Source organism: Ascidiella aspersa, chromosome 2 (assembly GCF_963924565.1).
Source record: "Ascidiella aspersa chromosome 2, kaAscAspe10.2, whole genome shotgun sequence".
Classification (NCBI taxonomy): Eukaryota; Metazoa; Chordata; class Ascidiacea; order Phlebobranchia; family Ascidiidae; genus Ascidiella; species Ascidiella aspersa.
The window spans coordinates 16,687,603-16,800,810 of NC_139448.1; the positions used below are offsets into that span (position 1 = coordinate 16,687,603).

General features: G+C 36.4%; 13 protein-coding genes across 14 annotated transcripts; 7 read left to right on the top strand and 6 right to left on the bottom strand.

Moving 5' to 3' along the window:
- Positions 1 to 356: 356 nt before the first annotated feature.
- On the top strand, positions 357 to 14,529 carry LOC146164027 (phosphatidylinositol 4,5-bisphosphate 3-kinase catalytic subunit gamma isoform-like). The gene is made up of 19 exons (XM_083381072.1): positions 357 to 734; positions 2,623 to 2,810; positions 3,343 to 3,594; positions 3,866 to 3,964; positions 4,415 to 4,562; positions 5,316 to 5,529; positions 5,964 to 6,099; positions 6,260 to 6,454; positions 6,648 to 6,792; positions 7,118 to 7,299; positions 7,703 to 7,826; positions 8,192 to 8,311; positions 8,427 to 8,672; positions 10,276 to 10,511; positions 11,123 to 11,253; positions 12,047 to 12,259; positions 12,695 to 12,888; positions 13,380 to 13,508; positions 14,153 to 14,529. Exons 1-19 carry the CDS (start codon positions 357 to 359, stop codon positions 14,285 to 14,287), a joined length of 3,465 nt encoding a protein of 1,154 aa, XP_083237198.1. The 3' UTR covers positions 14,288 to 14,529.
- Positions 13,952 to 18,842, bottom strand: LOC146164028 (insulin-like growth factor-binding protein 7). Its single transcript, XM_083381073.1, has 4 exons — positions 17,990 to 18,842; positions 17,387 to 17,521; positions 15,163 to 15,350; positions 13,952 to 14,720 (listed from the first exon to the last, which is right to left on the bottom strand). Exons 1-4 carry the CDS (start codon positions 18,834 to 18,836, stop codon positions 14,565 to 14,567), a joined length of 1,326 nt encoding a protein of 441 aa, XP_083237199.1. The 5' UTR covers positions 18,837 to 18,842; the 3' UTR covers positions 13,952 to 14,564.
- A 2,982-nt stretch (positions 18,843 to 21,824) lies between these two features.
- LOC146164029 (MAP kinase-activated protein kinase 2-like) lies at positions 21,825 to 37,776 on the bottom strand. The gene is made up of 9 exons (XM_083381152.1): positions 36,527 to 37,776; positions 35,965 to 36,104; positions 34,249 to 34,313; positions 33,831 to 34,037; positions 32,661 to 32,736; positions 28,198 to 28,322; positions 26,121 to 26,206; positions 24,665 to 24,745; positions 21,825 to 23,763 (listed from the first exon to the last, which is right to left on the bottom strand). Exons 1-9 carry the CDS (start codon positions 36,686 to 36,688, stop codon positions 23,626 to 23,628), a joined length of 1,080 nt encoding a protein of 359 aa, XP_083237278.1. The 5' UTR covers positions 36,689 to 37,776; the 3' UTR covers positions 21,825 to 23,625.
- An 8,389-nt stretch (positions 37,777 to 46,165) lies between these two features.
- LOC146164030 (aminoacylase-1-like) lies at positions 46,166 to 49,324 on the top strand. The gene is made up of 12 exons (XM_083381106.1): positions 46,166 to 46,279; positions 46,337 to 46,401; positions 46,812 to 46,925; positions 46,994 to 47,165; positions 47,344 to 47,490; positions 47,559 to 47,632; positions 47,702 to 47,812; positions 47,990 to 48,070; positions 48,255 to 48,323; positions 48,611 to 48,690; positions 48,751 to 48,811; positions 48,868 to 49,324. The coding sequence occupies exons 1-12, from the start codon at positions 46,207 to 46,209 to the stop codon at positions 49,018 to 49,020; spliced, it is 1,200 nt and encodes a 399-aa protein (XP_083237232.1). The 5' UTR covers positions 46,166 to 46,206; the 3' UTR covers positions 49,021 to 49,324.
- Positions 49,325 to 54,149: 4,825 nt separating this feature from the next.
- Positions 54,150 to 62,228, top strand: LOC146164031 (uncharacterized). Its single transcript, XM_083381511.1, has 14 exons — positions 54,150 to 54,372; positions 54,495 to 54,580; positions 54,634 to 54,772; positions 54,846 to 55,014; positions 55,075 to 55,322; positions 55,607 to 55,692; positions 55,761 to 55,876; positions 55,938 to 56,061; positions 56,125 to 56,219; positions 56,288 to 56,400; positions 56,716 to 56,832; positions 59,819 to 59,979; positions 60,044 to 60,150; positions 61,627 to 62,228. Exons 1-14 carry the CDS (start codon positions 54,173 to 54,175, stop codon positions 61,900 to 61,902), a joined length of 2,037 nt encoding a protein of 678 aa, XP_083237637.1. The 5' UTR covers positions 54,150 to 54,172; the 3' UTR covers positions 61,903 to 62,228.
- Positions 62,229 to 65,852: 3,624 nt separating this feature from the next.
- On the bottom strand, positions 65,853 to 71,056 carry LOC146164032 (protein SEC13 homolog). The gene is made up of 9 exons (XM_083381084.1): positions 70,413 to 71,056; positions 69,779 to 69,823; positions 69,580 to 69,695; positions 69,089 to 69,240; positions 68,739 to 68,872; positions 68,462 to 68,598; positions 67,965 to 68,085; positions 67,749 to 67,895; positions 65,853 to 66,220 (listed from the first exon to the last, which is right to left on the bottom strand). The coding sequence occupies exons 1-9, from the start codon at positions 70,413 to 70,415 to the stop codon at positions 66,134 to 66,136; spliced, it is 942 nt and encodes a 313-aa protein (XP_083237210.1). The 5' UTR covers positions 70,416 to 71,056; the 3' UTR covers positions 65,853 to 66,133.
- Positions 71,057 to 73,643: 2,587 nt separating this feature from the next.
- LOC146164033 (zinc finger CCHC-type and RNA-binding motif-containing protein 1-like) lies at positions 73,644 to 76,293 on the top strand. Its single transcript, XM_083381300.1, has 7 exons — positions 73,644 to 73,779; positions 74,171 to 74,199; positions 74,257 to 74,368; positions 74,430 to 74,537; positions 74,613 to 74,725; positions 74,797 to 74,893; positions 74,954 to 76,293. The coding sequence occupies exons 1-7, from the start codon at positions 73,696 to 73,698 to the stop codon at positions 75,053 to 75,055; spliced, it is 645 nt and encodes a 214-aa protein (XP_083237426.1). The 5' UTR covers positions 73,644 to 73,695; the 3' UTR covers positions 75,056 to 76,293.
- On the bottom strand, positions 74,654 to 77,873 carry LOC146164034 (phenylalanine--tRNA ligase alpha subunit-like). Its single transcript, XM_083381298.1, has 3 exons — positions 77,628 to 77,873; positions 76,673 to 77,392; positions 74,654 to 75,830 (listed from the first exon to the last, which is right to left on the bottom strand). The coding sequence occupies exons 1-3, from the start codon at positions 77,871 to 77,873 to the stop codon at positions 75,261 to 75,263; spliced, it is 1,536 nt and encodes a 511-aa protein (XP_083237424.1). The 3' UTR covers positions 74,654 to 75,260.
- A 212-nt stretch (positions 77,874 to 78,085) lies between these two features.
- On the bottom strand, positions 78,086 to 79,028 carry LOC146164035 (zinc finger protein 330-like). Its single transcript, XM_083381299.1, has one exon. The coding sequence runs from the start codon at positions 78,934 to 78,936 to the stop codon at positions 78,091 to 78,093; it is 846 nt and encodes a 281-aa protein (XP_083237425.1). The 5' UTR covers positions 78,937 to 79,028; the 3' UTR covers positions 78,086 to 78,090.
- Positions 79,029 to 80,925: 1,897 nt separating this feature from the next.
- Positions 80,926 to 82,324, top strand: LOC146164036 (vimentin-type intermediate filament-associated coiled-coil protein-like). 2 transcript variants are annotated; one of them, XM_083382653.1, is made up of 4 exons: positions 80,926 to 81,106; positions 81,255 to 81,424; positions 81,521 to 81,634; positions 81,706 to 82,324. In XM_083382653.1, the coding sequence occupies exons 1-4, from the start codon at positions 80,975 to 80,977 to the stop codon at positions 81,758 to 81,760; spliced, it is 471 nt and encodes a 156-aa protein (XP_083238779.1). In that variant the 5' UTR covers positions 80,926 to 80,974; the 3' UTR covers positions 81,761 to 82,324. The 2 variants fall into 2 exon arrangements, with proteins under 2 accessions (XP_083238779.1, XP_083238778.1); XM_083382652.1 differs by having other exon boundaries at positions 81,521 to 82,324.
- Positions 82,325 to 82,382: 58 nt separating this feature from the next.
- LOC146164037 (kelch-like protein 26) lies at positions 82,383 to 88,344 on the bottom strand. Its single transcript, XM_083380657.1, is given in 12 exon segments — positions 82,383 to 83,022; positions 83,074 to 83,243; positions 83,303 to 83,459; positions 83,729 to 83,912; positions 84,023 to 84,131; positions 84,187 to 84,260; positions 84,356 to 84,494; positions 84,896 to 85,112; positions 86,368 to 86,570; positions 87,366 to 87,507; positions 87,848 to 87,999; positions 88,066 to 88,344. Coding segments are annotated over 12 exon segments (2,466 nt in total).
- A 4,822-nt stretch (positions 88,345 to 93,166) lies between these two features.
- Positions 93,167 to 100,721, top strand: LOC146164038 (coiled-coil domain-containing protein 130 homolog). The gene is made up of 7 exons (XM_083383106.1): positions 93,167 to 93,514; positions 93,694 to 93,813; positions 94,011 to 94,112; positions 94,580 to 94,754; positions 94,950 to 95,134; positions 99,986 to 100,112; positions 100,174 to 100,721. Exons 1-7 carry the CDS (start codon positions 93,512 to 93,514, stop codon positions 100,620 to 100,622), a joined length of 1,161 nt encoding a protein of 386 aa, XP_083239232.1. The 5' UTR covers positions 93,167 to 93,511; the 3' UTR covers positions 100,623 to 100,721.
- A 16-nt stretch (positions 100,722 to 100,737) lies between these two features.
- Positions 100,738 to 111,255, top strand: LOC146164039 (choline transporter-like protein 1). The gene is made up of 14 exons (XM_083383105.1): positions 100,738 to 101,043; positions 101,152 to 101,294; positions 101,369 to 101,456; positions 101,614 to 101,738; positions 102,425 to 102,579; positions 103,653 to 103,742; positions 103,851 to 103,987; positions 104,544 to 104,730; positions 105,533 to 105,704; positions 107,604 to 107,757; positions 108,236 to 108,319; positions 108,731 to 108,863; positions 109,665 to 109,909; positions 110,523 to 111,255. Exons 1-14 carry the CDS (start codon positions 100,909 to 100,911, stop codon positions 110,619 to 110,621), a joined length of 1,947 nt encoding a protein of 648 aa, XP_083239231.1. The 5' UTR covers positions 100,738 to 100,908; the 3' UTR covers positions 110,622 to 111,255.
- Positions 111,256 to 113,208: the final 1,953 nt, after the last annotated feature.

Genomic DNA, 113,208 nt, shown 5'->3' on the forward strand with positions numbered 1-113,208 from the left:
GCTTTAGGATACAGCCATTATACGTCACATCCGGTGAGACTTGCTAATGCCACGCTTGTAGCAGTTCGTTGGCGATCTCTGTAAACAGTTTTAAATATTATGCAAAACATCACCGTGCTGATTTGTATAAAGTTGGATGTGTTTGGAATCGTTACGACGGGATAAGCTACTCCACAGAGAAGTCGCTGTTTGTGCTGTAAACCTCAAGTTGCATATACAAGGAAGTGACGCCGGGATTCCCCCTTAGCTTCGCATCGCAACAATCTAGCCTAGTTGTACTAGTATAATCGACAACAGTATTTCGAGCGCTTTGATCGGACCCCGGAACCTGTGCCCATAGAACAATGAATAAGACAATGGAGCAGCAGCCTCTGAAAACAACACTGAAACTGCCTGTTGGGTCAGAGGATGGGGAAGTGTCATCTGACTGTGAACCGTTGTGTCACGCGCAGCATCAGCAGCTGAATGTAAATGAACAGCAGTTGAACCAGACAAATCAACAGCAAGCAGAACAGACCAACAACGTTAACGCGATTCCGCCCGTAGAAAGAAAGTCGGCGTTTCGTCGAAGCAGATCAAGATTTGTGCGCAGGCGCTCCTTTCCCAAGGTTCCAGAGGGTTTCTTTGCCGTAACCCGTACAATGTCGGTCGACTTCAACTTGCCGAACGGCGAGAAGGTGTCGCTGAACTGCGCAGGGAACCACACTGTTGGCCAGATTAAATGCGAGCTCATGGTGAGTTTATACAAAAGCTTAAAGCCATTTAAACGTAATTGTGTGACTAAATGTTGAATGAGAAATTGTTAGCAGTTAACTGTATGTGACTGACATCAATGTTTTGTTTTAAAAAACGTATTATGACGTATGAATTCGAAGTCCTTTATGACTTTTTATCTTTTGGATTACCGAATTACATATAAGCTTTGTCTCGACTATAGAATAACATAACTTTTCACCTATCGATGACATTGTGTTGTCAACCGTAATATCAAACCGTCCAACATTTCGATTCAACTTATTTAGCCCGTAAACCGAGATAAACGTGCATTGGGTTTCGCACGCACACTCGCACAGTCGTGTAGAAGTTATCTTTCACCATTATGAATCACTTTATAATAAGAAACTTTGTTGATGTTCAAGACATGTTTGAATGTCAACACCGCAACGATATTGTTCTTTTAACTAGCAAACCATGTGAGACTTGAATGTACACTATCCATGAGATAACTGACAGTATGCAGTTGCTACCTTTTTGTGTATAATTGGGGTAATTGTATGTGCGGTTTTGTAAAAGAATATGTCTGTTTTTTATTGTGCCACATGCTTTAAACGTTTACGAACCACTGTAAACATAATACTATAATAGCAAATATGAAGTGTTCATCTCTTTAATATAGTGGTTCTCAACCTTCTTTTCACCGCGTACCACCTCGAAGTTATATGATCTTGTTGCGTACCACCAATTATCAAAAAACTCAACTTTACTTGAAATGTATATTGGATTATTAACAGGGACAGATTATCTAATTATAGTTAACCCCGGAAAAACAAATGCGACCCACTACTCTCAAAAAAGTTTCGCTTTTTTAACTTGCAAGATACTGGTCAAGTTTTGTCATTATTTGTTGTTTTGCTATGATGTCATAAAAGAAATTTGCATAGATGTTCCGGAAAGATTATAGTTCCCTATCATTGGTAAAAGCATAAAATATTTAACTATACAATAATTACGATGAATGTATTCATTACAATACAAAAAAATGCTTAACCTTTTGGTAAAACTGTAATTTTACTTAAAAACATACTGCGTACCACCCAAAATGACTTCGCGTACCACTAGTGGTACGCGTACCACAGGTTGAGAACCACTGCTTAATACATTACTGATGCAAATCACACTACAAGGTTAAGCAAGCTTATAAAAGTGGCCAGACAAATACGAAAAGCGTTTTTACTATTGTTAAGTCAGTGTTGTTTGCCTGGTCGGAAGTCAAAAATGGTCTGTACGAATATGTGACAAAACAACGACGCTGTGTTGTGAGTCAGACGATGCTGTTTTGCCCCACGCACGCTTTTACGGGATACCTGCGCTTTTTTGCGCATTGGGATGGGAGTTGCGCCAATATCACTTCATCTCGTTAATCGTCCTAAAATTGTCACGGAAAATGTCCATGTTTTTTGGCTGTGAATATGTTTCACAAAACGATAGAAATACATTTCATATTACTGTGATAGATTCTTCCTTTGAACACCTTTTAAACCAGGAGTTGGCAACCTTTTTCTAGTCGCGGGCCAAAACTAAACTCAGAGAGGTCTCTGCCGGGGTTAAATTTCAACTGTGTAGACTTTACGCAGCTTCTTATAACATTAGGGATAAAACTAGGGTGCTTTGTAACTATAAAGGTTCATACTACATGTTACACTCGATAAAGAAACACACCGTACAAATTGGTTTTACGTAGTTAAAATAGCTAAAACCAATATGAGGAATGGCCTTGTGCCCACTTTGTAAAATAGGTTGCAGACCACATGATTGCGTTGGCGGGTGGATATTGCCCGCGGGCCTTAGGTTGTCCATCACAGCTTTAAACAAAAAATGGTTAAATATGAAAGCGTTTTCCAGGAAAGAGCCAGAGAGGTCTTCTCTTCAGTTTACGAACAGATATGGGAACAGGATGTCCTACTCACCTACAACAAGGATGGAAAGACCTACGAGATTTGCGATGTCCACCAGACCTTCCAGACACTGCGGGTGGTCAATTCGTGGATCAAATCCGGAATGAAAGGAATAATCGACGTGCGATACATACCGTTAGTAATTGAGCAATATTTGATTCATACCTTTGGGTCGAGTTTTTCCAAATTGCATAATAGCAGCCTATAGGCTTCTATACACTTTTTCATCCTTTCTACCCTTTTCCATCTTTTTTTCCACCATTTCTATTTACAGTATACCTTAACAGTTTTATTTAGCAAACATTTAAAATATAATTTCACGTGGGAAGCTCAGTATGGTACACTGTCAAAAATTGTCTTTAGTTTCATGTGACATTAACATTGCTGAAGTAGAAAAATATTTCTTGTCACAAAGTAACGTCATAACGGGACGTCCAAAACAAATAACCTTACGAAACAGGAGGCTATCGTCCGATGTTGCTCGCAAAAGTGCCACTGTAATTGTTGTTTCAATACATCAAGCAGTTGGTGAGATAGCCTGGTAAAAAAATGTTTTTCGAACAATTGAACAATATTTTTAGATGTACGACGTTCCTAAAAAATTATTTTACCGGAATACAGTCCTGTACCGTTCCGGCTTACTTTCACCACCTGTATTGCTTTGCAGCAACGAGACAAACGAAGAAAGGCTTTTCAACCTTAAATTGGGCAGCTTGATGGGTGTGATATGGGGCAAGTATGGGTCGTTCGTGGCCAGCACTCTTACCGATGACGACGAGGTGTACCTCACCAGAAGAAAGCTCACTAACGTCCGCCGAAGAGCGCTGCGCACTCGCTCGGCGAATAGCTACTCGATGGAGGCCTGGCTCGAGTACTCGTCGATTCCGAGTCACGTCGCCGCCAATTTGTCTGACAACAGGTATCATTTGTTTTATCTAGTAGGCACTGATGAATTTACCTTTTCAGTTTTGTATTAGTAGATAAAACGTTCTCCTAATTTTATAAGAAGAGCTGTGATAGATATCGACTTAAAGTTAAGCACCGCGACTCGACAATATGCTGTTTTGCCCTTTAATTAAGGTAACCCGAATTTAAAACACTTCATATGGTGCAGTTTAGTGTAATGTTGGATAATGTTGCAAAATGTATAAAACCATGGCTTTTCTGTATATGGTGTGTTATATTTTTAGTGTAACAGTGTGTATATACGGCCCCAGCAAGAGCAGCACTACATTATCGGTTTCCATCAGCACTTTCCCTGCCACCATTGTCAAGGATTTTTTTGAAAGGTAAGTTGTAAACGCATGTAACAAATTTAGTTCAAATAACGTTAAGTCTTTGTAAGCTGCAATCACACTTTACTCATTATTGATTTAGTTATTGTAAATCAACAATGTTCGAAAAAAAAATAGGTTGACTTGTCATCAATAATAATTGTTTACTTTTTTTCCTTCGTTGTCTTAAAATGGAAGCAAATCTGAACCAAACATATTTGCTTGTTATATCAGATTTTGAATATTCAGCAAATATAGTTGCCTTTCCCGCATGCATTTAACAGATGTTATTCAATTCATACACTTTTAGAAAAATTGGCTTTATGCCTTGTTAAAAATCAAATTACTCCAGAAGGTAAAACCGTATAGTTTGTATAATATAGTTGTATCAGGGCTAAAAATTTGTTTACCATTTTGACGTTGCGATATATACATAACGTGTAATTCCCTGCATCTTATGTTAAGTTTGACGGAAGGTCGTAGAGAGGTGTTTGGGATCCCCGAGGAAGCGAATCCATCTGACTACGTTCTGAAAGTTTGCGGATTGAACGAGTACATTTGGGGGCCCCATGAGATCCTCGACTTCGACTACGTGCGAAAATGCGTTGCAAGGGTGAGACTAAGTTAAACTGACTTACATTTTTTCATAAAATCCACGTGTTTGTTTGTATCCAAGTATTTAAAAACTAATTACACCTAATATATCCTCTATATACATTGGATGCCATACAAAATCTAATACTAGTCGTATATTATATATTAAACCTATCTAAATAGATGTGGACTGATTAATTTTGATTTTTTTACTTTTGTCGTAGTATACCAGAATATTATGAGAACATTTTAATGCCGTTGATTACATTGTCTTTGATTGATTTTTATATTATAATAGATGTTAATATCGGACTACAGCCTTAATCGCGATTGTTTTTTATATGAAATTATTGCTATGGGACAATTTGTCTCCATGTGTTCGGTCAGCAATTGATAAATGGGGTCGAAAAATGTTTCCTAAGATTCGTGTATATATATTGCCTCAACTAATCCCGCAAAGTCTCGTGTTTTTACAAGCTTGAGTGCAAAGCCTTCCGAACACAAGGCCCGCAATGTAAACTGGCCCGCGAGTATCGTATCGGGTTACGAGAGAGACCATACTTTCCTACGCGAACCGTGAACAAAAACGCGCCCTTTAATCGCCGTAAATGTCGCAGACGGCAGTTCATAAACGCTATCGCTACATCTAACCGTCAAGATCTTAAACCCGACCGCTGAATATCGCCTGTCCTAAAGAAAACAACAGCAGCGTGTTTGTCACGGAGGCCTCACGTCAGCCAAACATGCAGCAACCCTTGTTTTGACTCGGCAGCGCAAGGACCCGCGCCTGGCCCTGTGCCCGCCGGCCAGCGAGGCCGGGGACGTCCCCGAAGGGTCCCACGACCCATGGTTTCTAGTGGACGACTCAACTGGCGTAACTGAGAATCACCAGCAATTGACCTTGGTCGGGTGCAAGAAAAACCACACCGAGATCGTTGCCTTCTCACTCTGGGACATGAACCGAAAATTCCGGGTCAAGGTCGTCGGTAAGTTGCCGTGCGAGGTTAACAGTTCAAGGTCATGGGTGGACGCCGGTCAAGCCCCTTATGTCAGCTGAGGTCAAGCCCCTTATGTCAGCTGATACGTAGTCAATGTTTTGCTGGCACGACTATTGGTCAGACAGTAGCTACTCTACTGCTGTATTAATATCGAGATATAGATACATGGTGATAATATGAGATTTAAAGTATGAGTATATCAGATCAAAGCTTAACTTTAAAAAGTGTATAAAGTTTTACACGCAGTATTCTTAAAATTAAAATTTATAACCATTTAAACATTTGATTTAAAATTATAATTTTAAAGATAAAATTGCTAATTTCTAATATATATTTTAAAATATGGTATGTACCGACCACGTTTAGAATTGTTTTTATGGACCATGTGTCCTGATATAATCTGTTTTACTATTTTCTTGCAGGGATCGACAGTCTTACAATCTCGGATGGAACAGCGACACCTGACGAAATCTGCGTTGAACTATCTTTGTATAGAGGGCGTCAAAGACTAGCAGAATCAGTCATCACCAGTCCAGTATCTTTCACTAAAGATTTGCGGTAAGATGTTTACATGAAGTAAGACAAAAACAAAAAGCAGTTTGAAATATTGGAATTCAGTTATTAATTCTATGGCTAGAAAGGCATTTTCGTCTAGATAAACTTGAACTGATTTTATTGAAGTGTGATAAATACAACATATCTTGACATTCGTCTGAAGTTGGTTTACTTGGCTGGAGTTCGACATCAAACTGCGCAACATTCCAAGTGAGGCACGTCTCAACGTGAACATCATCGGTATCTATCGCGGCCAGAACTCAAGCAGGATCAAAAACGGAGTCAAGGAAGAGCTTTCTAACGGAGAGCAACTTCACGCAATCATCAGCTGGGCTAACATGCAGCTGTTTAACCACAGGTATGTCCGCGAGCGGTCCTATCGATAAAAGGTATACATTTCACTACAGGCGGAATAAGATATAAGAACGGTAAATATATAGACAAATAACACGGGGAAGTATTTCTGCTACTTTTGTCAGCATTTAAATAAGTAAGGTTTTAAACAAAGCATTAGTATTGAAATGCATTTTTATTGCATTTATCTGAGCCAGATCTGTCCTTTGTACGGGCAACCATGTGTTCAAAACCTGGCCAATGACCAACAACGAGGACATTTCGGCTGAAACCTACACAGGAACGACCGCTCCCAACGACTTTGCCCAGTCCACTTCGTCCGCTGCAGAGCTATACATTGAAGTACGTATATTGTCTGACGAAAAGGGCTAAAAAAACAAACAAGTTTCTATATAAATAATTGCTTACTTTCCTGCTAAATACCTCGGTTAATTTGAAAGGATTTTTTAACTGGTAACATTCATTGCAGTTCTATACTGCTATTCATTTATGGATTTTTCGTCAACGGACAAACGATAGACATCTATACAAGTACATTTGCATGCTTGTCTTTAAAGAGTACATGAGACCTGAAATTAAATTATCTCTGCTGTAAATAAACGCAGAAAGCGCATTATTTTTATTGTAGTTTTTACCTGACTGAAAAAAAACTTTTAACAATCTACAGCTTGACTCATACATGCACCCGGTGGTTTTCCCGAACGGCGGCTGGCATTCAGAGGAACCGGAGTCGGATGCGGGCGAGCCGGTGCACGGATCCTCTGAGTGGAAGAAGCTGGAGGAAATCTTCCAGAGCGACGCGCTCACCGAACTCACGGAGCAGGACAAAGTCACCCTCAACAAGTTCAAGTACGATTTTTAACAAACAAAAAAATCGACAACTTTCTAACACTATATCAATATTGGCCAGCTTTTTGTGGTAGAGGATAGCGACTGTAATGTTCCGTATACTTTCGTGGTCAAAATTTGGTTGTACCAAACAATCAGTGTGAAAGTGAAACAAATTGTTAAAAACAAACACTGATTTTATATTAAAGGTAATTAAAATGGCATATTTTAAGCTTTAAAAATGAAACGGTTTATTTGCACATGTGGTTTATTTAAAGCACCAGGAACAAAACATGCAAAACATTGGTTGAGCTGCAAAAGTCTGTATAGAAGCGTAATATTACATCCAAACTATTCCTAGGATTTGATAAATATATCGAATGTAAACCAAGCATAGCTTTGTCACAATTGGTCTTTATTCTAGGGCCTACTGCAAGGACAGAAGTAACTCGCTGCCCAAAGTCCTTCAGTCCGTTGACGCGGCTAGCCTGGACAGTGTGGTCAAGATGCACGAGTTGCTCGACCAATGGTCAAGCATTTCCGTAGAGGTTAAAATCAATACATTGAAATATGTTTTATTCTTAACTTTCGTGAAATAAGTATCTCATTGCTGATAAACGAAATTCAATCTTTCATTTTGATACAGCAATGCTAAAAGTATTTTCTTGTGTAGGCTTACTACCGACCAAGTAAATGCGAATATTGTACTTTCTAAATCACTTTAATAATCAAGTTTTTTATATCAATGTTGGTTGATATCCGTATCTGTCTTTTTTAAACTCAATCTGAATTCAAGTCGGATTGTTGACAAATTCTATTTTACTATTGACAAGCTTGTGCCCACCCCTGCTTTATCAGGTCAAAGTAACAATAAAAACGATAAAAAGTAAAGGTGCAAGTTGTGTATTCACAGGTTGCATTGGAGCTTCTTGATTCCAAGTACGTTGACAAAAAAGTGCGCAGCCTTGCGGTGGGCACACTCAAGTCGCTAAGCAACGACAAGCTTCTCGCCTATCTTCTCCAACTAACTCAGGTTTGTTAGACTATAGCAGTGTAAAGGTTTAAAAACATTTTAAACATGATAGGCCAATTTGAAGTTTGAATAAACAAAACTGCAAAATGAACGCGACGACGCCTAATTTTCCCAGGCTCTCAAGTTCGAGCCTTACCACGACAGCGCGCTGGCCCGATTCCTCTTAACACGCGCACTCCAGAGCAAGAGGATCGGACACTACTTCTTCTGGTTCCTGCGCTCCGAGGTGGAGAACCTGCACGTCAGTCAGCGATACTCCATCCTGCTGGAGGCCTACTTGAGGGGATGTGGGCCGAGTATGATCGACGAGCTCACGAGACAAACTACTGCCGTGTCGGCGCTACAGAACCTCACCACTCACGTGAGATTTAATGAAGTGCTAGGAATTGTTTTACAACAAGCGATACACAAACTGACACGGGTCTCTACCCTAAATACACATAATTACTAAGAATTCTGACAACCAAAAGCTCTATGTGCATTTAAACTTAAACAGCGAACTAAATTATAAATATATTTACCAAATACCTTAACATAACTTATACAATTTAGGTTTAATAGTATATATTTTTCAATATAACCTATGAGCATGGGCGCCCGCACGGGGGGGCAATGGGGCTTGCCCCCCCCCCCCTGGAATTTCAAAATGCGATTATTAGTATTATTTGTAAGTGTAATATGTATTACTTATACACTATCCATTGTCCCCAGTAGCGTATCCAGGGGGGGCGGGGGTTCTCACCCCCTTATTGTAAGTGATATTATCGTTTTTTGTTCGTTTTTGTCTTGGTTTAACAAACTGTTCGAAGCGGCGTGCTCTTTAAGAGATTGGGTCACGCGTCTTAATCTAATGCGAAACCAAAATCGAGCGCAAAACGCCGTTTTTCGTCTTTAGTTTGGTCGATCGTAAACGCTGGACAGTTTTTCTCTTTCGTTATTTCTTTAGGTTGAGTGATTAGCAAGTGTGTATTCGACAATTGACAACGCTTAGTCAAACCTTCTTTCTTTTTTCCTCGCTAAAAAACGTCGAGTTATACGCAGTATGATCCTCGCTGTTCGGTCTCTGCGCTAATATCCGATGTTGGTGAACATCGACATTTGTTTAACTGAAGCAGATTCTTAAAAGGAGGTATAATGGTGACTGTGTTCTGTACGCGTTTCAAAGTTACCATTTTAAGTTAAGATAATAAATTTAGCTGACTTGGCACACAGCTCGGCGCAGATGTTGCGCTAATCGTGGCATAATAACACCCGGAAAAAACGATCTTCGTTTAGTATTGCACGTGGTGAAAGGCGTGCTTGTAATTTAGCACTAGTTCCGTTCATGGAAAATGAAAACTGCGCTGCTGATAGTCGAATTATGTATGATTCTACCACAATTAATCACACATATTTCACGGTCTTGGTTTGTTTTTTTTGCATGAAGTTAACGATTGCACACTGTGGTTTTGCAGCTGGCGCCTGACAGGATTGTCGACGACGCACGTGCTCGCTTTTGCTGGACGTATTTAGCTGTTTCTGAGTTTTTTTATCACGTTTTGCAATCACCATTCTATGAGGTCATACTGTCAATGTTTTATGACGTCATTATTCATTAACGTTAGAAGAAAAATAGGGAAATTCCCTAAGTTGAAAATTCAGAACCCCCTTTTGATTTTCTGGTTACGCCCCTGATTGCCCCCCCCCCTTGGAAAATTTTCTGCGGGCGCCCCTACCTATGAGCTATACATTTATGTGAATTCTTCTTTGCACTGCAGGATTTCTCAAACAAATGCTCTTACGTTGTAAACGATTCTACAATCAGTCCACTTAACTTTGCAACAAGATTGCCTACATGCATGCATATTTAAATACAAATAGCTTATTTTCAAACGTTTCAAAATGTTCGGGCCTTATGAATCTTTCGACTATAGTGTTCCGCGACACACAATTTAAAAGTCACCGCTTTACAATCTCGCTTCCAGCTCTCATCGCGCAGCGGCAAGTCGGCGAGCGGTTCCAAGGGCTGTGAAGGGGTCAAAGACGAGATAGGCAAGCTTGTGCTTCCCGATCGCTTTCAGGCGCCCTACGACCCGCGAATAACGCTTGGTAAGCTGATCGTCGACAAGTCCAAGATCATGGACTCTAAAAAGCGTCCGGTATGGCTCGAGTTCACCAACGCCGACACATCGGCCGCGTGCGAAACTAGCAACGTTATCAGGTGAGAACTCAACTAGCGTGATAGGGTTTACAAAGGTCGCAACAAGAGCATCACCCAAGTCATACCCGGGCTAAATGGCCTGCGGTCCGGGGCCGGTCAATCAAGCCGTTTATTTCGGCCTGCGTCTTATTTTCCATAAAAAATACCTTTTTTTCCTGACATTAATACGCCTCTAAGGCGACGCATCCGCAACGCATGCGTGGCGTTTTTTAGCAGAAAATATCCACATTTGTAATGTCTAACTTTGCCTTCCTTTTTTAAAATGTCGTTCAATAAAATTACATTTGTAAAGCAACCCACGTTTTCTTTGTTTAAATAAAGCCTAACATATATATTATTCATAGCAGCTTTTGTTAAAAAAAATTGTGTAATATTATTATTTATGTTAAGTTCGCCTTTTGCGACCCGGTATTTCACAACATCGTTTGTTTCTTGATGCGGTCCACTGTAAAAAACATAACGAGGCAAACGAAATTAATGCGATATTGATACCGTTTATAAGTTATATTTAGGCTACAGCTTTCCATGCTCGCTCAAATTTGGTGCTGCCTATCGTCAATTTCAAGTTAAGAAACTTTACACAACAAACACAACTTTGAATTTTGACGCAGAATGCTCTTTAAGCAAGGCGATGACCTCCGTCAAGACATGCTCACCATTCAGATGTTGTCTCTGATGGGGAAGTTATGGAACGAGGAGGGGCTTGACCTTCACCTTCTACCATACGGTTGCATGAGCACCGGTACGTCTGGTTGTAATAGTGTTATATTAACTGCAATTTATAGATTTCACCGTTTAAAGAAACATTGTAATTACATAAAGAACGAGTTGCAGAAGAATGTTGACCTGATGAGACACCATTGCGCAAAAACTTGTCAGCTTGACAAATTGATATGCATTTAAACGTCCTGGCCTGTTAAATTAGTAACAAAACTAGTTTATTCTAGTGCAAAACTGAGGTTTTAAATACTGTTGAACTATTAGTATGGGAATGTTGGTAGAAAACTGTAGTTTAACCTTTGTGTATTTAAACTGGCTACTATTGATTTGAAGTGGTAATGTTTATGTAAACAAGAAAGGAATTCCTTGCAATATTTAGGGGGCCCGATGTTTAAATGATATATTAAAATAATAGTACAGATCTATTACAAATTAGCTTGCTTGTTATAGTAAGTGGCACAGTTAGGCTTTACTACAATACTTTGTAACGAATGTTAAGATAATGATTTTAAAGTTAACATTTCTTCAAATCAGTATATTCGAATTGGTACATACAATGTTACATTGCCTTAAAAAATGCCCTAGGCTAATAACATTTTTTATTCGTTCAATATACATTTCCCAATTTATATTTTTTTGTAGAAATATCCTAGATCATTAAAACTTGTTAAAATAATTTATTGACACATTGTATGGTTCGAAGTGAAATAGTATCAAACTAACTTTTTTCGCAAAAAAGAGTTTTTCAATAAAAAAACGTAGCCTACCCCAACAACCACTTTTTCACATATCACACTCGTGCCCTAAATTTTCAGGTATGCAATTCGGCATTATTCAAGTAGTGCCCAACGCCACCACTGTAGCTAAGATCCAAAAAGAGTTCGGCGGTCTCATTCGAGGAACGTTCAAGGACGAGGTTCTCAAGAAATGGCTGGACCGCAAAAACCCGACCGCCGAAAAAGAAAATGAGGCCGTCGAGGCCTTCATGCTTTCTTGTGCCGGATATTGCGTCGCCACCTACATCTTGGGTAGGTTTATTTGAGTTTTTAAAGATATGGTTGACGGTTGTATGTCATAACAATATGAAGTAATGAAATTGGTCGTTTTATTAACTCTGGAAATGACAAGAAGACTTATAAACATAAGATTTTAAAGAGAACATTCAAATTTGTTGACAACAATGAACGTAAAGAATATTTAAATTTATTCCGCCGGTTGCGAGCCTGACAAATCGTTCGTTGTAGTTATATCAGTACCATAGATATTCTACTCCTGTTAACTGCCACAATATTTTTTTGCCAATATCAGCTTGTTTCTTAACGCAACAAGATTTCAATAAAAAGCAAAAATAACACTTCAGGCAACGTCGACTCATCTGCGTCTAATTATCTCTTTTCAAAGATTTGCCAGTCGCCGTTTTTTTAAAAAATACTTTAACACTTTTTACGTTACAATATGCACAGGTATTGGAGACCGCCACAACGACAACATTATGGTGACTGAGACCGGAAATCTGTTCCACATCGATTTCGGCCACTTTCTTGGCAACACCAAGAAGTTCTATGGAATTCAGCGCGAAAGGGTGCCCTTCGTGCTCACCCCAGATTTCGTGTATGTCATGGGCTCTGAAGACGGTCATATGTTTCAAAGATTTAAGGTTGTATTTTTATAATAAGCTCTATTATTGCGGCCACTTTTTTAAATTGCTTTACCGTTTGTGGTCGCCAGATTGTGATTTAAAATATGTGGTACAAGGCTTAATCACAGAAAATATCTAGAAAACAAATTTTGGACAATAACTTTTTCGAGAGTAAAATTATATTGTTTTGTTTGCGTTATTTTGTTTGTGAAACATATTGAAATATATAGATTTACAAATAATGCAATCTAAAGTTGCAGCCTATGCCCCATAGCTTACATGACTTTGCTGGTTTTGGATCAAAATAAAACGAATGAATCTTAAAGATTGGATATTTGAATTATATACAAGTGGCAAACGCGCATACACCTGGGCATTAAATGTGTATTGCAAATACCTGCCAAACAAGCGACTGCCAATGTCATCAAAACGATTTTAACCCAGTTTAACGATTAGTTTGCGTCACAAATATTGGTTATAAATCTTATTTATTCCGTCACTATGTTTAGGATACTTGCGTCCACGCCTTTCTTGTAATACGCCGCCACGCGGCGCTGTTCATCAATTTATTTCACATGATGAAGTCGACAGGGATTCCCGAACTGAATTCTGTCAGAGATATTAGATATCTGCAAAACGTAAGTATCCGAACAAAACAAAGCAAAAACTTTAGATTTGATGTAAAGCTGGTATTTTATCTCTCTATACCAGTGGTCTCCAACCTTTTTATTACCCGACCGGTTAAACTAAAATCAACATTTACCATGCGACACTAGTTTGTTTTCAGAAAACTACTGAACTAAATAACACAAGCGGTTGATTTCATGCTTAAATTAAACCCAAGTCCAAATTCTGTTTTATTTGTTTTAACATTTTTATTACACTCATTGCGCTCGTTTAAATCACGGGCACATTGAAATCACTAAAACTGGTGGAATTGGTAGATACTGGCGACCCCATCAAATGTATAAGCGACCCCACATTGGAGACCACTGCTCTATACAAAGACCAACTGCTTTGTACAATCATGTTATATTGCTAATCGAGTCTTCTTTTCTGTAATATTGCTTCAATTGTGTATAACAGCGAATTTTATTTAACCGTTAAATTTATAACACAATTAACGTTCGTTAAATTGTAATAATTGCTGGTAGGTAGCATATAAGGTAACATAAACGATTTATTAGAAACTACTAGGTGGTGATTATATGATAAAGCGCATGTCAAACGCATCCGTGGTGGCAATGTGACTTTGTGAAAGTAATACGAAAGTGTTTTTAAGGTCTTGGTCTTGGATAAAACGGAGCAGGAGGCTGGCAGTTACTTCTTGGCGGAGATCGCTGGAGTCTTGCGCAAGAACTGGACAGTGCAGGTCAACTGGTTTGTCCACAGATTCGCCAGGTCGGGAAGTTCATGAAAACCAAACTGGCCGACCCGCGGTTTACTGGCGGAAGATTGGAATGGATACGTACAACTTTTTTGAGACGGGTTATGCACGAACGAATAAAACAGTTTATTTCCCTTATTTTTAACTGACTTGTGACGTCGTGGTACCGCTTTACTAGACTGTTCTTTAATTCTTCTTCGTCATGCAGTTAAACGCTTATCAATCAGCACTTGTCTATCACGTCATTAAAAAGTTGCAATGTGCGTTTTGCGCAAAAAATAAAACTGAGAAAATCAGCATGTTGGGCTCATTTTGAAATCTCAACTACGGTCAGGGTGGCAGCCGCTTCAACAAAACCTATTTCGTTGGACGATCTGCAAATGTATTCTCCCTCATCGGTGAGCAATATTCCATCCACCGTGAGCCAGCTGGTCAGTTGATATCTCTCCGGACCCCCGCGGATCTGCGTTAAAAGCGGTTTAGCCAGTGAAAGTTACCTTTGTAAACTTACATACACTGCTATATACAGGATCACTAATAATTTTAACAAATACTCGAAAAAGGCAAATACCTTTTCAATGCAGGCTTGAATTTGTTTTAATGTTTAAAAAAAACAATTTTACCAACTTTCTATATTCAATTAGATGAGGTTACATTTGGTTTCTCAAAAAAATTTTGTTAACCTATGTTTTTAAAGGAAATTTGAATGGCAATAAAAAAATGTATTTTTTAAACAATTTTTTTTAAAAAACAAAGGCATTTCCTGATATGGACAGAAGAAACATCGTTTCTTGGTAGGGTTATGACTTCACGCCCCACCCCGCAATAAACACAAAACAATTAGTAAGCAAGATTAATTTATTCCCAGCTGTTGGCAGTCCATAATAGAGGTTATATTTTCCTACCTGAGTGAGAATATTACTGTGATAACCCGGAAGATCTTCTTCCTCTTTCGTGTGGTTTTGATTGGTCAAAGCCTTCCTTCGTTTCCAGGTAATATTAGGAAGTGGGAAGCCGATTATTTCGCATTTGAACGAAGCAATTTCTCCCTCTTCGTTATATGTGCTCTGTGGTGCATTTCTAAGGCTGGGTGCTGCAACAAGCAAAATACAACTTCAGCAGAGCAGTTGAACAGAAACTATCAAATGTCCGAACTTTGTTGCCTGTTTTTCATTAGTTTAATTTAAATTTGTCTGGTTAACGCGTGTAAACTTTAGAGAAACAGGTGTTTTTATTTCCAATTCAAGGTTCATTTCCTCCTGTAAATCATTGTTTGTTCGCAGCCTAGCCAAGGTACTTACCTTGAAACCTTTGTCAACCCAATTAAATTTGATACATTGTGGGCTACTTTTGTGCTACCCATTTTCCGCTTGGATGCATGACCGGATACTATAATGAGCTATTCGCGACGATTACATACGTTAGAGCAGCGGTTCTCAAACTTTTCAAAAAATTTTGCCTGGTGGACCCTTTGCAATTATTTTGATATTTCGCGGCCCTATAAAATTCAAGGGTCGGTTGACTCATGTTTCTTGTACTACCCACACCATTATACACGTTTATGTTTTTCTTTTATTTATTTATTTGTATGTTTCTAGTCGCAGTGTATTTTAATGGGCTGCCTGAGACTTATTTTTTTTTAAATAAAGGTATAGTTAAGATATACAAAGTGGTGTTTTTGTCAACGACCCATATGTTCCGAATACAGGCCAAAGTCAGTATTTGCAAAAGAAAAAATTAGCGTAGAAAACATAAAAATAGAATATAGTTTCACGGTACAAAAACCGCCTGTGTGTAAAACAATCTGCAAACATTCTAAACAGTGTTCTGATTTTAATTTATCTTTCGAAACTACTAATGTTCAGGTTCTGAAGAAATCGTTAAAACTGAAAAGTTACTACAGTGAAACCGATTATGGCAGCTTGAGGCAAAACCTACCGCTAAAAGCAGGAAAGGTTGACAGTTCAAGTGTGAAGTATGGTTCGTTCTAAAAATCGAAACCGGCAAACACTTCTCCATTTCGCGCAATTAGTTCTATTTTCAAAGGTATGACCGAATGCGCTAAAATGTTAAAAGACTTCCCTTTCCTAACGGTGTCAAAGCAGAGACATATTATCTGTCATTACCAAAACATTTTAAAACAGAATCCAAAATTAATGAATATGCTTAAAAATTGTACAACGGCAAACCATAGAAATGGATTGCTCAATATTAAAATTGACTCATTTTTGCAGATTGTGATGTTTGGATTTAACCCACAAACGAGCATTACAAATTGGGCACACCAGATCACTTTAAGCTCGGTCTAAATAGCTTTGACAATACGTACATCGATGGTTCATTATACAATCTTAGGAATGCGGTTTTATATTCGTAGCTACATTTGTACCACCAACATCGCAATAAAAGGAGACATTCTCAACGATTCCCACGCAGGTGCGAGTAGAATAGCCCCGTAAAGTCTCGGGGTCTCGTTAATCTGGCATTCGACCAATATTTTCGCCTTGAAATGAAGTTAGCGGGCCTACCGAACTATCTATTATCGGGCTTCGAAATCGCTCTCTGTTCCAAAGTTTAAACCTTATAAAAACTGCCGTTAATCCTTGTGGCGTATCTCCAAGCCAACGTAGCGTTAAGTTTCAAACGTTCTTTTAAATTGCATTTAAAGCTACCACGAATCATATCGGTAGGCGCAAAGTTGATCTTGCAAAAACGTTTTAAAAGTGATAAATAGGCCTTTCTGCTGAGAGTACCCTTGTAATAAGAAAGAAGCATTATGCTGTTTTCATCAAATTGAAACAGTATGTTTATTCGTATGAACATCCCAACAAGACCCATGTCTTAGCACAGGTCATACGAATGTTTTATTAAATACATTGTTAAGCTAAGTGACAACGTTTCTACAAATACAAGTCATGGTATTCAAGTCACAAACCTCGATATTTACCGCAAAACTATAATAGACTCTACTGGACGAACAAGAAGTTTCGGGTTGCAGAAGAAGATACGCAGCACAGTTTTACCCAGTTAACATTTGAAGCGACAGTGGGTTATTTATTTAGTGTTCGTTTCCTAAACCTTTTGCTGAAAAAATCTAGCAAAAAGTCAGACCTAAATAAATACAGTTACCTGTTCTACACGGTCCTTCATACTTGATCCTCAGTGCGGCAAAGCGAATCGCAACCTCCCGAAATTCACAGATGTTCTCGAAGGTTCTGTTGTCGCTGGCACATATGGCTGTGTGCATTGTGCATTCACACTGACCTGTTAAAGCAATCTTGAAAACATAGCTGCGAGAAATCAAGTGTTTACTAGAAGATACAATCGGCGTGCAGTTAATTAGATTAATCTTTCTTACAGAAAAACTATTGCCATTAGGCAATAACGATTTGACACCTACATAAAAATATTTTATATAGACCTATCATATATTTAATCCGTCTTTACAGGCAATACTAATTATTTGCTGCCATTAAGCAAATATAGCATTAATGAATTAAAAGTTGATACGTTGGTTGCAAAAAGGCTGTTTTTTAAAACAGTGTTAATATTTTGTTTTTTGGTTGCCTGGTGAACATTTTTTTGGTTGCCTGGTGAACATTGTTACGGTTAAATTAGTTCTAAGCCTAATTTTTTTTTTATTTCAAACGGTAGCATGACAACAAATAGAGGTGTATTTCTTTTCCCACGCTACTCTAGACCTTTGACGAGACGTACGTTAACAGGCCATACCTAGAATCTGTTGAATACTTGTGGTATTTTCTGTTGCTGTCCGCACCATCGGCACGCATTCCAAATCCAGACCGCAAGGCAGCATACGACGCTGGTGGCCTTCTGTGGAAGGATCGCATGGCCATCGTAGTCCTGAGGCACATTCCAAGCAACATCCACACGAATCCCGCACCACTCCGGCAGGACAAATTTGTTTTATGGCCTTCAATTTTACGCACTCCTCCCAAACACAAGTCCCACAGTGCTGGGGCATGGCAATGTGCCGCCAAGGTATCGTTTGGTTCATTAATAAGGTTGCATTTTCGATAATTTCTGTCTGCGGCTTTGATGTCAGCACAGTGCTTGTCAAAACAGTGTCATTGCTTTTCGCCTTCCTTAATGCAACTTTTGGGGTGGTTTCATTTAGTTTCGAAACAAGGTTTTGTCTCGGATATTCCACCTGTTTAACTTTCCGCAACTTTTGAATTTGTTGAGCACTATCTGGTATTAAACTGTTGTTGTTTTTGCGTTTACTTTGCAAAGCAGTAGAGTTGTTTTGTTTTTTTCCTATAATTTTTAGTACTTTTGATCGTTTTTTTTTAATACTTTTTTGCAAAATTCTGGCTTGTTTTCTATCTTGATTCGCTGTACTCTGTCGTTTTAGGACAACTTTCGATAGTCTTCCAGGTAACTCTATTCTGTCTAATTTCAATTGGTGAGCAGGATTTCTCCGGATTTTTCCTTTTGGCTTTATGTTGTTTTCTTGTTTGAGCATTCTTGACGTTCGGCCGCAGTTGATTAATCGCGCTGCGTCGAGTATTAGCACTGCAAGACACAACAAACCAAAACAAAGCTGCTTAACTTCCATTTAGTTCGTTCGTTTCTGGACAATGCGAAGACAGTTTGGCGAGAGAATTTCTCCGCTCTACGAGCAATATACCTTTTTCTCATCACAGAGCGATGCCGAACTGTTGGACGCGCCAGATGACGGCTAATGTATGTTGAGTGAGAGAGCTTACATAGGAGTGTGAACTTAAAACCACTCTTTAGTCGGCGATCAGGCGCCAGGGCAGATGATGGCCAGCCACCCGGAAAGCTGAAGTGTCACGTTAACTTTTTTACTTCAGCCTCAAAACTTGACTTTTAGAGATATAACAACTTGTCCCGTCCCACTTTTGTAAATCGCAAAATATCCTATGGTTGGTTAGTTGTTGTTGTATGCAGGGTCGCCGAGTGCAATCTTAATTAGCCTATTCAATATGTATGATGGTTTTATTTTCTACAGGGTAGCCTACTGCAGAGCAAAAACCGCAGGTTTGTGTTCTAATCTATTATTTTAAAACAGCACTACATTTGTTCGTCAATTTTATATGATATTCCTTAAATCTGCTGCTAAAATACATAATTGGGCCTTTTAAACGTGCTTTGGGCTACTTGAAGCGTAACTATTTTTTACGTTTACGCCTAATTGATTTTTAAAGTGTCCCAAAGTTATTTACATTACTGCTAGGAAAAATTGTTCAGATTGGCACCAAACCAAAACGTTGCATTCAAGATGCGCTCTCCGTGTTTAAACTAAACAGGCTGAAGTGTTTTTCTGCTAACAATCGAAAATTCCACTAATATCTCAAAACACGTAACACACAGAAGGGCGATTACGGAAAGTAGGCTATACTCCACACTTACAAAATCACCACTGCTATCCTAAACTGAAAGTTTTGTTAACCTAAAGTAGATGAATGAATTTTTTTTTGTTTATGCGTAATATTATCATCCAAATAGAACCACTTTATAATGTCAGAATAAATCATTGCAAAGATTTGTGACTCCAGGTCAGCGCAATACAGCTGGAGTCAGATATCAATTATTTTCTCGAACAAAGCTAAATACGCGTGACGCAAACTGAAACTCGAGGAAACAACTGTTAAACATATTAAAAAATTAGTTTATGCCTGATATATTTTAAAGGAGGGAAGTAAACTAAGTTTATGACAAAAGGTATTTGGTTCAACAGTTTAAAAAAACACTGCATTGATGTAAATTTCACTCCTGTTCAGCATGTTTTTTTCGGTCCGTTTTATATATAAATTTATTTTGTAGGCTACAATTTACAGTTATACACGGCGACAATGCATTTCAAATCACTTTGTTTAGTTAGGCCAGTGGTTTCACACCGGGGTGCCGCGACCCTCTGGGGTACCATTTATTAATGCTAAATTTTGGGATTTAAGCCACTTGATTAAACTCTTAAAAAACAAATGATGTTTTTCTACATGTTTGTAGTTGAATGTGTCGTTCCAGTTCCGTTTATAATGTCATTCGAGTAAACCACTAAACAAAAATTTACGTAGGGGTGCCGCAATATATTTATTATATCTGAGGGTGCCGTGGGCCATAAAAGGTTTGGAACCACTAATTTTAACGATGTAGGCTACTGCAATGTTAAAAAGTGAAAAATCAAATTTGAAATCCGTCATAAATTTGAAAATTGTCTCAAATTTAATAACATAACAAGTTTTTCGTTTAAGTCATTTTGATAAAACTATTTTGTTGCAATGCACAATCAGCAATAACGAGATCAAATGTCACATAACTTAAAATAAACTATTGTAAAGAGTACGATGACGGTTCCTGTTTAGCAACGTAACGTATTGCAGAAGTAATTATATTTAAATATCGTTGCAGGACCAGTTGTTCGTAACTTTTTGATTCTGCTAGACCGATAAAAAAATTCTCTTAAGGTACGATTCTGTGCTGAGATCGCTCGCTATAAGGCTATAGTCATTAATAAATAACAATAACTGTATAAAAAAGCACGTATATCCTTGCCATAAGAAATCTGAAAGGTTTAGGTCTTTTGTACATTATTTGTATAAAATCAAAACGTTTTACACAAAATAATTATGATTTAACCATGTTTTAAGTGCGATGCACCATTATTCGGCTTGACATACGTCCCGGTGTCCCGCCCGGTTAATCAATTTGTCCCGGAACTTTTAATTTGAGATTTAAAAAACAAATTGAAAAATGATAATTTTATTGAGAAGGATTATTTCGTTGGATGTTGGTGTACATCTTTTTATGGTGTTCCCCCTAAAGGCCTTAAATTAGTAAATCATAAAATAAATGTGGTGTCATCGTATAAGCTCTGTAAGCTCTACACTCCTATCAAGTGGTAGGGGAAGTGCGGGACCCATGGAACATGGGGACCAATAGAACTCTGGCATATTGCGCCCCCTGTTGGCGGAACTGTAGTGTATTTCACCCAATAGTAGGCTACTGTGATTTTTCTAACAACTTTCTTGAAATCGGAAACCAAACTGAAATGTTATGTAAAAGCTAACTCCTAAATGAGTTTTGGAACTACCGACAATAAACTACGGCGCACCGGCGGTTCACAAACGCTGGCTATAGTTAAGTATCGTATACATACAACGAAATTACAAAATGTTCAGCCTAATTTAATGAGCTATAAAAATAAATAAATCTTACAATTGTAGGTCTTTGGCGCGAAAATACTAACATTTATAGTACCATTTGCCATTTTTTTAGATTACAAGAAAATATTAAAAAATCTTGTAAAAATTACCTATTGTGACACCAATGATACTATAATACCATTATAGTATCATTGGTGACACTTTTTCGGTGTTTAAAAGTTATAAGTTGTGACCTTAGTACTTCATGGTTTGTGAATGGGGACGGGGGTTTCAGCTGTTCAAGAAACAGTGCTTTATAGTTACGTCACAGAGAGTTCGTTCAGCCAACAGGCAACAATTGTTTCTTAATTTGATTGACACTACTGTTAATACCTGCTCTCAACCTACCCAAAAGTCGTACATACCAACACCAAAAGTACTAACAAGGTTTTGCTAGTTTTAATTCACTTCATATATATTTATGTACATTAGGGGTAAAACGATCGCCAAATTCGCGCGTAGAACACGTCATGGCGACATAGAAGCGATGACATGATAAAGAAAAGAAAACAAAAAACAGCTGCCTGGTGACGATTAAAAGTTTGACGCGGTTATGCAAAATCACCATAAAAACGAGAAAAAAATCGAAAAAGCGGCACACAATATTACGAGCGTTCACAATTATAGCTAAAACGACTTTTATTTTAGTTGCTTCAGGGTGGCACAATGCCCGACTGAACGAGGAATGAACGCTAGGCACAAGAAGGAAAAAGGGGGAAACACACAAGGAAGGCCCACAATGTAGAAGAGGCTTTAAGGCGGCAAAAATATGCAACCATCACAGACGGATAGTTGAGAAAACGAGGCGAATAAGCTATCCATAGACACCATACATAGTTCAAATACGTTGGTTAATGCTGGTAACCCCGACTAATTTCCACACTAACGTAAAGTATGACGTTAGGCGAACTTGTACTCAGAAGACGGCGCCTAACATTCGGTAGGAATGTATGCCACGACCTCAGGTCTTGCTTGAAGTAACACGCAACAATCACGTGCACAATTCATGGAAAAGTCGCTAAAACAATCACACACAACTGTGTATACAACAGCTACCTGGAAGGCCCAAGGTATACATGAGCGGCGTTTGTTATTTTGAAACTTCTTGTTCTGTGACAACCTGATGTTAAGCGCCGTGTGTTGCAGAAAATTACAACGGCAAAGTAAAACTCACTTTTCAGCAAGGGCCCCAAGATACAAGTGAACACTGGTGAACACTGGTGAACGATGGCGTCATGTAACGTGTTTTCGATTTCGCAAGGGCCGACGTCACGATATGCCGAAAAGGGGCGTGTCTTGATTGACTTGTAGGTGGCGCTGCAGTGCGCAAAGGATACAGGATTTCCGATCATCGCTGTTGCAACGTTCGCTGCATTACACTCTTAGAAGTGGCACGCTGAATAAACGCTTTCGAAAACGGTTTTCAGTTTCCAAGTAAGTTTAATCGACGAACGTATCGAACATGCGTTTGCGGCCTACAGTTATTCCCATACCCGTTTTGTTACAACACCAGCCATAATTTAGAGCTTTAAGCCACACTACCTATAACGGCAGTCAAATTTAACGTTCGAATACCTCGCACGAGCGACCTGGAAACAAGAATTTGGCAAAGTACAAGCAAAAAAAGAATAGGATTGACAAGCAGGGGTTTAAAAATCTTGTCTCATTGATTTTTAAAATATTTAAAGCGCACCGGATGGAAATCACCAGTGACCGTTCTAATTGGCAAAATGGTTTTAGTTAATCAGAATTGGGAAAAGCAAATTAGCAACAAAGGCGATAGCATAGGTCTGTTTTATATAAATATGCGCGTTTTAAGCACGTATAGCAATAAGGAACACTAAACGGTTCAATATACGCTGTTGAGCCGTATTACAATAATCAGTTCGTTGTTAAAAAGAAATAACGTTGGCATTTAAGCACATAACAATCACATGGCCCTTGAAAGAACCAGCGTAGCTAAAATACCAGTGCGCAACACCAGGCGTGAAAACTACCAGACTAAAGCCTAAATTTCAACATAAACGATTGCAAAACGCGGAGCCAAGGCAACATACAATAGTGTACATAAAACTATCTCGTACGGGCCGTGGCCAAAAACAGTACAAACAGATTGCCGGCCGAACACGCTGTTCTGGAAACGAAAGACTAAGGTGCGTAAAACGTCGCAAATGTGGCTCATTTCACGGGCTCTATCGACTTGGTCCGTTTCTTGCGCTTCTGCAGCAGTTTGTTGTTGGCGGTGTCGAGGTTTTTGATGGGAGTCACTTGGTCGTAGTCAACGCGCATTGTTGCCAGCGCGTTGGCCATCTCGTCCTGTTAAAAGTAACAGCGACTTTTAAAGCAAAGAACGTCGCGTTAAAAAAGGAGCACAATGCCAAATTACATCAGTTGTTCAGGTAAACACATTGCTGTACTACTGTGGGGAACTCCTGCAGGTGAAGTTACACTGTGATGGTGCAACACAAGACAACTAAGGTTGCGGAACAGAAAGATGTTTTTCAACTTGCCAAATTTAGAACCAGTGCGGATAACAATCATGCAGATTGATATACAGATACCTCGGTTGCACTTAGAATAAATATTTTAATAAAAAAATGATGCAGAGACGTCTTTATGTCAATCGTTTACAAGTTTAACCTACAAGGGTCCATAGACCGTATGGTATCAGTCCGAACAGAAACTGGCATGGGAAGATTTCCGCCGGCTTGTTTGAGACCCTAATGCACCTCTTAAATATATGCTCCATGACTTTAGTCATTGAACGGCGAACACTAAACGGTTTCGAATTAACTAGCAGCAGAAATTTATTCACATAAATTTAAACCAAGCCACGGCCTTTTTTCAAGAATGTGGCTTTGAACTGCAGTGAAAGGACATTTAGGTAGCGCAGTGTTGCACACAAGTAAACAGAATAATACATAAATAATAATATTACAACATTTTTATGAGGATGTAGGTCGTCGCTATTCAGACGAATCCAACAAATGTATTTATACGACTTGCATCATTAGTTGAAAATAACGTGGATAGTGCTAAACAAGCGTTAGTATTTTTATTTACAGTTTCTACCGAAACCCGAAAATGCAAGACACAACTTAGTTCGAAGCATCGAAAGCCACAACATGTGATAACAAAGCGGTTGATTTTTAGCGAATAAACTATTGTTTCAATCGAAAGGAGGAAGGAACGCATCGAGAACAAAGGGGGAATTTACCTGCACTTCCGGCCATTGTGCCTCCTCCTCTCGAAGTACTCTGGCAGAGTAGAGGGGCGTCTGCGGAACATCACTCACTCCCTGTAAGAACAATGGCAAAGTAGTTGGTAAGTTTTAAAATAGATTGCACGAGAAAATAACGCCCAAAAGCAACAATATAAGGCAGTTAGAGAAGGGTTGCATTTGGAAACCCTAACGGCTTCTGATTGTTCGTCTGTTGTTATCTTTGTACCAACTGTTTACGGCTGCCATACATAGACGATCATATTTTATTGGACAAACAAAAAAATGTGACGGTCGATAGCAATTCTTGCTGTACAACCACTTTGTGTTCCGTCATGTGCAAAAGGCAAGGCTCGTTTTGTGGGTTAGATCTTGCTACAAATGTCAATAAACGAATAAAAGTGCGAAAAACTGCCGAAGTAAAATGAGATATAGCGTTCCATGTACTATACACGGCCTGTTTGTTAGGCAAAAAAATTAAGTACAAATATAATATTTTCCAGGTTAGACCAAAATCGGCTTTAATTATAGTTACCTCATATTGTCTGGCGAATTTATATTTAACTTATGAACCGATGATTGCTTAATTTGAAACGGTTAGAATCTACGCAAAGAAATTGAATACAAAATGTGCATTGAGTTGCCGGCATGATGTACTGTATCTAAATATAACTGAAACAACCGGCTGCGAAGTGGAAATAGCCGACGCTTTGATCTGCAAACAATACCCGAACAATCGATAGAGGGGTTTTACGTTTGTCGGTTGTGACGTTATTGGGCGCCACTTTTTTTTCACGTTCTTGGTTATGAGATTAAATAGGCGTAAAAGGTGCAATTATTTTGTTTTATCGTCGTTATAATACATCTCATTCAGTTTAGGCCCTTTAGGACAACATTACTTGACAATTGTCTTAGTGCTTGTTGCGACGACAATATGGGTACAGGGTACGGGTCCATTGCCGATGTTCAGACCACGGGTTACAAAAAAAAATTAAAAAAAGTGTTTTATACTTTTCATTTGACTTTTGGCTGTCTTTGTCTGGTTTAATTTAAAAAAAAAGAATAATAAATGACGAATGTTGGTCAAATGACGTTTTCGATCAAAGAGTTATGGTCTTAATCTGATTACAGTCAAAGATAACCACCGTGTGCCTCACATCACATGTCCAAAGTCGTCTAAATAAATTGATTACTATCGACCAGGTTGTGACAGCTTTCGCTTAAACCAACGGATTTTAATATTAAATTCGACATTACAGATATATTTACTGGTAATAAATTGTGTTATGTAACATTTTCGCAGGTAAATTAAACGATCAGTGATGTCTGGCCAAAATTTAAATTAAAACAAGCGGCACAAATATAATAATTTACAAAACGAGTACCATGCGTCAAAACTACTCAAACATATTAACTTAAAACTGCAAAGAAACACTGTCCAACGCTAACTTACAGAGACCCACGGGTTGCTCATGAAGTTGTTGATGTTCACTCGCTTCTCAGGGTCAGTGTTAAGGAGTTGACGAATCAAGGCTTTACCTGTAAAGATCAAAATGATTTACAAAACGGAAGGAATTTCTTGTTGATTTGAAACACAGATTCAGAGTAACAAATACATTTACTTATTGGAAATTCGATATGATGTATAGTTGGCGTTACATAATTCCACACTAGGGGGGATTTTACAGTTTCAAGGGACAATGTGGTATTTGTGCGAGAAGTCGTATTTGTGTGAATTGTTTAACAGCATTTTTTGTATTGAAGGTGCAAAAATATTTTCTGGTAGATATTTTATTTGGGCCAGAGCCCCTTTCCTCTTAGTTTTCATGTATGTCGCTTGGCTAATGTCTAATAGAGGACTGCATTCAAAGCAGAGGTAAATCAATGGGAAAACGTCTTCAAGTCAAGCCATGACTAAATGATAGACGTCAAGTCGCCTCGTGATCGCTGGCTCAAAAGAAAATATACGAACAGTGTACCAGGTACATACCGTCCCAAACAAACGAGGCTTAGCGGAACTCGCTAGTTCGCTGACGAAATTGGGGAAAGTACCGGGGATAGAAAAAGCGATCAACGATGGCAAATAGGGGAATTTTTGTGGTGGATTCTAGCAAAGTGCTACAGTTTTGTGGAAAAGCCGATTGCGTCATGTTTAATAGAAAGAGACGTGAACTCCCCGGGCCTAACTAAAGTAAAATATTAGGACTGCATCAATAGCAGTGTACGTTGAGCACACGAGTATAATTAGGTGAATATGTTTACAGATTTAAATAACTTTTTTCGTGACTAAACCATTTGCAGTTTTAATTTAATTTTGCAAAAGCACAACGATAAATCGAATGACTGGCCTGAGAACATCCAGCTTGATGAAATATTTTCCGTTTAGCGCACAAACATATGTGTGCACCGCATTGGTTAAAAATAAATTGTGGTAACAGAACTGCAAACATACAGAGGTCAGCCCTTAACTCCGAAACTAAACTAAGCAAATGAGAATTCTGGTATGGTAAACTAACAAATTCAGCAGTAAACGAATTTGTTGGTTACTAAACATGTATTAAACATGCTAACTCAAGCGAACCCAAAAAGCTCGCTGCATGCGTGCGTTAACTGTTTAGTATAATTGTAGTTATACGTTCCATAACTAATCACGAACTTTTGTACTCTCAGAAAAAAGATTTAAATCATTCAATATATATATCATAAAGTAGGCGTATGATGATCGAAGGGTCACTAAAAGCTGTTTAAAAGCATCATGAGGACCATTCGGACAGACTTGAGAATTGCAATCAATGAGGCTGGCTTGGCCGTACGCGTTACTTGGAACCGCAGGTGCTTTGGTATGCAAGGAATTTTCACATGTATACTGACGCCGGCCCTTGACCGCGAATAACTGATTAACCCGGGACGTTGGCGCCTGATATAAACAATAGGAATTGATATTTAGTGAACTGCAATGCATATTTTTCAGCAAGCGAAAGTCGAATACTTTTACTTAACCTTACACACCATCAAACGTAAGGCAAAAAAGACCAAAAATGGTTTGTTAAAAAAACATTGGTTTTGAAGCATGCAATACTCATTATCGCTATGCAACCGTGTAGAATAAGAAATACGAAAAAGACAAAAAAACTACTTTTGCCAGAATAACTGTTCAGCTTGCTGCAAAAGAACCCGGTATAAATACCTAAACATTTGAATGGAAGATATCGGTAGCAAACTAGGCCTGTTTTACCATTCGGCGTTTAAAGCGCTTATGATCGGGTTAAAACAAAATCTATTTTGGTCTAAACAAAAGAACATGTCAACAAGCCTCACAGAAAGAGTAACGACTCCTCTGCTATTATCACGAATGACTTAAAAACAAACATTCATTTGCCACGTACAAGACTAGATCGAAAGAGGGTTACTTTTAACAAACACTGTTCAACAATTGCTCAGGATTCTTCTAATCTACTTCCCACTTGCAGGATTCGAAATTTTATGCGCATCGAACAGGGAAAAGACTGTTTTTGTCAAGCATTACTCACATTCATCTGACACTGCACTCCATTCTGGGTCGGGAAAGGAGTATTGACCGTTTCGTATCCTCGTTTTCATCCCGGGAGAGATGGCAAGGCCGTGGTAGCTGTAGAATGGGGGAAAGCCGCAGATTCTAAAAAAAATGAGAATATACACATCTAAAAGCTGTTTTAGCATAGACACTCACGTTTAAAACGCAAAAGGAAGGAACTCGAGCTTGACGCGTGGATATTCAATAACTGCTGTAAACTTTGCTGCCCTACTCGTAATAGCCGTGTGACGTCGCTTTCCGATTAATTAATCCTGAGACCGACGACGCGAAATTGCTGTTTACGGACGGGTCGACGCAACAGAGCGAGCCGCGCATTGGTTCGAGATTCCAGGCTTCAGATAGTGCGTGCGGCGTTTATGTGCCGCGAGCGACAATTACGCAAGGCACTTCCGATTGCGCACGGGCTAATTTTTTCGTCGTAGCGCCCGTATGTAAATGAAGCACAGGTTTCTAGAGGCGTTGCGGTTTCGCATACATTTAAGAAAGACTCGGAGCACAGCCCATCATACGGAGTAGGGTAGGGGCAAATATTTTTTACAGCGGGCCGCATGAAAAAAATTAAATGTTGTAGTGGATCGGCTCAAAAACAGAATCTCCAACACACACCAAATGACGTCAAACAATGACGATATTAAACAAGTAAGTTTAGGAAACCAGTTATTCCGTTGTGAGTTGTGAATGAAAGTCGAATGAAAAAAAAGCGTCGCAAAAGTTTTCGGCTATTTGGTTTAACATGAAAAGTTTAGTTTAGATTTAGAGCAGTGGTTCTCAACCGGGGGTCCGCAAAACGTTTTCAGGGGGTCCGCAAAATATTCTAAATATACCTTTAGTACAATAATTAACGCTGGAAACATGCTTAATCACAATTTTGGTAAGGGCTAAAATCACACTGTAAAAAGTTGTAAATCGCATTGTGACGTAACAAATCGCATTGAGTGTGACGTAACACTTCTAATGTAATGTAACACAAATAGATTGTTAAATGAATGGCAGGATTATTACAGTTTCCATGTACTGGATTTGGAAAAGATGACATGCCTTTATCTATTCTAGCATTATCGAAAACACAACCACGCATTTAAAGACTGCCTTGGAGATGCAGCAGCAGAAATCACATTAAAATAAACGTGTTATAAAGTAATTTGTTGTTGTCTGTTAATTTATTCAACATAAGGTACACTATAGGCAGATATACTGAATTATTAAAAAGAACTATAAACGCAGATATTCCGCCAGAAAAATGTAAGGGGTCCGTGACCATTTGAAAGCATCAAAAACGGGCCACGGGTACAAAAAGGTTGAAAACCACTGATTTAGAGGGAACGTGACGCATTGAGCATACATAAATATGCCCATAGCTCAATATATTCACATTTATAAGTTGTCGGGGCCATTGATACAACAGCTATAAAGTTACACTGCAAACACGTAAGAAGATCGCTTTAAACACAAAAAATCTAAAATACGTTTAACTTTTTGAGGTGTCAAGTTGCAGATGTTTTCCTAATGAAACATCATACATGACCATATTGCAAAGACGTTATAAATCGGGCGAAACAAGAAAAATGGTGTTTACTAAATTAGATTAAAAATGTATGTTCCAGAGATTGGAAAACGGTCGTTATGTTAATTTATGTTCATATTTTAAAGACGGAAAAAATGTATTTATAAATATTAGGTCTGAAAATCTTAGTTTAAAAGAGTGCCAAAATACAAAAAACGCCCTTTGTCTATAAAGATACCCAAAACACGGGTGAAACCTACGAGAAAGTCAGATAGATTCGTGCGAAGCGCAAAAAATTTTCATTTTACTATTTAAAACTGGCAAACAATATAGTTTGGTGGGGTCATGACTGGATCTGTCCCTGAAAACAGTGATGTATATATGTTACAACCAAACATATGAAAAGTCGCGCTTGGTTTTCTTATGAGCCTCACTGACTTTCCAGTTAACATTTACTTAAAAAAACACGCTAGGATAAATTTGCAGATGTGTTGTCAAGTAAGCGCAGAAAACACTTAATAAAAATGTTTTAAAAAAATGGCTGCGGGCCGGATCCAGTCCGCAGGCCGAATAACGCCAAGCTCTGATATAAAGCATTGTTTTGTGAGAAACTCGGTAAATGTGAGGCAAGGTTTATCTGAAAGTAATTTTTTCAAGATTATCAGGGCAGAGAATGTAAGCGGGTGACAACTCTAATCTTACAATGAAGTATATTTAAGATATGGCCTTCTATTAAAATGTCATTTTGGGAACGCGTTTGTCTGTATTCAAATTGTTATTGTTTTAAAATTTGAAAAGGTTTTGCACTTTTGATAGTTTGACAAGGCAAAATAAATATCCCTTAGAATATATTTTGAATGGCTTCTGGTAAAGAGATAAAATAAAAATAAATTGTAACCGATTGTTTACCTCGAAGGTAACAGTTTTCGCTTATAAAGATACATAATATTTTGCCAATATAATATTTTTCGCTAGGATTGAGTCAGTAAAAACCCTAAAAATAGAAATTTGCTAACAATTCGTAACTTAGAAGGGATGGCGCAATAGAAAACTTGTAAACCAGCAAACCAGCAGCAATAATTGCTAAGGACGCTACAATCTCTTGGTGCTATTGTTATTGTTTTCATTCCTCCAGTCACAACGAGTTACATAAAAGAGGTAACTTGATAGCAAGTTTCCGATCCAGCACTAAAGAGCAGCAAGCCCAACAAAGAAATCAAAAAGCCTGTTAAGAAAGCAGCCAGTTCCAAGGCGACTGTCCGTCCTTTTTTCATTCTTTCTACGCGCTGTTTATTAAACCCAAAACGGTTTGGAAAACCACTTTCGCAATAGAATAATCCAACAATTTTTTTGTGAATCAATTTATTTATGAATCTGATATTAAACTACCGTATTTCACCTTAAAATAGTATACAATATAGTGGATTGTCGTGCGCAAATAAATATACATAATGTGTATATCAGGGGTCAACTTTAGGGTATACGAACGGTTAGTCGTAAACAACAAGTTTAACGCCCACAAAAAAATGTTATAGTTATGACACTTTTGTGGCACGAATTGGAAATGTGTGCAACCATTTAGTTCGCGTTAGTGTTAGTGATGTAAAAATAAATGATAATGATGTCGTAGTGATGTAATAGTTGCACTTTATTAAGGGGGTATAAAGTTCGCTTAAAATCTTTTGGCGTGCCCTGAAAAATCATCTCGCGTGCCACTTTTGGCACGCGTGCCAGGGGTTGCCGAACCCCTGGTGTATATGATAAAAAGTTCATTTTACGGTTACATTCACCTAACCGTATCGGGATTCCACAAACGTGACAGTAACTTGACATTGCTTATACGCAAGGCCTTTAAAGAAAGAGCTGGAGGGAAATCTGACGTCACGTTGAAGCTATATCTAGTCAATAATATTGTTTGATTTAATTAAAAATCGGCACATAGAGCATATGAAGTTTATTTGCGTATATGACGATTATATTTGGCGAAACAATGGATTTTTATCGCGAATATTACGTTGGAATATCGCTTGGTTTCTCGTAGCTACAGGGAGCAAGGGTTGCGGCCAAATATAGGATTCGGAAAGCGTATAAACGAAACCAAATTTACCTTTTCAAAAATAGAATAATCAGAAAAGCAAGTACACAAGCGCGCCGCGTGCAAAAGCTGGACTCGGACAATCTTGGGAGAATGGGAAGTCCAAAATCAATGAATGCGTTTATGGCTGGCACGCGATGACGCGTTAGTAGAGCCGTGCCGCACGAGGAAGTGAAATTAACATTCCGCAAATAAACTGATTCGCCATTATTCGGGATAAACGACTTTTACACCACGCGTTTCCCTAACAGAGATTTCGACAAAGGAAAACCTTCCGACAGATTAATTATTTTTTTTTCGCAAGAAAAAGGGCAATATATAAATGAAAATTTCAATTAATGGATAACTCACGCTTCTCAAGTCATGTTATGCCTTTTTAAGTGTTCAGCGATTACATAGGCTGGCGAGCATTATAACGTTGTTTACCAGCAGCAAAATTACCCGACAATAGTTTTAATTCACAAAAAATCGTAAAACGTTAAGGTTATTATGAGTTTTTTGTACATCAACATCATCATATTACTAATACACGTAATTTGCTTTAATCACTAACATTAATTTTAGCCACAAGGGATTTGGTGAAGGATTTTCAAACAGGCGAAAATAAATAGGCTTTAAGCATTAAAGAAGCGCACTAACACGAATTTAACCAAATGAAAGTTTTGAACGATTGAGATATATTAAAACATTGAACTGATAATTTTTAAGGTATTATATTAACGATTTAAGGTATTATATTAAAACATATTAACGATTTTAAAACTCCATTACATCGAGGGTTTTTGTTAAAAACCGAAGGCCTTATGAAGCTAATACTTACAAAATGTACATAATCACTCCAACAGACCACATGTCGCAAGACTTGTCGTAGTGCTCTGGTCCCAAAACTTCGGGTGCTAAAAAAATAAACACCACGATAAGATCGGAATACCTAATATACAATAGAGTAACCCAGGTGCTACGTGTATATTAAGGGCCGAGAAAAAACAGCGAGACCAGAAACCGTGATTGATTTGAGGTTTGGGAGCTATCGCGATCAGAACAATTCAACAGATGCTCTGTGGAGGTTTTATTGAGTCGTGACGTAAATCGTCGGACTCGGCGGCCGGGGTTTGTAATAATCGTCCGTGTGCGTGATCTGAATTTCTACTTAATTGCTGTCGGTTGCATTTATAATATGACAAAGTTGCCGCTCAGTGAGATTTAAAACATATCGTTCAACAAAGCTTGAAATAGGTAGCATGCCAGCAGCGTTTCCTACTAAATAGTGGTGTTTGAAAATTCCAAGTCAACTACAAGATGAAAAGCTACTTAAGCGATAAGATTTCGCAAAGGTTAATTTGCAGTCGAGCAATTACGACGAAAAATTGAATCCTCCGAAAAACGCTGGCAATAGAAATCGACTTTGGCCAACTATTATCGCATTGATCGGCGCCGAAGTGGCTCGCGAACATACACACAACCTTACCATGGGTACTAGACTTCACACCGCATGCAAACAAGCCGGCGGATGTGAAACGGTGAGACAAGGATGTCAACTTGTGGTAGCGCCCCTGCTGTGCTTGCCAAAATTACTCAACTAAAGACTGGTGTGCTTAAAGAGTCGTTTGTTTGCATGATTAGCTTAGCCTTAGACAATGAACAATAAATTTAGTAAATTTTTAAGGGGGACACGTAAACTGAATAACGACTGGAGCACGGCAGTGTAGTAGGCCAAAAAATAAAGTCGGTCGCTTCATAATGTGATGCGCTAACTTGTCAAAAGGTCAATTCTCCTGGGGAACCTGGCCACAGCGGCGAATGTAAACAAGTGCGAAATCGCTTTGTGGTTACAACTAGTGATTTGGTCTTGCGTGCGTGATTGCCTTTGAAGCGGGTGGTCACAATTGTAAAGCATTGCTTAAAATTCAATTCCAGTATGTCAAAAACGTTGAAAGGGTTGAGCCTTTGTAACCGCAAGCCAATTCTCCCTAGTTAGCCGGTCACCTACCAACGTAGTACGGTGTGTAGCAGGGCGTGTGCAGCGAGTTCATGCTGGTGGTGTGCTTGGCGAAGCCGAAGTCGGTGAGTTTGAGCACGGCGCCAGGACCCTTGCATGAGTAGAGCAGGTTCTCGGGTTTGACGTCGCGATGCGCGATGTTATTGTCGTGGAGGTACTTGATTGCATTGCCTATGTCCTTCATGATTTGCGCCGCTTCTGCGTGAACGGAATCAGCCTGTTGGCGGGGAATCTTAATGCCTAGGGTTTTGAGATGGGTGGTAAAACAGCAACTTTACATTACGGTCCAAACGTGTTTACTTGTTACGCTGGAAAGTTTTCGACAAAACAAACATTGAAGGCTTCTTTTTTTTAAGAAACGCCTCAACTACGTTGTTATCACAATTAGCGATTAATAGTATGTCAGTACCTCGTTCGGTGAAAGCCGACTCGGCCCGCTCTTGAATCTGGTTGAACAGCTCACCGCCGTGCATCCTGCAAGACGATATAGGGTCACGTGCGCGATTGGATATATTTTATCAATACATGTAGGTTGATTATAAAACAGTAACTTTAGATTAATTTTTTTTATAAAAATAAAGCGAATCATTTGCTTTTTCTCAAAACGTTTTTTAACTGAAGTGTAATGTTTTGAATTTGAATCACCTAAATGTGCATAAATCTCAAATAACCTAAACGTGCAATATTTTTTTATTATATAAGCTGTTCACTTGAAAAACAAGTAAATGAATATAGAGTTTCTAACACACCACACTAACGTGCGCAGGTAAGGGCCGGTGCATGTCCTTCAAACGTGTTCGGAACACAATTATAGAGTCACGCGTTATCATACACGACATGTTATTACAAGCAGTTTTCTAGGCATTTACGTCAGCCGCTGTGCGAGCGAAAAGAAAGAGTGGGGGAAGAAAGAGCCAGGTGACAGTGCCCTTCAAGTTATGATGTAATGCGTTGGAAATAGTGATGCTTCAATCTACTTGCAAAAGGTTGCACGGTGTCGACAGCACAGCTGGTAATGTTAACCGGGACACCCCGCCTTGCTAATCGTTGGGGATTTTATCGTAAAAGCACGCGAACAGCCGTTGAAAACCAGTAGTTAACATTTTGAAGCAAACATGACAAAAACGTTACAGGAAGCGAAAGTCCAATGAATCAAACCTCGTTTAAACAATTACGCGAAAACACTGCTGTTATTTTTATGCAAATAATAAATTACATTCCGATGGTGGTGAATTTTTTTGTCAAGCACGTGAGATTAGACTTAATATATACAGTATATACATAGAGAGTGATGGATTCCTTCAAATCTATTAGGCTTTCACCCCAAACAGAGCCAGCTGTTTTGTGCACTAGAAACGGCCAAGCACTCATTAAGCCAGCCGCCCACGACGGGCATAGTGACGACGACGCGACGGCGATGACGCGGGCATTAGTCAAACATCAACAGACGATCGCTTGATCACGGGACCGCGGTAGTTAACACACGCGATGGCGGCACAAGGAATAGCGATTTGTGTACTTGGGAGATAGCGCGATCGTCCATGGTAGGTCGGAAAACGAGACTGACGAATATGGCAGCCAGGGCACTTAACCAGCTAGAGTTGTCCTGCGGTTTGGGTAAAAGGTAATTTGTGCACTGGGGAAACAAGCATCTGAAAAATGGTGGTGCCTTTAACGCAACCGCACAGTGTAGCATTAACCGCAATTGCACCTATATGTATTTAAACAAAAACTGTGTAGGTTGTTGGGTAATTTAAATATTCAAATAAATATTATGAAAGCGCAATGCGAGAGATAATTTTGGGATGTATTGTTTTAAAACATTAGATTTCATACATAAATTTATGCAAAACTTTGACTATGAGGAAATTAATCTTCCGGTTGGCGGTATTTCGGTTTCACACGAGGCACAAAATATGAGTCAACTCAGATTACTGTATAATCAATTTACAAAACAAGGAATTGTAATGGTTTACTTTTAGAGTGAGTGAATCACTAAACTTGTAATGAGAAAAAGGTTTAACATATTTACAAACACACATATCAGATTCATATTTTCATAGATACCAATGCCAAGTTAATATGTACAACTTATAAATGTATACATAGCAAATACAAAACATACCTTTCCATTATGATAACAAGACATTTTTTGTCACGAAACACATTTTCATAAACATCCAAAATCTTAACAATGTGTGGGCATCCAGAGGCGGTAAAGTGCAGGTTTACCTCTCTTCTTGCCTTGGGCGTGTCATGCAAAACCTACAATTATCACATAAAAAATGGTAGGCTACTTCGTTTCAGTAATTTATATTTGTTTACCAGTAGGCAGCAATTAATATTCTGTGTCATAATAACTCCAGCAAACTGATGAAAATTACTCAATTTATTTAAAAATATGCAATTTTTAGGTTGATTATATCTATTTTAGACAAAACTCCAGAAAAGGTCCACCATACAAAATTTAATTAACGCCAACTATATTGCTGCAATATATTGACAATATATCCACAAGCAAGGACATGCTTGGTTCAAGCATTTTTATTTTATATTTTGAAATAAGGGTATGAATCCATTAAACAAATGAAGTAATTATACATTAGTGTCATTACATAGATTAATTATTACCAGGACTACAAATTTTACAAAAACTATTTATATGTTGAAATTATATACTATCAGACCTTCAATGCACATTTTTGGCCAGTTTTTCTGTTTGTACATCCAAGAACTTTTCCATTAATTCCCAAACCCAAAACATCATTGGAATGAACTTTGTAATCTTGATCGAGGGAATGCTTTTTCACATTAAGCTGGTGCATGGTGCGAGCAGGGTTACCACTCATGCTTTAAAAGAGGTGTAAAAAAATCCAACAAAACCTATGGTGCCGTGTAATGTGTTTACATTGCCCAAACAACAACCTAATAAACATAAAAAAACATTCATCAATTTCATCTCCTCATAAAATAAAGGTAATTACTGGATTTTGTCCACGTTATTCTAGAATTACAACTCAGACTTTGATAAATAAAGATACGGGATCGAAGCATAAAATGAATACTGTAGAAGTTTGAGCAAAACTTAAAATATTTTTAATTAAAGACTTAAATTTATCGACAAACATTAGAAACAAAAGTATAGCACAGTGTTTAGAAATTCCTCTAATGTTTATAATTTACAAAAAACAATCCCCAAACAAAGCTATTTGTTATACCACAGTTTTTTCTTTTAACCACTGGTCATATATTTTATATCAAGAAAGTTTTTTTCGATTTTCTGAACCAACATAACCAGTCTGCATTTTATAGCATTTTTCACAAGATGTCTGTTGGTATGAAAGTATGGCAGATTCTGCAGATATGGGATATGTATTTGGGGTGACCAAGTGCACTAAAGGTCAAAATTATATCTCGCTTGTTTAGCATAAGAAAATCTGTGATATATTGTTGGGTGCAGGTTTGTTGTGATGAAACTCATCGAAGAACCAGCCATACTTTTCACAGTTGTATGTCAGGTGTACCGGTGCACATTTTAAAGCGTGCTTTTAGGGTTTTATGTACACCTGGATCTTTTATGCTAATATATCAGAAAATGTGTAGAAAGTTATTCACTAGATTGCATGTGCATTTAACTTGATGTCAAACAATCTCGGGAGAGCATCTATCATCAAAGACACACCGACAAAACATCATTGAAATATAGTTTGAGTTTTGTAATTGTTTAAATAATGGCAGTACAAATTAAACATAAAAAAATTGGGTGGATTAAGTATTATTATTATTTTTATTCTACCATATTAATTTTTTTATTGCAATTTTATTTTTGACAGCCTGTTTCGTTAGTGTTGAAATAAATGTGGTACGATTCTAGACCAGCGCAAAAAATAATATTTAAAGATACATTAGTTACAAAATAAGGGCGCTGGTCTAGAATCCTACCACAACGAAACACCGTTTGAGTTAGGGTTAAGGTTACCGTTTGGGTTAAGGTGGGTCAAGTATTATTATTAAATAAAGAATATAATAATACCCACCCACACGCCCACACCCAAACGCTAACCCGCATCCTAACTCAAATTTTGTGCGTTGATTTTAGAACTGTGGTAGGACCAGCGCCAAAGATTGTACAAAACACAGTTTCATAAAATACTAGTATTAACATCAGTGTTAAATGATTTTGTTTTGTTAACAGCACAATAGTGATTGATTTCGAACAAACCCGACAAACGCGCTATCAGTCACGTAGTTAAATGACTATTTCACTGCGTTTTATAACACTTTTTGTGCAAAATTAAATCTTGTCAGAATTCATAATTTACTTAGAAGTTCGCTTACACTTTTAACTTTTAAATTGTAGCTGCTGTCCATCTGACCTACTAAATGTCGCAACATCAAATTGAAAAATAATGCCCAATCGTGCAAGAGAAATATTAGGAAACAAACTGCTTTCTTCAAACAAAATATCCAAAACACTAGAGTAAAAATTTAGTTTTGAAATGCAGAGGGTTTAAACTTTAAACGGATAACCCTAAATAATTATAAATAATCTCTTTGCCCTAACGAAACTAACTCGAATATATAAATTAGCTTGAAATTTAAAAGTATGCCTTTGTTCGCAACCAGAATGCGAGAGGCTGGGGTTATATACCGGTACACCGAAAAGCTAGCGTGACATAACAACAAAGTACGTCTCAAAATATAAATTAATAGTTCCCAACTATTTTTGGCTTACGGCTTTTTTAGCTTATATTATAATACAAATCAATTGTTCCCAATTCTTTTACCTTACGGCACCAACAGAGGAAGAAACATATATAGGTTACGGTACGACACATATTTTCCATGTATTTTCTCAAAGTGGCTTATCGTATTTTCACAATCTATGATATAAACATCGATTATCAACTGGGCACAATGTAAAAAAATCCATTTAAACCTTTGGCAAAATTTGTAAACAATTTGGAACCTTTGTATTGATTAAACTGTTTTCCTCATTTGTGATGTTGAGTGCTGGTCTATATGGGGGTTGTCGATTGTCATACGTCAGAATTTTACCTGAAATGTCAGTGAAGCCTGCGTCAGGAAACAATGGCATTATCTGCATATTTGTCTGAGATTCAACCGTACTGCATGAAATATATCGCAAATACGTTTATAAAATGAAAAACGATATTTTGTCAATTTTGTACAGTTTAATAAATTGCTTTGTTTTCACAGGAAGTAACTCATCGTTCGTGCAAATGCTATTCATTGTTACGTCACACCCGACCGGGTTTTTTACTTTAAGCAATTTTTCGCTCTAGAATAGATTCTAGAATAATTTAGATCAGAGAGTTTTTGTATATTGCGTTCTTTTTTAGTCAGTTTTAGTTAGAAACGTTTATAACCAGCCTGGTTTGATTGAAAAATAACTAAACAAGCAAGATTAGGCCTATATAGTTTTGTTTTTACCAAATATTGAACTGCAAGTAAACATCAATTGGGCCTACGGCTACGCCTACTGTGAAAACAAGGAACGCGTGTATTGAATTAGAGGTGTCCGAAAACAAAATATTGCTATTTAAAGTCTACTTATTTGACAATACAATTTTTTTACCTGGCTAATCTGAATTTTCTTAGTCTTATATCTCTTAAAAATTCCAGTCGAGTTTGTGAAAATGAAAAATTTACTTTTTTTGGTTTACTGTAACAAATGGCGAAGAGAAACTGCAAATTCACGGGTAGGTTAAATGAAAGCAAAATATTTATGCTTGAGAAATCGTAGAAATGAATTGGAAGCTGTGTGTTTTTTGTAGTGCTTCGACTCCCTGCTTCTATGTCTCGTCCGTTTTGTTAAGATCGGATTACCCCTAATACGCCGTCTAATCGCAACCTCGAAAACGAAAATTTAGGCAACCTAAACTAAACAAAGGTATTTTTTTCGCTGAACCCGAAATTTTTTCGTCTTTTTTATATAAAAAATACGACACGTTTTAACATAACTTTGTGTGGTTATCCCTGACTTTTGTTTATGGCCCCTATACTCCAAGTCGGTCAGTGCAACAGGGTTAAACTATGGTCAGAGATTTCGCGTTTCAATATGGGCAGCTTTTGCGCCCAGTAGACTCGTAAACTCTACAAAATGCCGTAACTGCTAAATAAATTTTGTTAGGCCTGAAAGTCCCGGTCAAGTCATACTAAGAGCAAGTCAACGTTAAAACAACTCCTTATCATATCATAAAAGTAAAACGTGAACCGAAAAACGCAACATATAACGAGTAAATATAGGTTTATGTGCAAAAAGTAAAATAAATAACCCAATTTTTTCGAAAATGCCCAATGAAATTCCCTAATTTCAACCTTTGTCATTTGTCCAAAATACCTAGGCTAAGTCAAGTCAAGTTGTACAAAACAGTAACGTAAGTGCACTTAAAGTCAAGGCATTAACTTTAGTCATTACAACACTGGACTCTCCTTCTAATTAAATGTTTTTCCAATTCATACTTATTTGCATTTTTTTTCGGGTTTCGCGCAATTAAGACAAAACTTTATTTGCATACGCGAGTTCGCTAGAGATCAACATGTTTTTTTATAATTATTAGTTTTACGACGTATATCTTTGTGACATTTTATTCATAAATAAAAGAACCAGTGGACTAGGATGTTTTTTTCACTCAACTTCATAGTTTGTTACAGGTAATGCCATAATAATTTCGAGTAGGCTGCGGACGTTTGGGGTGCCTTAAGCGCTCACAAGAAGCTCCTGAAAACATTCGTGTTTATTTAACCAAGAAGCTTAAAGAAGATTTCCTTAGGCTCACTTCATTATCAAGATTGTCCAAAGAATACAAGAACTCAATCTAACGTAATTAAATTTATTAGAAAAAAAAGATTTAAAACAAAGTAAAAAACTAAAGTTTGTACAAACTCCAGTTAAGGCGACTAAGCACACATAATCACAATAAACTTATTCCTCGTCTTTCTTTAAAGATAGCACACCTGCTTTGCTTTTAAGCTGTAGGTCAAGGGTCTTAAACTCAAAATGCTCTGAGGGCCAAATGGGAACGTGTAAAATACCCAAGGGCCGCAATTCACGATGAAATGTCACAATAAAACGATAACACAAATAAAAACACAATAAAAGATAAACACAAGTAGGTTGATGAGTTAGGCTATAGTTGTTTTTTGTTCTGGCTACTTAACTGGCAGCGTTTTTTTATGAACAAGGACCTCGATATTGGGCTTCAACTTGTCAGCAGAAACCAATCGCAGAGTTGCTTGCAGATGTTCATCAGTGAAATGTGACCTTAGCACAGTCTTGTTGATCATCGATGAAAAAAAGGATAGTATCATATTGAAGTTCCACCAACTCCATTTGCAATTCCTCGGCTACATTGTCAATTTCTATAGCAAATGGCGTTGAAAAAAGTCGAAACTGCGGCTCTAATACTTCAAATTCTGCAAAGCGCATGTCGAATTGCTGAATTAAATTAGACAACAAAATTGTATATTCTCTCATGCATTCAGCCTCAACTTTTCCTAAAGACTTCAGAGTTGAGAAATGAGCCAAATTCCCCTCACCCAACTGCTTCAACCATAAACGTAGTTTGACTTTGAACGATTTCACATGGTCATACTTCTGTGTAATAATTTGTTTTTTACCTTGAAGCTTCAAGTTTAATTCATTCAAATGATGTGTAATATCTGTTAGGAAAGCAAGATTGCATTGAAAAGTAGTTTATCAAGGCTTTTGCTTATTTTCGATTTATTGGAGTTAGGTGGACATGGGCCAACTGTTAGGGGACTTCGAAATCGAAAAGCACTATGTCGATCTTGAGTATTTATGAGTTTTTGATAAAATATTAAAAGCATAGCAGATAGAAAGCTCGACAGTTCGGTACATCTAAAGTATACAGGATCGCAAGGATCGCTAAGATCGCAAGGATCACAAGGATCACAAGGATCACAAGGATCGCAAGGATCGCAAGGATCGCTAGGATCGCAAGGATCGCAAGAATCGCTAGGATCGCAAGGATCACAAGGATCGCTAGGATCGCAAGGATCGCTAGTAGGAATTAAGAGGTGTCCACTTTTCTGCCAAGCATCGTTAAAATAGCAGTAACAAACGGGTCTTCTGGCAGGGAACCAAATGTCGAATGCGTTTAAAAAAACGGTTGTTCGGGTATTTAGTAAGCCTTTATCGGCAGCAATATTCCTATGACCATAATTTCCTTTGTGCACCGTCTAAAAACAGACAAAATTATAAATATGTGTAGAAAAGTAAAATGGACACTTCCGGCGCAATTTTTTTTGGTGTTTAAAAGTGGATTGAGTACGTCCACATAACGCAGCAGTTTTGAATACAATCCTATAATAGTTTTAAAAAACCGAACTTTACTGTAAAGAAAAAAATTGTTCGTTTTTTTACCAATAAACCTCTGGGGATAGTTGTTCTATATTGGCTACATGCTTATAATGGCTAATTGCTCTTAACAGCAAGGGGCAATATAATGCTATTCAAAAGTAGGCATAAAATTACAAATTGTGCTTCGTGATGTTTTTCAAGTTGGAACTTTGAGCCGGCAAATTTTATAGAAAACCTTGGCAAGTTGGCAGAAATATTTGATAATCAGGTGCAACCCCCCAAAACATCACTTTTTGTTCCATCGGTCCCACCCCACAGGACCTATGGAACACCCCATGTAATTGGTAATGTACATAACTGCGCAATAAATGTTGTAGAAATATTGCACAAGAAAATGTATTGAGAAGACTATAATAAAAAAAACATGGAAACAAGCACAAAATGCAGAAATTATAGTTTTTTTCTAGCAAAATTTGGCTAGGTCAGTGGTTCTCAACCTTTAATGCTTCGTGGCTCCCTTTGAAACGCTCTCGACCCTCGTGGCCCCCTGCTTACAAAAATACCAAGCATTGTGTTTAAATTCTTTTCACTTTTTTTACTTCTTCACTTAATAACAAATAAAGCCATTAATCAACGAATAAATGCACTTACTTTCTAAAAATTTACTTTAATTTAAATTAACTTAGTTAGTCATTACAAATCTTGTTCTTCGACGCCGACAAGGTATTTTTTATATTCGGATCTGCTTTGAGCCAAGCGATGACACTACATTGGTCAAGATGATTACTCAATTTAAGTTTTATAAATCCGTTACTATTACCCTACTTTTTATAAGCTAAGCATAAACCGCTGAATGTTGTCCTTAAAATGACCTTTTGAATACCCCGGTATAGGTTACTTGCGTTTTACGATGAAATATTTCTTTTGCAACTGAACGCCCTTAAAAGAAATTGCAAACCGTTGCACCACACACTAGTTTCTCGCCTAACGTCATTCGTCGAACACTTAATGATTATACGTGAAGGGTATTGGCAAGTAATAATTGGCCGCCCGAAAAGCGATCCTTGCGATCCTAGTCCTATAGCGATCCTATAGCGATCCTAGCGATCCTTGCGATCCTAGCGATCCTAGCGATCCTTGAGATCCTATATATTTTAGATTCACCCCGACAGTTAGGTGTTAATATGGCTGAATATTAATAGTCATAAAAAAGTTTTATTACATTTAAAAGTATTATTATATTTAAAATATGTTGATCAAAAAGTGTGATTGCTGGATCTTAAACCAAATACAAGGACTTGCACAAAAGTTCAATGTATTTCAAAGATATACAAACATATGTTTCAGGGAGTTTCCCCAAAGTTAATCTTTTTTATAAACATGATGGGAATGTTTGCTTTGTTTATTGTTTGTACTTGCATTTTTTATCGCAGTAAGACCTACCTAACAATGCTTCAAAATGTAAATTGGCTGTGCAAAATGTTTACATACCTGCTTGTGCTAAATGTTTACATACGATTAAATTTTGTTAGTGTTTTAAGTGAGGAAAGTGATTCGTGAAGTTGTCAAAAAAACAAGAGAGAAGAAATACATATGATTGACAGTGCTTAAAGCAGTGTTGTAGACAAGTCATTTTGTAAACCTAAAAAGTCCCAGTCAAGTCATTTGTGAAATAACTTCGGTCAAAATCCATTCTTTTAGGAAAAATAACAAGTCCCAGTCATCAGTTGCCCAAGTCCCACTGCATTCCATAATTTGTGGCCACCGAATAAAATTTTTTCAGCTAAAATCCTACGGCAAAATAAGAAGACAATTTTTTGGTGAATTCAATAGGCCGGCAATATTCTATGCTACATGACGTCACTTGCAGGATTTTCGGTAAGCATTACATGCCAAAGATCTCTGGCGGAAAGCACTAGAATGCAATCAGGTCAGTCAAGTCAATCTGAGAACAATCAAAATTGTCTTATAAATAGGCATGAAGCATGCATGACTGGAATTCACACTAAATATCAGATAATCACATAACTGAAGATTGTATTATTTGTTTACCTTACTGTGTAGTTAGGTAATAATTATATGGCTTAATAATTATATAAAATTGTGCCTCATCCTCTGATTTATAGACTTGCCAAACAATAAAAAAACACACTGTGACATGTTGGGTGTAAATGTAATAACTGTGTGTTAATTACTGTTAAGGAAGAAACAGCAAACCTTTCTTGCAAACTGATAGTATATTATGAACTTTATTATTACATATAAATATTCAAATTCTTATTAATATAGCAATCAACACAATTTATTTCAGCCATTTAAAGAAAATATAATATAACTAAAAATTACAATATATCGTAAGTGAACTACTAAAATGTTTTTATTATTTACAAAACAATCCATATTGCCATTTGACCTTGACAACTTTGTCAATAAAGGTGTACTTGAGTTGCTAAAATTATTCTTTACTTTACAATATAAAATAGATAGATAAATCAGGTTACAGATAATAACCGTCGACATTTCACTTAAGTCTTCAGCAAAGTTTAAAGGTAATATCAAAGTGTTCTTGTCCGACTTTATAGTTTATCATTATTTAGAATAGAGTAGTCTGAGGCCATCAGCTCTATCTTTTGCATCTTTAATCCAAGTAAATTTTGCGCATCTTATTTGTTTTAGCGAATTATTTGGGAAATTATTATTATTTATTTGGGTTTAGCCCAAATGGGTTTTAAGTAGTATGATATTTTCTAATAGCTTTATCTTTACCAGTGTTTATAATTTTTTCTTCCTTAAAAAATTATTCGTGCGTTATACAAAAATGTTATTAACCCTGGGGATAACCATTTACAAGTATTCGAAAAAGCTAAAATTCTGGATAAACAATCTGCAAATAATATTGCGGCCCTAGAAACTGAAAAACATGATGCCCCTCGCTTTAAATACACCAGGTTTGATAATGATTTTATATTTGTTACTGTTTTAAATGTTGATGTTATATTTTTTTCAGTCAGTTGATAACTGTTTTATCCTGTTTAAAATTGTGAAGAAATTACAGTAAATTTTGGCAAGTATGGGTTAAGCATGAATATCTATAAAAGAAAAGGCTGCCCTTGGCATGAATTGTGTAGTACCAACTTTAATACCATCAGAAACTCTGATAATGCTTCATATATTATACCAACTTAAATTTAAAATCTTGATCACTTAGCCCTCCAACACTTGATCACTTAGCATGTTAAAAACTGTGTGCTATTTCTTTATTGACTGAGCATACATATTACACGCTATCAGCAGAACTTGTTTTGTGTGCTCGGGTTAACAATTAGTAAACCATGTTTTACTACCATTTTTTTTATATGACACGCAGAATTCTGTTTACTATCTTTCCTGCGGTGACCTAGTTTTTGAAATTTATTGACATTAAATAGCCTTTAGTTCCAATCTTTAATTTTAAATACTAATCTTTCCAGATGGATGTGACTTTAACTTTTTGTTATTGACATAGGTATTTATTGGAAATTGATTTTTTGACTGTTATTTTGCAAATTTCTTGGTTGTTTTTTTTTTAAACTTGTCTACAACACAACAAATGCGATAAAGTTGTAAGGCAACTGGGTGCTTTTTCAGCAAATATTTCTTTAGCCAAACATTAAGCAAACGAATAGCCACATCATGTATGAACAATGTTTAAGGTTTTGTGTTACCTGGTTATAAAAAAAACTTTTTTTTGTGGACACAAATTTGTTGACTCTTTGTTAAAAGTAGTTATTTTAAATCTAATAAACCTTGTAGACTCTTAAGAAGTTAACTTTATTGTGATAACTGCTTTGATCTTTAGAGACTGCCTATTTTTTATTATTAATTTTTATATTAGCGTGTGTCTCATATTGAAACCCATTGTACTGGTTATATTTTATCTTTATTTATAAAATCTATTTTAATAAACAATGCTTACCAAAAATTATGTTTTACCAATCGGAAGTTTGTTTAGAATTGTAGTTAAAACAAGTTTTTTGTTCAATGGAGCCTCTTGCTGTTACCAGGTTCCGGGAGTACATCCGGATAAAGTCTGTTCACCCAAAACCCGACTATGGTAATTAACCTATATGCCATTTAAATTGCGTTTGTTTAATTTTTTTATTAATTTCAGACAGCGCTGTTGCATTTCTTGATGCCTATGGAAAAGAAATTGGACTTGAAGTTAGCCATGTAGAGGTTTGTAAAGTGCATGTTGTTTTCTATCACGCATAGGATGATTAAAGGTGTAGACTCAATTAGTTCTCTAGGGTATATTAGTCATGTAATATAAATGCAACAGGGACCAGTTGTATGAGGTTGGTCAACATGATATTGAATTTCTAATTTTCTAATTATCACCACATGTTGGAAGCTTTGACAAAAAAAAGTATTATTTTTATCCAGTTTGAGGTTTGTACATGATATAAGTTATTTTGCTTGACTATGGATATAGTTTTTTGCATGACTGTTTTTGTTTTTTATAGTGTAGATCATTCACTTATAATGTAGATCACTCACAAATTGTGTGAAAACCACTGATCTCAGACATAATGTTTTTCAAATGATACCCATTAAAAAATTTGAAGCCTATGTGGTAAACAATGCAGGTCAGTGCAGAAGGACAACAGCGAACTATTGTGATCATGCATTGGAAGGGCAAGGATTCAAGTTTAAAATCCATTCTACTTAACTCCCACACAGATGTTGTTCCAGTTTATGAGGTGATATTTTTTTCCAATCTAAGGATTACCATAAACATACAATGTAATGTTAATATAGTTGTTTTTAGGAACATTGGAAATGTGATGCCTTTGCAGGGATTAAGGATGACAATGGAAATATTTATGGAAGAGGAACACAAGATATGAAATGTGTTGGAATTCAGTATTTAGAAGCAATAAGGAAGATGAAAAAAAATGGGTGCCAATGTTTGAGAGACATTTATTTAACATTTTTACCAGGTGTTTTTTTAAATAAAAGTCTTATTTTTCCAATTGTTAAATTAAATTTATTTTAAAGATAACTCATTTGTTAGGAAATTTATAATTTTAGGTAGGTTTTATTATACACCTTGTAATTTTAAACAAAAAAAATCATACTGTATTTGTTTTGGCTAAAGCAAAACTTATACAATTTTAGATGAAGAAATTGGTGGTGTTTATGGCATACGCCCATTTATAAAAACTGAAGAATTTCAAAAGTTAAATGTGGGACTTGCACTGGATGAAGGTTTGGCTAACTCTGGAAACAAGTACTCAGTATTTTATGGAGAAAGAAGTCTATGGTGTAAGACTATATTCATGCTAGCTCATTGTTAACAAAGTTAAACAATTATATTTTTCTTGGTGATATAGGGGTTCGAGTAAAATGTGAGGGTGTACCTGGACATGGTTCAAGATTCATTGAAAATACTGCAGCTGAAAAATTAGTAACTACAACGAGACAGTTTTTTTTATATATCATTCTTTTAAGCTAAATAATTTTAATATTAATGCAGAGAAAAGTGATCAATCTTTTCCTTGATTTTCGTGAGGAGCAAAAAGAAAAACTAAAAACTTCTGCCTGTCATCTTGGGGATGTAACCACTGTAAACATGACAATGCTGGAGGTTAAGGATTTTTTAAATCTAGTTTATACAAACTAATAATGCTCACATATCTAAGGAATAAAAGCATATTTCAATTTTAACTTTAATCTGGCATCCTAACAAAAAAGTATAAAAAACATTTGCAAAATGTAAGCAAATGTATATTTTTTTAGTATTACCGTAATGCTATGATTTCAGGGAGGAATTGCATACAATATTGTACCTGCAGAGCTTTATGCTGGATTTGATTTTCGGATCCCACCATCCGTTAATTTGGAGGTTGTATGGTGCACCTATTGTTTTTTATGCAATTTAACCTTTTAACAATGTGATTATATTGTATATAAAAATGTAGTACTTAAATAGATAGTATTTAAAAGTCATAGACATTTTAAGAAATGGAAATGGTCAAAAGTTATAAACATTATTTAGATTAAATTTGATCACTGTTGGTTTTGTGTAGGAATTTGAGGCAAAGATTGCTAACTGGTGCAAAGCAGCTGGAAGTGATGTTACTTATGAATTTCTTCAGGTATGTCAATTCAAGTATACAGTGGCGTATCTGCGCTGCTGATAGTCGAAACACGATTCTACCAAAATAAAACACACATATTTCACCGTCTTGGTTTAGTTTTTGCCTGAAGTTAACGATGGCATACTAAGCGATTTCGACGAACGTCGAACGTGTTCGCTTTCATTCTTAAAGTTCTCTTTTGCGTTAATTGCCCGTGCCTAATTTTTATGATATAACTATTTTATCTTTAACGTCATAGGCCTATTGCTGAGAAGATAATAAACGTAAGCTTTTTGTGTTTGCAGAAAAACACAGATCAATCTTTAACGGCAACTGATCCCAAAGACCCTTGGTGGAATGCTTTTACAACTGCATGCAATATGCTGTAACAAATTAATTTAACTGCTGCTTACCTTAAATTGATTTTAACAAATTGATTCTTTAGGGGAGTGGAGTTGAGTATTGAGGTGTTCAGTGGTGCTACTGACAGTCGTTTCCTTCGGGAGGTCAGTAACATATTTTTTCTCATAAAACATATTTCAATAATTTAGCTGTTTTGCAGGCTGGATACCCAGCAATTGGCTTTAGTCCAATGCGCAACACTCCTGTTCTTCTACATGACCACAACGAATTTCTTAACGAGAGTATTTTTATGGAAGGCATTGATGCATACTGTACCATTATACCACGCTTGGCTAATGTTGATTCCTTTTAATTTCTGGTTTAAAATTTTGTACAAACCAATGTTTTTGATTTTAATACTAAGTAAACAGACAATTTAGAACTGTAAATAATCCTGCAGATGTGCAATTAAATACTTCTGTAATTTATCCTGCAGAAAATCAGATTTATTGAAAATTTAATGATTTAAATAAAATATTGCACAGGAAATCTAAAAGTAAAACTTTATCATTTAGAGCAGTGTTTCCCAACGTGGGCGTACCACCCCTCTGTGGGCGTTAAGGATTTACTTCCTAGGGGGACGTTACCTTTTTATCTTATCATATCACTACAGTTACAGTTTTTTCTTTTGCTTACCAAACTACTGTTAGCCTCCGAACATTATTATAAAATACGAATCGGCGACAACTTGTGCTAGTTAAACTGTGCAGTGATCACTATGAGCGTACAAGCCGTACATAAAGGGCAGCATGTGACTCACCACTTACCGTGGTCTAAGCCTGTAGCCCTGTACAAGTCGCTTTATGAACGCCTAAAATTGCTTATTACAGTCGATTTATATCCATGGAGATTGCCGGACATTCCTTACAACAACATTGTGTTCACTTAAGTCACTGTTTTTGAAAGACTTGACTTAAGTTGGTACACTATGCACGGATCTGTAATGTAGCTTAATAATAAATTTCAAAGAACTGGACCTCGACCTTTTTGGCTTTGAAATTTATTATTGACTTAAGTTGTTTCGGTAAAAAGACGACTCAAGTTTTTACATGTTTAATAACGTGATTTTCAACGGCATATTTTGAAGTTGTTGTGCCGCCTTACAGTCGAGCATCTTAAATCCATCCCCGAGTTTGTTGTAACGTGAGGGACATTTAAAGAAACTGTCGAGCCAAAGGGGGCGCTAGTACAAAAAGGGTTTGGAAACACTGATTTAGAGTAGCCTACTTTAGATCGTCTTGGCCAGTGGTCAACATAAATATTTTTGTAGTCATTAATAAAATTATTCTACTAAACTTTTTTTAAACATATTTTATTATTGTTTTTATTCAGATTGACAGTGTTAAAAACTTCCTTATTAAGCCACACTTAAATGACTTTATTTACTTTGAGTAAAATGAATAAACGTTGATCGAAATTTAGATGTTAGTTTGAAGTCCATGTTTATGAAACAACAATAAGGCTACCGTACCAATCACGAAAAGTTGACCTTTGTTTTTAATTGTTTAAATACACTGAGTGGGCTATATCAATAGATAAATTCTTGAACTGGCTAAAGTAGAACAGAAATCGATTGTGGAAAACGTGATGCTAATTAAAATGTACGCATTGTTTTAGGTCCATTCTCTAGTCTAAATTGAATCGATTTTTAATAACTGATACTTAGCGTGTTTTACACCACAACCACCATCGTCCGCCATAATCTTAAAATCAAGTTAACATCGATTAAGAGAAAGTTCAGGCTTCACCGGTGTGGTAAACAAGTTTTTTTGAAATGACCAAAATCCCAGTCGAGCAAACAACTTAGGTCAAACTCAAGTTGTTTTCCAACTCATCTATGGTCATTTGCACAAGATATAAACTTATACTTTGGTGAATACTTGAATACAAAGCAAACATAAAAAAACGAAACAACTAGTAGGCCTATAGCCTCTTGTAAGATTTTACATTAAAATATTATAGTTACTAATAGTAAAGTCATATGCAAAACATAGCAGGTCGAGTCCAAGACATCTTCATTTCAAGCCAAGTCACTTGCAAAAAGAGAATTAAATTTTATTCAATCCCGAGCGACATTTCAATTTTTGGTAGATTTAAATCTTTCCTCCGCGGCCTATTTTAACCCTTCGCTACACATACTTTTGGAACCACTACTAATACCATAGTATTAAGACCAACGACATAATAAAGCCAAACAAGCAGTAATATCCACGACAGATTAAGATCTAAAATCGTCTAAGTCAGTGATTCTCAACCGCGGCTCTCAACTGAACATTTTGCGGCTCTCTAACCGAGTGAAAATTAGTTAGAAGTAGCAGAATTGCAACAAAGTAAGTAAGAGAAATCAAGAATTAATGAATTGTATCAGCAAGGATCCCGAGTACGAAGTACTGATGTTACCGGATACATCCATCCGGCTCTTTAAAATAATTTTGTGGTCTGTTACATCACAATATATTTAGTCCTGATCGACAAGCTATGGCAAACACTGTTAATTAGTTAGCCTAGGCTAGCGTAATGTGTATTTGTTGTTTTCTAGTTGCTTTCTTAATGTTTTTTAATTGTATGCCTCCTGTTGTTTTTTATGCGGCTCCTTGCAAACCTTAGGTTTGAAATGCGGCTCTTGCTCTAAAAAAGGTTGAGAATCACTGGTCTAAGTAATACCTTAACCTGATAAAATAAGTTCTAAATTCAACGAAAATACGGCTCAAATAACGCCTGAAACTGTAGGAAGAGTGTATGGTACGATTAGGAAACACCAGTCTGCCACCGGCCGTTTAGATGTCGACGTTTGGGCGCTCCACAGTTCAAACGACGCCTCTGAAGAGCCACTGTTTTGATACAGAATTGTTTGTTCTTCTTTATTGTGAGGGGCGGGCAATGGATGGAGTTAGAAATTGGATCCTGTTAGGAAATATATTAGGGCGGATGGTGATGAAACTAGGGGTGGGTTTGGGGTTCGGTAAGAGGTCATATTTTGGCTAATTAGGTCTTATTTAGATTTAGACGTAATTGCGACCTGTCTGCTAGGTAGTAGTGCTTCGAACCCGAAACCTGTGTTTTTGCTATTTTTTACAACCCAAAACCCGGGTTTTAAAAACATGGAAAGCCGTTTTTTTAGAAAAAGACTATAAAATGATTATGTTGAATTCAGGGGCGGATCTAGGATTTTTGTTTGGGGGGGCATATTTTTTTTCAAAGATGACATCACAAAGTTACGTCAAAGCGTGACGTCACAAACTTAATCTACGTGACTTCATAAAGAAGTAACCTTAAGATCACTTCACAGTTCGTTTAATGTCACTTCACAGTTCGTTTAAAGTTGAAGTAATTCAAAAGCTATATTTCAAAGATTTTATCGATTCGCGCAAAGCGAAAAACGCCTTTATGCCTATCAGGCGCGGATCTAGGATTTCAGTTTGGGGAGGGCCATGCATTTTTTTCAGATATGACGTCACAAAAGTATACCATTGCGTGACGTCATAATTCAGGTAAAAATAACATCGGATGGCCGAATAAACTAACTCCTGCAAAATAACGCGAAAAACAGAACTTTTGAAAGCACGAAAAAGTAATAAGGTTAGCCTCTACAGTGGGCCGGTTTCCTAGTTTGACCCGGTATGAAGAATATCGCTGAAAGACGCTACCATGTCTATTGTCTACACATCTTGCTTTTTCCCGAAAAGGCGAGAGCAACCTCACATGCCACCGAAAAAGCGCCGAGGCCACGTCGCAATAACACCATAGCGTTGTCTGCTGCGGTCAGCTGTGGTTCTTTCATGACACTTCTCTCAATTTTTAAGTTACTGTAGTTGGTTTTTGCCAAATAAGGTTGCTGAAATGAACAAAACTCTATATTCAAATCCTTGCACAAGGGTCGGCAACCTTTGTGTAGTAGTCGCGGGCCAAAACCAAACTCAGAAAGGTCTCTGCGGGCCGCACAACATATGTTAAATGAGATTTTGTGACTTTATAACAATTGTGAATCAGGTGGGCCTCGGATTTGTTTGCACTTTAAAAACGTGTTTATAATAACTTTTAAGGAGGCAGTAAAGTTTTGGCGCAAATTCGCTAAAAAAAGCGTATACTTGGTTGAAAATTCGAGTCCACACGTCGTCATCCCCCTACTACTATTAAAAAGTGTAATAAAACCACAATGAGAAAACGTGATAAATTTTATAGTTAATCTATTTTAGTGTTTGTTAACCATTTGGGGAAAACCTGGCGAGCTAAGCGAGCGCGATTTTTTTGGTATACCGGTATTTCTTTTAAATTTCTTGTTTTTGTTACATTTACAAAAAATATTTGTCGATTATGTTTGAATACGTTTTCCGTTTGTCCGCGACGCACTTGGCAGCTTTCCACGGCGCAACAGTAAAGAAGCGCTGATTAGTTCAAAAAGAGCATCAAAACGTAAACACACTGGATGTATAAAGATCATTAGCGCTAAGCGCGAAAATTTTTCGCATTTACACACTTAAAATAGTCAAAAAGTATTTAAAATGGATTCGTGTCTAATTTGTCAAAGGGGCGGCGGGCCGGATGAAGTATATTGGCAGGCTGGTTCTGATACAGATTTGCACTAACAACACAAAAGCTTTTAATTGTACTTGGATTTAAGTTAGTTATTATATAGTCGGGGTCAGCGTACGGTCAATTAAGCCGTCGCTGCAAATCTGAAAAACGCCGCTTTGCGCGAGTGCGCGAAACGAATTTTACAATTTTTTTGAAATATTCATTATATGGCGCCATAAGCTCGTATACCACTACAAAACTTATAAATATGTCTTATTTTGGCGAAAATAGGCCATACTACCTAGGGAACCAAGAAAATAAGCTGCCTATTAAGTTTTTAGTTTGGGGGGGGCATGGACATATCGCCCAGTTCATGATCGTTCGCTGTCCATGCTTTCACGTCTTGCGTGTGTGCCGTGTGGCTTAGGTGCAGAGTGAGTGTAAGATAAGGGCGGAATACTAACACAGAGGCGCGCGTAGCACCTTGACAAAGAGCACAGACGCGTGGTGCAAGCGCAAAAAAGTAGCCTACGAAAAAACAAGCACTTATGCGTCAAAACATTAGCCAGTTATTTCTATTCCTTCATAGCCAGGCAAACAATTAAACCAACATCAGTGAAGCCAGAGAGGTTTTCTTGGCAATTGGGCTGCTCGTGTTGAAACTCAGAAAAAGAGTGACTGACGAAAGTCATGCATTAATTGTTTACGCAAATCAATGAAATGTGTATTTCACCAAGTCATGTCATCGACTTAAGTCTCTACTTAAATCCCCAAATTAAAGTCATTTAAAACAGTGACTAAGTGCACTTCAGCCAGCTGTTACAACAGAGGGCTGTACAAAAAACGTGTCACGAGCTCGAACATTGCTTACCAAAACCGGCATCACGTGATACGCAAAAACAACATGTTTACTTTCCGCCACGCAACACGTGGGTTTTTGCTCATTCAAAATGTTAGCACGTAAAGTATTGCGTCTCACTGCGCAAAATAAAGTTTTTCGAAATATTTCAAAATCTTTATCAAGAAATAGTTTTCAAAGGCCGTTAAGGATTCATGATTCTGTGCAATATGCTCTAAAAAACGAAAAAGCAGTCCTTGCTTTGGAAAGCACAATTATATCTCACGGAATGCCTTATCCGCAAAATTTTATGTAAGTTAATAATATTGTTTCTTTAATATATACACACATATATATATATATATATATATATATAAGTCAGTCAATATAAGGTTGAACAATGTTTTAGTAGTCGTTTTGTTTATATTTTACAGAACTGCATGTGAAGTTGAAAACATTATAAGGGAATGTGACGTTGTTCCTGCAACTATTGGAGTTCTGAATGGGGTTATCCACGTCGGTAAGTCAAAATACGTAAGTTATGTCCTTCAAACTATTTTCAGTGTCTCAAAGGTATGGACAAAGCACAAATTAAGGAACTTGCAACTGCCCCAGAAGCAATAAAAATTTCAAGAAGAGATTTGCCTGTTGCATGTGCCAAATTGATGACAGGTGGTACTACAGTATCAGCTACAATGCTTATTTCATATTGGTGAGTATGTTGTAATATGTAGCATTTCAAGTGTTTTGTTCTATGTAATAACATAAATTCTGATACACAAAAGGTGTGGTATTGATGTGTTTGCAACTGGTGGAATTGGAGGTGTCCATCAAATGGGACAAGATTCAATGGATATCAGTACTGACCTCCGAGAACTTGGAAGAACCCCAGTAACTGTTGTTTCTGCAGGAGTCAAGTCAATATTGGACATCAAACGAACCTTAGAATATCTGGTATTTTAGTCTGCCATTATTATTACAATATTTATATCAAATATTTTTGGTCAATTGCAGGAGACTGAGGGGGTTACAGTTGCAACTTTTAGTAATACAACAGACTTTCCATCTTTTTTCACAAGAACCAGTGGTTTACATGCCCCCACTAATGTTGAAACAATTGAAGAAGCAGTGTCTCTAGTTAAAGCTCATAAAAAACTCAACATGCAAAGTGGTACTCTTCTGGCTGTTCCTATTCCAAGCCAATATGCAGCATGTGACAAGACAATGAAAAAGGCTGTGGATGAGGCTTTAGAAAACTGCAGGTACTGTACTCGGTCATTATATAAAAAATAGTGTAATAACACTGACAACTCAAAGAACTACATTTCGTGATTTATACATAGTAACAAAGAAAAAATTGTTCTTTGGCTGTGTACTTTTCTGTGACTGACATTTGTGTATATTGAAATTACTCATTTAATTATTGTCCATGCCTTCTTCTATTAATAGCTTGTTTAGTCTTGTAAAAAAATTTAATATATGGCAAAATGGACAATACTCCAAATTAACACCACATTAACTAGTAAAATACTTTTTAAAATTTCAGAACTAATTGTATTGAAGGAAATGCAGTGACTCCGTTTATCCTGGAGTTTGTAAACAAGCGTACAGGAGGGCAATCGCTTAAAGCAAGTAAGTATTTCACTTACTTTCCTGTTAATCTCCAAGCAATTAATTTTGGTTTGGTCAATGTGATTCAGATATAGCACTGATCAAACACAATGCTCGAGTTGGTGCAAATATTGCAAAGGGGTTGACGACAGCAACAACAGCTTTTCAGGAGGAATCTTATCACAAATCAGAACAAAAACAACCTGTATGGAGCGGAAATTCCAATATGTGCGAAAAATATGTTTATTCTGACTTATTTGATCTAGGTCATTATTGGAGGTTGTAATATTGACATTGTTTCAAAATGCACTCTGCCTGTAAAAGGAAAAGGTCCATCAAATGCTGCAGTTGTAACACAGTCCTTTGGTGGTGTTGGACACAATCTTGCAGGTTATTTTTATTTATTTTGAACTGTGTTTAATAAACTACTACTATTAAAAAGAAAAATAACAGAAACTCTTTGGAGACTGAAAAGCAATCCGCAAATGATTACCGCTGTTGGCGATGATAGTTATGGTGATCTTATGCTGTCTCATCTTCACTCCATGGTAAATTGTAAATTGAATTTAGTGGAAAAACACCATCAGTACATAGCAAAGTCAATGGCATCTTTTAGGGATTTAGTCATGCTTCAAGGATGCAAAAGTACAGAACTGGTGTTTACAACGTTATTATTGACAACCAAGGAGAAGTGTATGTAGCTGTAGAAGATTCAGCTATTCACCAGAAGTAACTTTTTTGTTTATGACATACATGTTTAATATACTTATCAATTTTGCACTAAATGATTTCAACAAATAGAAAAACAACCTATTTATATTGTTGCCCTGCACATTGTGGTACTATGTACACAAGTGTGTAGACGAGTAATCCAATTGTTTTCACATAAAAGTCATAATAGGTGATATTTTTTTAAATTTAAAAAAAAATCTTTATGCTTTGTTGTGTACATATAATACATTTTTCTGATTTTATTACAATGATCTTCCACAACCAACGCTATTACTATGGAAATTAGCAAATTATCTTTGAAATATTTTTTAGAATCGGCAAAGATTTCATTCAACAGTATGAAAAGACGATTGTGGAGTCGGCACTTGTATGCCTGGATTGCAACATTTCAGAAGAAGCAATTAATTATGTCTGTGGGATTTGTCAAAGGTAAATCCAAAATAAGATAGATAGCACCTAATAAGAAGCGACAGATATGCATTTAAAGACTGGCCCATTTAACTTGAAATGCAGCGGTATTCTTATTTCCAAGCACAATATGGTATTCTGATTTTTTCAATGTTTTTACCGTTTTCTTGAACATCATTAAGGAAGGCAAAATTTTGGCGTATTTACATGTCAACATTTGGGCGCCCTAGTTTGAATGGCGTTAGGGCGCCCCTGTTTTGACATCGTTTTTTGGGGATTGTGGGTTATGGGTAGGCGCACAAGCCCAAAATAAGTGCTCAAAGGGCCCAAAATTTCCAACAAAAAAGTCCCCAAATTGAATACGCAGAAGACCTTTTTCATTGGTCTTCACTTATTTTAGTCTGTTAATATCCGGGCTTTTTCACCTTTTTTTTTTTTCAACTTTTAAGTCCTATAAAAAGTGGTTGCCAAATGCAAACGAATAATAATAAGTTTCGTTTTTATTAGCTCCTAAATATATTCTGTAATTATTTTTGGCTTGCTTTGTCTATTGAACGCAGGTTTTTGTTGCAACGAAGAGACAGAGCAAAATGCGCGGGAGAGCACGAGAGGCGTCGCAATATTCTTAATTACTTTCTCCCAACCATAAAAAGTAGTCTCTTTATTTGCAGTATTGCCCTCAATTGAGACACTATTTCGCTAGGTAGTTTGTGTGGCGGAAATTAGCATAGCGTAAGCACTGGGGTGAAATTATTAGGGGAGTTAGTGATGTACATAGGGGTGGGGTTTGGTGTTAGCTAAATTGTTGTAGAGGCCTAATTCTGGCCCAATAGGTGTTATTCCGACGGTTTAGGTCTTAATCCCATTTTTTTGAACGACCATTAGGTATTAGTGCTATTTTGATCTTATTCCGAAGTTTGTTTTATTCCGATGTTGATGTTGTCCTTATTTTGGTCTATGGCTGGAGTCCTCTTGAACATCATTAAGGATGGCAAATTTTTGGCGTATTTACATAAATCACAAAGCGAGCACATATCGTTAAACGGTTTAATAGCAAATCATTCTCATTAACAGACAGTACCAAACAGAACAGTGACTGGAACATGTACACAAAATAAAAACACATGAGAAGTTGTTTCAACATTTATATTGCAAAAAATTGGATTCACTTATATCAAATAAGAATAGCGCTTCATTGGTCACAATCACACCAAGTTTGAGTTTTTTTTTAAAGGATCGCAGTTTAGTTTTTATTGTGGCTTGACAAGTGTTTTTATATAGCCTGTCCCAAGGAGTTGTGTTAGGTACAATATTTAAATCCCATTCTCACTTTTGTTGTTTATTGTGTGGTCGATTAGTCGTGTATGTTTTTATCCAATTGTACATAGCTCTGAAAAAGCTGCCTTAAAGTGCATCGTTTTTGAAATCTATATTGTTTGGGTGAAATTTGTATTTAAGTGCCATTTGATCATAGGTCATATAGTCTCCCGAGTCGTTTAGTAGATCAATGTGGTCAATAACTTCCGCATTGATAAGCGACTTTAAATAAAAAGTTCCTGTCTTGAGTCGGATGTTTTTGTTCACCAAGAGGGGCGCACCGAGTGTTTGCGATTGCGCCTGATATTGCCTTTGTAGTAGTGCATAAAGGAATTAGATGAGAACATTGGCTCGATGCGGCAGATTCATCTCCTCGCAGCTAGACGCCTTTCTCTAGCCTTTCCACAGGTCATTATAATCGTTGTCAGAAAGTTTTGACACCCATATTTAGCAACATGATATATGCGTCAACTTCCAACATATTTGCTTCTCCGTGTTCAGTATTTGCGACAATTTCATTCGACTAACTCTCTCCCATCTAGATCCCCATATATAGTGAAATAATTTCGTTTTAAGTTTACGCACCCATGATCCGGACAAGTTTACCGGGAAAACACTAATTTTGTAAATTAGTTTGACAATTACTAAGCTTTTTAGGATACAAATTCGTCACAAAAAATTGGTTAGCTCCCGAGATGACCAAATATTTAAAACTGCACTAATTTTACTTCTAACCTCATCAAAGGTAAGCGTAAACAATGCCTTTGGGTTGTTAGTGGAATTTTGGTAGCTAAGCTAAGTACTTGAGTGTTCTGGCCATTTGAGGCCTATGTTTGGTTTTTCTGTCAAAGAACAATTGGATCCTACATGGAATGCAAGCGATTTTTGCATATTAATCTTATTTTTGGACATCCGGCCCGCCAATGTAATTCATAACATTTTAATAATACAATTTTCAGTTAACATTTTGTGCGGCCCGCTGAGACTTTTTTGAGTTTGGTTTTCGCCCGCGACGAGAAAAAGGTTGCCGACCCCTGGTATAGACTTTCAAAAAATTGCCAGTTTTTTCAAAATATATGTTTGGATTTGGTCACCCACTTTTAGGCGGTTGGCGTTTGGGACAAAAAAATCGCCAGTTGCCTGATATAATGAACAATTAAAAAAAAGTTGATTATAAACAAGTGAGATTTTACCGAAACACGGGCCACAGATGAATGAAATCGCCAATTTTAGCTGCACACAAGTTTACTAATGAATAGCAGGCGTTTTTAAGAATCATTGTTTTCTAACGCGGATGTTAACTAGTTTGAATTCCACTACTGGTTACATTAACTTCAGTGTGCGACCCAAGAATTTTTGTGCTTGTTGCGGAATTTGTATCATTTTTGGTTTTAGTTGTGGAGGCCTGCACTAGATGTAATATTATCATAACCAAAAGATTTTTTTAAGTTTAACTTTTTTACTTCAGGGTAATATTATTTTTGCAAGTAAGGTAAGTGGGCTATATCTATCCTATGAAGAGGTAAGCTTGCACAAAAATTCTGTACAAGCCAAACTATGTGGGTGGGCAGACTGGTCTGAGAAAAACCTAGCTAACTATTTATTACAATTTAATTGAATCACGTTTTTCTAAGATAACATGATTTTTGCAGATATAATAAGCTTTTCTAAGATAACATGATTTTTGCAGATATAATAAGCTGCTGCTATTTGAACCTACTGGAGAACTGATTGCTGCTCGAGGTTTTTTGGCAAGCAGACAATATCCAAATTCAATAAAGTTTATGACACCCAATATTGGAGAACTGCAATCCATATACACTGCAATAACAAAGAAATCAGCCCCCACTGGTAAAATGAAAATCTTTTTTTAGTTAACAATGTTTGACTATTTACCAAACTTCTGTTTTTACAGAATTAGACTTGAATTCTTTAAAGATGATGACCAGTATCGTTTTGGAATACGTGTCTTGCATTTTGGTCACATTAGGAGAAAGAGGAATATTAATGGGAAAAAGAGAGGTTGTGTACAGACGCCTAAATAAAACCTATTTTTGTTAGAATTTGTGGTAAAAAAAGTCCAAATTTTGTCAAAATCAAATTAGTTTTAAATTACATCTAACAATATTTTAATGAATTATGTCTGCATTAAAGCAATATACGCCATATCAGAGTCGTCAGAGTTAACCACGCAGGCCTTGGTTATCGCAGTAGGTTCAGCTCGAACTTTATTTTTGTGCCCAATAGCAGGGTCATATCCAGAAAATGGCGAAAAACTAAACCAAGACCGTGAAATGTGCGTGATTGATTTTGGTAGAATAATGTTTCTACTACCAGCAGCGCAGTTTACTAAGTTCTATGTACGGGACTGCGCTAAATTACAAGCACGTCTTTCGCCACCTGCAAAACTAAACGAAGAACTATCATTAAATAAAAAGGCGACTTGGAAACGCGCACGACAGTTTACAGTTATATCACCTTTTACGAGAATCTTCTTCGGTTAAACAAATGCCGATATTAGCGTAGACAGCGAACGGCTAGGAACGCCCAACTCGACGTTTTCAGCGAAAAAAATTTCAGCGAGAAAAGACTGGACTTCGCATTGTCAACTGTCGAATACACACAAAAGGCGAAATTAGCGACGCGTGACCCAATTACGCTAAAAACATTGCCGCTTCGGACAGTGAGTTAAATCTTAAAAACGAACAAAAAACGTTAATATCACTTACAAAACTGGGGGTCCGAGCCCCCAACTACCCCCTCTTGATATGCTACTGTCCAATAGATGTGTATCTCTGATTTACCATATATATATTGAACAGTGTATTTTTGGTAGACCAACCGTCTTTATTCACTTGGTTGTGATGATGTACTGACAACCGGTGGAACTCAAATCATGCAAAATTCTTAAAATCAAAAAGACAAATAAATGCCAAGGAAAAACAGACGTTGGTTATTTTAGACTGGAAAATTGTTGAGGAAACAGTTTAGTTGACAGTTACGGTTAAATACCATAGCATATTATCAAAATCCTAAAGGGGATAATTGCAAATCACCATCAAAAAAGACACGGTAAATACTGTTCAATACATTTGTTTATGTCAGAGATACGAAATCATAAGAAGCAAAAACGAAGTTCGAGCTGAACCTCACGCGATAAACTAGGCCTGTGTGGTTAATTCTGCCAGCAAGCGTACATACCACATATTGCTCTAATGAAGATATTATATAGTTAAAATGTTGTTGGTTGTAATTAAAAACTTAATTTTGATGAAGTTTTAATCAATGACCATTTTGAAAAGCTACCTACCGGTTTTGTTACTTTTATAAATGATTTTGTGAATTTTGTAATCGATTTTGACTTGAAATAGTTTTGACAAATATTGTGTAAATTGTGACAAAAATTTGACTTTTTTGTCAAGTCAAAAAATAATGGCCCTAGTAGTGAGTGATTTTAAGAAAAACAACAGAATTGAATTTTATCGCTATTTTTTACAGAATGGCACAAATAAATTTTGGCATTATAAAATTGATCAGAAACCAAATTGGTCCTGGATAAAAAATCCTGTTGTCAATGTTTCTGGAGCGGGAGATGGTTTTGCTGGTGGATTTGCACATGGCATTTTACAGGGTTACACTCTCGACCAGTCTGTGCGTGTCGGACTCACGGTTGCACAGAGAAACTTGCGATCAGACGCCGCTGTGTCTGTTGATATTTCTCCCGAGGACGCAAGCTTCAGTAAAGATTGTTGGTCAGCAAAGTGTTTGCCTTAAATGTACAATACCACGGCATTTTCTAAATCGTATTTTTTAACTTTCGCTTGCTCCCGTATAGTTTCTTAAAATAAGCCACTACCATGTTTTCGTTAAGTTTCGTACACACCTCAATGGTATACTGTTTAATTTCTAGACTGGTCCTTAAGTGTTTCTGCAATGCTTAATTACCACCAGGGCTGTTGCAATTTCAGTCGCGTAACTGTGTAGCCGTCCATTTTTATGCTTGTGCAATGTCAGTTACATGCCTAACAATTTCCGTATGCAATGATAGTTTCATGTCTCATAATTTTTGTGCAATACTTATGGGTATGGATATGGCAAAATAAAACACTGAGATTTGTTTTATTCTAGTTATTTTTTTATGGTGATTGAAGAAGATTTCTCCCAATTGTATGCGCCTTGTGGCACACAAACATATTTTACTGTATGCTTATCACAACACTTATAGGGCAAGGTTTTATAAAAAGAAAAAACAAAGATTATCGGATTTACCGTATATCAAGCTATTTATTAAAACCAGTCGCTCCGGGGGAATTAAGGCAACTACATTACCTGTTACTTCATTGCCAAAAAACGATAAAGGAAAGTTGCAAACCAGGCCAAATCTGCAACGAAAGGTGAAGAGGAAAACGCATTTTTAAAGTCGCGGTGGCAAGACTGCTGCCGAAAAGGACCCACCATTCTGCAGTTGAACACAGAAGAACTTGCCGCTAAAAAGATTAGCATTGTTGAACAACTGGTCTATAAAAATAAAATTCTGGCCATCCTTTTTCAGTAAACGTACTCGGACAAAGAAGAAAAGCTAGCTGTTGCTAACTTCAAACTAGCTAGGTCAACCCTGAGAAAGAAGTTTACTTTCTGGTCGATGGGGTACGGGGACAAACCCATCGTTCAACACCGCATTCAGGCTCTCTATGAATGTGCCCTCCGGGTCGGCGAAACCCTGGAACTTCCGTAAAGCGACCTGGAATCGCTGCAGCACCCTTACAAATGAAGTCTCCAAAGAACAACTGCCCCCCACCAGCCGCAACGTTGACATATGGTCTAGTTTTCGGAAATGCATTCATATCCTCAGCTAAATAAACCATCCCCCGTGGCCGTCGAAATGGTTCTACTGGCAGTGCCACATCGGCCCTAAACATATATCTTGACCAACGAAGGCAAGAGTGCGGTCCAAATCATCGAATTCTCTCACTCCAGTCGAAAGGCATGGAACTATTTTAACAATCTTTCGGGGAAAGCCAGAAACCCTTAAAACCAGTGCCCCATTTCAGCAAACTCAATCGCATCACAACTTGTCAAGAATTAATTGTCCAATGGCGACTGGAAGTCGAATGAGGCAGATTGTGGTAGCACATGGCTCATTTACATTTAATTGGACGAGTTTGCTACAGCTCTCGGGCGCTTAAAATCTGGAAATAAATATCCCAAAAGATATATCCCAAGATCTATCTTTCCATTTGCTTGTACACCCTTTAAAGATCCTCGAAAAGCTTATCTACGTGCGTATTGAACCACCTACTAATACACTTCTTCCACGGGAGCAAGCGGGTTTCCTGAGCGGGAGATCAACGGCGCATCAGGTCACGCTGATAACGCAGGACATCGAGGACAGCTTTGCAGCTAAAAAGAAGGCCGGGGCTGTGTTTATTGACCTCCCAGCCGCTTACGAAACCGTATAGCGCCGCGGCCTACATGCAAGCTTCTTCGTCTTCCTCCGCACATGAACCGCACGATTTTGGAGCTTATCCGAAATCGGAGTTTTACCCTGACAACAGGAAACGGCAAACTAAGTAGACTACGCGCCCCAAGAACGGCGTACCACAAGGCTGTCTTGTTACCTCTTCTTTACAACATCTGCAATTTTGATTTGCCCGGAATGATCTTAAAAAGTCTGATCATGCTAACGACTTAGCCATATGGCGGGATTGGCAGTCGTTGCAGGAACTCTCACACAAGACTGACCGCCTTTGTCGACTACCTTAATAATGAAGACTGACTATCAGCAAAGGTAAAATCGTTACGACAGCCTTTCATCTAAACAACAGGGAAGCAAGGCGCGCGTGAACCAGTCCACCTTGGCAATGGTATTCTTCTCTTTTCTCACGATAGATATCTTTGGATAATTTTGGACAGGACACTGACTTTTTGATGCCAATTGCGATCACTGCGAAATAAACTGTCTTTAAGTACCGTATCGCGTTCCTTCGTCGTCTGCCGGAAACAGGCTGCGCTTCGACATTGCGAACTGCACGGTGGTTTACTCAACCGCTGAGTACTGCATGTGCACCTGTGGGTGTCGCATTACTCACACTCGCCTTATCGACACAACTCTCAACGAAGTCTTGCGTATTCACAGCTGAGGACAACACCAACGGCCTGCCTACCAGTCCTTGCAGGTAGACTAATCCACCTGCTAATCTTAACCGCAAAGGGGCAACTATATATTTGACCCGTCGAGCATTTGACCCTAACCATCTGCCCCACTCCGTGTTAGCCACCCGCCAAAGGAAGCACCCCGTCTGAAGTCTGGGCGCCCTTATGTGCAAGCCGCTTTAAAGCTAACGAACAATCTTGACGAACTTGGTACCAACGCGACACGCTGGACGAACCCCAATTGGATATGGAATTGCATTCGGCCAACAACCGACTTCGCAACTTCATCCATGATGCTGGATCCCTATACCCATGGGAATGTAACTGCCCAGAGCTTCATGGGAAGAGCACCGCATCGTGCATGGTTAGCAGACTTTGGACGTCCAAACAATCAACTGGCTGGCCGACAAAGATGGAATCCTGTTCAGCTCCGGTCCAAATTAATTAAAAAATAACGGATTTACATACAATACGAGTTGCGTTAAACCTAAAAAAGTTGGATAAATGTAGAGAACAATTAATTATTGAATTGTAACTCGAATTTAATCTGGTTTCGTGGCTTATTAAAAAATAAGCAGCTCATTATTTGAAATTAGTTGTGACGTCATGCTGGAGTGAACCGTTTTTTGACAGACCGGGTTTGGTTTAGGTTCTTGTATTAGATTTTGTTCCGGTTCAGCTTCTTAAAATCTTACAAAAAACTGCAAGTTCGGTTACGCTGCAAAAAAATGGTCTAAAACCGGTTCATAAAGTTCCGGCTGGGGTTCGGTTCGACTCCGTGACTTAAAACAACTTTTTTGAGCTTCGAGTGATTTTTTACGTGTTTTCTGTGCAACCTTGTAGCTGTTGGGTCAACGGCCCGCATAACTTATTACATGCCGTTATCGAGAAACGTGCGTAGTTCTCAATGGTCACATCGCATCAAACTCTAACAGAAAGTTTTGCGCACTTTAAACTACTTAGCCTAAATGTTTCGGGCTTTGCGCGACGCGTTGTTTGTTGCTTTCGCGCCAAGCGTAGCAATCGGTTAAAATTAACAACATCTCCCATAATACGTGCCTACTATAGCTCGACTTAAGAAGCAGATTGCGATTGTCAAGCTGTAATCCAAATGTTTCCAGAGCACGACAATAAGAACTCTTTGCCCTAAGAATTTATCTCTGTTCTCACGGCCCGTAGGCCAGATGTGGCCGGAGGGGTTAATGCTTCCGCCCGCAGCATATTTTTAACACGGTTAATAATAGTTTATTAACGGAAATGTTTATTAGATGGAGCCAACATATCAACTCAGTTTTGATAAAATTTCAACGACAATTAATGAAAGATAACTGTATTTTGGTACATTTTCTTTTTCTTCGTTTGATATGGTTAATGAAGCTTAACACAAGTTTTATATCCGGCTCGCAAACGCAATGCTCACAGTTATCCGGTCCTTTATGAAAATAGGTGAACCCTGCTGTAGACTAAAGTTAACAGAGTAAGAAGATTAGAAAACAATATTACGTAAAATAGGCTGCAACTTCTTTAAGATTGATTTGCTGTGATGTTAAACTCAGGGTGGTACAAAGCCAGACGTGCGGGCCAATTGCGATTGGCAAAGCAATTTTCTCATTGTAAAATTAGGCACGTGGCAAGAAATACGGAGCTTGTGATTCATTTATTATCAGCATTGCACATTGTTGTGGCATTCCAAACCACCTGAAACATCCTTCAGATTATCACTCTTTACATGAATATATAGCTCTGTTTTATGTTTTTATCATTTTTCTGCGCACCATTTCGCTTGCATGCTTCTCTAGGTGAAAATGTTTGACTAAAAACTTGAAGTTTAATTAAAAAAAAGAAAGAAAGGTCACTCGTTGACGCCGTTCGATTGTCCTTTGCCCACATCGCTGATACAAGTCCATTCACCGTTGACGCCTTCCTTCCAAAGACTTACCTATAAACAGAACGTGTATTTTACTAAAAATATTAACACCATAACTTGGTGTTGGGTTAAAAAAACATTCTTGAACCTCTAGGCAAACTGTAAAACTATACCAGTGGTTCGCATCCTCGAAGTATAAAGTTGCCTAGGTCTGGTTGCATTAGGAAAAACAAACCCTAAAAACTCAAAATCGAGCTAAAGAAGGAGCAAGGACACATGCCAGTATAACAATAGTAGGGCTACCATATTTCCAGCACCCAAAAAGAGGACATTTTCCTGTCTGTATGTAAAACGAAAGTAGAATTGTTACGTTTGAGAAAAACGTGCCATATTCACAAGTATTACATTCAGCTTCGAAATTAACACGTCCTTATGTGAAACAAGGCTACTTCTGGCGTAGCTCATCAGTAAACAGAGTTTTCCTCTTCAGCATTATAATGTATAAATAATAAATAAAAATGAAAACCACCTGTATGCTATACACCAGTGGTTCTTAACCTTTGTTTCAGCCGCGTCGTGTTTCAAAATGTGTGACGACACACAATACAACGGCAATATTGCAAAAACATTATAGATTCGCGCAAAAAGAGTCCCCTGTTGCCAAATTATATAAAACATGTGAAAAAAATTAGAACGGTGGATGAATTTTATCGTTTATCTATAAGTTAGCAAAATTGTAATTAAATAGGGCCATTATACCTTCAATGGTATGAAAAAATGCAATGGCACTGAAAGAGACTTTTTGCTAAAAAAAGTTAACATAAGTATAAAACAGAAGACTCGCGCGGAGCGCGAAAATACAAAGTTTGTACAGCGCTGTAGTGCTGTAGGAGTGGTGTAGAACCCAACGAGACCATTAGAATCATTGCAAAAAAATACATATTAATTCAGAGCTAGCGCCCCTTCAAGAATTGCTTACCATACAGTTACATTGATAGTAGGCCAGGCCTACAAAACTCACACCTTTGCATTATTAATCGGCCTTTTTAAATGTGAGGCTCTGTTGCCATTTTTCGGGCTGGTAGGACAATTTGTTGGAAAACCTGTTTTGAACCAGCAATTTAGCATGTTTCATAGCTACAGTGATTTTTTGAAAATAAATACAACGTCTCGCCTAGTCGTGTTAAAAGTACAAGCACCTAACTCAAAATGCAAAAAATAGGACATTTAGACACTTTTCAACCTCCTCGGAGGACCATTCATTTTTCTTGAGAAAAGAGGACAAATCCTCCTAAAAGAGGACTTATGGTAGGCCTAAACAATTAGTGTTAATGGCATTTGCTTTGAGAACTAGTCTCCTTAATAAAGTCACCATTGGTCATGTCCTGAATCAATGGCCAAGCATAGCCCTATTAAAAAGGGAACTGTGGCCATTCGACCACCGAAGACCAGCAAGAATGTAAACATTTTGCCAAGTTGAATATCAGTTGTTGAATTATCAGCAAAAATGCGGAAACCACTGAACTTAACAAAACAAACTCGGGTAAAATATTTAGAAAAAGTTGGCTCTAAAACTAAAGCAAATTAATCGTTAAACCACCTTGTTATTGCCACCAGAAACAGCAAGAATATCTCCAGTTATAGACCAACTGACGTGCCATACAACATCATCAAACTTGTGAAGAATCTTTGGCACCCACTTGCTACCTGGAGTTCCGTCACATGTCCATATAATAACTCGGCCATCCTGTTAACAACAGTTAATAGTACAAAAATATATTTTTTTATTTTATTAAGAGTTTTGTTGGTGTCATACCTGAGAGCAACTTGCAATTTTGCTTCTTGGAAGTCCTATCGAAGGAGCCCAGGCACAATCTCGGACCCAATCAGTATGACTTTCTAACTTCTCTTCCTCTTCCCAACAGCCATCCTTTTCACTGAAAGCCGAAAATTGTTATTTTTCTTATTGGAAACACAATATTGTTCATAACTTAATTCCAATTTCATTGTTTTTATGATTTGTTGTTTAAGAAAATAGGGGTATAACAACTAAGAATGACTAAAAACGAATGGGTCATGCTATTTGATGCTTATAGGAAGAACAAATAAAATATGTTGCTAACACAAGGCGGGACAAACACAGTTTGTGTTGAAATCAACCTAAAATGATCCGGGGCAACAAACACATGCTAAATCATAAAAAGAAGAGATAAGATAAAACTGAACAATGTAAAGTGAGATGTATCATTTATATACTACCGTCAGGTATTTTTGAAAATATACAGCTTGCATATACACAAAACATAAACTGACCTCCAAATCTTAATCAAATTATCGCAACCAGCTGAAACAAACTTTTTGACAAAGCTGTTCTGTTGTATCGTCGTAGGAGGTTCAATCAGCGAGCCAGGCATAACAGCTGGAGCCCAACTTACAGCATTGCATCCAACCTGAAACAATTCACTAGACATTAGGCAAAACCCAATTGGCAAAAGCAAAACCAAAGTTACTGTAGTTAGGTATTTGTGTAAAAAATATGTATTCACAAATACTTTATATTATATTTAAAAATACATGTTTATATTATTACAGTATGTGCATTGTTGATCTTTGATGCTTCCCACTGCCCATCTCCTTTGTGCTTTAGGACTGAAATACTGTTATCAGACGACCCACAAGCCAACATCAAACCAAGCTCGTGAGGTGCCCAGCAGACGGAATTTACTGGTAAATGAGATAGCACAAGTTTATTTTAAAGTAGGAATATTTTATAAAACATTGTAAAGTTGCAGGATACCATATATTGTACTATTAGCATTTAAACGTACCATATCTAGGGAAGTTTTAGGGAACTGATTAAACATAGGTTTTATTATTTATATGCACTGTGGTCAAGATTAAGTTATATAAAAGGTGTGGCAATTGTGGAATTTAAAATACCTGATGATTCATGATCAGTATATTCATAGAGCTTTCCCCATTGTCCATCCTGTTCCTTCCATATGATCACCTTGCGGTCATACGAACATGACGCAAGAAGTCTGTCATATTTAGGATGTGCCCAAGCCACTTGCCAAACTGGACCTTCATGGCTACATGTCATAACAATACTGTTTATGGTATGGTTTCTAATTAGGGTGGGTTTGGCAACAGAGTGAACAAACAATGATTGTGTGATAAAACAAAAGTGGTATTGTAATACAAAACATTTGTAATACAATTGTGAAAGGAATAAGATTTTGCAATCTAACCCAAACAATCTAGAAATATCACAATATAACAAAGTGAACAATAATTTACATAAATATTTGTATTGTAACAAATTAATTATAGAAAGTTTCAGACAATTCCCATTCAAATAAAGTAAAATTTATGTAAGTTTTTTTCTGGGTGGGATACATTGAACAAAAAGGTTTTTTTGACAATTGTACCCTTGTAATGTGGAGAGAAGTCGCTGTGTTCCATTTTTGACTTCAAAAATCTTTACAGTACGGTCAGATGAACAAGTTGCAAGTTGCAGGCCGTAGTAGTCCATTTGTGCATCATGCTATATAAAAGCAGCAACACATTGATATCAGGCAAAATGAATCAAGCAGTACCGAAAATATTATTAAGATATACTTTACTTACAATCATGTCCTCATGAGCAGTGTCTACAGTGTTAATCACGGATACCTGTTGGTGTAAAAAAAATTGTCAATACCACACATTGGATAAAGTACTTCTATAAACGCTTATTATTGCTTGCTTATTATATTTGTTACAAATTATGTATAGTATTCCCTATTCATTACTCAAAAAAATAAAGGTGATAAACAGCCATTTTATGTGTACCGATCTTTTATGGCAATTTTACTTGTTAAATTAGTCAACAAGTTATTTAAAAAAAAATGATAAAACAAATATGGGAGAAAAAATTATTGTTTTCAGAAGCATCACATAGCAACTTTTAGAGCTACAGTTGAAAATAAACCTAAATAAATTCAACAACCTAAAAGAACCAGGTACGCCTAATGGACCAAATAATATATAAAAAAAAACAAACAAACAGTATATTCAAACCATTATTAGCTAGACATATCTACAATGTCTATTTTCTTGATTTCATAAGAAAGACCTCTCATATTAGTGAATTTAATTTTTATGTAACAAGTTTATTTAAAAAAACTATACAAACTGCATGAAAAGAGTCCCAAGAAATATTAATTTGGTGTCTGTTAAAGCATAACAGCTATACTACATTAGAAAACATTATTGTACTCACCATTTTTATTGTTCCTTATTGATAAATTACGAATCTAATAAAAAACTACAATAGATCATTCCTAGAACATTAAAAAAATAACCTTTTTTAAGTTTTATGTTATAAATAATAACTAAGGTAGCTTCAACAAAGTCAAAATTAGGAACTGCAAATGCAAAAAGGTGCAAATGCAATAAAAAGATTTATAAAACTAGGATAAGAGGTTTCTCTTGTTGAATGGCAGACATTGGTTATACTTACTTGTAACCTCAATCATGAGATGACAGTTACTTTACCACAAATTTTGTAAAATATAATATATTAGTTTTTCCAGCGTACGATGGAGTAGGGTATAGCTGATGCTGAATAATCAGCAGTTACAATTTTAGAAATTTAATTCTTGTAAAAAGGCATTTAAAAACATATTTCCTTACACCAAGTGTAATACTAAACATAAATGTGAAATAGTAAAAATGTACATAAAACAAAGTGATTTTACATTAAAACAAAACATATTCTTATTTATTTACCTTTGTTTTAAATAGTTAATCCTAATTACTTCAATTGAGATAGTTATGTTAAACTTAAAAGTATAAAAGGTTTACTCATCAAAATGTTAAAATGTAAAAGTAGCAGGGGCTTAGCAAATGCCTGTATCTTATAAAAAAAACATGTCATCTTCTTCTGTATGGGGCATGTCTTGGCCTGCGACCATTAGAGTGGTGATGGCCTTTATGAACACCTTCACTCCTATAGTCTCTATCTTGGCTCATATTAGGTCCTGACACACTGCGGTGCATATCTCTGTTTAGTTTTCTTCTACCACGATAAGTATTAGGCACATCTTCAGGAAATTCCTCATGCCCATGATACGACTGCTGACGTGTTGGATTTCTTTGCATATGGTAAAAGTCAGGGTGCATTTCCTGATTTCCAAAGTGGCCTAGCTTCATTCTTAGATCTGGCTGTTGTTGTTGAATCATGTGCATATGTGATGGAACCATTTGATGGTGAAATGGACGTGAAGCTTCCCCATTCATTGGCACATTGTCCGCCATCACCTTATTGTGAAAATACTGACCCTCTGGTGTATTTCTAGTTTGATTATCTTCATTTCCATTTCTGTTACCATGTTTCACATTTAACTTAATGCAACTATTATACAGTTTGGTATCATTCATAAGTGCAATAGAATACTGCACAGACACATCATGCTTAAATGTTACAAAGCCAAAGTTTCGCTGACGTCCAGTTTTATGATCTTTGGGGATACAAACTGTTTTTACAGGTCCTGCTTGAAGGAAAAGTTCATACAGAATCTCTTCACTAACTTTTTCACTTATGTTGCCAACAAACAAAACACAATTTTCATCATTCATCTTGAAGCTGGCGTATGTCAAAACAACCTGCTGTTATGTTAGTTTACCAGTTAATTTGACCCTGAAGATCGAAAAAAAAATATTACAATATTTAAATGCAGTTCATATAAATAAAAGAGGATTAAAACAAACTACGGCACTGGCTTAGAATCCAAACTAGCGCTATACAACCATAAAAAACAAATAATATAACACTCCCATTGAATTACAGTTCCTACTCAAAGATTGCCAGTAATGTCACTTGTCGTGAATTATCACTTTGTTACAATGAAAATGGCATTGCTGGCATGTATACCAACGAATTTAGGGGTAACACTAATTTACGGAATGATGAATGGTCGGAACGCTCACTAATTTACAGAATGGTCGGAATGGAATGAACTGAGGTTACCAAACAACTTAACTTGATTTAAAATTGGGCGCTGGTCTAGAATCCTACCACAACGCGCATTATTTGGGTTAGGTTGCGGGTTAGCGTTTGGGTTAAGGTGGGTCAAGTATTATTATTAAATAAGAAATATATAATAATGACCCACGCACATCCAAACGCTAACCCGCAACTTAACTCAATTTTGTGCGTTGATTTCATAACTGTGGTAGGATTCTAGACCAGCACCCAAAACTGGAATTTGCAATTAACTAATTCAGGTTCATTTCATTCCGACAGTTCATTCTGTTCCTACAGCTTCAGTCATTTCATTCCGACAGTTCATTGGGTCCATACAGCTTCGTTCATTTCATTCCGACAGTTCATTGTGTCCATACAGCTTCGTTCATTCTATTCTGACAGTTCATTCCGTTCCGACCATTCATCAAATTAGTTTCGGCCCTATTCATTCCATTCCGACCATTCCGTAAATTAGTGAGCGTTCCGACCATTCATCATTCCGTAAATTAGTGTTACCCCGAATTTAGGCGTATGAATTCTGCCAAAAATTTAGCGTCCACAAATTATGGAATACAGTCAGGTAGCCACTAAACTCAAGATATAATAAGACTTAGTTCAGGAGTGGTCTATTTTCATCAACATAAAACGGCGCTGGTCTAGAATCCTAAAACAACGAAACACCATTTGGGTTAGGGTGCGGGTTAGCGTTTGGGTTAAGGTGGGTCAAGTATTATTATTAAACAAAGAATATAATAATACTTGACCCACCCACACCCAAACGCTAACCCGCACCCTAACTCCAATTTTGTGCGTTGATTTTAGAACTGTGGTAGGATTCTAGACCAGCGCCCATAAAACACCCTTCTAGACATGTCATGGGTGTTTACAACGGTCTATGTTGCACTTACAAGTTTTATTGGGTGGTTTTCATTTTGATAACTCAGTTATTTAATTAGTAAGTTAAATACGATAAATGTCTCAGTTACGGTACTGATTGATATACTGCACCAGAAGAAGGCGTACTTCACAGGCTACTTCTTGCGACAATCAAGCTAAAGCTGATTACGTGTTATAAATGACTTCTTGCTTTCGCTAAAACACTCATTGGATGGCAGACATTTTTGAGCTAAAATATTAGTTACTTGTTGATAAACCATGTACGATTATAAAAATCACATATTTATATACAAACAAATCACAAACCATGTTTTGCCTATTTTAGTCAATATGGATTGTGTTTTATCTTAAAATAGATAAACATAAATATTCTTTGTAATCGTTTTTATTTTATGTCAAACTATTATTTGTAAAATTGTTGATGTGTCCAAAGTTACTTTTTTGTCTTAATCCTCTTTATATTAATTTCGGTTATTGAACTAGTTGTTTGTTTCAATTTTCATGATTAAAATGTTATTTATGCATTATTTTTGAACGTTTAAGTATTAATTTCCTTTTTATTTCACAGAGGGAGTTCCCCAATAATGTTATAGGTTAGTGCTTTTGTTGCAATATAAATTGGACGTGATTGAAGCATAAAATGAGTGGAGGATTGGTGCCAAGCAAGAGCACAGTGTATGCTTCTAACTTACCTTTCTCCTTAACTAACAACGATTTGCACAAGGTAAATTAATTCTACGTTTCTGACATTTTCCAAATCTTATCAGAACAATGACTAACTATATTTGTATTTTTAATTGTATGTGCTTCTAGATCTAGCGGAAAATTGTATACTTAAGAGCGATCTTCACTTTTGATATACCGTAAAGTAAGGTGAACACATACTTAGCATGCTGTTCAATCATAATTAGTTTCAAAGCGTAATGTATTAGGATAAAATAATGTTACTTTCAGGTTTTGTAATTATTAGAAAACATTAAAAAACTTATCTTGTTCCTGTATGTTCTAAAAGCACTCGTAATGTTGTATTATGTTATGGAGGACAAAACTTAAAACAATAGTTTTTGTTTTACAAGTTGTAACCGTAAGAAGTATGTGTTTTTTTTACATTTCAGATATTCAGCAAAATGGGACAAGTTGTGAAGTATGGCTGCCTTTAGTTTAAATATTACAGCTAAAAGATTAACTGCAAAAATTTTAGGGTGACTGTTGTAAGAGAAAAGGATACAAGAGAAAGCAAAGGGCTGGCATTTATTTTGTATCTAAAACGTGAAGATGCGCAGAAGGCTGTTGATGTGCTTAATGCAAAAGAGGTTAGAATTGTATTACCCTATTTATTTTTCAATCTGAATGCAATAAAAAGTTATTCTACAGCTGTTCGGTCGGAAAATAAAATGTAGCATTGCTAAAGACAATGGACGCACAAAGGAATTTATAAAAAGAAAGGAATACAAGGACAAATCAAGATGTTTTGAATGTGGTGTAAGCGCCTATTTTGTTTTTAATATCTTATTTAGTAAACCTTCTATTTAGTAAAATTAAATTGTGTCTTGCTAGGAGTATGACCATTTAAGTTACAAGTGTCCAAAAAATAAGTTGGGCGATCGGCAGCCACCAGCCAAAAAAAAGAAGCAAAGCAAAAATGTGAAACCTTTTCACCAAATTACAGGGTAACGAGTTCTATCAATGTCACTAATAGCAATACATTTTGGTATCCTGTTTGTTTATTTGCATTCAACAGAAAAAGACCCCAAAGGTCTGTGCACAATCAACAATTCAATAATGAGGATGAAGATGTACCGGCACTTGAAAACCTTAGTCAGGTTATCTCAGAAGAGGTAACTAAACTGTTATACATTTTAGTTTTACTACAAATCTTCATGTAAAACTTTTTAAAGGTTCGCAACATAACTTACGATCTTCCATCATCCTCTACAAGCAAATCAAAGAGGCAAATTAAACAGAGTAGTTATTTTAGTGATGAAGACGACAATGACTGAAGCAAGTAAATATTATGGTTTGGAGACAAAATATGCCGGGAGTGCAGCTTATATTACTGTGATCATGCATTTTGTTCTTGGTGTTACATAAGTGCATTTTTTAGTTTGTTGATCATATTAAAACATTGATAATAATAATTCAGAGTTGTTGTTTGCAGCTAACACCATATAAAGTATATCTCTACTAAAATATTTGTTTTCACAGTTAAAAGTCCATCTGACAAATAGGACTATCATATACCATTTGAAGATCGACTTTGTGTCCACACAAGTCTCTGATGTTGTCAATTCCCAGCTTTATCATAGTTGGCCTTTCAAGTGATAAGCCCCATGCTATAACGTTTACATCTTCTGGTAATCCCATTGGCTGCAGCATTTCCGGTCTGAACACTCCAGAATTACCTATTTCCACCCACTTTTTCAATCCACTGTGATACCCAAATATTTCCATTGATGGTTCTGTGTAAGGGTTGTAAGCTGGTTTAAAACGCAGCTTTTGAATTCCAAGCTTGCTAAAAAACTCTTTGAGTATGCCCATGAGATCACCAAGTGTGACACTTTTGTCAGCAATGACACCCTCCACTTGGTGAAACTCTGCCAAATGGGTTGAATCCAATGTTTCATTTCGAAAGACTCTGTCTATCGAGAAATACTTTACAGGTTTAAATTCTTCTTGTTGTGCAAGGGCATAGAGCATTCTCGAACTGACAGCAGTTGTATGTGTCCTCAGGACATTCTTCTGTGCTTCTTCTATTTTCCAGTCATATCTGTATCCCTGTATTCAAACAATAGATTTTGCAATGTGATGTTTTTAAAACAAAATTGAAATTCAATATGTTCCTTATGTAATTTTTAACTAATAGAGATCCAAAAAAATGCTGTTAGATAATTGATGTTTCTACTGCCGTGTTAGACTGGATATTACCCACAATTTTAAACAGTTTTATAAAGACACTTTTACTGAACTGTTTCCAATGGCTTGGACCTTAATTATGAATAGAAAAAGAATTCCCCTGGTGTGACAATTTGTAAATTTTGCTTTGTTGGATTTGCAAGCAAATGATTATATATATGTGGCAAAATAATTATAACAGCATATAAAACATGGAAACAGTCTACATTTTTTACACCCTTCTAGATTAGAAGGCTAGTAACAAGTTAAAAAATGTGACTACTTGGGAAATCCCGAGCTCTTGATTGGTATAAAGTGATGTTTTAACAAGTCACAATAGGATATATCAAAACAGTTTTTGTTTGAAACATTTATTGCTAATTGTCAGTATTTGAAGAGCATTAACATTTGAAGACATGTCCAGCCCTTTGAGCAATGTTTTTTTTAATTTAATTTTGGTTAATTTATAGTGCTTCCTTGTTTCGTATGACAATACTTTGGAAGAATTATTGTTTACATTTTTACAAATTACAGTAAAATTTAACAGCAGAATTCTCAAAAATGGATGATTTTACTGCAAAACTTTTAAGCTCAATGAGTTATATATTATAATAATATTTTCCTTTAATTTATTTGCCATTCCTGTTTCAAGGCCTAAACACCATAAAACAGTTTTCTGAACAACACCTCTTAACATTTAAAAAAAAACATTTTGACTTGCTTACTTGTGATCCATATCCTCCAATGGAGTGAACTTTTTTTACTCTTTCTAAGTAATCCTTCGGAAACTGAATGGAGGTAGCGGGGTCTTCAATAAAAAAAGTATCATGAGCATCTCTGGCGGGATGCTGCTGGGGTTGAAAGAGAGCATCAAAGTTCCAAAAAGAACTCTCCACAAATTTATTGGTTGGCATTTCACTAAATCCCATTTCAAGAAAGATTTGTCTATATGCTGAACGAACTTTTAAAAGTGGATGCAAATGGCCACCGGATGGCAAAATGCCCATTGAATTGTAATTATATTCTTTAAAAGACCTGGTTTTCCAGGAACCATCTTGTAACATTTGAGAGGTCAAATCAGCTTCTGGTTTTTTCAATGTTGTAGTAAAGTTAATACCTTTTTTAACATAAAAACTTTTGACCATAACCTCTGATGCTAGCTTTCGCTTTTTCATGTCGCTTAGAACTTTTGTGTCTAATCGATCTAAGTCACCAGATTGAAGAAGTTTTAAATTTAGCTGGGTTTCATCCTTTAAACTTTCAACAGCACAAAAGCATTTGGGTCCTCCAGCACAACTTTTATCAACCTTAATCCACCTGTTTGACATAGCTTTGCTGAATCCTATTTTGGAGTTGGGAACAGCTTTCATAAGCTCGGATTGAGAGATGCCATCTACTGGTATGGCCTTGACAATATTAAATTCATAGCTACCGTTACTCCACACCTGTAAAATAAAATAAGGCTAGGCTATTTAGCATTTCTAACAATATGTATTTGTACATGTGTGTTTTTATTATATGATACCAAATTTACGAAAGAAGGATGAATAAAATAGCCCTAAATATCTTGCTTATTTGAGCCCTTTTAGCCTTTTCTAAAGTTTTACAAAATGATTTTTACTATTATCTCTTCACACTTTTAAAAACATTATATTTTTACCATATTTGCAATATGAATACCTCTTTTCCTTCACCAGTAAGTTCCCATCTCTTCACACTTTTTGGCTCCACCTGGATAACATCTTTGAAGCATTGGATGCTTTTAATGACACCCACAACACTTTGATGATCAATATTTAATTCAGCAGCAAGCACATTTGAGTCAATCGCTTCATGAGATGCAATTTGTTTCAACACCACAGCTTGCAAATTCTCATCAGCCATTGTTTGTTTTAAATTATCATTTGACTTACTAAATGAAATCATGCAATTCTTAAGGATAAATAATAACAAATTTATTGAGTTTAATTTTTATATTCAAAGTGTAACACACATGGAAACAATTAGTGGTATGGCATTACACAAAAACACATGTTCCACATAAAACCAGTAGTTCGAAAAAGCTTTATGTATGGTTTCAAGTCTTTACCTAACATGAATTGATAAAAAACACAAGATCGTTTTAAAGAGTAGTATGTGTGATTTAATAGTCTTCTGCCTCACTACTATTTTCCTCAGACTCTTCATCATCAAGATTTCCAAATTGCATTGATGAAAAGCGTGACTGGACTCGAAGGTATTCTTCAGAAAAGCAAACCTCTTTTGTGGTATACTCAGTTTGTCGGCCATAATCATATTTTTTGGTTGAAATACTCATTGCTTTGCTTTCACATGTCTTGAAACCACATTTTGGGCAAGGAAATGCTTCTCCGCGCTTGTAAGTGAAGCCCTTGCGCTTGATGTGGTCGTCACAGAAACATATCTTACATTGCAGGCAAGAATACTGACCATGGCGATTGCAAGACACACACTTGCTGCTTTCTGAATCTAGAACTTGGCAAGATGCCTGATGCTCAAATTGGTCGTCTTCACATAAAAATCCGTCACAGTATGCACATTTAAAAATCCTTCCAGCATGATCCCAGACAGCTCGCTGACACTCAGTGCATTCAGCATCCAGTAATGGGCATTCACAGGCATGTGTTGATAAACACTTGCGTCCATGGCACACCCATGCCTCACAAATATCACAAATCGCACCAACCATTTGCATGCCTGTTGTATGTACGCCGGGGTGTTTTATAACGCAATCTGAAGTTTTCATGCATTTTTGTTTTCCACAATTTCCACAAACTGGCAGTTTCTGGACTGAGCTGCATGCATAGCAGAAAGCACGATTTTTCTGTCTTACGCCACACTTGTCACACTCCATCGAGAAGTTACACGGTCTTGCACCGAGATCTACAGTTTCGCGCATAGTTCGAATCTGCTTTTGCCGGTCACTCTGCTTCTCCGCCTTTTTACGGGCACCAGTTTTCTTCTTCGGCATTTTTTTCTTATATATATGCTAACAAAACAGTAATTTCTTTCCACGATGTGAATTCGTAACTCATGGGTTAACTGCAGAAATTCACGTTATTATTTCTTCTCTTGCATCATAATAATTTGCCACATGAAGATGACGTCATATATATGGCTCTTACCAGAAGGAAAGTTTGTTCAACAAGGAAGCCATTTTGTTTCCTTCGTAAAAAGATCTGTGTGCCTTTCGTAAAAAATAATTTATAGTTAAAGTAATGTTAGCTGAATGCTGTAGTTAACTTTTCGGTTCGCGAAGATATAATGATCGTTAATGATCAGTGTCGAAACAAATTATTTTGAAATGTCCCAGTCATAAGTTACCGAAGTCAAGTCCAAATCAAGTCATTAGTTACTCTATTCGATTTTAGTCAAATCATGGAATAAAAAGTAAATGTCAAGAACTAATAAAAGTAGTGAATTTTATTAATGAAGAGGCTATTTACCCGGTAACCAAAGTAGTTCAAATCGACATAAAATCACCGACGGGTGCATGCGTAAGAGAGCGATCCGGGCAAATAACCAATATGGACTTTCTGAGGCTATTTACACGGCCAACAGAGTAATTTAAAGCGATTTTGAAATAACGCATGAAAATTATGCAAAACTCGGAAAATTTTATACTACTAACACCGCAACCAATGTATAATCACATATGGGTGCAAACGTTAAAGAGCAATATGGGCAAATAGCAATTTCCATTCAATTGATTCTAAGCAATATTTTGCAAAGCAAATACCAGTGTTGTAATGACTTAAGGCATTGACTTGACTTAAGTCACTGTTTTAAAATGACTTGACTTAAGTCCTTTGACCAAAATGACTTGACTTGAGTCTTTTGGACAAATGACTTGAATTGGAATTAAGTAATTTTGTCAAATGACTTGGGATTAAATTAAGTGTTTTTCATTAAAATTTATCTCAAGTTTTGCACATTAAACACTTTTATTGCTGTATATTGTGTTTGTGTTATTTTTTTAGTTAAATTATTGCTTATGATCGTGCGAGTAACCAATTTTAATAGATTAACAGTTTACATTAAATATGCTATTGCTACAAGGCATAGTATATTTAAAACAGGTTCCTCTGGCAATATATATTTTCTTTTCTACCAACGTTTCGGCTTACTATCCGGCAAGCCTTCGTCAGGGACTGACACACAAAGTAAAATCACACTATCCTCCTTTTTTCTTAGTGTGATTTTACTCTGCGTCTTGTTGGCTTTGTGTGTCAGTCCCTGACGAAGGCTTGCCGGATAGTAAGCCGAAACGTTGGTAGAAAATAATATATATTGCCAGAGGAACCTGTTTTAAATATTAACAGTTTACTTTCATGTCAATGACATGACCTGAAATTGACTTACTCTCATAATGATTTGACTGGGACTTGACTATTTTTGCAAAAGACTTGACTTTGACTTAAGTTATTTTTCAAATGACTTGACTGGGACTTAAGTCGTTTCAAAATGACTTGTTTACAATATTGGCAAATACCATAAACGGAACAAATAGCTAACATATTTTTACAACTGAAAGTAAAGATAAATTACCCAATTTTTTATGATTTTTTCAAATACAACACTTAACCTTAATGTTAGTCATTTGGCTAACATATTTAAGTCTCCAAGTCAATCTATTCTTTAAATGGCTTAAGTCTAATCACTTTCCCCAAACAAGTCAAGCCATTTGACAACAGTCATTCGAAGTCATTACTACAGTGAAAATAATATACAAAATGTAAAAATAGTAACTATGTATAAATTCTGTTTCGTAAAGACAGTAAATATGATCTAAAAGTGTACCTTTGTTTCTTTATAATTTTGTGGAAACAAACTAAGCTTTTGGAATAAGGCTTAAGACATGGCAGATTAATGTTGACGTTAAAATGAATGCAATTCCTAATTCTTTAAAGAGGTATATTAAGTTGCATATTCAGTGTTCCTTGTATCCAATGCAGCACATTCTCTGGTAGGACAAACATCAAGGTTCTTACAAACTAAAGGTGATTATAATGGCTTATGAAAAGTCTGTAATTGACGAAGCAAATCGTCACCTTGGGGCTCTGACACAAAGAATTGCAACCCTAGAAAACACAGTTCAGGAACAGGCAAAACAACTAATCCTAAAAGACAAGGCACATCAGGTATTTACTTAAATAGATATGCTGGGCCTGGTTCGAGACTACTAGTGTTGCAAAATAATATTAAGCTGGTAAAGCTATGTTAACATCACGAAAAAGCCTATTATTTTTGTCTCTTAATATACAATAATTAGTTTTTTTTATTTGATAGGAACAAATGGAAAATCTTTGCCAGAAAAAAGACAGTGAAATAGTAAAGCTAAACTCTTGGCTTGACAGCACCCAAGCAGAAATTCGGACAATGCAAATTCAGCAAAAACAACAGGATATGATACTTGCACACCTAAAGCACAGATGTTCCATCCTGGAAAATGCCTCAAAGTAATTAGTAATAAAAATAAAATAAAACTTTTATGACATAATACCATTGTTTTTGTTTAATGTTATTTTCAATAATTAAAAAACATTATCTTTTAGATATAGCGCAAACCTGGAGGGTCTACTTACCTGTTTAGTAGAAGGTGAACGATTATGTGCTGTTAACTATGAAGATCTGGTGAAAAGGCAGCTCTCAGAGCAAGTGTCAATCCGGTATAACAATGATAGTAGCCACAGGCAGCAAATAAATCACAATGGATTTGACAATGAAACTTTTACCCCAGATGTCAGCTTGGAGGGGTGCTCAGACCACAAGAAAAGCATAACTCATACCACTGAAAGACAATTTTCTATAACAGAGGATTCTGATTCTTAGCACTTTTACAAAGTTTCATTGTGGTGCAATATCGTCTAATATCATATTGAAGAACACTTGTTATAATATGGTATAACATTTTTTAGTTTACTATATTTGCTATAAAGCCATTATTAACCAATTACTCAATTTAGTACAATACATATATATTTCATAAACTTGTTGCCTTATTTAGTAAAACTGCAATTATGGTTTATAAACTCAGAAGTAAACATTTAACCAGAATCATACCTTTTCTTGTTCTTTGAAAATTATCTTTTATGTTGGTTTTACGTTATGTTTAAGCGTTTTTTAATATATTACATTCATATTAAAACCTAGTGATTATAAATACGAGAAAATGGATCGTATATTCTGCTATGTTCCTGTTTTTTCATGTAGTTGCTAAAACAGGTTCACTGTGTTAAAAATATAGAATTTGAACTTTCATAAAGTCCTTGATCACCGTCACCATGGAGTTCACAAATATCAGAGTTTAGCTTTTCGTTGTGCTGTGTTGAAAGACTCGCAGTACCTAACATTTTAAAGTGACAAAGTCTTATTCGCAATGTATATTAAACATGAAAGAACATTTAACCGTTTTTACTAACTTTGATTGTTAGTTAGCCACTGTGACACGTTTTCTTGGCCATTTGAACCTGTGAAATCCGGAGAAGCTGTAGGAGGTGGAGCGTTAATGCCTTCGGGATTCTTGCATTTGGACGTTATCGAGGACGCCCTGCGGTGCAGCAGGAGGTTTGGCAATGTACCAGTAGCGGCGTAATTTTCTCCCGAAATCTTCATTTGCTGATGCTTTCTACCTGTTGGATTTGCGGACTTCGTTTCTGGTTTACTTGCTCTGCTGGACGCCAAGTCCCTCGTCGCAGAGTCGTCGTTGTGGCCGTCTTCCGAGACGCAAATTGCACTGTTTCGCGTTGTGTCGATTAGTGAAGGATTCTTGAATAGCGTCAACGTTGCGCAGGCCATTCCTGTACACCTCAACGGATATTTTTCATAGTTAGGAATGCTTGGTATGTTTGGCTGAGTTTTCTCTACGGTATCATGGGGTTCTTTTTCAGCCAGCCCTTCGTTCCTTTCCGACTCATTTATTGCCAAACTACGTCCTGCTAAGTCTATGCACTCGACGTTGTCGATGCGGCCGCGATTTAACCAGCTGTATCCACCGACTAAGAATACTTTTCCGGCGTAGGTACACGATCCCGCCTCCGATCTCGAAACTGCAACGCTAAGTCCGACTGGATCAGAACCTTCTAAACCACTGTAAATGGTAATGAACTTGCGTTTTATTTAAAGCAAATGTAAAGGCTTCGTTTTAGTACCATACCCTTGCTGTCCTTCCCATTTGGCCAAGTCTGTTTCGACTACTAATACAAGACTTTGTTCATCGCAGTTAAAGCTGCGCGTCAAGGCTATCCACTGGTTGTTTCCTGGTGTGTACACCTCGATCTGTGTGGTTAGGAAAAATAATGTACCGGCACTTAAGTTACATTGCAAAGCAGCCTCACCTGATTGGTGCCTTGGATTCCTAGGCCCGGGTCTGTGGGATCAACGGTAGCCCCGCCAACTAGCCATAGTCGTCCCTCTATGGCGTGTAACGATGCAGAAAAACGTGGTCTCACCAGCGGTTGTCGCCGCTCCCATTTTTCGATTGCAGGAGAGTATCTAAAACAACACGTTTGCAATCTTGTGTTGCTTTTTGACCAATAGAGCCAAAAGTGCATAAATGATAAAGTTGGGAAGAACGCAGGAATAACACAAAATAAAAAAACGTCATCATCCCATAAGAATCCGGCTTCACAACGCCTTAATTATTGGTACTGAACAACAAATCTTATCCTAATTAAATTAGAGCGGCCAACGACCATAAATTGTGATTGGCATTGTTGATCTGCTTCGACTTCTGTTAAAAGAGACGCAACGGGTAGGCCTACCTTTCCACGCGTCGCGATACCAAGTCGTCACTTGAACCCCCGGCCGTATAGATTCGTCCGTTGAATGGCGTGGCAGCAATGTGGCGCCTGGCGCTGCTGATCGGTTCTCCAGGCGACCACGTGTTGTTGCCAGGGTTGTATACCTCCACCCCACTCACTGTGAACCCTTGTGTAGTTCTTCCACCTGCAAAGTATGCATTTTACATTCGCATTAAGCTCGGGAGTTTAGCTTAACTATATCGTGTCCGTCGATCGAGGATATAGTTTTTATACTTTACAAAGAAAGCTGCGTACCGATCGCATAAAGTTTGGAGTCCAATGCCACCAGTTGAAAGCTCTCTCTTGGCGTTGTCATATTGCATATATTTAGCCACTCTTCCGACCATGTGTCGTACCGCCAAGCCTACGAAAGAACTTCATTGTTGCCAAAATACCTTTATAATTAAATTGAACAGAACCTGTTTGCTTGGTGTGCGGCATCCTTCCGTAGAGTCTCCTCCGGCAACATACAGGAACCTGCCCATAGTCGCAACTGTAAACAAATTGTTCATTGATCGCTTACATATAAACAATGAAGTTAAAAGTTGCACTTATATTAACAGTAATTTTTATATTTTGCAGTCTAACCTGCATGATGGTGCCTTGCTTCTGGAAGTTGCGCAAATGGTTCCCATTTGCCCGTGTTTAGGTTACAGAAAAATACTTTGTCCGTAAGCGAGCCTTCGCGTTGTAATGCCAAACCTCCGCAGCCTACGATCACATCTAACTGCGAAACATTTTTATGTAACAGGTGTCACCGTATACTAAACTTCAGCAAGCAGGCCGGATAGGCCAATGTTTACGTCAGCTACCACATAATGTCACGATTTGGGTAAAATTTATATAATTTGTTTAAAAAATGTCATTCTACATATTAGTGAAAAAAAGGTCCTAAAAAGTGACTGGTAAAGAATGCTATTTTTTGCTTGTTTCAAGGGATTACTTTGTGACGTCCCCTCAAAATATTTTTAAACCTTCCGGTAAGAAAATTGTCCTACTAAGACATGCCTGGTCAGTGAATTAACGATATTATACTGCATTTTCAAACTAATTACCGGACAAAACGCATATTGTTTAAGGGATGTTTAATGATTTTAGTGCTATTATTAACGTGCCTAACGATCCCACCTTGGTTGTTGTTCTCGGTACGGTCCGCGAATTCTGCATAATACTTCTCCTGTACGGTAACAAGTGGTAACGAACGGCCTCACGCACAAGCTCGCTGACTTCCGGGATCTGACAGACAAACTGAGATGACTCGACCTTGTCCACCAGCTCGCTCTCCGGAATCAGTGAGAAACGGACTTGGCCCATCAATCGTCCGGCATATATTACTCTAGTTGTCCTACAAAAATACGAAGATCAATCATTGAGCCGGACCCGATAAAATAGCGGAAACTAATTGGCGAGTCGCCATGGCTCGCCTTAGCCAATTTTGTGACCCCACAAACACGCAATAATGAAAAAGACAATAAGTAACCCAGCCTAGAGGTCTGTTTTACAAAAATCTATCGAAATCATTGATGGATTTGACATTGGCAAAGGCAGACAGGCTGTGGGCATAGGGAACACATTTTAATAATAGTATTGATAAAAAAAAGCAACATAATTTAAATAAAATGTATATTTTATAACATTACCGTAAGACCGAGACCTAGAGTAAATGTGTCCGCACGGTAGGCATAACCCGTCTTGACGCCTGACGGTACCGATTAGGCCAGGGTTTCTCAACCGTGGCCCTCGGCCCCCCTGGGGGGCCACGGAGCTGTCATTGGGGGGCCACGAGCATAAGTCTGTAGCAATGTCGTGGTATTGCAAAACCGTGTCACTATTTTCAATTTTCTCAGTTAAACTCAAACTTGTAGTGTTTGAGTTTTAACCTACTTTGACCTATGGTAACGCATTTTTTCTTACATGTTACTATTCGTGTGAAGTTTTGCAACAGTCGACGTCAAGCTTGCAATTCTTTGTCTGTCGCTTAATTGCCAAACATTGTTACGTCACTTACAACCAACATTTGTGTTTTTTCTAGTTTACTTCGTATTTCTTTAGAACGTATAACCAGCATTTTAATTAGTTTGTAAACGGCAACTTAGAATGTAAAAAAATCAACCAAGTTGAAAATTTTTTTCACAAAAAGTCAAATAACGAAATTTCCATTTTGGCACGTAGAGATAGATTAATTTGTTGTTGTTGTTCCATTGATAAATGTTGTTGTAAAATTAATTGTGTTAAAGCCAGCTTAAGAGGACAAAGAATAGTTGAATTGCACATACTTTCAGATGTTTACGATTGAAAATGCGTTTTTACAGAAAGCTTAAACAAGGTTTTGTGTTATCAAATGTCGAAAATTCGCAAATCTGCACTGATCCGTGGTGATTAAATGTGTCATTACGTCCCTCAAAACTTATAAATCACCGTGATAAAAAAGCATTCTCGAAGAAAGAATGATGCCGCTACAAATTCTAGCTAATTTTTTTTATAATCGAGGGGGGCCACGAGGATTAAAAGCCTTTCTAAGGGGGCCACGAGACATAAAAGGTTGAGAACCGCTGGATTAGGCTATTCAGCAAATTTATGAAACAACTGTTTGTACCAACTTGTCTGCATCAATCCAACGAACCAGTGCGTCAAATATGAAAATCTCTGATGGAGCGTTAAGGTCTTGACGAACTATAAGGCATCGCAGCTCGCAGTAGCGCAGTTTGAGAAATTCCTTTTGCTGGCACACTAAGTTGAAGTTTGTACTTGCAAGAGTGTTGCATTGATCAAGAAGCGTTTTTAAATCGTATAAGTTTGCGACCTGTAATACATGTTACAAATATATGGCGCTGTACAATCAAAATTGAGTGGATTTGAATCATTAAAAATGAAGTTAAACTTGTGGGTCACGCACTATAGGGTGTTTCAAATTAAAATCAACGTACACCAACAAATGCAATCGGTAGATCTGTAACACCAATTTTGCTTCTGGTATGCAGGAATTTGAGAAAAGTTGATTTATATGATCAACCTCACAAATAAGTTTAATTTTATAGTCATACAAAAATATTCGTTGTCCAATCAAAAGTTTAATATCTCTGTAAAAAGTCCACGGTTAATCCGAAAGAGTTTCGCGATTACATGCAATTATAACTAAAAGGATAAAAAACCCAAAAACTATAAGGATGACAACCAAACTATTTAACGTACCGGTATTCAAAATTATTCACACGTTTTGCCTATCAAAATAAAATACAAATGCCGAGTGATTTCAATCGTTCGTCTAAATCGGGTTAACCAATTTTTTTTCGTTGAGAACCGAATAACTGTATCAAATAAATTAAAGATCGCGAGCCGGATTTAAAATTTTGTTTTAAATTTATTTGACTTACTAAATTATTACTAAGAAAATATTTCGCGGGCCGAATAATTTAAACTTGCGTGTCGGATTTGGCCTGCGGGGCGCAGTTTGGTGACCTCTGGTCTAAACTCTATTTAAGACCGTCTGAATTCCTCAAATAACAAATTCTTCAAAGTTGTGTTTCTACTCAACACATATATGGTAGCCTAATCGTATATTCGTGTCCTACAATAAATAACCAATATTAGCCTATACCTGCAACGTCCTCAGACAGTTTTTTGTTGTTAAAAATTGACAAAGAAAGCGTTCGCAAGCTTCTGTAATTGAGGGGATTTTTAGGAAAGAGGCTGCTGATAGAATATCGTCCACATTCTTTTTGTTTAAGTATATCGACGAACTATAATAAAACAAAAAATATGAAAGGTTGACAAAAAAATATATTTAGCACAGTTAACAAAATATTGCAATGACTAGATAATTTGGCAGAAATTGGATTCATTTCGTAAATATTCCAAATAGCACTAGATGGTACAAATAAAACGATTACGATATGTTATAGGCCTACGGCACCTTTTAGGCTAAACATAAACAGATTTCCTTGAATTAGGGCAAAACATGGTGTAAAATCGTAGAAAATTCTCGCAAAATACAGCTAGTTAAAGTTAGCAAAAAATAACCTGGTTGCTTAGGTTAGTATTGCTGAATAAATTTTGAATGAGTAAGAATGTTTAACATACGTATAAATCCCATCCAAAATTGATTGGACGGTGTCGGCATGTATGCCCAAAAGGGGGATTTTTGTCACTTCGTTGCAAACATCTTTTCCGCTTGCTGCGCCCCGAGCTATAAACATTTCGCGAAGATATTTGCTGGAGGCAGCTAAAATTGTCTAAAAATAGAAGGGTTAAGAAAAAATGTAAATACTATGTAACCCGCAATCAAAAAAGCTCACAACCTTATGTGCTTTAAAAGTTGCCTTTTCCACCGACAGAATGACGTCACACAACTGATCGTTCTTCCAAAGCACACAAAGCTCCGACAATAGTTTATCATTCTGCTTGGCTAATGAGTATTGCTGTCCTTGTTCCCAACTAGGCTGACGTGAAGCTGCAATCAGTTTATTTGGATCAGATTCATTCAAATTTGTTTCCAAAACAGCTTCGGATTTATTGGTTGGAGGGGGTGTGATATAACTCCCAACTCGGACGAGGCTGTTCCTTCTTCCATTATACATTTTACATATTTAATACATTTAACTTTGTTGGCATAAAAGAAAACAACACGATTTTTTATGAAATCGAAATGTCCCAGTCTTTCATCAAATACGAAATACTGTTAAGTTCTACCTTTCATAATATGACGTCATAAAGTATTAGAGAGGGACTTTTAATCAATGGAGTGAAACCGTTTTGAGAAATCTTATTTATTAGAATTTTATGACGATATACAACAACAAATCGTTGGTGACCATTGTTGTGTTTCTGCTTTGTCGTAGTACATTACTCGCCTAAAATGCATATCGGTTTTAACATGATGCACAGAAAAATGTTAGGAGAACTTACTACTAAGTTCGCATTAGGATTCAAGTTAGTCAAAGCGATTTTTAACAAGTAGGAATTGCGGCGCTTGTCTCTGTCTGTAACAATGCTCCGCAACCTTTTTTCACAATGCTCCGGCCCGCAACCCAACTGTAAACGTATGCCGCATAAGCATTTTACATATTTGTGGTGCAGTTTATATTTTTTTGCAGTTTAGATTTTTTTCGGGACGTGTGCACTTTTTAAAGGTTGACAAAAATTTGCGGGTGTGCTTGCCACATTTTGCATAAACTTGTTTGGGTTTGGGTGGATCAAGTATTTATATTATATTTATTCGTACATATTTATGCCTTTCTTGCAATTTCAACTTTGACAACTCCATTCAATAGTGTTAAAATAAATGTGGTGGGATTCTAGACCAGTTTCGGAATTGCTGCATTAAAACAATCGATGCTGGTCTAGATTACTAAGACATTTCCGTCGGAAGGTTTACATTGTCACCATGATTTGGGTTAGGTTGCGAGTTAGCGTTTGGGTGGGTCAAGCATTATTTAATATTTTCAAACTCTGATATTTTTTCTTTCTTGCAATTTCAATTTAGCAACTCGTTTTGTTAATGTATAAAAAAAGTGGTAGGATTCTAGACCAATCTCTTAAAGTTATAGATAGATAGTTAACTACCAAGTTAACTGACCTATTACTTTTTTATGGCACTTTAAAATCGTGTGTGGATAAGGCAATTTGTGAAAAACTGGCACTTTAGTTTAGATAACTTGGTGTTAACCAGTATATAGTTTTATAGCTAGTTAGCACTTATTTTTTTTCCAGTTTATTAAATAAAAAATTGGGAAAACAGTATTTTTATGGCTTACCCATTCCCCAAACTTTATAATGTTAACCTATCCGCAACATTGTGATACGATTTATTGTTAAAGCCGTGGACAGAATTGAAAAAAGTTTAATAAACAAACTACAGTTAACATCAAAAAACGCTTTTCTTTTAGCTAGAATGAATTAAGTCAAGTTACAAAATAGTAACTACAAATACTGGTAAAAGTAACAAGTGTTTTTTTCAGATAAACCTTATTTTTAAGCAGTATGGCAGAAAGCTGGCGACTTGGCGACTATGTCGGCCAAAGAATCAGACAGAAAACCAAAGAAATTAATCATAAAAAAAAAAAAATTGTGAAAACAAAAAAAATTTAATTTTTTTTTGAAAGATCGATTTACCAAAAAAAGCGTGTGCTTGTTCTACACATATTCAATCCAATATATTTTTAAAATGCTGAATATGTAGGAACATTATGCACTAAAATTGGCAGAAAATAATTTTTTTTAGGGTTGGCAAGCCTGTCAATTGACCGGTCAAATACGGTCAATTCGGTCAAATAGTCCTATTAGATTCAAATGTTGTAAATTTGAGTTTTTAATAATCTTGGTTGAAACTTTTTATAACAATTCAAATATGAAATGGTAGGTTTACCTGATGCAAACACATGTTCTGTGGTAATAACAAAGTGTTTGTAATAGCAAAGTAGATTTATTTATTTAGAATAAATGCACTTATAGGATGAATCGCATTTGTCATAAAATAAAATACTAGTTGGGGTATACCACAATCTGAGACTACTTAAAAATTTAGAAGAACCAAATGCCTTATCTCCCATGGACCCTGGTGATGATTTAGAACAGTGTGGTCCAACTGCAGGCCCTTGGCCCGCGAGTTACGCTTTTTTGGCCCGTGAACTGATAGTCAGCTTTGCTTCCATCTAGCAATATCACTTCAATTTTTGTTATTGTAATTGACAAAAAAAACTTTGTGAATGATCCTTTGTGATTTGTAGCACCACTAAGCAAAAGTGTATAATATCACATGTAATGAAACATTTATTGTATTACGTTAACTTCTATTGTGTTGCTGACCGTAGCTGAACAAAGGTGTAAATTTCATAAAGTTAGTATATATGCCATAGACATAGGCTATGTATAAAGCAATAAGCCTAAACATCGCTATTGAAAACATTGGCCCGCAAGATAAAACAAAAATAGTTTTTGCCCCGCAAGATAAAAAAAATAGTTTTTGGCCTGCGATGAAAAGATGTTGGACCACGCTGATTTAGAAAATTCAGAGTGACAAAAGTTGTGATGAGGAGTAAAAATATTTTTTTACTGATGTATTTATTTACTTGTTGTTAAATCTCGGTAATAAACTTGTTGGCTTAACTTTGTGGTTGTAGTAATTGTAAAAATCACTACAATACTGCTATAGTATTGCTTGCAAGATGTGCATGGTTTTGCAAAAAATCTTATTGATAGTCAAAAAATAATTTATTCGGTTTTACAAACCATTGTACTTGAGCCAAAACGTTCATATATTTATTTAAAGTTAAAATCAAGGTTTATTTTTAACTTCAATTGCATTATGATAGTGTGTTTAGTATTTGATCAATTTGACGAGTATTTGACCGGTCAATTGCTGGATTTTATTTGACCAGTCAAATGCCCAACCCTAATTTTTTGTGCCATTCTGAAAAAAGTGCGTAGCGCATTGTTTAGCAGGGAAAAGCCAGTGTTTGGCATATTATAGATTGTTTATTAGTTTAAAAAGTACTAACTTTCGATAGAACTGTTGTGTATTTGCAGTTTTACTTGATTTGGCAAATACTCCTTCATTGAGTTAAAAAAGCAATCATAATAGTGAACATTCCTGTTAAACAGACAGGTATGACATTCACATGGGCATAGCGAGGACGTAAACGCAAAAAATTTCCGAGCTTTGCGCCACTTCGCTCGCATTTAGCTGTGGTTGTGTCTCTCAAGCATATCTTTCAGTCAAAGGTACTATGCATACTATGACATGTTGCACTTCACTGTGTGACTCTAATTTCGGCAAACAATTTCTATTAACTTGGACACTGTTATTTTTTTATTAAAAAATTCTCCCACTTCAAAAAAAAATCTCCACAATTTTAGGAATTTTTTTTCGCTTTTCAATTTGATTTTAAGCTGCATGTGTGCACACTGCACATGAGTTCGCCCCAAAACAGCTTATCTATGTAACAGTGTTGTAAGAAAAGCAGACATGTGCACCCCCAGTCCCCCAGGCTATACTTCAGTATACCTCATATGTATTTCTTTATGTCACAAAAAATTTTGCCCAAACAAAATTTGCGCAACTTTGTGCTAATTCATCCTTCATTACTTTCAAATAATCTTGTTTATGGCCTAAACATCACAAGGTTGATACATTCCTTAGAAGAGCACATCATTTAAGTTTTGGGACATGACAAAAAAACTGAAAAATTTATGCCAAAAATGCTTGTCACCAGAAGGCTGGCAAGATTCTGCCAGCCTGTTTTTTAAGTTAATGGTTATCCAACTTTCTGGACAATAAAAAATTTCACACTACAATTGGCAAAAATCTATTTTATTATGCCATTTTGAAAAAAGTAAAAAAAAAAAAAACAGTATAAGGCATATATAGATTGTTTATTATTTTAAAAAGTACACAATTTTGATCATAGAATTGTTATGTGTTGGCAGTTGTACTTTGATACTCCTATTTTGAGTTGAATTCCTGTACATTGAGTTAAATTTCCCCTTCCTGTTAAATGTACAGGTATAACATTCGCATTGGCATATTGAGGATGTACCAGGCTATGCTTCTCCATCTAAGGCCTAAAGTATATTTTGTTGTTTTAATTACGCAAACGCAAAAAATTTCCGCGCTTTGCGCGAACTTCAGCCTGGTTTTGCTGGGTCTATGTGTCTTTGTTTTCAACAAATCTATATATCCCAAAGGTAATATGCATACTATGGGCCATGTTGCACTGTGACAAATTTCTGTTTAAGACTGTGACAATTTCTATTCAATTTAATTATAAATATCATTATTTCGAGCAATATAAATTGGAAATTTATCCAAAGAATATTTTTTCGTGCTTTTCAATTTTGTTTTGAGCTGCATGTTTTCACACAAGTTCCCCGGAAAACAGCTTATCTATGTAACAGGAGTAAGAAGAGCAGACATGTGCACCCCCAGACCCCAGATTGTACCTTCACATGTCCCTTATGTATCTGTTAATGACTTAATGTCACAAAAAAATTTTGCGCCTTCGGCCCAACGTTTTTTTATTTCATTTACTTATTAATAGCCTTGTTTATTGCCAAAATATGGCAAGGTTCATACATTCCTTGGGCGAACACGTCATTTAAGTTTAGGGGCGCGACCAAAAACCGAAGAATTTAGGCAAAAAATGCTTGTCACCAGAAGGCTACCAAGATTCTGCCGACCTGATGTACAGTATACAGTACGTGTGGCAAATAGAGAAAACATTAACCTAAATCTGTGGTTCTGAAAATTGTTCACCTTGTGGACTCCTTATGCTTTCTTTTACCTTCCTGGGGTCTGAGGACCACAGTTTAGATCCACTTACCTAAATATTCATTTCTTACAATAATTTTTTGTTGAAATAGTCATTCACCAGGGTTAGCCAACACGTTGATCTCGATCAACCCGTCATCACACATTTCACCTGGTTGATGGCATGGAATATGTGACATCATTATAGTAGCCATCGCTTGCAAGCGGAACATTAAAATGACCAATTGTTGTCTGGACAATCCGAATAAAGAGCTCTTTTACGGCTACACCTGTCATATACTATTACTAATTTTTGTTTTGTTCAATTCTACCCACACACCACTATGCCATTACATCACCTTAAGCAACCAATTTAAATTAACCTTATGATTTATTTTAAATAGGTGGTACTTTAATGCAGATACACAAAAGTATATTATTATTGATTTCCCTTTTGATGCTTAAAGATTAACAACAACTTTTGATACTGAAAAATAACCATGGTGAGATATTAGATTTACATATTTTAGTTTTCATACATTAACAATGTTTGTATATCAATTCATTATATACAATAGATAAAACTATTGAGTGCTCAGTTTATTTGAATAGTTTTTATTTTGAATATTGTTTTTTCATGTTTACAAAAAAATATATACTATTTGTATCCAATTTTATTCAGGGAGAAAGGAAGGGTGTGAACAAGTATTATCCACCTGATTTCGACTACAAGAAACATGGTTCCCTTGACCGTTATCATAATTCCCATCCTCTACGTGAAAGGGCAAAAAAAATCTCTGAGGTAGTATTTTGTTTGAATTGATTTCAGTATTATTAGGGTACGCTTAAGAATCTCTTTAGGCATACCATTAAAAATCACTCATCATAGTTAGATCAAAATAATTTTTTTATTCAAACTGTTTAAGAAATGTAGTTTTAGAAAAAGAGCCTAGTCTGCCAATTTAGAAACTAATGATTCACAGTACCTAAACATTTTAGGGCATCCTTATCATTAGATTTGAAATGCCATACAATATTTGGTGCAATGGTTGTAATAAACACATTGGAATGGGAGTAAGATACAACTCAGAAAAGAAAAAGGTATGTGTATTTTCACTAATATTTTACTTTTTTTGAAATATTTTTCATAGGTAGGATACAATGTTTGATTCTGGTGAAAATAATAATAATTAAACCATATATACAATTTTTATTAGACATTTGGGAATTGCATTAGGCTTTTGTTTTGAATTTCAGACAAAATGTAAGAAGCAGTAGTAATGTTCAAGGTAGAATGTTAGAGTCTTATGATTTAAATCCTAATTTGAATATCCGATAATTGGAACCGTTAATTTCTAAACATAATTGTTTGTGATATATTGCACAACCTTTATTGTGGTTTTATCACAAGTGATTTTTACACACTTATTACACCCATAAATTAAAAGTCAAAGTCATAACTCGCGCATTTTGATTCCCTGTTAGAAGTCAAGGGCAACTAAAAATGCTCTGCACATCCACAATATGCACCTATGAATAGGTCAGATAATTACTTTTTTGTAAAAAAGGTTGGGAATTACTATTCAACCATCATCTACAAGTTCCGAATGAAATGCCATCTCTGTGACCAATATTTTGAGATCCAAACTGATCCTGCCAATTGTGACTACAAAATACTTAGTGGAGCCAGGAGAAAAGAGGAGAGATGGGATGCAAAGAGCAATGAACAGATTGAAATGACAGGTTCTACTATTTTGATTAAATAACATAATACTCCTACTGTGTATTTTTAGTTTATTAATTTACCATATGTATTTGTTCCACCCATCTCATATTACTTCCAATTAAAATAAGTAACAATGTTTTTTTAAACTTATCTTTCTGCCTCCTAAGTATAATACCCTTCAATATATTTTACATATTTTTTTGTTTTTTCAGATAGAGAAGTTAAGAAGCAGTTAAACAGTGATCCCATGTTTAAGCTGGAACATGAAGCCAAGGACCACAAAAAACTTGAAAAAGTCATTCCTACTTTAGAAGAGATCCAAGACATTCAAGATGAAAAACTTGATGACTACCTTCTCAACAAGGAACTACGGAGGACTTTTCGAGAGCAGAAAAAGGTAGCTTAGCTGCTTGTCTGTCGTTAACTAATCTAAAATGTATGTCAGACTTGCCTGAGTCAAATTATTTTATATCCGCGAGTCAAGTATAGACTTAGCCAGACAGTATGGCAGAAAGCTGGCGACTTGTCAACTATGTCGGTCGACGAATCAGACAGAAAATCGAATAAATTAGTCCAAAAAAAAAATAATAATTCTGAAAAAAAAAATATATATTTTTTTTTTGTAAAAATCGATTTACCAAAAAAACGTGTGCTTGTTCTACACATATTCAATCCAATATATTTTTAAAATGCTGAATATGTAGGAACATTATGCACTAAAATTGGCAGGAAATAATTTTTTTGCGCATTGTTTAGCAGGGAAAAGCCAGTGTTTGGCATATTATAGATTGTTTATTAGTTTAAAAAGTACTAACTTTCAATAGAACTGTTACAAGTGTATTTGCAGTTTAGCTATGGTTGTGTCTCTCAAGCATATCTTTCAGTCAAAGGTACTATGCATATGACATGTTGCACTTCACTGTGTGACTTTAATTAGGCAAACAATTTCTATTAGCTTGGACACTGTTATTTTTTTATTAAAAATTACACTGTTATTTTTTTATTAAAAATTACACTGTTATTTTTTTATTCAAAATTACACTGTTCTTTTTTTATTAAAAAATTCTCCAATTTAAAAAAAAAAATCTTCACAATTTTAGGAATTTGTTTTCGCTTTTTAATCTTTTGAGCTGCATGTGTGCACATGACTCCGCCCCAAAATTATCTATGTAACAGTGTTAGAGTAAGAAAAGCAGACATGTACACCCCCAGTCCCCCAGGCTGTACTTCAGTATACCCCATATGTATTTCTTTATGTCACAAAAAAATTACTAATTCATCCTTCATTACTTCTTAATAATCTTGTTTATCGCCTAAACAAGGTTGATACATTCCTTAGACAAGCACATCATTTAAGTTTTACATGACCAAAAAACCGAAGAATTTACGCCAAAAATGGCAAGATTCTGCCAGCCTGTAGCCAGGATATCGCTTTTTTGAACCGATACCGGAACCAGATATTTTGCATTTTCGCTAAAATGTTCTTGTATCAGATGTTGTACAAAAATTCTGTTTTATACAAATTTGCTGCTTATAAAACCAATGTTGGGTAAAAAAACGTTTTTATGTCATGCAACTGTGTACAGTAACTTCAATAAGTGAAATGTTATTTAGCTAAAAGTTTTATTTTGTGTTCTCAAATAGTCACAGTTCCAATTAAATACAAAACAGAAGTGTGTCATTTACAGGGGGGCATCCATGGAGCACCAGGCCATGCCCCTCCGCCTAAAACATATTTTTTTAACTACATAAATACAAAAATTATCTGTAATAAGTTAATGTAATTATCTCTTAAGGCACTTTGGATGTTGCACTTTCGCACACACCCCCCTCCCCCACATATTAAGTGTCAATCAAATGTTATTGTGCGAATAACTAAAGTGTAATGTCAGGTGCAGAGAGATTCGCAATATCCTAAATGCGTTAAATTGCAAAAGTACCATTGTATTACAAAATGTGTTTTGGGGTTACTGGGTCAAGTTTTAAGAATTATTTAATTCTCTAAGCCCATCTGCTATCACTGTTACTTAAATATAGAATAATCTGCTTCATTCAGGCAGTGTATTTATAGCAATATAAACATCGCTTAGTGAAGTATTTATGGCACTTGAATGTTGAAATGTAAACCAATCCAAAATTTGATAGAAATCTTTGGTTTTCTTTAGTAATTACTAGACGAAATACCCGGCGTTGCCCAGGTTAAATAGAATATTTACCGATTATTCGTAAGGTCTTCGTTAATGACATAAATAATGAAAACATATTTTTTTAAATGTCATAACAAATTTGCTTATGCCTAAACATTTGAACTAAGTGTCACTAAATAGAAATTTGCAAATCATGTTATGTGAAGTCAGTTAACTATAGCGCACAACACTTGGCTAAGTATGCTATACATCTTTTAAGTAACGAAAACCTGTGATGTTTGTCAATTGAGAATAACTCCCAAACATAAAACTTTAGGATGCAGCAGCAATTGCTTAGACTTGCTTGATAGCGTCATGTTTAAGTAAATACGTAATCCCGGTGCTAAACTGCGTCAAACATGAGAAAAATCCTCATTGAAAAACCAAATGCCTACTGTTAACTACTGCAATAAACGCAATATTTTGCGAAGTATTGCGTGGGTAAACACATTGTAAGAAGTCATTAGGCTTTGGCCTCAATTACTATCGCTAACAAACGGCTTAAAAATAAAAATTCAATTCTTCGTAAAATTTGCGAACTCTACCTAAATTTAACGCGTAAACAGGCATCAATAAGTTCCTAAACATAATAGTCTTAGTTGGAAACATTAAAATTTTACTTTACTAAGGAAATATACTTACTTTTATTTTTTTATTTCCCGGCAGGCAGGGGCGTATCCAGAAATTCAAAAAGGGGGGGTTCCGAATTTTCAACTTAGAGAATTCCCCGTTGTTTTTTCGTCTGACGTTAATGACGTCATAAAATAGTGACGGATATGACGTCATAAAATACCGATGGTAATGACGTCATAAACAAGAAAAAAATCACCCGAAACAGCCAATTAACGTCCAGCAAAAGCGAACATTTAGACGCAAAGCGAACACATGCGTTGTCCACAATTCCTAAAAAACTATCTAGCGTTTACCGTCGACCAAACAAAAGACGAAAAACGCGTTTTGCGTTTGATTTTGGTTTCGCATTAGCTTAAGACGCGTGACCCAATTACATTTAAAAACACGCAGCTTCGGACGGTGAGCAAATCTCTGACAAAAACAAACAAAAAACGATAATGTCACTTACGAAAAGGGGGGGTCCAAACCCCCCCCCCCCCCCTGGATACGCCACTGTCGGCAGGTAATTGCGCTTGAAAAAAAGTTTTGTACGGATACGTTAAACTTGGACTTCTTTTACTTAAACTCTGCCTAACACAAAAACTTCTAAATATACCTATATTAAATTAACTAACGCTGGGAATCTGGGATACATGCTTAAATACAATCTTGGTAAGTGATAAAGCTAATTGTAAATTGCATTGAGTGTGACGTAACATTTCCATTGTGATGCAACACAAATATATTGTAAATTGAAAGTGAGCATTGTAACAGTTTTCCACCAGTGAGGTTTGAACTCATGACCCTGGTTCACGAGACCAGTTTTCTACCACTGAGCTAAAGCGGCGCAAAGTCAATGCTGCTCGAAATTCACGTTATAATCATCACCGACTGGCCGAACATCTTGCCACACACATACACACACACACACACATCTCACAAATTTTCTTTTTTATTATGTAGATGTCTTTTTTTCATAATCGTGTAAGTAAGTTTTTTTTTATGTATAGCGCATTACAGTTGTTTGTTATGTCACAATTGTGATTCGTATAAAGGTAAGTTGCAAACGAATAATAATAACTAAAATATAAGGTGAAAATTATTGATTATAAAGTCCAATATTTGGAGTTGTCCTAATACTTTAGAGTTCCAAAGGCAACATGTACGTACCACCTACATAAAATTTATCATCTTTGTTAATTGCATCTCCGACGTTTTTAAAATCTTGACAATGATGAAAATCCCGGGGTCCTGAAGCAATTACTTCCAAAAAAACACTTTAATAACCCTAAGCGATTCATAATATTAAAATGCAAAAAGTAGCTTAACCATAAAAAACTAATCTTAAAAAACAACAGTTCTGTCAATTAGTGCTTTAATATTCAACTGAAGTATATAGATTGGGCCAAATAATCATTAGTATGTTATGAGTTTGTTTGGCACAACGGACCATACACATAGCGTTAACGGCGCGTTTGGGATAAAAATATTTCTTTATATCAGGCAAAAAAACAATATATACATAAAAAAAGAAAAATATTTTATGATTATATAGTAAAATGTGGCAAATAATATAGCTTGTGGTGATGTTTCCTGATTTCCCTCACCCTGGTTCAGCCCCTGAACGACTAATCTGACAACACTGTTGAGTATATAGCCTTGTTGTTACACACTCATGGCAGTGTAATTGAACATAAGGAACAGTGAAAATAGATTCACATGACTGAGGAGAAAGATAAGTGATTGGACTAAAATAATGCTTCACAGCAAAATGTAGTTTAGCAAAATATATATTATATTTGTGTTTTCAAAAATTGATACTTAATATATTAAAAAGGATTTTTCTCAGTGAGTCTTTACCGCTGCTCTCACAAAGCGTTCACGCCCGCCAGTTTAAGAACCTCTGGTTTAGAAGGTTTAGAAGTTTACTTTTGATTACAAAATACATAATGTTAGCAAATTGTTTAACGATTAGTTGCTGATCCTAAAGGATATATATATGATTAATTCGTTTCCCCCTTCCCAAAAAATTTATGTTTAATAATTATTTAAAAAAATACTAGAATGTGATTTTCTAGAATCCCCTATGATTCTACCTTTAAACCTTCTTAACAATGCAAATTACTTTGTCTGTTTTTCCTGATAAGTGATGTAAAACTCTTTATTTGTGTCTTTATTTTTATGCAGCACTGCATTTGTTTAGAATGCATAACATTAATTTTTATAAATAAGGACAAGAGAACACTTGTTTGCTCAGTGCTGTAAGGGAAATGAATTGTCAAAATCTAGTCAGCCCTTTTTAAAGCGCTTTTTGTAATGTTTGTTGCACACAGATCAAAGTTAGGCCACCTTTACTGTTAAAAGTATATTAGTTTGCATTCGCACAATCACTAGTTGTATTAATTAGGCATTACAGCAATGTGTTTAGTTAAAATGTTTTTTTCTTCTAGAAATTGGAGAGAGATGCAAACAATGACAACAAATTGCTTAAGAAATCATCTCTCAACATTGAACTTTTACCTGAAACAGAGGAAGATGTCAAGATGGCACAACTACTGAAGTATCAAACTGTAAAGTGTAAGTCAGCAAAATACTTTTGCAATTCTAAATGTTAATATGCCCTTATTTTTTCTTACAGTTACTAAACAGAATGAAGTACGTAAGGACATCAACCAAAAACCAATTCTTCAACTAAATCCCAAAAGCAAGTTTCAAACCACCCTTCAAAACTTAGCTACCAAGCTTCCTAAAACTTTGACTACTGCCTTAAAACCCAATATGCCAAGCACGTTGTGGTTATCTAGTAAAAAGAATATGTCAAAAACTCAAATTCCAAAGCAGCTAAATGGGGTTAAACTTGTGAGAAAGAAGAAACCCATGACAATGGAGAAACAGCAAAAACAGAATTTAAAACTTGCCACGAAATCAATTCAACTTAAAAAAAGTTTTCCTGCTTGCATTGCAACATCTAGTAAAAACTCAGCAGCAGCCGTTTGCACAAACAAGTTACAGAGAAAATCATCTTTGGTTGCTTATTCATTAGATTTGAGCTCAGAAAGTGACAATCAAGATTCTGATGTTTCATGATACCAGAATATTTTTGTTAATAAATTATAATTTTTTTTAATTGGCGTTTTATTATTTTTATTTATTATAATGTTAAAATTTGCTTTACTTGATTTTGTTTTTTTGTTTTTTTGTTATTTTTATTACTTGTTAGTTTCATTAAACTACCTAAAGCTTGTCATTTCAATTTGTTGCACTGGTCTTATCATGGTCCAAAGCGTCCACTTAAGTTAAAGTAATTAATCTTTGAACTTATCTTCAGATTTTTTCATGTGTTTTTAGTGAATTAGAATACAACTGCTTTAGTATGGGTTGCTGTTACAGTGCTACTAGAAGTAACAATGATGCACCTCCTAAACCTCAGTTTTGGAAACCACTGAAAAAACGTTCATGCACAGATGTTATTCCACTTTGCGTATTTGTGCTATTCTTTGCTGGAATGGTAAGAAATATTGCAATACCTCATCTGATTAATTGGTTCAAAATAGCTGATGCTGTTTTTAGTACGGTAGATTTTTGTTAGGTTGGTTACTTACAAATCTTTGTTCAGATCACAATCACTGCATTTGCTATTGCTAGTGGTGCGGCAGGAAGGCTGATAAATGGATATGACAGTTATGGTAATACTTGTGACAAAAGAAACAAGAAACTCACAGAACACCCAAATTCTGGCTTGGATTTAACTGGGAGAAAGTAATCGAGTTATTTGGATATTTTTTTTCAATTTGAAAAACATGCATAAGTTTTCTAAACAAAAAATGTTGTAGGTTTGTTTTCTTTATGGATGTCCTGGATCCTCGTGATTCACTGGAAATCTGTGTGAAGAAATGCCCTGATAGATTACTTCTTAAAGATGTAGGTTTACAAATAATTTAAAGCAGGTTCACCAAAAATTTAAGAGAGTTAAAATTTAAAATCTTTAAAAAAAAAAAAAATTAAAAAGGAGTTGATTAAACTTAGTTGCCTTGTCACTATATTCACGTTCTCTTTTACAAACATCCATCATTTTCAGGATTTGTACAAGTTTTATGAGGAAACGGGATCTGAGCTGTGTGACTACAGCATACCGCCAAATGAATACGGCAGCCAGGAAAATGGCAAGACTGGTCCCTGTCCTCACCTACCTGTTGAAGCAAGGTACTTGACATGATTATTTATTCCTAAGGTTAGCGCCGTCGAAGAGTAACTGGTCCTGGGCCGCGCAAGGCCAATGCCAAATTAAGTAAAAAATATGTAGAATTTACATATTTTTTACTAACCCGGCTGATGTAGATTGTATAATATTAATGTTTGCAGTAAGTTTTGCTGCCGTAAACTTAAACACAAAAAACAATTGTTTTAAACACACGTATATACATTCCAAACACATTTGGTAGTTTTTGGAACGCTTTTGTACACTTAAGAAGTTACGTTCCGAGTTTTGATAAGTCCATGTAAAATAAAAAGTTTGTCAGTTGTTTGTGTAAAATAAACTAAGTTTGTCAGTTGTCTTGTTCATTAAAAGTTACATTACAATGTCTAAATAACCAAAAAAATTACTTTAATTCTGTATAACAAGCATTCTCTGATGTATTTAACCACCATTTTCCCTTGTTATAAGCAGCTTTTAAGGCAAGGCCCAGGTTTCTCACATCGGCGTTATCATGACTGGTTCACCTATATTGTATTGCTCGCATCAAACATTTGGTTGACCTGTAAAAAACGATATCTGTACAACGGACCACGAATGCCGAACCTAACACGAACTTTTAGACAGCATCTGCTTTTGAACCTACATGAAGATGTTTATAGGTCTTAAAATAAATTCTTCTTTTGTATTTCAGTTCCCCTATTATATACCGATGCGTGCCAACGGATATTACGAAGTTAGTTGTGAACTTTGTTACGTTTGTTAACAATCTTGACCCACTGTCAAGAATTCTTGGTGACATCTACATGTGCAGATACGCCATAATCGGCTTGTGTTTTTTTGCTGTGTGTAAGTATTCTCCAAACGTGATATCTCCGAGTAGGGATGTTCAAAGTAGAATCCCAAGGTATTCTAGAATAATAGGTTTCGCATCTAGAATAACGAATCCAGAATAGCGAATCCTAGTATATTTTTATTAAATTATCTAACCTTGGTTTTGTTTGGGGAAAGGATTAAACTTAATCTACCCCACAGGGCCTACAATCACAGCAATAAATCGCCCAAACAATTTGCTAACATGTGTACATATAATAAAAAAATCTCCCATATGTTTAACATTCTTAACAACTGTCATTTGAAGCAGTTCTGTAAACTGTATTATGTCAACTGTCCAGGTTGTTGCCAAAACTTATATTTTTGCCAATAGTGAGTACAATGAAACACTGCACACAGAAGTTTTAAGCAATTCGGTCCTGTTTTTTAAAGCATTGTTGGGTTTTAGTGCTTCTTTTTTGACTAACATGATCTGTTATGCAGTCAAATAATGTACTGCAAAGAATACGAAGTTACTATTGACATAACGAATTCTTGACAATTACGCTGTGCATAACTGCATAACCTCGCTGAATATTGGCCTAAAGTTGACCTTAAGTAACCCTATAGCGCATTTTGTAGACGGCCAGCACGTTTTACAACGTAATATTACTTTTGCAACGCATTTAGGGAAATTGCGAACTCCACACCAGACATTACACGTTAGTCGCACGCTCAATAATGCTTGATTGACACTTAATTATTAGACGAAGGTTATCGCCAGACGCGGTAATTGGTCGCCCGAAAAAACGCTCACACTGCACTACCAGGTTACATTTAAAGCAAGCACTATAAATTGGTCGCCTCAGACAGGCCAACTTACCACACGCGTTTGTACAATTAGGCGCAACAATCGGCGGTAAAACATTAAATTATATCGGTTCCAATTACCCGAAATAAACGGCAGAATTGGATTCGAATCCCATCTGGATTCGAATCCAAGGATTCGATATTCTACTTTGAGCATCCCTATCTCCGAGTCTCGTTTGTTATTTGCAAAGCTCATATGTTTGTTAGTACTTTTTAACGACTTTGTATCTTTTTAACAGTGGTCTCCTTCGTTGTTGTACTTCTGATCAGGTATCTTGCCAGTATAGTGGTGTATATTATCAACATAGTGGTGGCTCTGTCTGCACTTGGTGAGTATTCTTTTAGTTTCGTCAACTTTGTAATCTTCCTTATTTGAAAAAAATAATCGCAGCACACCCCATCTACCACCTGGTTAAATTTGTTTTGCATGTTTGCAGTTGGAACTGGACTTCTGTGGTGGATGTACGCTTCTGCAAAATTAAATCTCAACAAACCACTCAACACAACTTACATTAGTGAACAGGAAAACGCGGACACTTTTTTGTGGTATTCCATTTTTGCCACTGTCTTTACGGTAAGTTTTTTTTTCTAACTGCATTGAATTTTACCTAATAAAACATTCATTTTAGTATTTAGTCCGGGTAAGCTGTTTTCTTTAATCAACTTCTCTAGCATTAACTAACTTATTTAGCGCCAATGTATTTAGAGCTAACAATATACCGTGTTGTTTTAAATATAAAATATATGGCTTGTTTTAACGTACAACTGAGATTTAATTACTATGATTGCAATTCAGTACCATCAGTGAAAAAGTAGTGTGTCTGGGAAAAACAGTGGTGGCGAAGGCGCTTTGTTTTTGCATACATAATTGGGGCATTTTTTGTTAATCAAGACCTATAAAAAGCGTGTGCAACATTAACCAACACAAATTGTTTAAAAAGTGAGGAATTTTTCGTTTTTCGCAATCTTTGAAGTTACAGAGTAAATTCGGATTTCGTCTTAACCTTAAGCCATCGCCCAAGAGTTATTTAACCTACCTTTTTTACAAAAATAACGCAATAAGATTTGTTTAGCATTTATTAGTGCAGGATGTAAAGAAAGAATTAGAACTAACCGGCTTTAATTTTCAGGTCATTATACTGCTTCTAATATTGGTTATGCGCAAGAGAGTAGCACTGACTGTTGACTTATTCCACGAAGCCGGTCGCTGCTTGGCCTACATACCATTTCTTCTCCTTCAGCCCTTATGGACTTTTCTTGTGCTCATTCTGTTCTGGATGTCGTGGCTAGTTGTGTTTGGATTTTTGGCAACAGCAGGTATTGTATAATTGCGATATGCTAATGTTAAAAAACAATAACCATAAACACCCACTGACTTCAAAGGCATTTGACGTTCGGTTATCGGGACTCTATAAAATGTAGTATGGAATGGTTTCATATAAGGGTATGCTGTATCTACCGGGAATACTTAAAAACAGATGTTCGTTTGAAGTGGGTATTTTCCAATGCCGGTGAAAAATTATTATGTCATTGTGTAACGGCCTATAACGAAGTTAGTTAACTAGTGTAAAATATTGGTACCGAAACGAGATAGATTGTCCTATTACCTTTCGCTGTTTACGGGTTCACTAATCCGGATCAACCATTGAAAGTCCCTGCATTTATCTGTAACTTTAAATGAGCTTTATTTTAGTATCGTTTCCCCCCAAACACTCAAATTTGTGTTTAAGCTCAGCTGTTTGGATCATTTTTTCAGCGTTGAAAAGCTTTTAGTTCCCTTTTAATTTGTTATTTACTATTTTCTTGTGGCAAGTATTGATGTTTAATATCTATTGAAATTCGCAATTGTAAAAATTTTAAAAGCCATATAGACAAAAACGACATTTTTTATTAAAAAACGTAACAGCATCATAATCGACAAAATTAAAAAATAGTCCTACTTTTCGCAAATATTTTCTAATTAACCTCGAATTTATCTTTCACTTCGGCGAATTATAGCGAATTTAAACTGCCAAAAATTAACAAAGCAAAGTGGCAAGAAACGAATGACGCCGTTTAGATTTTTACAGTCGGAGTGTGATTGATATATTTGTCTGATGATTTGGTTTGTGTTATGCAGGTGAACCTGTTATGGTAAACGAACACGAAGGCTGGATAAGGTATAACGAAACAGCGGTTGTGCGTTACATGTGGTGGTATCACGTGATTGGTCTGATATGGGTCAGTGAGTTCATACTCGCCTGTCAGCAGATGACCATCGCCGGAGCGGTGGCAAAATTTTACTTTACCAGGTAATATCAATAAAATATTTGATCTAGTATCTGACTATTGTCCTGTAATTAGTCAAAGGCAGCTAAATATTATTAGATTTTATCGATCGCCGCGCTACGCAAGTGAACATTCAAATATAGCGGTTGCCAAACTATGACCCGTGCATCTGGGGACGGGTTAATTTTATTCAAACCCGTCGCATATTTCTTTTTTGCAGGAACATGTTTGACTGTTCTAATTGTAAACTAAAATTTTATAACATTTTAAACTAAACGACACTTTGATAAAGCTCGCTATGAATATTTTGTTGAAATATGTTTTTACGGATTTATTCGTTTAATGCTGTTTTTTTTAACTGGCGCGCCATTGTCAGGCGCGCGCAAGGAAACAGAAAACTCTTAACAAACTTTTTGCATAATTTTTGTAATGTAAGTATGTGATGTCTAAATCCGAGCGAATGGAATTTTTATCAGGCTAATTAGTGATTGCCGTTTTTGACTTAATATTAGATGTTGCCATGATTCATATTGAATTTAAATTGCCCGTGCGCTGTTCGTGTGTTGGTCAGCCTGCACCAGGACTTCACTACATTATGCATTAGCCCGTTTTTTTGGTACATAACACACGTGTTAAACGGCAGTAAAATCTGTGCGTTTATTTACATGTTTGCCTTGGTGACAACTCAAGTTCACAATAATTACCTTAAAGAAAATTTGTCAAAAATTTCCAAATTGAGTCCACCAGTAGGTTGCGTGACAACGAATGTCAGTTGCTCAAATAACTTTCCAATCGGGCGAGTGAGTGTTAATCAACACTCGTCAAGAGCGAACTCGCATTGGCGACGGAGCGAGTGCGAAATCTTAACCCTGCTGTCATAAGTGAATCTAGTGTGATTTTCTTAAAAAATAGCACCAATTTGTTTAGCCTCTTGAAGTAGCACCAATTTGTAAGTAGCACCAATTTGTTTAGCCTCTTGAAGAAATGGATATTTTATGAGTGATCAACGTTGATCTTTCTATTATTCGCTGATGTAAACTACTAGCTCTATTATATTCTCGTAAATGTGTGAGATTAATATTTAAACTGTGTTACACTTCAATTGCAATGATCCGGAATTTTTAGCATGCTTCCAGTTTCTGTTTACTTTTTTCTGTTTTACTGGTAGTTTTTTTTTTAAATCGTGTGACTTTTTGTGAATTCGGATACATTTTTTTACCGAAGGTTGTGCTTTCTGTTTTCATAATTTTAAGTAATTAAGGCACAAGGGTTTAGTTTTACAATTATTTTTCTTTGTCTTTCGGCGGCTAAGCTCACTAAGTATACACTGCTTCCAACTATAAGAAATACGTAAAAAATTGCAAGCAATTCATAAAAAAATCGCACTCGCTTTGCTCGCCAGGTGCCTCACCACATTTTCAGAGATCCACAGGTGCGCCGAAAGGTAAAATTGTAAAGACACCCTGGATTAAAATAATCTAGATTCTAGCTAATGAACTTTAACACAAAAATTTACATCTTACCACCGATAATCAGCCCTTAAAGCAGGGGTGTCCAACTCAAACATGCCTACGTGTCAATTTTTATCTAATAACTTCTTCCTTTGCCAAAGTTTAGTAACTAATTCTTTCTTATATAAAAGCGTTTGTTTTACAATAACAAAAATAGTATGTAACATCAGAAGTAATTGGTAGTTGTAGTAATTGCTGCGATTTTTTATATTGTGAATAATCCATTACAATTGGTTAAATAGCAATTAGGTACTTTTCGGGGGGGGGGGGGAGCTTACGTGCCATTTTTATTAGTTCGCGTGCCGTGTTGGACACCTCTGTCCTAAAGAAAAGAACGCAACTCCTGATCTAAAGCAACTAACCTGACCCTAAACGACGTGTGACTAAATGCGATATTTGTTCTTGTTTTAGGGACAAAAAGAATCTGGGAAATCCGATAATCTCTTCCATCAGTCGCCTGATCGCTAATCACATCGGATCTTGCGCTCTCGGTTCTTTTATTATCGTTCTGGTAAAAATACCAAGATGTATCCTCATGTACATAGAACGGCAGATACGGGACTCGGTTAGTAGAGTTTTCTTTCAATAAAGACTTTTATAATAAAACTTTTTTTTTTATTATTTTAACTATTTTAGCCTAAAAATGAACAACAAAACCAAATAGGAACTGTTGATTAACTACTATAAGATACCAGTATGAATCGAAGCATCTTTGTTAAGATGATGTCGATTTAATCAACCTATATTTGGCTTTGGTATTCGTTTTCAAGCTACAACAAAGATTCGTGCATTCTCTAACTACACTGCATTATGTTCGGTAAAATACCGCTCTCAACAGAGTCGTCCAATGCATTCGAATTTTGCTGTGTCTTTATTTTTTTTGTATTGTAACAAAAAAATATTTTTTGCTGAGAGATTGCGAACTGCACTTTGTGGTTAACAAACGACTTTAAAAAAGTTTTTATTGATTGGTAGCAACTCACGACGGCATGTTCCTATGTTTGCCAATACAGTACGCTAACTTTACTGTTTTACGTCGACAGAAAAATATAATTGCCAAAATTCTAGTCAAGTGCTGCATCGTTTGTCTATGTATTTTGGAGAAGTGTCTGAGATATCTAAACTACGTAAGTACTTGTCTGGAGAGTTTGCCCGTTCCCCTTTAAAGGCATAAAAAAATAACAATATCACGAAAAATATATGGTCTTGCTGATGAACCCTATAAGCTTAAATACAAACTTGTTTTATTTTTATGAAACCTTAAGGCAGTGTTCTGGAGAACCTACTAGTTTTCGGCCACATAAACCGTAACGTTTTAAGGAAAAATCATGGCACTGAAGTTTGTTTTGTCCTTTTGTTTTTACTAAGTAAAATGGTTTCACAAAATACATATCAATTTCTTTTTAGCGTTTTTTACCGCTTAACAAGTTTTAAAACCGACGTTCACTAACCTACGTAACACACTGTTACTACAGGCGTGAAGCAGTTCGTTCTAAAATACGTCTTGTTCGAACAAGCATTTTTCTAATGTCTGACAGAACGCTTATTCACTTGTCGCGATCAACGGAACCAACTTTTGCAAATCGGCTTGCGACGCAGTGAGCACTCTGCTGTCCAACGCCTTGCGTGTGATCGCAATCAACTCCGTCGGCGCGTTCGTGCTGTTCCTTGGTACGTATACATCTACAGTAGAGTACCTTTGATGAATTATAGTTGATTTAGGGCGGTTACAAGCCTGTCACATAGTTCTGAAAAGAACACGTGCAAACCACACTTTAAGGTCATAATGTCGGCAAAATACATCTCGCTTGCAAACAGTGGCTAACTGCTGGGCAAAAGTTTTTGCAAACCCAGTTTAAACAACTTGGAATCGTACAGTGGTTTTTTACTTTTTGCATAAATTAAAAACAATGCAAGGGTAGTAAGCAATGAGAAATATGTGTAATAATGAGGCCAATACAATTTAAATGAATCTACTGTTGCTGCCATGCATTGTATCATTTGTCCTGTATAGGTTAACTAAGATTTCCTGTATAGGTTATCTAAACGTCGGTACATTTGACAAAATATGTTGCCGGAAGAACAATTTAAAAAATGATAGAATTTAAATCGCTATAATACTGTGAAAAATCGACGTACCCTACACGCGTCCCTTAGAACACGTTTTCGCGTTTGGAAAGCTTAGCATATCGCCAAGACTCAAAGCACGCCTAAACCTAACCTGTCGGCGCAGTTTTTATTAATCTATTTAGGAATTCTTTATCAGAACAATGTAGATCTCCTGTATAGGTTATCTAAGCGTCGGTACATGTTGCCTGAAAGAACATTTTTTTAAATTATACGGTTTAAATCGCTATAACAAAACTCGACGTACCCCTGCACGCGACCCTCATAACTCATTTTCGCGTTTGGAAGGCTTAGCATATCGCCAAGACTCCAAGCACGCCTAAACCTTACCTGTGGTTGGCGTAGGTAAGCTGGTAGTGGTTGCCGTGGTGGCGGGGATTGGAAGCGTTCTGGTGCTCAAGTACCACCCCAACATTCACCACGTGGCGGTGCCCGTCGGCGTTGTAGCGGTCTTCTCCTACCTGACCGCGCACTGCTTCCTCTCTATCTACGAGATGGCGATCGACACCCTACTGCTGTGCTTCTGCGAGGACTGCAGGGTTAACAACGGCACGCCCGGCAAGGAGTACTTCATGCCTAAGTCGCTCATGGTACGTTGTCGGATCTGTAATGTGGTGCACTTTGTTTGCACAGTTGTCCTTGTTTGCTTAGAGTAACTTGTTGACACGTGCGTCACGAATGCAGAACTTGACTTTTTACCCTGTAAGCAAATAAAGAGCCATCCCGACAGTGTGTTGTACCCCAAATCTATGGCTGAATATGTACATGTTTGCATTTTAACAATACCAGTACTTTTAATGGCCACTTTGTTAGGTTTTTAGTGCGAAACCATATTTGTGTACATTCCTACTAACACTGTTTATAAAACAAGGAGCCTCCTACTTCAAGTAATTAACTCAAAAATGCGTTTGTGATGTTAATTGGTTTACGCTCTTTTTTTCTCGCCAACCGAGTTCTAATTCCCAGTTATGAAATTAACATTTTTTTAAGTTAAAACATTTAGTAACCTCTTTAAAATAGTTAAAGTCATTTAAAGTCTGTTTTTTAACTTTTAAGATTTCGCAAACCGTTAAAATAGTAGCCAGTTTTTGATAGGCATGTTAGCTCCACATAGTGTGTAATGGCACCCATTAACCATGCCAAATCAACCGATATGAAGGCCACTTTGGTTTTATTCAAATTTATCCCGAACCCTTCGACTAGGTTTACGTCAAGAACAGCAGCAAGCAGATTAACGCACTAGAAGGCAAAAAGAAGAAAAATTCTGAAGAAGAGGAAAGACTCCACACAACGCCTGTTTAGGGAAGAGTGTGGACTTTTGCTTAGCAAAGATACTTTGATACTTATCCAGCCATTGCATTGGCGTTTTCGTCTGAAGCGCGTGTGATGTCTGGTAGAGGCCCTTCTGCTTTCTACTTTTTTATTTACTTTATATTTTTTTTTACTTTATACAACGGTGCATTTTGTCCTATTTTTTTGTTATCATTAGCGGTGCTTTTTACTTCACATGTTCGTATAATAACATTTAAAGGTACCTGTCAAAAGAAAATAAAACTCATCATTCTTAAACGCATTTCATAACTTTTGCAGCATAATCGATTTGACTGATTTAATTCCGCTGTTGTAATGATCGTACTGTTCTAACAAATGCATTGTGTGAGTGTTTTAATATCATGTGTACCTGCATTGCAGTTTTATAAAACATATTTGTTCGAAACAAACCACATTTTTTTCAACGCTTTTAATTTTGTTGCACGTTCGTAAAGTATTTTGTTAGTATGGTTTATGGTTCAAAGCCAATCAGGCCAATAACTTATTTTTTATTTCAAAACAATGTAGTGATTTTAGATTTGCAAAAGTTGAGCAAAGTGCGAACTATGCTTACAAAGGTAAAACTTGTTTTCCATATGTCATTTTTATTATTTCAAGTCAATCTAATCACTTGATTAAGAACAACATGTTTTAATCAAGGTCTACTTTTTAGTGTTATTTTTTAAACCTATGTCTGTAAATATTTCTGTATTTTATTCATATGCTCGAATAACACGTAGCAAACTATTTCGGTGTAATTGGTCGTTTTGATTTAGCTTTTTATTACAAGCTTTAAATCCGCATTATATATATCGATTGATTTATTGAAATAGTAAAAAAATATAGGGTTTGAAAAATTCAACTTTTCCGTCTTTAACTTTATTACCAAGACTGCAAAACGTTGCGAAAGGAATGTAGGTTTTGCATCAGTGCATGTCGGAGGCACGTTTAAAAGAGCCTTTTGTGCCGTTGCTTGCTTGACTTGGCTCTGCACGACCGGAGGCCTGCAATCCTGTTTTACCTGAATTTCCTGTGTGCGTCACCGACCGTAAAAACGGCATTCCTACCTTGAAAGATTTATTTCAGGTCGTGGGGTTGCTTTTGGGACAGACCGTTGAATCCTTTTTGTTTGCAAAACGCTCGATTGCCCATGCGGTGGCGGGGATTTTAAACTTTACCCAAGTTCATTATTGCCGAGTCCTAACAACAGATTTAATGCGATGGACCAGTTCCAAACATCAATCAACCATAAACCCTAAGTTTATTACTATCAATTTAGTACTTAAGGATTTAAGTAGCTTTCGGTGTGCGCTGCGTGAAATGTACCTAGTCGCACCATAAGAACAGACAAACTTAATAGACGGTAAACGATTCGTTATAGATTCTGAGCCAATGTCCGAATACTAACATTTGTTACGGCTTATAAACCCACACTAATATAATCCTTTTCAATCTGAAACATTTTGTTGTTAGACGAGCCCTACGGAAAGGTTGTAGTTTGTTCAAAGCAACGAAGATTCCTGAATGATTGAAACGAGCATAAGCATACGTGGCACAGCCATAGAAAACAGTAAAATTACGGTAAAGGCATTTAGTCTGAATAAAATATCGGCAACCTTTCAAGCTTTAAAGGAATTTAGTGAACCAACATTGAAGTTCCAAAATTTGCTGTAACCTAACAGGCATTCCTGTTGGCTAACGGCCGTTAACCTTAAGATTACTTACCTTCTCTTTCACTCCAGTAAACGTTTTTCATCTTACCGAAATTAAGGTTAGATTTAGTATATTATCATAAAGAGGTTGCTAACTAATTTGGTTTACCATGAGACGCGTACTCGTTTTTCACTGTTTCTTATGTCTGTCTTTGCCTGAGGGCGTTGAGATCCGTAGATGGCTTAATGTTTTAGCGCAAGGGCAAATCATTTTGCAAAGATGTGAAAGAATCTTACTGTGGAGAATATTAGGTGGGCATTCGGTAAAAATATTACGACATCTTTGATTAATCATAGATTTTCGATTTTATTAAGGTTAAGGATAATGAAAGTTAATTTATTTAACTTTATATTTTTTAGGTGATGTAGGTCTATGTTAACTTATGACGACTGTGTCCAAGATTATTACAAATTTTGTACAACTTGTATTTTATATTTCAGCTGTTAAAGGCGCCCCGTATAAAACACAGAGCGTGTCTTTGCTATAAATCCCTCGTTCGGCTGTGTTATTCCAGAATGTTGTGTTTTGTGAGGGAATATCATGCAAGAAGATTAAACAACGCATTCGCCATGAAAAAATTCTAAAGCTTAAAATAAATAATATACTAAACATTATGTTCTAGTTAATTTATTATCGTGTTTCCTGCAGAGGCTTCGGAAGGCCTTGCAATTCTTATTTATTAGAGCAAAAGCGGTTCATATACGTATTTAGTATTACCTTTTGGATAACTCAATGTTTTGTAAAGCTTAGGCTATGTTATATGAACCAACATGTCAATCAATGTAACAAGATAAGCTTGTTTGATTCATAAACTTACCTTTTACAAATCCCTTTAAGTTAAGACAAAACAACTCAATATATTTTA

Bases quoted from the DNA above. Each gene is read 5' to 3' on its own strand.
- LOC146164034 (XM_083381298.1), bottom strand. From the start codon at position 77,873: ATGATTTCATTTAGTAAGTCAAATGATAATTTAAAACAAACAATGGCT. The intron at 77,393-77,627 runs GTATTCATATTG...TTTATTTTACAG, and splicing joins TTACTGGTGAAGGAAAAGAG to GTGTGGAGTAACGGTAGCTA. The intron at 75,831-76,672 runs GTAAGCAAGTCA...GTTTGAATACAG, and splicing joins TTGGAGGATATGGATCACAA to GGATACAGATATGACTGGAA.
- LOC146164036 (XM_083382652.1), top strand. From the start codon at position 80,975: ATGGCTTATGAAAAGTCTGTAATTGACGAAGCAAATCGTCACCTTGGG. The intron at 81,107-81,254 runs GTATTTACTTAA...TTTATTTGATAG, and splicing joins TAAAAGACAAGGCACATCAG to GAACAAATGGAAAATCTTTG. The intron at 81,425-81,520 runs GTAATTAGTAAT...ATTATCTTTTAG, and splicing joins ATCCTGGAAAATGCCTCAAA to ATATAGCGCAAACCTGGAGG.
- LOC146164030 (XM_083381106.1), top strand. From the start codon at position 46,207: ATGGAGCCTCTTGCTGTTACCAGGTTCCGGGAGTACATCCGGATAAAG. The intron at 47,633-47,701 runs GTAACTACAACG...ATATTAATGCAG, and splicing joins ATACTGCAGCTGAAAAATTA to AGAAAAGTGATCAATCTTTT. The intron at 48,324-48,610 runs GTATGTCAATTC...TTGTGTTTGCAG, and splicing joins TTACTTATGAATTTCTTCAG to AAAAACACAGATCAATCTTT.
- LOC146164027 (XM_083381072.1), top strand. From the start codon at position 357: ATGGAGCAGCAGCCTCTGAAAACAACACTGAAACTGCCTGTTGGGTCA. The intron at 7,300-7,702 runs GTACGATTTTTA...TCTTTATTCTAG, and splicing joins GTCACCCTCAACAAGTTCAA to GGCCTACTGCAAGGACAGAA. The intron at 8,673-10,275 runs GTGAGATTTAAT...TCTCGCTTCCAG, and splicing joins TACAGAACCTCACCACTCAC to CTCTCATCGCGCAGCGGCAA.
- LOC146164033 (XM_083381300.1), top strand. From the start codon at position 73,696: ATGAGTGGAGGATTGGTGCCAAGCAAGAGCACAGTGTATGCTTCTAAC. The intron at 74,369-74,429 runs GTTAGAATTGTA...GTTATTCTACAG, and splicing joins ATGTGCTTAATGCAAAAGAG to CTGTTCGGTCGGAAAATAAA. The intron at 74,538-74,612 runs GTAAGCGCCTAT...GTGTCTTGCTAG, and splicing joins CAAGATGTTTTGAATGTGGT to GAGTATGACCATTTAAGTTA.
- LOC146164032 (XM_083381084.1), bottom strand. The intron at 68,599-68,738 runs GTAATAATATAA...GAATTGTTTCAG, and splicing joins AGATCAACAATGCACATACT to GTTGGATGCAATGCTGTAAG. The intron at 68,086-68,461 runs GTCAGTTTATGT...TTCGGCTTTCAG, and splicing joins AATTTGATTAAGATTTGGAG to TGAAAAGGATGGCTGTTGGG.
- LOC146164039 (XM_083383105.1), top strand. From the start codon at position 100,909: ATGGGTTGCTGTTACAGTGCTACTAGAAGTAACAATGATGCACCTCCT. The intron at 101,739-102,424 runs GTACTTGACATG...TTTGTATTTCAG, and splicing joins CACCTACCTGTTGAAGCAAG to TTCCCCTATTATATACCGAT. The intron at 109,910-110,522 runs GTACGTTGTCGG...CCCTTCGACTAG, and splicing joins TCATGCCTAAGTCGCTCATG to GTTTACGTCAAGAACAGCAG.
- LOC146164028 (XM_083381073.1), bottom strand. From the start codon at position 18,836: ATGGAAGTTAAGCAGCTTTGTTTTGGTTTGTTGTGTCTTGCAGTGCTA. The intron at 15,351-17,386 runs GTAACTGTATTT...TGCTTGTTGCAG, and splicing joins TGAAGGACCGTGTAGAACAG to CACCCAGCCTTAGAAATGCA. The intron at 14,721-15,162 runs GTAGGAAAATAT...CTTTTAACGCAG, and splicing joins ACAGTAATATTCTCACTCAG to ATCCGCGGGGGTCCGGAGAG.
- LOC146164038 (XM_083383106.1), top strand. The intron at 93,814-94,010 runs GTAGTATTTTGT...TAAACATTTTAG, and splicing joins GGGCAAAAAAAATCTCTGAG to GGCATCCTTATCATTAGATT. The intron at 100,113-100,173 runs GTAAGTCAGCAA...TTTTTCTTACAG, and splicing joins GAAGTATCAAACTGTAAAGT to TTACTAAACAGAATGAAGTA.
- LOC146164035 (XM_083381299.1), bottom strand. From the start codon at position 78,936: ATGCCGAAGAAGAAAACTGGTGCCCGTAAAAAGGCGGAGAAGCAGAGT.
- LOC146164031 (XM_083381511.1), top strand. From the start codon at position 54,173: ATGTTAGCACGTAAAGTATTGCGTCTCACTGCGCAAAATAAAGTTTTT. The intron at 54,773-54,845 runs GTGAGTATGTTG...GATACACAAAAG, and splicing joins ACAATGCTTATTTCATATTG to GTGTGGTATTGATGTGTTTG. The intron at 55,693-55,760 runs GTAAGTATTTCA...AATGTGATTCAG, and splicing joins AGGGCAATCGCTTAAAGCAA to ATATAGCACTGATCAAACAC.
- LOC146164029 (XM_083381152.1), bottom strand. From the start codon at position 36,688: ATGAGTGGTAACCCTGCTCGCACCATGCACCAGCTTAATGTGAAAAAG. The intron at 34,314-35,964 runs GTATGTTTTGTA...ATCGTCTTGCAG, and splicing joins CTTGTTATCATAATGGAAAG to GATGCACGGCGGTGAGCTGT. The intron at 34,038-34,248 runs GTACTGACATAC...CCGTTCACGCAG, and splicing joins GTCGGCTTTCACCGAACGAG to AAGCGGCGCAAATCATGAAG.